We start from the raw sequence: 129,173 nt of genomic DNA, 5'->3' as shown, positions 1-129,173 counted from the left end.
TGCATATATTGGTATAGTTTTTGGAATTTCTTCCATACTCCCCATCACATTAACCTGGCCATGAGTCAATTTCCAATCATGGAGTTGGAAGTGCTTTATTTGTATCGCATTGAGTGCTGCTTTCCACTTTAAGATGTAACTTTTAGGTCCTTTTCGGTCTACAAGCTCAACATGCCTTTGTCCCGAAATAAATTGCTTCTTACTGTAATCACCAGATGTAACCCATGGTTTCCCTTCATTTCCATTGGGATAAGGTACAATGTGGTCATCAACTTCACTGGCCTCACGCCCTCACCCCATGATGTCCCCAAGCTAAAATCAAGAAAAACAAAACACGTAACAGAAAACAGAAAACAGAAAATAGAAAACAAAAAACAAAAAACAAAAAACAAAGGTAACTTGTATTTTACACAATATAATACATTAAAAATCATAACATCTTGCAAATAAAACTAAACAATCGTATATGTTGTCTATTCTTTGCTTGTGTTTACTTAATTTATAATGTGGCCTTCCACATAAATGTTTGAATACGAAGTGTTGGATAGTTCACTATATTCTCCACCAATTTTTTTCTCCTTAATTTAGTTTTCAATATGAAATCGGTATACTGGTTTCCAACCTCATCAATCCAGGAGCATCCTTGTGAACAACTAATTGGCAATTTCTATAATCTTACTCTAACTATTTCATCACACCATCCATCAATCTCAATTATTTATAACTTATTTATACAATAACACATTTCTCTACACTCCCATTCAGTGGGCAACTGCTTCTCACAGTTCACTAATATCACTGATCACTACCAATCTCACTCTAACTCAAAAGACGGACTAGCTGATTTAATACTATGTGTAATGATTCTGCGAACACCCTGTAAAAAAAGGCCACAACAACAGTTATAATAATCAAACACATAAGAAAAAATCTCACATAACGAATAAAGACAACAAAGCAGTCAGTATATATGTTTAATAGTTTAATAAATGGATTCCTTTTCAATGAAAATCCTCTACCCCCACATAGCTCACTCGACCAACCGAGCTAGTATATACCATTGCTAACGAAACAAACACGCTCAAGAGAATTGGTTGTTTCTAGTCTGAACTAAATAATTTTGTTACCAAGTTTCATCAAAAACTTGCTAATGGCATTAATAACATGAAGTGGATTATTCAGATGAACACTTCGTTGTAAATAGAATGTAAAAAAAAAGAAAAAAAAAAAGGAAACCAACCAGCAATACCCGTAGACTTTAGCAACAAAAGTAAGGCCACCAGTGGACCGAAGTAAGAAATTGCCTTCACTTGTCCTGAACGGTCTATTTAAATAAAATCACTTACTATTAAATAAAATCTCTGCACACACGATAAATTCATATTAGATATTGAAGTTATAACAAATTGGCAAGAGTTATGAGTTGTTGAGTTTTTTCTTACTGCTCTAGATTTGTAGATGTTGAATTTGTCGAGAGATAATGAGATTTCACTATTAAAAATGGGTTTTTGCCTAACCCTACTTTCACTCCTCTTTACTTCACTCAACAGTTTGGCCTTCACAACTTTAAAGTGAAAACTTTGAGGGTTAAGTTTGTGGTGTTGGCTTTACTTTCGTTTGTGTGCTTCCTGAGCTAATTTTACTAAGACTAAAAAAAAAAAAAAAAAAAACCCAAACTTATATTTCTCTAGGCTCGAACCCGCGACTTGGTGTGAGAAAAACCAGTAAAAACCAAGTGGGATCCGTTCCCTCAGTGTCCCGTTTCAAAATTTTAATTGGAACTCTTATCTCGATTGTTAGATCATGCTCAAATAGATTTGGACGTCCTTTATTATAATTTTGTCCTGTAGAAAAAAAAACCCTATCTTATTAGATAAGATAGCAATTGTTACACAATTATTCAAAATTTAGATGAGTTTATCACACCAGTCAAATCTAGGCTCTACATGCCTTTACGAACCCATATACCACTCCTATTGGACTTCTCTAAAAGGCCATATTTGAGACCTTCCTAAAAGTCTAAAACTCCAAAAGCCCAACAACAATAGCCAATCATCACTCTGTCTCTATCTGTGTACCAGAAAACAGGAACAACTGCTCTCTCTCTCCCTCTCCCTCTCTGCCCTTGTTATAGAGAGAATGGTCAGTAAGCATAACAGGCCACCACCCTTTTCTCCTCTTTGTCAACTTGTTTTTTCATTTCTTCTTGTTGAAACTCTGCTGCACACAAGCTTTGTAAATGGAGGAGGAGGAGGAGGAGGAGGGTTCTCTGGGGACTATTCTAAGCTATCTGGGATTATAATACCTGGTTATGCTTCCACCCAACTTCGAGCTTGGTCCATTCTTGACTGCCCTTACTCTCCTTTTGATTTCAATCCTCTTGATTCTGTTTGGCTTGACACCACCAAAGTAACTTTCTTTCTTTCTTTCTTAGAAGACAAAAATAATACTAAAGATCCTCTCTTTATGATGAATGTTTCGATATTTTTTTATTAAATATTTGATATTTTGATAATACTTTCAGTTGTTTCTTAGTTTTAGACCTTCTTTGAGAATGGTGCAACTATAAAAGTGTGTAGAAACAGCATTTGTTTATACATTTTTTAGATACATATGTGAACTAACAATCACTATGAAATGAGTATATGAGTTGTTGTCGTGATTTCATTTTGCTATTTATAAACTCCCCGCTTCCCCAATAAAAAGAAATATAAAAGACCTTTCCCATTCTCTTGTTTTGCACTTCGTAAAAAGTTCAAGATTGAGCTAAATGGAGTGTAGCAATTGGTATGGAATATTGTGGTACGATGATGTGCTGGGAATTAATAAGAAAAACAATGTGCATTTGTTGTGTCTTTTATTAGGTTTGGCCACGGTGTTCAGTGCTGCGGATCACTCCCTATGTTGTGCGACTGCTTTGATTAAATCTATCACTTAGCTCTTAACAAAGAAATTGACTGATCAAATATGTGCCTTACATGTTTATAAAGGGGAAAAAAGGATTTCAGTAAAATTTATATTGTAGTTGTTGATCAGATTCGCATTGTTGTTGGCTGGAATGAGAGTGAGCCGATGGTATGATGATCGTGTTCAGTCCTATTGATGATCTTAAAGTATGCTTATGTTTTTTGCAGCTTCTTTCTGCTGTAAATTGTTGGCTCAAGTGCATGGTGCTGGATCCTTACAATCAGACAGACCACCCAGAATGCAAATCACGACCTGACAGTGGTCTTTCAGCCATTACTGAAATTGATCCAGGTTACATAACAGGTAGCTTTGTTCTCCAGAAGTTGGTCTATTTTCACAAGTGGTCGTAATGAGCTGTGAGGGAACTATCAACAGTAAAGCACGATCTTTGGAAGAAACCTGACATAGAGTTTGTAAAATGGGATTTTTGTCATCATGAGCATAAAAATAAGTTAAAAAGGAACTTATACCATATAATTATGCTAGGTGGAACTGCACACTTTAATAGAAATATGTTTCCTTTGATGGAGTATTCTCATGTGAAAATGATACGTGATTCAGGTCCTCTTTCTTCGGTGTGGAAAGAATGGGTTAAATGGTGCATTGAATTTGGTATCGAGGCAAATGCAATCCTTGCTGCTCCCTATGATTGGAGGTTGTCAGCGTCAATGCTTGAGGAGAGAGATCTTTACTTTCACAAGCTAAAGTTCGTATATCTTACACTTATCACTTGCTGCATACAACTTCCCTAGCTACAATTTGTTTGTGTAGTTGTGTTATTTTTTGTTACAAAAATAACTGTATTTCCTGGTACATGATGTTGGAAATGTTGAATATTCTCACTACAGTAAATGCTACTTTTTGTAGCATGAAGCTATGCAGTAATAGTTACTATAAATATGAATTTAGTCTTGAAATTCTCAATTTTTGCAGACTGACCTTTGAAACTTCCCTTAGACTTCGTGGGGGGCCTTCATTGGTCTTCGCTCATTCGTTGGGAAACAATGTCTTCCGATACTTTTTGGAATGGCTGAAGCTAGAAATTGCTCCAAAAAAGTATGTCCAGTGGCTCGATGACCACATACACGCCTATTTTGCAGTTGGTATGTCTTTCTCAAAACCAGATTAGATCAATTCCAAGTTCCTGGTATTTTCCATAACTAATAAGGTCGTGATTCTTTGCTTTAAGGGGCGCCTCTTCTTGGTTCCTCTGGAACAGTCAAAGCAGCACTTTCTGGAGAGACATTTGGCTTGCCCGTTGCTGAGGTCTCTCTCTCTCTCTCTCGTATCAAATGCATTCTACTTTGTTTGCTAATTGTGTCAAGGTTTCCCAATTTATTCTATACCACGTTTAGGCCCGTTCAGGTTATCCAAAATCAGTTTTGTTGATAAGTTGAATTATGTGAATAAAGTTGTGGGGATGCTTAAGATCAAGCTAACGTGGATTGAATAAGTTTTAAGCCACTTTTACTAACGAAAATGTGACCTTGAAGTAGAGTAGGACTTGTATTAGTTGACCGAAACACTGATTTTAGGTTTTAGCTGATTGTTTGACTGGATACTGCTTGTATGAACTAAGTTGGCTCTGTAATTGCTTGAGTGGTTACCGAAGAATAAGTCTTGGATGGTTGAAATTTTCAGAGACCTTTATACTCACATAGGATGGGGTCATCTTATGTAGGAAATATGGCACAGTGACAACTCTTTGGCTTTCATAATGGCTGTTATAAACAGAAAGAAAACTTGCACAACAAAGATATGATGTTTATGAAGTTATGGATCGTCCCACAGTCTGCAAAGTAAAAGTGTAAGTGAGTAAAAAACTATTAAATTGGGTTTAGCACAGTACATAACATTTATATGTTGTATATCCGTTATATAAGTCAATGGTATCATTCGAGTTTCACCCTGGACTTGAACTCATAAGGCTGTATTGTACTGCATTTCATACAATATGCTTATGAGACTTGTAGACTTGTACTCCATATGCCTGCTCAAGTACACATTCTGTAATGTGGAGTTTGTTCACTCACTTATCTAGTTATCTCTGTGTGTGTGTCCTTGTGGGTTTGTTTATATTATTTTGTGCTATGTATCTTTTATCCCCCTTTCGAATCCAATTCACACTCCCCCCCCCCTCCCTGTACTGGCGGAGAGTGGACCCAGTTCTTGGTAGCAACTCCCAGAGTTCAACTGCTTAAGCAGCTGTTACTGTGAACCTGGGATATTGTGCTATGGTTTGAGTTTATCCCTCTTTCATCGAATAATATTTCTCCTGCCCAGGGACTTGCGTTTATTATGTATTTTCGATCATCTATATATACAAGAGGCCTACCTTTTGAGATTAAAGATGTTTTTCCCCTAGTGTTTTTTTTATTTTTTTATTTTTTTTATTGGTAGGCCTGTTTTAAATGAGATCAGTAACTCTTTGATGCTGGTGGGGTTCGAGCCCCAGACCTTTGGTATCATCACCCAAAGGTTTTACCGACTTTGCTAGTTGGCACCTGCTTTTTTCCCCTAGTTTCTGATTCAAAACAGCTTGAACCTTTACCAATAAAAACACAGATAGAAAACAAGAAATTGCCCTACTTTTTCATAAAAGTTCACACTTATTGCTTACTAATAGTGGTCCAGTTGCTTTCAATTTCTTCTTGGTACTTTTGGAATCAGATTGTGGATATGATTGAAAAATATATGTATTAACACATTGTTTTTGCAATACGTCAGGGAACAGTTCGACTATTGTTTAATACGTATGGTTCTGCAGTATGGATGATGCCATTCTCGAAGTACTGTAGGACCGATAATGTGTACTGGAAGCATTTCTTTGAGGGAAAGGGCACGGGAAATCACAAATACCACTGTGATGACATGGAATTTCGGCTTAATTACTCTGGATGGCCGACAAATATTGTAAATATTGAAGTCCCTTCCATGCGAGGTGCATCTTAAGATCTTATGCATCTAATTAATGGTAAGCAGTTTATTTTTGGTACCTCTGAATGTTTATAAGTACCATTCTATTTGCAGGCATTGATGCTTATCCATCAATTTCAGAAGTAGCACAGAGCAATCTTTCTGGCATGGAATGTGGGCTCCCTACTCAGCTATCCTTTTCTGCTAGGGAAGTGGCTGATGGAACTCTTTTCAGAGCAATAAAAGATTATGATCCTGTTACTGAAAAACTCTTGTATCAACTACAGAAGTGAGTACCTTCCATTCAGTCTCTTTAATTCCTATTGCATTAGCTTCCCGACGTTGGGCGTAGAATTGTTTCTCCAGGAGGTGAATTATGACACTAAAATTATGTCTTTGACAGCTTTGTGATAATACGACATGATTTGTGATAATACGATTATGTTTGTGAATAACACAACATTGGGAGGAAAATCCAGAGTCCAATTGTTCTTTTTCAGAGAAATATCTTGTTTTTTTCATCGATTAAGTTAAATATTTCTTTTTCAGAAAACACATAAAAGTAATGTTTCTTTCTAGGAAAGATCTCACTATCTCAGGGAAATATTAATGGTATCAATGGGTTGAGGCGTTGATCTGTGACGTGTTAGACTAAGAATGATTGGGGATCTTATGTCTGTATTTCTGTAATAAGTTGAGAATATTTTTCTTGGGTAGAAAGTATAATTTATTTATTCATTTTTTTTCACTTTTACCTCCTCCACTTTCCTTGTAACTTGATCTTCATTACTTAATAAAGTGGTAGGGGTTTTCTCGCCCCCCAAGTCATGTTCTTGAGAAAAAAAAAAAAACTTTTTAGGAAGGATGGCTAGTTAATTTCTGTATAAATTATTTTTTCCGGGTTGTTGGTGTTGTGTGTGTGAAGTTGGAGAGAAGGGGGGGAGGCGTTGCTGTCGTGTTTTTGACTAGAACAGGGGGTGATTTCTGAAAGAGTGTAGATAGGAGTTCAAAGCACGTGAGTGGATCTGGAGGTGGGTGACCATTATTATTTAATAAGGGAGTAAGTTTTGCCCCAATCTAAGGGAGTATTGGTTAAGCGATTAAGGTTTAGAATGTGGAACATCTTTTTGTTGATTTTCCAGTGACGTGATTAAAGCTGACACATCGGTGTGTCTTGGTCGCGATCAATTATAGGGATGACTTTAGTGTTTTCTTATATTGATTTCTTGTTTTTGAAGTAGACTAATGACCGGGCTCTCTATTCTGGATTGCAGTGGGGAGTCATTCTGTATGTTGTCTTTTTTGTTTTTTATATGTTTTGTCACCATAACTTGTTTGGCACTTATGCCCATAGTACAAAATATCGTGATATGTTTAGAGATATATAAGACTGCAAATATTGGCGATATTTACGATATTGGCGATATTCTGAGATATATTGTGATATTTGGGGATATTTGGCAATATTTTGGTTACGTAACAATTTTATTTAATATTTACCATTATATTTCAAATAAATATAAATTATATATCGTGATATATCAAGAAATATCTATAATATCCACGATATTTCTTGATATTTTAGATATATCCACGATATTTGCATATGAAACAATGTAAAATATCCCCAAAGAAGGGATATATCCACAATACATATCAAGAAATTGAGTATCGATAAATACCCATATCCCGATATTTTATACTATGCTTATGACTGTGTAAACTAGTAGATCTTCTATATTAAAAATAAAAATTCTTCAAGAATAGTTCTTCTCCTTTTTTTTCCCCCTTTTTGCACCAATTGCAAAATGCAAAGGCCTCTGCATCTCCTTTCACAAAATCGTAGTTTCACCTCTTCATTCTACGTTATATGATCTGTCCAAGATATGCGAATCAAGTTCCTCTTGGATGTTTGGATCAAGGGCTAGCGTTTGGATATGGTTGATACCTTCGGATCTTTGGTCTTTATGGAATAAGAAAAACAATACTTTCTGATTGGATCTCCAAACTTATCCTTGCATTATTGTTTATTTCAGGTTATATCATGATCCAGTGCTGAATCCTCTTACACCATGGGATAGACCACCTTTGAAGAACATATTCTGTATATATGGAATAGATTCAAAGACTGAGGTATGATCTTTTACTCTAACTGTTGATACGCTCAGACCTTGTGATTGATCAAGTATTCTTCTCAAGTTATCTTGTAACTTTTTCACTCTTTAAACTAGTTATTATCACGTGACTTGTGCAGATTTAGAAAACAAAATTAAATAATTCAGGAGAGTGTCATTCTTTGTGCTTATATGATCTGTCATCCCTGTAATTAAATAACATAAAATATGTTGGAATACTCAGAGTATCATTAGTACGGCCCATTTTTACGTTAAATATATATTACAAAGGTGAGAAGCTGTAAAAAGCAGATGTAAAGATGGGGTGTTCAACAAGCTTCCTCCTATCTATATTGTTTATAGTTCATACTATCTATCCTGCCTCGCTTGGCTAACATGTTCATCAAAAAAGATTGGTCATAACCTTAATTAAAACCCGGATAATCCCTGTTTAACTGTGTTTAGGTGGCCAAGTGAACTAAACCTTTAACTACTTCTTGGTAAAGTGTTTGTCAACCTAATTTACTTTCTAGGACTTGAGCAGTTGAGCCTGGATCTCAGATGTTTGACAGACATCTGAGATTTTTCAGTAGTTATATGTGTGTGTTTGATTTTTTTCGAAGTATATTACATTTGCTCATATAAGTCCCAGATTCTCCTTTCCCAGTCTTAGATTTTTTTTCACCCTCTTCACACTACCAAAGGGTGCTGCAAATTTTCAGTAGTTATATGTGTGTGTTTGATTTTTTTCCTTTGCAATTAGTTTGTATTTTTTTCATTCATAAAAGAGGTGAGGGAGGGTATCGCCTTACAATACAGACAAGAGTAAAACAGACAAAGGCAACAAGAGGCCAGAAGCTATCCCAGTCAACAAAAACACAAGCTAGAAAAGAATTCTTAACAACTATATTCCGATAAAAGGAACAAGCCTCCCAAAGTTCAGATCCCTTAACAACTATTATGAGATGTCTCTTCATTGAAAGGAAGCAGAGAAATCAAAATGGCGAGAGATCTTCTTGGCAAAGTGAAATTTGGTCCCCTACATTACTTGGCTTTATCTTTGACTATTACCGGTCAAAAAGAAAATAAATAATAAAAAAAAATAGAATTAGAAATGAAAAGGAAAAAAAATAAGGAAAAACGATTTTCAAAGCCTTGTCTCTGATTGTGGATGTCCAATTGTAAAGTGTAGCTTTTATTTCGAGCATGTGGCATCTAGTGAAGCTAACGTATTGCTAGTGTGAAACTAATCAAACTATTGGTTAGCTTTATAAATTCAATCTAGAAAGAGTGCTACGCGCTGAGCCACTAATCAACATAACATGGGTGCTAATGATAAAGATTAATTATAATATCTTTTGGAATCAACAGTTGAAAGATGCATTGTATACATGGGCTGTAGTTTTAATTGAGAAAGATTTTTGTTATTGTGGCTCCATAATTTTGACCATACCTTAGCCGGAATAGTCGCTCTTTTCAATTCTCTTTTGGGTGTTTGGATTTTTTTTTTTATCAAGTAGGATTGGTTGTGGATTTTCTGTTTTTTGATAGACAGTATTCAGATGATTAATACTTTAGGTATCTTTACACTGATGAACAGGTCGGGTACTATTTCGCTCCAAGTGGCAAACCATATCCCGATAACTGGATCATAACTGATGTCATTTATGAAAATGAAGGAGCTTTATTTTCTAGGCAAGTGTAAATCTTAGATAACAATCATATCAAGATCACATCTGTAGACATGCTTGAGAGATACTTAAAGAGTTTTATTTAATATGTATACAGGTTCAGTTTTCATACTAATGATTTATTTTGTAAGAGGATTAGTTTTTCCTTAAAGTTAGGGGCATGAAGGAACCTGGTGTTTATATCTTCAACATTTTTTTTCTAGTAATTTTTCTTTGAAAGCAAAGTATCACGTTCTCTATTCAACATATAAAGCATCTACTTTCTTGTACTACTGTATAAAGTGATATAAAGAAGCATGTGTGGCAACATATTTGAGTATATCTGTTGACAAAACAAGAAATAGCTGGTAAGTAAAACATGATACATGAGGTAGGAAGATGAAAGTGTCCACCAACTACTCACGAAGTATCTGGTACCAGTTTTGGTACCACCTGGTTCATATTTGAAAGATTGGGTTACTTTAGTATAAATGTGACATGTTAAACGCCGAGGTGGGGGTGGGAAATACACTAGTCCAATTGGTTTTAAAAATGTGTGCTTCCCTTTTTGAACAAAGCATTTGCCTTAGAGAAAGGCCCTTCCCTAAAATGCTGAAGGCTATATTACAACTTCTTCTTGCTGTGAGCCATGCCAATGCATAAAACGCTGTTCTCAAGGTTAAAGGCTTAAAAGGATTATATTCTTAGTTCTCTCCTAGCAACTAGGGACTTCTCATTTTGGAATTATTTTCTTCCTCTATCCAGCACTGTGAAATTTTCTGCTGCCAACCTGAACCAAACACCATTAACAAAAACCTGAGATAAACATATGAATGAGGAGTGTAACACACATTATGAAAATATGTTTAGTAATATCGAATTATTCATAGAGTAGTTTTAGTTTGTTTCCGTCTTTTATTTACTTCATGTAACATGGATATGGTATTTAGAGTTTTTACATTTTAAAAAATGTACCAAACACATCTTCCACCTTGACAGTTATTGTAGCACGTAGAGTTCTGTCTCCATTAATTTTTAAAGCTTTCTGTAATTGTTTTTTCTGAAAGTTTATGCGTGCATGATATGTCCCTGGGTCAGCTACTCTGAAGTGTCTTTTGACCCCTATTACTTAACTGAGCTCCGGTATAGATTTTCATGTCAATCGTAGATAGCTAGTACAAGGTATTCCTGGAAATGTTGACTGCTTAGTGATCTCATACCCCTGTTATAATTGTGATCAGGTCAGGAAATTTAGTTAGTGGGAATCCAGGAGTTGCAAGTGGGGATGAGACGGTAGGCTTGGAAGCAATTTTGTTCTTTTGTGCTCAATTTTTGAAACTCAAATATTTTTGTTACTCTTTTTTATTATTAATTTTTTCCCCTTGGAGCTCACAAAATAATCTTGGCAGGTCCCATATCATTCCCTATCATGGTGCAAGACTTGGCTTGGGCCAAATGTTAACATAACAAGGGCTCCTCAGGTATCACATATATTTATTTCTTTTTTTGATCGACCGCAGGTATCGTGTATCGTGTATCACTGTTAGATCTCTCCCAACTTATTCAGTTGAAGGTATCTGATGTTGTGAGATAGTTGGTCTTATTTTCAGTTTTGCCACTTGGTTTCTAGGATTTGGTTCTCCTTGAAAAGTTTGTTTTTTCTTTAAAGCCTTGATTTATTATTATTATTATTATTATTATTATTATTATTATTTTGTTTGAAATGAGAAGACTTTGCATGACAGTATAATCTGACGTAGTATGCACGGGTCTGAAAGTTCCTTTTTTCTTAAGCGGTTAGGAAGTTCCTATGTTTGTGTTTAGGAAGTTCCTATGAGCTTATTGTTCTTAAATAGGAATCTAATTTAACTGTTTACTTTTAAGAAGAGAGGAAGTCATCAGTCCAACTGGCAGCAAGCATACAAGTATACTCAATACTCCAACAGGTTCACATATAGTTTACATATAATTAATTTTATAAGCTCTTATGTGTTGCACCAGTTGGATTAGTGACTTAGAATCTTTTCACAACTTCCAAGACTAAGGCCTATTATTTTGATATTAATATGAGTTTAAGATTGATACAATTTTCTCTTTTTAATTTTTGACAAGCTCATCTAAAGTATGAATGAAGCCAATTGCCAGCTTAGAAATAAAAATATTTTGGGGCTGGTAAACAAATTATATAACTTACCATACTATCAGAGTTTCAGGTTATTCTATATCCTGTTCTGTTCTGTTCTTCTGATGTAATTTATAACAATTATAAGATACCTACTAGGCTCAAGATAAGCATGTGGCCCCATTTCTTCTGTTCCCAATTACCGAATCTTGATATGAACACTTAAAAATATTAGTTTTGCCTGCAACTTTATTACTCAATGACTGACCTTGAATTCAAGCACTTGTGGTTTGAAGAACCAAATGACTGTACATTTGGTAATCTTGGTTTCGAGTGACTTTTATTTCTGTGATTCTTCTTCTTTGTTGTCCTAAGCCATGGACTTCTTAGATATTAGTTTCATATATAAAGAAGTTTGCTAAAAACTGCAGTCAGAGCATGATGGATCTGATGTACAAGTGAACCTGAATGTGGAGCATCGTCACGATGCTGATATTGTTCCAAATATGGCGAGGAGGGACCCTCGTGTAAAGTACATAACCTATTATGAAGATTCTGAAAGTCTTCCAGAAAGAAGAACAGCCATTTGGGAGATTGACAGAGGTAGGATGATGATTGCATGTTTACATAGTGCACGGAAGACTATCCTCCAGATAAATCTTTCCTTTATAGCTTTTTCTTGATCTAGGATTTAAAGATGGATACTGATGCCACATTAAAATCAATCAAACTATTTTATATATAAGGTCTTCGGCTTTAAACATCTCGTATGGTGACTAACGGAGACAAAAGAAAATGAAAACTTCCAGCAAAGGTTTGACTAAAGTTTGTTGTTTAGTAGTCTCACAGTATTAGATATGCAATCAGATGAACTACTAAAATTTTGAAGATGGTAACAAGTAAGAGTAGTCTCTACTACCAGAAAAAGGAATATCAGCAATATACATCTTATGAAGTCCATCCATGATGGGCTGGAGAAGACGAATTGTTTTTCGTCTAGAAAAACGTAATATTCAAACGAAAGAACAGTTAATTTTTACGTTTTATTGGTGTGTAAAGAGACCAAGTTATTCTTGAGTCTGTTGAACTATATAGTAATTGTGGCAATGTCTATTGGTGATTCTGATGTAATTTTTAATTTGTTTTCTATTATCGGTATATAATAGACCATATGATGGTCTTTTCATATCCAATCAAAAGGTACAGTATGTAGAATGAGATGGCCTACAATACAAGGGAAGGAAACAAAACAACACAAACCCTCTCAACCCAATATACAACCCTTTCTTAACCCAAGTTTCTCATGCCCTCGAGCCATGGTAGACTCTCATCTACAGACAAAGTGAGAAATTGTTATCCCTAGTCTTCCCGTTCACTCAAGTTTCTCATGCCCTCTAGCCATGATAGACCAAAACATTGACAATTCTGGGTGAGAATATGGCTATTCTGCTTCAGTAAATTTAGAGGCTTTACCTGTTTAGGTTTCCATTTGAGTAGTTTAAATTTATTCACCATAACCCATTTGTCGTTTCTCAAAAGTATATTTTCCTGTTAAAAACATAGTCTTTTAGTATCTGGATCTGGTGTGCATATTCCAATGCAGCTTACTGCTTGTTGTGACAAGTAACTCTCTTGTTCAACTTGAGAAATTCAACTGGTTTATCTAACTTGTTTCTTTATGTAGCTAGTCATAGGAATATCGTTCGTTCTCCCGTTCTGATGCGAGAGTTGTGGCTCCAAATGTGGCACGATATTCATGGTGGCACAAAATCAAAGTTTGTAACAAAAGGTGAATCCTAATTTATTTTTCTTTACTTATTTCTCACTCTTATTGAACATGCACTTTATATGAATATCGCTTGAACAGCTAAACGCGGGCCTTTGAGAAACGGGGATTGTTACTGGGATTATGGGAAAGCTAGGTGTGCCTGGCCTGAACATTGTGAATATAGGTCACCTCTCTCTCTCTCTCTCACAACACACAAACATGCACACATACGCACATGCCAACACCTGTGATTGCAAATAGTTGATCCCTGAATCCAATAAATTGATAGCGATGAGGATATGAGTATGTTCTGCTCATTTAACCTATTAACCATGAATGTGATCTCTCCTGTTTAGTATTCATGTTTAGGAAATTCTCGTATTTGTAAATTATTCAAAGTTGCACATTTTACTATGAACAAAGCAATATCTGGTGAGATTGTTCTTACAATCGTGTGGCCATTCAGATATGTTTTTGGGGACGTTCACCTTGGACAGAGCTGTAGGTTAAAGAACTCTTCAGCTGATCTCCTCTTGCACTATTTGTAGTTCTGGAGGTACTTGATGTTCTCCTGAAATTTAATCATGCTTATTTATTTATTCTTGGCTTCGGAATGATGGTATAATGCATTGAACTCAGGTTGCCTTCCTAACTGCCAGAGGACTATACTAAGATCAAATATCTTCACCAGTACACAAAACTCTACGTTTGGCCCGGTCTGTGTGACGAAAAACTATGGCCATTTGTTGATTTGCATAGCGCATGGATCTGAGATTGCATAATTTTTTACCGCCAAGGCATGGATATGAGATTGCTTAATTTTTGACCGCCAAGGCTGATCTGCTGTTGTGACCGTCTAGAGTTTTGTATCATGTACCAAATGGTGCCTCAGTATCTTTACTATGATATCACTTTTGTATTATTTTTTAGTGCACTGAATGCCAAACGGTGCCTCTGTACCACTATTTGGCGCTGTGCACAAATGTCATGCAAATTACTTTGCACTGTCATTTTTAATGGTATCAAATTTTCTGTCACCCGCGGTGGATAAAATGTCAACTTGTTTTATTGACCATGCGTAATTATCCAAAACAAAAATGTTGCTTTGTTGAATTGGATTGTGCTCCTATTAACTCACAACTATATATTACTCTTACTACTAACAGCAGGCATTACACACTCTTAATTGTGGAATGCTTTAAATGCGATGCAGGATGAGAAGGTCTATTTTTAGGATATTTTTAGAATCAGTAAGTTGATTAGTAGTTTCTTTTATTGAGTTTAATTAGATTTAGAAGTCTAGCTTATTTCTTGGTTATCAAGTTTGGGCTAATTATATAAAGAGGCAATGTAGTTTGTTTAGAATGATCCAATTATCAAATCTCCAAAAATCTAAATACTTTCTCTTTCAATTTCTACAATTATTCAAACTTTAATTTTTATTCTTGATTCTATTATCTCTTTTGAGGATCTCTGTATCTTTTAATCTCTTTCAAAACATTTGTCCCTCATCAAAATGTGAGGGCACAACTTGCACATTTTGACGTCTAAATCCTGTCACCTGATTACGTATTGGCCATTTGGCCGCGTGCTTACTGCTTAAAATCCTTATTGTGCATGGAGTGCGGAAGGCATGTGACTATATTCTCTATTAACTCTTGTAAGAATTGAATATGATAATAGCATAATACCAAGTTACTTAAAAATGCAAATCTGCAAGCTTGTGTCGGACGGTTGCACACAGATGCAAATTGTGCAACACATCCTTTTTAAAATTTGTCTAGCCTTGCGTGTGCGTGTGCGTGTGTCGGGGGTAGTTGTTTCTCTCTACTCTCTAGTGTTCGAAGGTCTTTTTATTGGATGTGAAAGATAACTCTGTACCAATGAAATGGCAAAACTTTCGATGCTCAAAGATTTTTAAAACTGGAGAATCACCTTAATCTGAACTAAAGCTCGGTACGCAAACCAATTTTAATCTAACCAAGACCCTGAGTTATAATCAAGGATCTTTTAGTATTACCCCCCTACTAGATGAGCTAATTAGGATTTACCCCAACTAGATGGGGAAATTAGAGTCTTTCCCCCTGAATACACAAAAAAAAAAAAGTTAACTTAGGTTGACCGTGTTTTTTTTTGTGTGTACTCAGGGAGAAGACCCTAATTTCTCCATCTAGTTGGGGGAAATCCTAATTGGCTCATCTAGTAGGGGGGTAATACTAGTTAACCCTATAATCAAAGAGCTCAAGTAGTGGGACAGAACCAAAAGAAAAAGCAAAAATATACAAAAATGCTTTCATCAATTTATTGCCTATTCCATTTGATTTCATTAACATGTTTAAGTATACTATTGAAAATATGATCAAGAAGGTATACAGACGTGTAGATTTTTATGTACTCATGGAAGACATCTAAAGGGTTCAACTGGTGCAGATTCTTCAAGAACAACAGCAGCCTCAAAACATTCGGCAGCTTCTACCAGTGATGCACCACCCTCATCTTTGTAAAGCAGGCCAATATTATACCAAGCAGAAGGGCATGTTCTGTCTAGACGTAGTGCAGCTGTTAAAAAACTTCTCACAATTGGCATTGATTGACTGCCATTTCGTCTGAGAAGGGCGGCTGAAGAGACCAAGCTGGGAACATAGTCGGGGTCAACATCTAATGCACTTAGAAATGCTTTAAGAGCTTCTTTGTAGAGTCCCTTTGCTTCGTATAGCAAACCTGGGAGAACAAGTATCAAATTCCTTTAAATGTTAGTCTATGAGTTCTGAACTACAGTTAATTAGAAACAGTGACAGAGTACTCTATGTGCTGCATTTAATTGTTTGGAAAGCTCTGACACCATGTCTTTCTCATCTCACGTTTAAGAAATATTTCTGCCTCTTCTCATTTTATTGTAAAGAACTAATAAATTCTGATACAAGTCCATAAATCCTAGTGAGGTTCAAACAAAGAATAATAGGAGGCCGTTCATATGAAGCATGTTTAGATGCAAACGTGAAGGTCTTTTATAAACAATCTTGGAAACAATTTGGAAAAAAAATTCCCAAAAACTGTAGGGAAAAAAATGCTTATTTAGCTTAGAGTTGATTGCACCGGATTGAAAGAAAATTCCGATAGTTCTAATCACAGCACTATTGCCACCTATCCCATCCCAGCAGAGCTAATGCCTAGACCACTCACTATCTGGTGCACATTTAGAATCCCTAAGAAAATTTTGTATTAGATCTTTCAGCATAAGGAACACCATTAAGCATTGCATTTACCATCAGAAGAAACCAAAGTAGGAAACCCAACTCGTGCATTTTATCCATGAATCCCCTATCTTCGTCTAATATAGAAGAAAGAGAACTAAATAGGCTCCGGGAGTTCGGGTACCAGTGAAAATTGATTGGCTTTTTCCTCGTGTCCAATATAGGAAGCCTGCCTTTGTAGTTGTTGCCTAGTCGGTAACAACGATTGCAGAAATAGAATACTAGAACGAAAAACATGACTGACAAGAACATGGGAGTTTAGGATAGAGACTCACCCCTATCGCCTAGCGCCAGAGGCCTCCTAAGCCCATTGCCTAGGCTCACCTCCAGCGCTTAGTTAGCGTCTATCCTTTACTGCATAGATTTGGTATGTGTAATGACATAATCTAAGCCACATTATTTACAAGTTGATCATAAGAAAAGAATAACAGAGTGAAAGTTCCATATACCTGTCATGTGCCACCTAGAAGCAGAATAAGGAGATATGGCCTGTGATTTTGAGAGACAGACTTCAGCATCCCGCCACTGTGACATTCTCGTATAAACGTTAGCCAGATCATGCCATGTCTCTAGTTCCAAACTTCTATCATGATTACCGCTGTCCTGAGAAAATAAATAGGACCAGGAAGTAAGAACTAGTTATATTTGGAAAGCACCATCAGGGAACTGGATATAAAAGAAACGGACAGAACCAAAAAAAAAACAAATAAATACAAAAAATAGATAAAGAAAGAAAGAAAGAACTCATTGAAACAAGTAGGTGTGTCCGTATCTGACATGGATACGAAGTGGCTGACACGGCAAAATATGAAAAAATTGAGGTTTATTACTTACAATATGTGTCCAACACGGACACATGGATATATATCCGACATGGATTCTTTTTAAAATATGGTGTGTCCATGTTACATGACTACTCTCTCTTGGATGTTCCAATTACAAGAATCAATTTCTCGGTCCAAATTTGCACTATGCGCTGCTTTAGTCTGTCGCCAACTGTCAACCGAGGAAGCATTGAAAAAAAAGTTTCTTATGGAAATATATGGACCTCTAATATGACAATGACAAAACTTATCCAATAACAAATTGGTGATGACACCTGAAAAGTCACATAGTATAAATTTGGGGTTGGGGGGTGGGGGGGGCGCAACTTTTAAAGTGAGACAAAAATATGTTTGCATCATGAGCATTAAAAGGTTTGTGTTCAAGTTCAATAAATTGGAATGACAACCATAGCGCGGAATTACGCAATAGGCAAAAAAACCATATATAGAAACAGTGTTATGAGTTGTGACGGATATGGACCGTAGGTTAATAAGGGTATAGTTGCTATAAGAAAAACAACTGGATTTGTCTGGTTGAATGTGGAATCAGAAGCATTAACCTAGAGATCTTTCATTATTCAGCACTTATAGCAACATGCCTTAATAGAAAACAAAAAGGCAGACCGATCAGCAAGCTAACCTTCATAAGCCTTTTCCCAGTGCCAAAGCTTTTACTCTTAACTTGAAGAACAGCAAGAAGATGAGTATACGTCTCAATCGCATTCTTTAATTGACCTTGTGCAATCTGAAGCTTAGCTTTAGTTCGTAACAGTTCCCCTTGTTCCCATTTCCCAGTCTGGTCGAGAGCACCATTGATAACGGTTTCAGCATCTGCAAACCGTTTCTGAGCAGACAATATTCGAGCCAAGAGTATCCACACTTTAACATTGGATCCAGCTTCTAGCTTCACCAACTTCTTTGCATAATAAAGTGCTACATCTAACTTCCTCAACTCAGCATTTTCCAAGGTAAGATGGTATAGAACTTTTGGATCTATATCTCTCATTGTTTCCTCAGCCGCTTCGAGTGCCTTGAGTGCCTCGGACTGTCTTGTACTCCGCTCAGAATCAGAAATTACTGATCTAGCCAGCGATGAAAGTGTGACACCTAGTAAACAATTGGCAACACTAACTAACTGATCACAATCTCCTTGCAAACTGTCAAGAGCTCTGTGAGCATAACGCACGCCTTCTTCTGCACGATCGGAGTTCTCCGCACACATCTTTGAAGCCATTAATAGAGCCTTTATGTTCTTTGGACTACTACTCAACAATCTCCTCAGTAACTCCAAAGCTACCAAATCCTCGCCTTCCCCATGATAGCAGAGCGCAAGAGTGTAGAATCCATCATTCTTATTCAAAATTCCGGGGAGCAAGCCTTCAACTTGATCGGCTAAACCACTTAGTTCGCCCGACACAGATAGAGCAAAGGATAGATGATCAATAATAGATGGGTCCCATTTGATCTTATTAAAAGAAAATTTCTTTAAGAGGATCATTAGAAGAAGGACAGCCTCTTCAATATTGTTTCTAGGTACAAAAGATCCTTCGATTTGGGAACGAAGGTTAGGTGGACTAGCCTCGGTACCGCCATAGAGAAGAAAAATGGAAAATTCTTTTTGAATCTTTGCAATAGTCTCTTCCTCAAGATTCCAAGTATGGAGAAGAGCCCGCCGGTATGACAAGATTGCTTCTTGGGGAAAACCAGCAAGTTTCCACAACTCTGGGAGCAACTCAACGGCCTTGCTTAACGTTTCTTGCAATTTACAATCAGCGCCAAAATTTTCAGGCAACCCATCGGGTAATTCAGATTCAACAGTGTCCAGTAAAACTTTGCATGATTGAGCAGCTTCTGCAAAACCAATTAGAATGAGAGAATAGCAATGCCCTTAGCTTAAAAAATATTGCACTGTTTTATTTAAAACATTATTTGTTAGAAATGTGTTGTCATTCAAAGGATGCACCTCACCCTTCCATTATCCACAACGGACAAGTACTCTAATCAATTCTTCCTAATGTTTAAGCCTCTGCATTGTTTCGAGGACATCTAATACCCACAAGATGTTGGTCAACATATTTTAGAAAATTGGTGCCCAGGAACTCGGAACTGGACATATAAAGAGGAAAGGGAGGAAAGGGCAAAGAGATGATAAACTGCAGCTCTATAAGTAACAAAATTAATAAAGAGAATCTGTAGCTCTGTAAGTAATGAACTTGAATGTGCACAATCTGTGAAAGAATCGTGTCAAAGATACCTTCATGCCTCCCAAGGGCCAGCAATGATTTTGCTTTAAGAAAGATTGCTTCAAAGAGTAAACTAACGGCATGTATAGACATCAACGGGGTAGCATCCCTTTGGGATCTGCGCTTACGGCGTTCAACTTTTCTCGCAATGCAAAGTTTCATTTTGGGAGTCACAGAAGCAATGTCTATTCCTTCAAATACATGAAGTGCAGCTTCTACATTTCCTCTCTGATACTCCAGCCTTCCTAGCAATGCTCTTGCTTCCTATACATTCCAAAGAATGTGATAAGTACTCCATAAGTTGGAACCATTGTTTAGAAAAATATAGAAAATTTAAACTATGTATCCATTTGTAGGTCCAATAAACTATACATAAGAGAAATTGTAATTTCGTTGGCCCAACCAGCAGGTGGGAGATAAAAGTTAAATACTAGTAATAACGTTTATGTAATGTTTTCATGAAAACATCCAAACCTCATAGTTCAAACAACCACTCTCACGAAGAGAAGATTCGGCTTCTTCAATGTTCCCATTATCAGGCCTATGCTCACTCTCACCAGCTCGAGAAGACGAATAGTCCCTCGTCGCTAAGGACTCAGACGAAGGAGGATCCATATCATCTACTTGTAACTCTTCTGCTGAACAAAGACACTTCATTACTTTCATTAACCTATTTCTTCCCCTTCTCATCCGTTTCTCACTTTCCATTCTTCTTCCTACTCATCAACAAAACAAAATAAAAACAACAATCAAACAAAATTAACCAAGATTAAAGAAAAATGGAAACTTAATTCAACACCTTTATCTATAATAAAATAAACAAGTTACCTTTGGCATGAAATGATAAAAACCACTCCAACCCATTTTTTTTTAATTTTTTTCAACTTTCTTTTTCATCATCCTTTAAATACCACTTTTATTAAAATAAAGAATCCAAAGCTTCACACAATAACTTTTTAATAAGCATTTAATGTGATATGATTGGTTGAGGAGGGGGTTTTTGAAGGTTTTTCATTTTGGTTTAATTAAAAGGAAATTTTGGGGCCCAGTTTGAAATTAAGTAGATTTGTGACACGTGGATCGGTTTTGTTTTTTAACCTGCTTCTAGAATATTTTTGGTTAGTCCACAAATCCACAATAATCTTTTTTTAACGTTAGTTGGCCGCCTTGGGAGTTGTGACTTGTGAGTGTTTTTGGTATGATCATTTCTATATCGAGAATTTTAGATCAACCTCGTTAAAAATCCCAATTGAGATTAATGGCCAAATATTGTCTAGTACAAAAGTATAGCCGAGCGATATCACGAGAAATATGATGAATCGGCCAAACGGCTGCTATATTCTACAATGTTGTGATCATATCTTACTACTTTAAATAAAATGATTTGGTGAACAGTAGGGTGGTGTTTTCCAATTATATTTCTATATGGTTTTAATTATTACGATTACGATTAAAAGAGTATTATGTAATAACATAGTTGATGGAGGGATAAAACTTTTAATTTGTACAATAAAATTCAGACATTTCTCTCCTGATTTATCACAATGCCCCATATTTTACAAACTATTGTGAAATTGTCACTGATTGAAAGTTGGATTTCTATACTGCCCAGCCCAAACCAACTTACCACACACGTGGCGTAGATACGTACCAGTTAACTAGTATCATACTAGCATTTCACCCGGCCTATGGCCGGGATTGTTTCATTGTTATGTTTAAAACGTTTGGGCTTTACAAAATTCTTAGAGTCAACTACTAAACTGGCCTGGTCCATTTTAAAGTGGGCTGTTTTTAGTTTGATACGTGTCCTTCATTTTGTAACGTGTTCTCACGTATCAACATGTTGAGGGATCGGATAAGTCGTCATATATAAAAATGCAGATCTGCAAGAATGAGTGAGTTTGAGAATTCTCAGATACTTGATATGCGTACAACTGTAGAGAGATGTTGCGAGATCACAAAGCCTTTCAACAACATGCACTCGCAGATGAGAATAGAAACACGTGTATTCACATGCGAAAATGGAAGCGACCCCTTCAAAGGATTTAAGGATGGAATTTGCCGCTAGTTGTGTGGCATACTGTGGTGCAGATTTAAAAGCCCTATGCATTGAAGCTCATTCAAAATCAAGGCAATAAGTAGTCATATAGTTACTAATCGAAGTTTCTAAAACTTATAAACAAATTAAAATGCATGAACATTCCTAATAAAACTTGGCATAATGATAACTCTTTAAATAACTAATAATTCTATGTAACTCTATTCTATTCATCATCTCTAATGTTGATTATGTCAGAATCTTCCCCAGTTGTCGCGTCTATTTGTTTGTCTTCATCATCACTTATGTTGATTGTTTCAACATTAGTAATTGATGTTCGCAATTCTCTGTTTTCTGTTTCAACATTAGCAAGTGTTGTTCGCAATTCTCTATTTTCTTGTCCAATGTGCATGATATCAACATGTAGGCCTTGATTTATTTCATGAAATTGTTCATTGGCTTGTTGAAGATGTTTGATTTTAGCTTCTTCATGAATCTGACGTAGATGATTGATTTCGCTCCTTGATTCTTTAAGTTCTGTGAAGTTGAAATCTTTGACTTGGAATTTGTACCATTGACATAGTGATGTGATGTGCTTGCAGCTTCATTCTCGGCTTTATTCTGTGTTTCTTCAAGAGTTCCATAGGATGTTTGCAGGGTTGAATCTTCCTCTTCATCATATTCGTCACAGTCTTCTTTAAATATTCCTTTCAGAATAGGAACATCTATTGTTACGGTTGATCCAAATTTGTCACCCTTCACTTTTGTTGTGTAAACCGGTGGTTTATAAATATTGATTTCCATCAGGATTTGAATCAATATTGCTTTCCTTGAAATAGAAAAGATTGTATTATGATCCATATTGCTGCATATAAATTTTAAAAAAATTAGTATGTTATCTTATGAATAAGTTACAAATTTGAATGTAGCTAATGTGTTAAGATGATAAATCATGTTCACATATGATGATTGATACCAATCTATGTGATAGTGGTGTAGTTCAATTCAGTTAAGTGATATATGTACTAAATATAACAATAAATTTATAACAGAACAATAATCAAGAATTCATAGAACAATAAATTTATATGTAACTTTGAAAGTTTAGTAGTTTACCTAGGTGTTGAAGATGGGAGATGGAAGTTTAGAGATTGTTTGAATGTGTTATTGATTGATTCTCTAGTATTTATAAGTTAAACTGTTTTGTTTATTTAGAATACTACTACTTTGAGTGTTTTATACGGTGTAAAGTTATTGTTTTAGTGTGCTTCTTTATTGGTTATGGTTTATCCAAATAATAAATTTAGGCATGGCCCAAAATATCGCCGAGATATCCGATATCTCGCCGATATATTTCGGTAAATTGGTACACCGATATCGATATTTCCGACATATATCCACCGAATATTAAACCCCTTTTTTTCCGAGATATATCGGAATTTCCGATATGAAAGTTTATATCGCCGAGATAATCGATATTTCGAGATAATCGATATATATCGGTTGACTTTTGACCAATTGTTAATAATTTAATATTAAAATTTCGAAATATCCGATATATCCGAGATATATCGGCGAGATATCCGAGATATATCGGTGAGATATCCGATATTTTAGAAATTTTGGACTGGTCACCAAAAAAACCGAGATATCCGATATATCCGATATATCTCGGTTTTTGGGTACACCGATATATTAACCGATATCGAAATTTTGGGCCTTGAATTTAGGTGGCTTGAACTTTTGGGCGTGGGTTATTGATGGTGATGGTTTATCCAAATAATAAATTTAGGTGGCTTGAACTTTTGGGCGTGGGTTATTGATGGTGATTTTTTTTTTTTGGTTTATCCATGTGGAGTCGCAATATCCCAAGTTCGAAGTGTAAGTCACATGTGTTACGATTTGGTCCAGTACTTGGTGCGCACGCTGGAATAGTAGCTCGATAGTCAATGTGTGCATCTACTGAGTGAAGACCTTAGCCCAACTCTGAAGCTTTGTTGATGCACCTTAGTTTAACGCAAGTGATGCCCAACTCTGAAGCTTTGTTGATGCTTATCAAGCTCTTGTACTGTAAGACATTGAGGTTGTTTGATTTAGCTCCTTTATTGCTTGGACCTTTGCTTGCTTTGTGCACGACTTGAAAATTCTGTTAAGATGCAAAAATTCTTCCGATGTTGTGTCAGGTTGATGTATTGAGGGTACTCGAGATAGAAAGAATGCCAGCTCCGAAGGTTCTCCTTTATAAGAAAACTGTATGTCTGTGGGAAACTGTTAGCACTTGACTCCTCCTTAGCCCCCAGTGCAGTTCTTAATGTGATCTGATTTCACTCTTCAAATTGTAAAAAATGTTCTGAAAAATTGTTCAGCTACTTATTTCTTTGACTGACTATATTGGCCATGGTCCACGTTCAAATCGATTGGACGTACAATAATCCAAATCGAGAGTGGAGACGCTAACCTCAGATGAACCAGTAGTTTGGAAATCAGGTCGCCATTATTAAGTCGACCCATCTAGTAGACAACTGATGTATAACCCCCAGCTTGGAATGCAATCGACCTGTAACAGTTTAGCGTCAAGTCGAGTGATCATAGGTCTTTATTGATGCTTGAAACGGTCTGATTTCAGGTTGACACCATAGGCATTAAAGATGATGATGAATAATCCTAAAAAGAGAAAAAAAAAATTATTATCTCCGTTGTCAACTAATCATTAATCGAGTTTGAAATTTGTTTTCAGTAGAGAAAATGGTCATGGAAGTTTGTGAAATTTGGTATGCCTATGGTTTCTATATTTAAGCTCATTCAGTACTTTATAGGTGGATCCAAAATGTTCCTTATCTGGTCGAAAAACTGGATCAGGAAATCACTTACCGATTGCATGCTTTGATTAATTACTTGAGCTATGTGGTAGAATTTTGTCAATATGACTGTTTAGGGAAGGTTTTTTTTGGCATTTTTAGGGAGTTTTTGTATGATTCACAGATGCTAAACTATCCCACACAATTTGGGAATTTTTATTTGTGCATTTTCCAGCGCTATCAAACAGAGCCTATAGTTAATTACATTATGGGTTTACTTGTCTTAAATCTACTTGTTCAGAGAAAATTATATGCTCAGTAGTCAGTACATTAGGATTTCACACCCAAAGAATCAGTTAGAGTGGTGATACTTCACATTACGTGGGCTGACTGGAGCCTTCAATTCATTGTATGTTCTCAACACTGCGAATCCCTTGGAATGTCATAATTGAAAGATCCTTTATTTTTTCAATTGCAGCAATAACGTTATAAGAATGTCCACATAATCTTTTCAAAACATGTAAATCATCCATTTTCTCAGTGCTATCCTCTAATCCATTCATAGAGATATTCAAATTCACCTTGTAAATTCTGCAACCTTACACTGCTCAAGAAAGTGTTGGATATGCTATGCTCTCTGCTAAATTATATATTTATATTATATAAAATCATCATCATTCTAAAAGTCACGGGCTAAATTCTCTTTGAGCATTTATATCAAAGTATATTCAAAGGGAAATGCAGATGCTCCTCTCTCAGCTCCAGCAGGGTTTATAAAGTACCACACTTTAGTGTGGTGTTCTGACACATCACCATGTATATAAAGACGCCGATTCACGGTTGAAAGCGCTGCCTCGATATCAATAAACCCAGCATCAATCCTCCTCCTCAATGCTCTTGCTTGCGAAGTCTTCCCTCTTAGAGAAATAGGAAAGTTATATTTTGCTTGTGAGGAAACCTATGAAAAGCTCTTGAGTATACTATTGTCGAATGTAAAGCATAAGCAGGCCGCATATCCAACTGTAAAGCAAACAGAACATAGATCCATGAAAATACATCTTCAGTATATTAGAAAGATCGGACTCACAGAGGAGTTATGCTCAATGCAAACAGACCTGCTTATTGGTTCATTGAATGGTGATTGTAATTCGGGTGCAGGTATAATGCCAGCAAGCATCGCAGATTCTCCTAAAGTAAGAACTGTGGGGTGCTTCCCAAAGTAAAAATTGGATGCTGACTCAATCCCATAAACACCATGTCCCCAGTAAATCTATATCATGACTATCATCACATTTCCTCGTTAAACTTTCCAATGAAAGATTCATAATAGAGATGTGAAAAAAAAAAATACGTCGCTTGCCTTGCTCAAATAGGAAGTGTTTCTTGAGATATGGTATTAGTGTATTACTCATTCAGTAACTGCAACTGGTAATGAGTAAAACTCAATTTGTTAGACTTCGGAATGTAGTCATACCCAGACACTAAGCAGCTTACAGTCCTCTGCTTCAAGCAAAGCTGCTTCTTTCAGTTTGGTAAGGCGATCTAATGCTTTATTGTCATCCTGCAGTTTTGCAATCTGCAAGACAGTAGTAATTAATGACGAAGCTTCTTTTTATTAGTCAGTATCACAAGAGACATTTTTGTTGGATTACGGTATTAATCGAAGACATGAGAGGCATACCTCCCGCCTAGCAAGCTTGAGCTCTGCCTCCAGTGGTGCAAGAATGGCTTCAATTGGTGGCATTTCATCATCCTTTTGAGCAGCATTCAAAGAGTGGCTTCTGCTGCAAATTGAGCAGCCATGGACGCTTTCTTCTCATCATTAATTTTCTTGATTTCAAGGTTCAGATTCATTGTTATCTTGATGAAAAACCACGCACTCATCGCCCTGCAGATCTCCCCTTTCGCAAAATCATTGCACAGGGGAGCTGAAATCCCCGATCCACCTCTGATTCTATTATCCCATTCCCTTCCCAGTTATATCGGCAACTCGGCTAGCTGGACATAATTTATTGCTATTTGTATCAATAACATCACAATAATCTTTCTTTTTAACCTTACAGATCCTAAACATGAAGATCCTCAAACCTCTGCAATACGAACCACCTGTTTACCGACATTGCGTCCTGAAAAGAGTTCAATCAGAGCAGACGGAGCCTCCTCTAGACCTTCCGCAGTATCTTCAATGTACACTATCTTCCCTTCTCGATATCTTTGTACAACCAACTCGAGGGAACTCGGATACATATGCTTGTATTCAGGTTCAATAAACCCTTGCATTCTGATTTGCTTTGTGACAATGCAGAATAAGTTGCGTACACCTTCATGCTCGGTGAGGTTATATTGAGATATCAAACCACAGACTGCAATCCTACCATGGACATTCATGTTTAGAAGAACTGCATCAAGCATGCGACCCCCCACGTTCTCAAAGTAGATGTTTATGCCTTCAGGGAAACATCTGGTAAGAGTAACGACCAACATACGTATAAGCAGGCTTCAAGGGGAAAATTTCAAAACTCGAGAAATGATGTATCCATGACATACAGATTCAGTTAAGGTAGTCTTCCCCCTAAGGAGTCCTAACACATTCTAGCGATGGCAATCATGTATATGCTACTGAGAAGTAAAGTTATGTGAAAAGGTTTGAGAAGTACCTTGAAGTTTCTCTTTGATCATTTGATACTGTCGTCTCGTTGATTGTATGCTCTACAATTTGCCTCTCGTCTTTCAAATGCAGTTGTTCAGAGCTCCTGGCAAGACGGTATAGAGCATCCCGGAAACAAATACGTGTTTCTTGCGCCAACTACTCAAAGGCCAAAAGGACATAACGTTAGATAGAATAATTAAATTATGCCGTCTTTGAACTTTTCAACAATCAAATTCCTCTCCTTATACGTGTCATAGCCACTTCAAGCTCTGCAGCCGCATTTTCTTCCATTGATGTCTCCTCATCCAACCGTCCATCCGCCATGGGGATGTGTTTGTTTCAACTGCCCAATGCGACATTTACCAAAGCATTACCATGATCGGTTTATTTCATCAAACCTAATTATTAGTCGAAATATCAATGAACATAGAATAAAAGCAAGTCTATTGTATGGAAGTAACAATAAGAACATAAAATGAGGTGCGTTAAATAAATGGTTTGTGTTTATGCCTTTACCTTGTCATAAAAAATGAAAATGAAAATAAATCATAAACTGGTTCAATAAACATTGATGATTCAAGGCATAAATAAGAAATATTCAGTCCGAAGTTCATCTACTCAACCGCCTCTGCACCCTTTATTTTTGTATACCTTTTTTTTTAGCAAGATAAGATTGAGAATATTCAAGTATTTATCTTATTGAGCCTTTACCAAAAAAAAAAAAAAAAAGGTGTAGTCTTATTGATCTTAAGTATATGTTAAGTAGGAGCGACCCAGTTTTCCTCTTAATAAAGGATGAAACTCATCATGTTATAGCGTTAAGTTAGATAATATAGCGGATGGGTGTTATCAAAGCAAATATTCATTACAAACCTTTTCAAAGTAGCTGTTAAATCCTGCTCCTCTTTGTAATTAAAAGCATCATCAATTAAGATGAATGAAATGGATGGCAGCAGTTCTTGGATAAAACCAACAACGCCCGAGAATCGGGTTAAGTGGAAACTCAAGTATCAAATCCCCTTCGCATCCGGTTCTCATCCTCTCAAATCTGTTGTTACTAAAAAATCGAGCTACTTGTTGGCACTAAACGATCGACCCCATCTTTGGCGAGAAAAAGTTTTATTTTCAGTTGAAGGTTTTTGTTTTTTTAAGGATTCGTAGTTTGAGGCGATGGGAAGGTTTTTTTCAGCTAAAGGTTTTTCGTTTTTTGAGGATTCATAGTTTGAGGCGATGGGATTTTTCTTTTGAATCATTTTTTGTGTTTTAATGTTCCGTAGGTATACCACGAATCATAATTTTGGTTGGCGTGTAATTGTTTTCTTATAATTTTATAAATCTCGAAAACATATAACCAATCTCAAGCAAATTCAACATCTGGTATAATTTTTAGTAAGGACTGGATTGTGAATAATTAAAATACTGTCCTGATTTTTAATTAACTTTGGGTACCTACTTAAAAATTGTGCTGACGTGGTCTCCTGAAATCACATATGAGCATTTTCGCCCACTGTGCAATAATGGTTTTAGATATATTATGCTGAATATTCAGGACAGTTGTATTGCCGAAATTTGTTTTATGATGTACAATGTACACTTGACCACTTGTACAGTACATTTTTGTTTTTGCGGTAGTGTCTTGTACAGTACATACGCATCCGTCAATGATGGGTAGCTAGCCAGCTAGGGTAGCGGAAAATATTGATTGTTAGCTGGTATTACCGGGGAAAAAAAATGTATCGTGTAAATGATCTAGAAGGTCACTAGAAACTCTACAGCTAACCCCGTGCAAGAAGTAGCCAAGAACCCTCACCATTTCTGACTGTAGTGGGTTTATGGGGCCTGTGGCCCGTAGAGAGGGAAGCCCATGTGAATGTGACCCACACAACAACTTATTTTTTATTTTTTTTCTACAGAATCGGTTTACTTTAGTGATTATCTGAGGTTGCCTCAAAAGTGAAGTAGCCGAACCAGAACTTCAGTTTTTTCTTGGTAACTAACAGAACTATAGTTTTCAATTAGATAAAAAAAGGATCTCACTAGTTCTTTTTTCGATAATTAATCTTTATTGATGAACGTGTGCTGAGCACAGAGTACAGACAACTAGACAACTGAGTGAGATCCTCACAAGGCCTATTGAGAGGCTTACATTATCAAATGTTTGTAACACCCAGAGTGGATCCCATAATAACCAAGTGCCAGTTTAACATGAAGTCTCTGAAATGATAATTGCTCCTGTGTGCCACCTAAAAGCATCTTTAGTAGTAATATCAACCTAGCATCAAACACCAAATTCTCAAAAATTTGGTGTTTTTTCAACTTTAGGAGAATTACATGTTGATGAAAATACTAAAAAAACACCAAACCAAACACCAAATCGATTAATATTTGGTTTCAGGTTTGGTGCTGTATCAAATCATTCACGCGGTTTTATCAAAACCGCGCGGTTTTGCCAACACCGCGTGGGTTTGGGTTTCTAATTGGGCTTATATGGCACAAAACCGCGCCAGAGATTGGGAAAGAAAAAAAAGAAAAAAGTTTATGTGCGATACATGGTGCGGTTTTCTCAAAACCGCGTAGTCTTGGGCCTGTTAGTTGGGCTTTAGTGGCGCGGTTTTGGCAAAACCGCAAGTTATTATATATGGCGGTTTTGGCAAAACCGCGTAGTTGCTTGGTGTTTTTTTTGATGTTGCTCTTAAAGTTGCTTGGTGTTTTTGTGGTTTGGTGTTTTTTTGGTTCAAAATTTTGGTGTTTTTTTTGTTGCTCTCCTAAAGATGCTCTAAGACATCCAATACCATAAGAACGCTTTCACCTCGATAATAGATTTGCGTACTGCTGGTCATAGTACAAAATATCCCGATATATCGCGATATTTGGGGATATCTATCCATATTTCAGAAAAAGATATATAAATATCACGATATGTTTAGAGATATATACGACTAAAAATATCAGTGATATTTCGATAATATTTACAATATTTGTGATCTTTGGCGATATTTGGATATATTTGGCGATATTTTGTATATGTAATAATTTTATTTAATATTTACCATTATATTTCAAATAAATATAAATAATGTATCATGATATATCAAGAAATATCCACAATATCTACGATATTTGTCGATATTTTGGATATATCTACGATATTTGCATGTGAAACAATGTCAAATATCCCCCAAAGAGAAGGATATATCCACGATACATATCCAGAAATTGAATATCGATAAATACCTATATCTTGATATTTTGTACTATGTTGCTGGTACCTTGGCTCTAAAGATACGATAATTTCTTGTTTTCCATAACATCCAAATGATTGCGTAAGGAAGTAAACTCTAAAATTTCGACCCAAAACAGTTTGCACCTCTTCTCGCCCAATTTGCAAGCAAGTATTGTATTGAATCAGTTCGTGCAAGTGTCAGAAACGCCTTCACAATTGGTTGCAGTAGTGAAGTCTACAACTCTAGCGCATAGGAGCAGTAAAAACAAATGAGTTATACTCTCATTGATTGTATTGCACATGGGGCAAATGGAAGAGACCATAGCACCTCTACAGATAAGATTATCAACCATTAAAATGGATCCAAACATGGCTTTCCAAAAGAAGAATCACACTTTTAATGGAATATGCATTTTCCAAACCAAATTGATAGAGAAAAGTGCCGATGAGAGAGAGTTAGTATTGCGATTTTCGGTGGCTAATACTTCCCTCTCATGGAATTAGATGATTCTGAAAAATATATATTGTACGAACCCAAAAACTAGATAGAGAATTTCCCCCAGTGGAGAACAAGAATAGTAAAAGCTTATTGGAAACCGAGTAAGCTAATTTCTCCATTCTCTACAGAGTTCTCTTAGGAACTTGTAACGTGTCCCTATTAAAACATGTTTTTCATGCTTCTAATTGTGAATTTTTTATTGGCATATGACGTGCTAACGATAACTTTAGGAATTAAATTGAAGTCACTGTCCGTGTTTTATGATTTTTATCATCAATTTAAGCACAATGCCTGGGTCTCAAAAGCTGTAGAACTGAAGGTTTTATTTAATATCAAAATCAATGCCCATGGCAATAGTAAAACCCAGAATGCTTGATGACCATGGTTCAAAAGTACATAAAGTCATAAACCATCAAGGTTAATATCATATATGGTTTCTTCCAGATGTGTTTGTAAGATTTGTAGTGCGTGTTTGCATCAACGAGGTTCTTGTAAGGAAGCATATAAGGGGCATACAAAGAGATTAGAGATGGTTGCATAAGCCAATGACAAAAACTGCCGAGAGCAATGAGAGCATTCATTTATTTAATTTATCGATATATTAGATGCATATTCTTAAAGAGTGATCTTTCTGTTTCGGCCATTGCACCACTATGCAATGTACTACACTAACTTGTAAAACTCAATGTCCTCCTATTCCTCCTCCACCACCAGCGCCACCTCCAAAACCACCACCCCCTCCTATACCGCCTCCAACTCCACCACCTTTGCCGAATCCGCCACCAATACTGCCTCCAGAACCACCACCCCCTCCTATCCCGCCGCCAACTCCGCCACCAGAACCTCCACCAATTCCACCTCCAAAACCACCACCTCCTCCTATCCCACCGCCGACTCCACCACCTTTGCCGCCACCAACCCCACCAGCAGAACCTCCTCCAATTCCACCTCCTTTGCCGAACCCACCTACACCACCGCCCTTGCCTATTCCACCACCATTACCTCCACCACCACCGATTCCTCCACCTACTCCACCACCTTTGCCGATTCCACCTCCCACACCACCACCCTTACCAATTCCACCTCCTATTCCGCCACCCTTGCCGCCTCCACCTCCTACACCACCACCCTTACCAATGCCGCCTCCAACTCCACCACCCTTACCGAAGCCACCACCAGCTCCTCCACCACCACCGCCACCAGCTCCTCCACCACCTCCAGCACCACCACCAAATCCGCCACCGCCTCCAGAGCCACCACCTCCAGAACCTCCACCAAATCCGCCACCGCCTCCAGAGCCACCACCTCCAGAACCTCCACCAAATCCACCACCACCACCAAATCCTCCACCTGCACCAAATCCATCCCCCTTGCCAATCAAAAGCTTCTCATCCTCATCATTTTTCACACTAACATCTCTAGCAAATACACTCACTATAACAATGTTAAAACAAAGCAAAGACAATATAGCAATTCTACTACTCACACCAGTCATCCTAACTTTGAGAACCTAGCTAGTTAACAGAAACTTTCTTAAGATTATGAAACGAGTTAGCAGCTTTATATAGAAGTAATAGAACACATGCATTACAAGGTTGCAAATTAAATGAACTCAACTACTACTGCCCATAACAGAGACACACAAGAAATAAACAAAAAAAAAAGTCGGTACATTTAGCACCATGCATACTGTAGTTGGAGGATATATCTGATATTTATGTGTTTAGCCATTGACTGCAAAGGTATCTGACTCCCATGTTAGTTAGTGTCCATCAAACTTAGAAGGAACTTCGGCAAACGTTTACATATATAATGTCGTATACTGCATTACCACTGTTTCATCATTCAGGATGATTCCCACAAGAGTACAAGCTCACACACCATGTACACATCGAATTATATTCCATCCACTCGTTTCACCTTTTCGTTGGATGTTGCCATCGATCTATAAGAAATATAGAGTCGGATTCTTTAAATTCTAAAATAATTTATTTTGCAAAAAGATATATTAAACAAGTTGATCACGATAAGTATGTAAATTATCAAATCAAATTTACCAAGTCAAAGATTTTTTAGTTTTATTGTTAAGATAAAAGTGAGTCGAAAGGATCATAATTAAGGAGACCACCCTGAGTCCTTGACCCCTCCCCGAAAAAAAGATGCACAAAACCTCATTTTAAGGCATTGAAGATTGTAGTATGTTGTACATACTTGCTCATCGTATTCTTTATGAGCAAGAATGATATGGGGCCAAAATGAGATCCTATACGTACTGCTGAAACTTTTTGTCCACAACCTTTTCACCTAGTATGGGACCATTACAAGATTTCCAAGACTCGTATTTGTACCGATTATTAAAGACGAGCAAGCATTTATTTTCCTGTAGGGTCATTACACCGACTAATTAATGGAATATAAATGGTACGCTGAAGGAGCAAGATTGAAGTCCGAGGTGTGAACGTACTTGTGGAAATTTTTAGAGTTGACAGTTGAGACAGCTACAGATACTGATACCTTCACATTTAGGGTAACTTCAATTATTATTCCCTCTTAGGCATATAGGTATATTTCATGTAGCTTAGAGGTTCTATAGAAGAAATCATTCCACTCGTAGGCATAAAGTCTTTAATCTCTAAATGCAAAATTTTATTTATTAACCACAAAAAGCAGACAGCGAAACCCCAGCAAACTCGATATCTAGAATCAATTTTGTTACAGATTTGGAATAGGTTGGCAATAATTAAAATAACCACAAGTTCTTGTGAGGAAATGGCAAAAAGAAGATGCCATGCATGCATGCAACAAGTAGTCTGTACAAAATTTAATTAAGATGCCCAAGTGAAAGTTGTTGGTCGTAAACCCCACATATCAATACACTGATTAATTACTAAGACAGATTATTAAATTGAGTAGTGCTGTACATTTAAATGCATCTAAAAGAGGATTCGACTTGCAGATTCAGTATGTGTAAGCTCATTTCATTTTTAATGGTGCCCTAAAATATGTTTCAGCTCCGCGCTCATAACGCAATCTCAGTTAGCGAGAGCTTCTCGGTCGATTTACAAATGCCAGTTGAGCCAAAGCTTATTAGTCGAGGTTCAGTACGTATTTCCTGGCTCAGTTTATTCTTTGAACTAGCCTTAAATATCCTTCTTCTTCTTTTTTGAATATATAAGGTCTACCTGAGCATTAAACTTCAAAGAGCTACATATATACCTCCTTCAGAGTATGATCATTAAGGGGGTTCCTTACTACAATGATACTAGGCCATGAGCCTTACAAATACGAAGGGGTGGTTTGGGGTGGTTCCTTACTACAATGATACTAGCTAGGCCATGAGCCTTACAAATACGAAATGGAAGTGGGGTTCCTTACTACAATGATACTAGGCTATGAGCCTTACAAGTATCCCATATTGACCTAGCAAGAGAAGAGTATTTCCGGACCACAACTTAATGAGGATGCAACGCAAGGGCTGGTAGTTACTGTTAGGATCGAATAATAGTCCCACATATTTAGGATACTTGGGAATGACCTAGTAGATAAGCTCTTGACTTACTTGGTAATCAGGTTTTCCAAGTGAGTTCTACCCATGGGTTATATTGACATGGTATCAGAGCGGGTCAATGAAATTAAGCAACAGGTCGCGGTAAAAAAGAAATGGTGATTGACATTGGTAGCTCTAGCTCGGCGTGATGGCTTCTGGGTCTTGCTGAGAACTTCAAATTCTTGATTTGATGATGTATAGCAACATATAAGTTTCTGGTGATCTTTAATTTGCTCTCATCAAACATTGATTTCACGTAACATGCTACATACAATGGTCAAATGGAGCATAACAAGACGAACGCGTGCAGGCGTGCTGTCTAGAGTTGGCAAAAGAGTCATCCAAGCCTGGCCTATAAGTGGCACCCCTCTACATCTCAGGTCGGTAGAATTGGGTTGCGCTAAGCTAGCTCTCTAGGATCCTAAGCTTAGCCCATCAGCCGAATAAGTACTTAGGTTTTCGTGTTGGGTTCAGGCAAAAATGGGAAACGTGGAGAATTGAAGCTTCCATTTGTGTAGTTCGTTTTTTTGAAAGCCAAATTTACCCCCTCTTCAGGTCATCCATCCATTGGTCTATGTAAATCATATATGTTCTCATCACTCGCTTTGTATTATCTATTAATTCCAAATTATAATGCCAAGTTTTTTAATGGCCAAGAGAAACGATAATATCATCCAATATGTTCGTCAGTCTAAACTTGAATTCATATATAAAACATAACAACTCACCGCCAGAGCTTTTAGGCACACTAGCTATAGAGAATGTAAGTGCGACCAAGAGAATTACAACCTAACCAGATAACCAGAAATTGAAATTTGCAAGTTGTAAGAGAACATCCAGTTGAACACTCATGGTTGAGCGGGCTTTCAGTCAACTATGCAAGCCCATTCCCAATGTTGTTTTCCAAACTAGGGTAAGTCCAGCTCCCAATCCGAATTTTAGATCAGGCTTGGTTTTAAGGGCATGATGAGGCACTATTTGAGAGCAAAGGTTCGAATCAAGTATCGCATTCGAGCAGTACTACACTACTACTAGTTTACTACGAACTAGGCTACTAGCTCCAGCCACTACAGCTCTGTCACTTGAATGAGTTGAACTCCTCGTCCTAGCCTGACCGTGAAAAGTTATTCTTAGTCTTAGAGAGTGGACCATAGAAAATGTCGCACAATATTGTGTGACATATAATAAACTGAGATTTTAGGAGTCAACTTGTAAGTTTTCAACGTCGAAATAACAGCACCGTCTGATTGATTATGATATAAAAACGAATCTACCAAACAAGTGGGAATCGACCATTCGACCGTCTTATATGAGATTTTGGATGTTGAAATTTCATCTGTATCAACGTGGATGGTCTAAGAGGACTAACCAGAATTAATAATTTTTATTTATTTTTGGCTAGGAGCCTAGGAATGATTCTTAGGGACAAATGGGGGAAAAAATAACTCTCATAACCATCTGGTTTTTTAATCACTCACAAGTAGTGAGTAGATAAAAGTCAAGTATGCTCTTGACGTCAAATTAAAAACGGCTCAAGTAGATGAAATGTCAAGTATACCCCTAACGCGAAATAATAAACGGCATGGCCCAATCGAAACGGCTCGGTGTATATAGTAAGAACAATGATCCCACCACTACACCAGAAAAGACATTTACTAACGGTTATATCCGTTACTTATATTTTTACTAACAGTTATATCCGTTAGCTCTGGGGCGTCACTCTCACTTAGGCCAAAATTAACCGTTACTAATAATAATTTAAGTAACAGTTATATCCGTTACTAAAATTTTTTGTAACAGATAGTTAACTGGTGATGGGCCGATTAAATTTGTCATTTCTAACGGATATAGATGTGCTATTTACTAACTATTATTTGTAACGGAAATATCCGTTAGTAAACTGTAGCCACTAAAATTTTTAAAAAAAAATCCTAGGTCAAATAATGTCCACTATGCACATCTAATTCTAGCAAATATGATATAAATATCACATTCCACAAACTTAATCAACAAATGAATAACAAAAAACAAAGCCACCAATCAATTAAGCATTATTATAAAAATATAGTCATCAATCTAAGACATAAAAATTTGATAGTGTACGTCATACATAAAAAAAGACAGTTACCAACAGACCTCATACTTACTCAAAAGAGGAGCAACTAACAATCTAGTTTGTTCTTGGTGCAACCCACTCTACTCTAAGGATGAGATTGTCATAAACTCATAACCATAACCATTGAGCTTTGCAATAGCCTTCTCGGCGTCATCTTTTTACAAAGTTGACAAAACCTAGTAAACAATGTAAACATGTAAACACGGCTCCACGGACCAAAAGTGTTGAAGAGATTTTGCAAGTCGGGGCTCATCGTGTCCCTCGAGAGATTGGTAACACGAACCGAAGTTCTCATCATTCCTATGCCTCATATCCCGTCAACTCGTCAACTCCCCTCGACTAGGAGGAACATAAGCTCCCTTTGATGTGCCAGAACTAGGTGCTGCGGTTTTAGAAGCGGGAGGTTTGTCGACAAAGCTTTCTGGTGGTTGAGCAAGATCCTTGAAAGGTAGTCCAGCGATCACCTCTCTTACCACATGTCATGCAAACCATGAGAACAGCACCCCCGCCTTTCCCAAGATTTGACAGGGGATCTCTTGCAATTTTGCCTTCATCTGGTTTGCTACCTACAGGCAGGAAATCTTTTAAAATTTAAAACCAAATCTAGAATGATCTAAGACGAAAGTTGAATAGTGGTAATGAGGAAAACATGCATACACAGCAAATATTTCTCACCTTTAATGGTTTTGACTTGTCATATTGGCCACCAGTAGGGTTGGCAACAACTAAAATTGATGTTCGAGCATTTAATGTCGCCTGTATTCCTGCTTTTGTAACACTTATGGTCTGCTGTTCCATGGCTTCATGAATGGCAACCTTAAAAGAGATCAGATAGTTAGAGAAAACTTTCATCAGGTCCTTCGAAAGCTGAAGTCTAAATAATAGATGGTTACTTGATCTCTAACATCCACTTATCAAACTCATCTATGCAACATATTCCATTATTAGCAAGCATTAGAGCACCAGCATGAGGAAAACAAAAAGTTCACTCATATCAGGACCAAACAAACGAGTAACAGAAGGGAAATAAGCCAACCTAAGCATCCCCACAGAATATAAACCGACCAATATGATCCTTGTCCATGGATGTTATACCATTATCAAATGTTGCTTTGTTAATGATCCTTCCAGTGCTGAAATTCATCACTTGGAATCAATCTTATTGAACAATCAAGACGAAAAGTATGCAATTAAAACCTCTATAATGTTAAACAGGATAGAGAGAACAATTTAATTAATCTTCCCTGTAGCATAAAAAGTTTTGATTTGGTCGGTTCTGAAGTATGCTTTGCAGCCATTTTGAAAACCTTGACTTTCTACCAAACCACCACTAACAAAGATGGAGAACAAAGTACCACCACTAACCTCTCTCTCTCTCTCTCTCTCTCTTATGATATGAGATACGTACATGCATATGAAACTATGAATTAAGGAATACATTCCAACTAGTCAACTACTAAAGGATGTGAAGTGATCGGGTTTACGGATTAACCTTATATACGGAAAACAAAAAGCAAGAAATAAGAAATCATGAGCAGACAAGAGATATCCATTATATGCAAAAGTTAGGCAGTACTCGTACTTACAGTGATTTCTCTGTTTGCATTGCCAACTGAAAGGAAGTTGTTATTCACCTGCAGATTAAGATAGATGTCAAACAGTTGGACATCACTTCTAAAAAGCTGGAAAACCCTTTCAAAGTGGAAGCTTGGAAAATAACTTGAATATACTTAAGTAAAAAACATCAACATTAGTGTGTACTCACAAGGTGAAAGCGAATGCATAATTGAGAAGAAACCCCATATATTACTCACATGCAATGAGCTTTCGATATCTCCCAAACTCTTACGGTTTTATCCATTGATGATGAAGCAATGTACTGATTATTGGATGAAAAGTCAAAATTTGTACATAACTTAGCAACTTAGAATCATAAGGTGCAAAGAGAAAGAAATAATACGCAAACACCAAACTTAGATCTCTAGTGCATTTTCTACTAAAGGAGTCATAATAACTACTAAAATATTAGTATGTCTATTGTCTACAACAGTTAAAACAACAAATATTACAACATTCAGTCTCATTACTAATATATATTCCGAGAAGGAAGTTAAGACTGTGATTGCCTCTCTTCATTAAATTTTTAAAGCATACACAATGATACCAGAATACTTAACATGGTTTGTCTACCCTAATGAATCAATGATGCCTTACAAGGGGTAAAAGGGTATATTTTTGCTAACTGTTAGGTAGACAATGATCTGCCTGGCTCTCATCAAAATTCTTTCCCAAGTATTATATAAGCCATTTTTCCCGGCCAAATTGCCATCTCCAGGCTTGACTCCAACACAATGAACTTCTTGTGGGATGATTCAGAGGACAATGTAGGGAGTGTGGGACTTTGTTCGTCTCTAGATATAAACTTAGTTAACATACTGTTAATAGTAGAAAATGGCTTAGGGACGGTCTATATTAGATTGTAATTTCCTCTGATTAGTTTCTAATCCCATATCACTTTTTGAAAACAAAACATAACATACAAATCAAATAAAATTAAAGTGTTACTTAGTGCACGACCGTGACATCTTTAGAATCTTGGTCGAAAAGTTAAGGTTTCCGTCGATGGACAAGTAAATCTAAAATCCAAACTTCAAGACCATCACTAAAAATAACACCATATTAGTTTGCATTGTTTGAAACAATAACTTGCCCATTGGGTAAGAAAAATGAATTGCCCAGTTTCCAACTAACCCACCATAGTGTGTGTTAAAGCCATCTTTGTGTTTCAAAAGAGAAGCTTGGTTGAAGCCACGTAGAGTTGAGGGGTACAAAAATTATTAAAAGAAATGGACATTTTAGGCCTTAAAACAACATGTTAGTCAAAGTTCAATGGAAGGAGATGAAAAACACACATACGTAATGCAACCGCTAGAGCTCCAACTTTTATGCCTTTAGCAGCATTATAACAGCGCCCATTGGGTGATTTCTAAAAATAGCTTTGTGTTTCGAGTAGTCAAAAGAAAAACAATGTGTCAAATGCAACCGCTATTATTGAAAGTTATAACGGTTTCAAAAATCTCTAAAACAACTCAACAACTCAACTAAGCAAATAATGGATATAGATAGGGATGTCTCACAATACATCACATCCCATTTCAGGAAGACTAACAATTAACAGGACGACAATGTATAATAATCAAAATAACAAGCATAATATCTAATAATTACATGTGAGAAGCATTGTTTACACTTTACCTGTGTGCATGTGTCAAAGAAACAAAGGAGATTGTTGTACTAGCATTTCTCACTCTAATGGGGCTTCAATAACTTCAAACTCAGCACCCTTATAGCTTAGTGTACGCCATACATACATACCCCTGAAAAGTGAAAAGGAAAAAAAAATCAACACCTTCAACACAATATTCATTTTGTCTACAAATTGTTATCCTTATAATCACCCAGATCAATCCCATGGTGCCTCTCACAGTCTGCTGTAAAAATTTAAAAAAAAAAGTTAAATGACCAACACTACCACATCCTTTGTTCACAAAATCTACGGTAACTTTGATGAGCAAAAGGAAAACTCAAAGTCATGTTATATATATTCAAGCAAACAAAGTAATCACATCCCTAACTATTCATCATTTTCAGAAATAGGATAAAAATTTAAAAGACTTGATTACTTTATAAAACTAAAGCAACAAATTACAGTACTATAAAACAAACCCTCATCTACATCTTCATTACCCTAATTTGTTTTCAAAGCCTGGTAATCAAAAAGAAACTAAAGGCAAATTATACACAATTATTAGAGTCGATATCCTACCAATTGAAAGAGCAAGACCGAAGTCCTCCCCATTATGCCCTTAAAGTAGTGTCAATGAACACAACGCCGTAATACTTAATTCTTTGTCGTAATACTCTTGGAGATTAAAAAGGAATTCAAATTGAGGGTTTTTTAGGAAACCCCATTGAATAACCCTATTGTTTAGGGCAAGTTAGTTTGTTGTTACCACATTAGTAGAAGTGTAAAACGTGGGCAGCAAGTAGTTTCTTTTGTAAGGCTATATATATATATAGCCAAGTGAGTTGCTTCAATAAGATAAGCAGTAGAGAACATTCTTCAATCAGTAAAACAATACCGAGAATTCTCAACATGGCAGTAGGTTGAATAGCTGAAACTTAATAGAAGTGAAATTAAAAAAAAAAATAGATATAGACAAATGAGAGAAAATAGATCGAGCGAGAGCTTACCTTGTCTCCACCATTAAAGCTATATAAAAGAAACACCTTTTACCTGAAAAATCCCTAAAATCTATGAACACGTACTTTTTTAAGAAAACTGCATGGGATTAAATCTAAGAACAATAAGGAAACCAGAGAGTAGAGTACCTCTGTTCTTCTGAACAGATGACGAGCCTTTCCTCTTCGAGTGATAGATCAGGAAGGAAAACATTGTCTTCCTTGTTAAACTTTACTTTCTTTCTTTTTTGTTTGTGGGCAGAAACTTTACCATTTTTTGTTTTTTTGTTTTATTTTCTTTTTCTCGCTAAAACATATATTAAAAAATAATTAAAATATCTTATTTATTTGGGATATATACTAACAAAAACTTGATAAGTAACATAAATATTAGTAAGAAAGTTGGTTACAGATATATCCGTTAGAAATGAAAAAAGTGGTCTGTTAGGAATTGACCATTCTAGATTTCTGGTGTAGTGGACACCATAGTACAAAATATCCCGATATATCCCGATATTTGGGGATATTTATCCAGATTTCAGAGAAAAATATATAAATATCATGATATGTTCATAGATATATACAACTGCAAATATCGGCGATATATATATTTTGTGTATATAACAATTTTATTTAATATTTACCATTATATTTCAAATAAATATAAATAATGTATCATAATATATCAAGAAATATCCACAATATCCACGATATTTTGAATATATCCACAATATTAATATTTGCATGTGAAACAATGTCAAATATCTCCAAAAAGGGGATATATCCACGTAGGGGTGCGAACGGGTCGGTTTTGGGTCGGGTCTTAGCGGTTTCAATTTAGGTTTTACTATTTGCGGTTTTATCAGTTTCGGTTCTCAACGGTTTTAGTATGAGAATTATAGAACCCAACCCAAAACCATAAAAACCCATGAGTTTTTATTGGTTTCGGTTCTAATTCGGGTCTTTATTATTTATTATGATTATTCAACAATTTCAATCATTTAAATACTAAAACTTGCATTGTTTTTTTTTTTTCCCTACACGATAATATTTTATATATAATTAGTGATGTATTAACAATCATATTTATATCAATTTATGAATATGTATCAATCATACACGTTAAAACATTTACTATTCATGTGATAATTTAAACCTTTGATATAGAAATTAAAATAATCAAATATCTAACCTTATAATTTTGATTTTTTTTACGTACATACACATATATTTGTTTCCTTATATTAACTCGATTGTGTACACGTGCAATCACATATATTTGTTACATTGATATATTTTACGTGCATACACATATATTTGTACACGTGTATTAACTTGCATTTTAAATCGAACATGTGAGTACATGCATCTTACAATTACATCTCATCACTAATTTTTAACATGAACACTATATATTGGTTTATAATAAGTGTGTGTACCACAATATATCAAGCATGTGTATCATATTTAAATATACACATGCATAAGTTAATAAATATAAAATGTATTAGTTAATTCATAATATACACGTTGACATTATTATTAACAATCTATAATACACTTGTTTAATGTATAATTATAAAATATACATTTAACAACACACATTCACTATTATATATGCTATATATATTTAATAGACTTTTATATGTAAAAAATATATTTTATATTATGATGTATGAGTTTGATTATCTTAAATGTAATATAATATTAAATTTTATATATCGAAAGCATAATAATCGGTTTCAGTTTCGGTTCGGGTACCCACGAGTTTTTTACTATTCGGTTCAATGGTTTCGGTTCTTTATCGGTTCGGTTTTTAATGACCCATTTTAAATGGGTCTAACTTTTAAGACCCAGAACCGAAACATTTGGTTTTGGTTTCGGTTCGGTTTCGGATAATCGGGTACCCATTGTCACTCATATATCCACGATATATATCCAGAAATTGAATATCGATAAATACCCATATCCTGATATTTTGTACTATGGTGGACACACCTATTGGAATATAAATAATCACTATTTATACATAAACAATGTTCATACTTCAACATGAACTATGAACAATCACTGTTCATATGAACAATAATCATTATTCATACTTATTTGGGATATAAATTTTCAACAAAATGTATAATCAATAAGAACACTTATTAGAGTATGAACAATCATTGTTCATAATTATCAACATAAGCCATGAACACTCATTGTTCATATATCAATTGATATATGAACAATGAGTGTTTTATACCCTTAACATAATGTATGATCAGTAAGAACACGTAATAGAGTATGAACAATTATTGTTTATATTTTAACATAAGCTATGAACAATCATTGTTTATACATCAATATATTGTATGAAGTATGTTAACCTATTTGGGTATGAACAATCAATGTTCATATATCAACATAAGATATGAATAATCATTGTTCATACCAAAATGACATAAAGAGTGAAATAAAAAACATTTATTTTAAATATGGATTATTTGTCTTTATGGATTATTTTCACCTAAAAATTGGTTTTCCGAATTATTTTTACCCAAAAATTGAGAGAGATTTTAAAAAAAAAACGGTGGTTCTAAGAGTATGGTTCTAAGAGTAATTTGCACCCAAAAATGAGCTTTCCAACCAATTTTTTGATTAATTAATTTCATATGCAGAGGATTTTTTTCTCCAATAAAACATATCTCGTGGGGATCGTGGGTTTGGGGGTATTTATATGCATTTAATAGATTTTAAAATTTTGAAACGTGAGAATAGTATTTAGTGAATGTAAAAAGAAAGTTCTAAATTTCTGATTTTAGTTCCCCCATTCGATGATTCTCCACTCCAAACGACAATGATCTCCTTCAATTCACTTCTCCATAATTCTTATCTTACTCCATCTCCATTCTTTTTAGAATAAGTCCCCCAGCCACTTTGTCGGTTTGTCCTTTGGTGTTTAAAGTGCTAACTTAAAATGGTACTCTTTAATTTTGCTTTCCGAAAAGTTAGTTACCATATACAATTTCATTACGCGTAACCTGGAGAAAAGCACCAAATGTCACTTCACAAAAAATTGAAAACCCAAATTTGACAGTGAGCTGAATTGCTGAGGCCACGTACCATGAACAACTGTCCTAGCATTGATCAAAATATCGTCAACATATATTGGTATTTTGGTAATCCGATTTTGATATTTTCGATATATATTCACCGAATATAGAATCCTTTTTTCCCGATATATATCGAATTTTTATATAAAACTTTATATCGCCGAAATAATCGATATATATGATATTTATGATATATATCGTTTTACTTTTTGACCATTTTTAAATATAAATCCGATATTTATAATATATTTTTGATATTATATTTCCGATATTTTAAATAGTTTGGACTGGTCACAAAAAAAATAGATATATATGATATATATAAGTTTTTAGGTACACCGATATATTAACCGGGATATCGATATTTTGGTTCTTGCTCAGGGGAATACGCCTCCCTGAGTCCCTGACTATGTCTTTGGGTTCGCAAGCCAAGCGCCCAGCATATAACAACTTACGCTCTAGTGAGGCACTGAGGCTACACACAATTAGGCTGTCAATGAGTTTTGATAACCGACCCGAATCATATAGATAAAAAATGGGTTGGGTTTTAGTAATTTGGTTGGTCTTCTACCGAATTGAAACCGAACCGAATCGATAAAATATTGGTTTGGTTTCAGATTTGTCTTTCACCGAACCGATATGAACCCAAACCGATAAAATGGCATTTTGGTAATATTTATGCTTAGTTTTGTATAGGTTTTATCAATTGTGTGGCTAAAATTAATCAATTTGATTTAAGATTTAATTTATTTTATAATTTTCGGTTTGGATCGGTTCAGAATCGATTTGCAATATATCTTTTCGATTCGATTTCGGATGAAATATAATATTATCGGTTTGGTTTGGTTTCGAATTTTTCGAAACCCAACCCAAACCAATCCATTGAGAGCATACACACGAGTTTGAACTTTGAACGAATATAAGAAATGGATTGGCTTCAACTTAAAATAGTATAGACACAAATCTAAAGTCTACTGCAAGCCCGCAACAATGAGAAAGAAGACACTTTATATAAAATAATTAAGTGAACTCCCTATTAAATAATGAAACAACATAAATTCTATAGAAGCGGTTACAAAATATGCAATCAAGTTTCACGTACACAAGTAGGACGGTCAATTGGTTCCGATAATCGATCCAAACCATACCGATAGAAAACGGTTTCGGTTTTGATATATATATTGCAAGGCGTCCGGACCAGCTTACGCACACTTCGACTAATCTCGGAGCTCTGGTTAGAAATTTGACCGGATATTGTCTCACCAGTGGCCTTGAGGGGAATCGAACTAGTGAATTTTGGGGAGCAACCCCAAGGCAGAACTAGTTGTGCTACCCCTCAAGGTTTTTGTAATTCGGTTTCGGTATTGGGTTCAATTTTGAGTTCCGATAAAATATTAGTTTGGTTTCGGATTTGTCCTCCACCGGACTGATATAAACCCGAACCAATATGATGACATTTTAGTAATATTTATGATTAATTTTGTATATGTTTTATCAATTGTGTGGCTAAAATTAATTGATTTAATTTAAGATTTGATTGATTTTATAGTTTGTAGTATGGGTCGGTTCTGTTTTGGTTTGCAATATATCTTATCAGTTCGGTTTGGTTTATATTGAAATATAATATTATCGGTTCGGTTTAGTTTCGGATACCCAATTATGTTATTAGTTCAGGTTAGAAATCTGATCCATTGACAACCTGGTTACAAGATTAAAAACCCACATAAGGTGTTTAATTTAGACATAATTCAAATAATTTCGTCCAAAAATCAATATTTTGGATACGATATTATTAAAGAGATCAAGTATTATTAAACCTTTACAACTGGTGGTAGATGGTATGGTTAGTTTTAGCCTCATTTCACCAGATCAACTACAACTAGCGGCTTTACATAATAGATGCAACCAATTCTGTATATTATATATGTGTCCAGCATAACTCATCATAGAACTATATCTAGACCTCAGCCAGGTCGCTCATATCAAGACTTCAACCAGGTCACCTAAATATTTAGTCAAGTCACTTATATCAAGACCCCAGTTAGGTCTTGTAACGCTTAAAGATGGAAAGACAACCATTACAACAATTTTGTAATAGCAGTCATGCATGCATTCATTTATCCTCCATTTAAACTCATTCAAGTCTCACATTAAAAGTCATTGATCAAAGGTCATGTGCTATAAATCATAAGGGAGTTACCAAGAGGAAAGGGGGAGGATTCGAGGCATCTTCTCCATTCTCCATTCTCTATCTAACATTCTATTACACAATTCAGTGAGAAACTACATCTGACTTGATTTAAGTTCACTAGAGAACTTAATACGTAAGCAGCTTGCGTTATCCCGAACTCAGTCATAACACTATTTTCCACCACTTTTTCCCATTTTTCCTACATTTGTAAGCTGATTTTGCACAAAACTAGCATTTACAATCTTCACTATTTATTATTAAATTCATAATAATAATAATAATAATAATAATAATAATAATATATGTATTTTTTTTTAAAAAAAAAGAAAGAAATCAAACTTGATGTCATCATCTATCTCTACATACTATGGAAAGTCTGGCTTCAACCCCCCGCTCTCTGATCCATATGCAAGCATCATTTAAGGCTAAGGTAGAGCAAGGCCATACTTGTATAGTTTTTGAAGCCTTCTCTCGATATCAGATTGACTCATGGTACAGCTTGGTGAAATCATCTCTTAGAACGCTAAGATATTCGTTTAGTCTTTGGGTAGCTACGTAGGGGTTGTATTGGTTGTGTGTATAACAACTCCAATTTTTAAACAACATAAATTACATTATTTGAATTGAAAATAACTATTATATTATGAAATCTAGGTTGTTCTAGAATTTGTTTAACTGTTGTTGATTTTTCAAAATTGTTTTTACTTGAATTGTTTGTTAGAACTTGTGTGGGTATTTTAGAATCATTTTTGGACTTGAAAACATTGTTAAAATGTATCTATTCATATAGATATGGACCTTGGGTGTTTTTAAACCCATTTGAGGCTCATAGGTTAACTTAAACAGACTTAAAACATTGAATAAACAATACCAACGAATTTCCTTTGTAAAGATCTTATCATTGAAAAACAAAACCCTAGCCTCCATTAAAAAGAATATTTTTTATTGAAAGAAATAAAAAGAAGATGAAGAAGAAGAAAATTGATTGGAGAAAAGGAAGCATTGGTATTCATTTGCAAATTTAATTTCAGGTGAGTAGACATATTTTTATCAATATATATATAACCCGGCTCCTAAAAGGACTTTAAATAAGGACCTTAAATAAGTACCAAATCTAAAACACCCACAACTTCACCTACAAAATGATTTAAACCCTAATCTTTTGTGCGTATGATTTGCTAACTATAAAGAACATCTCTACAAAAATTCAACTCGTTTGACAATTTTTAACACTGACAAAAGATGAATACAAAAACTAGACATTTCTGGACCTTTATATATATATATTCAAAAGTGAAAAACAATTTTATCTAAGTTAGAGGATATCAAACGAGTTGAATTTTTGTAGAGATGTTCTTTATGGTTAGTAGATCATATGCACAAAAGATTAGGGTTTAAATCATTTTGTAGGTGAAGTTGTGGGTGTTTTAGATAAGGTCCTTATTTAAGGTCCTTTTTAGAGAGTCGTATATATATATATATATATATATATATATATATATATATATATATATATATATATATATATTTATATATATATATTTTATCATTTTTTTGTGATTTTTATCTTGTTTGTTTCATAAATGCTTCATTATCATTTTATAAAAGTTCCATATTTAATTATGAACGTTTGTTATTTGTTTTGAAATTTTAATTGTCGTTTGGAATGATGATATGTTTGCAAAATTCTGCAAAAGTACTGACTTGTGACTTGAATTTGACTAATTAAATGTTGTAACTAGTTTTTCGACAGAACTAAACCATTTTAGTTCTCTGAGTCATCTTTCATTTCCAATTGGCCTTGACTGATTCCAGTTTATATTCTATTTGATGTGAATTTTACAAGAAAGTGTGTCAGAAAATTGATTAGCAGAATTTAAGTTGTTGGGTCTATTCCATCACATAGTTTAGGATACATACTAAACGAATTAGTGTTTAGAAATTTTTGTATTGAAATGGATTTTCTGTCTAATTTTCAAAATGGTATAATTGATTCAAAACTTTGATTATATGAATTCTCTAGAATTTTTAGAATGGACAAAAGTCAAACTGTCCTAACCAATTTCTCATGCATAGAACAATATACGTAACTTATTAGTGTAGGGTTTAGTTGTACAAGAAAAAAAATGTAATGATCATGCAATTTGTATCGTATTAATATTTCAAATAAATGTGTATTGATTGGAGGAGTAATTATTTTATTTTTCTAAAGAGTTCTATTACATGTATTGGAATAAGAGTTGTATACATAATTGTTTGATGAATATTGTATATATAGAGCATATATTGGTAACTAAAGATTTGGCGTGGTATTATGCAATTATATATATTGGTACTGATGGACTTTGACTTTGACTATGTGGCTAATAAGAACTACGAATGCTTGATTTCAATCTTGAAAGATTTGGACACGTAGGTGGCTTTGAGTAAAAGTGCAACCACTATATTATATATTATATATTAGTTTTTGTGATAATTATATGTGTATAATGTTAGTATTTAATTGTATACGTGATTATGGCTGTTTGAATTGTATTTGATTGATGATCATTTGTGTTGCATTCAATGATATTTAAATACGTTATTGATTTGCATTGATGAATGGAAATAATTTTCTGCATGTGTGATCAATAGTTGTGCGTGATTAATGCTAGTACAATGATAAGTGAGCTAAGAATAATATTTTCAATGAGTCGATCACACCTTTAGAACTCTCCACGCCTCAGGATTTTGTAATGATATATTATGACTTGAGATGTCATGTGATAGGAAGGTATTCATTGAATATGTCATGAATGACTTGTTAGTGTTATGATGGATATTCCTTGAATGTGGCGGGAATGACCCAATGTATTTATTGAATGTACCATGAATGACCTGTTAGTGTATGATGGGTATTCCTTGAATGTGGCGGGAATGACCCAAGATATTCATTGAATGTGACATGAATGACCTTAGATATTGAATGCCCATAAGAGGCTGTGATTATGCGAATGGAAAGCCCAGAGATGACTATGACTCACAAGTTACGAGTTTGCAAGATGTAAATATGTTCCTGGAGGAGATATCACCACTTGGGACATATGTCATATAGTAGTACTCGGTGTGAGAGAGGCACACGGGTATGTGTGATTTGGCAAATATGTGAAGTGCAAATCGTGGAGTAAGAACTAAATGTGAGATCAGTAAATAAGTGATTAATACACAAGATACATTGTGGAATTGAATGAACTAAAAGTATGTGAATTTGTGTGATGTTATGGATGTGAAGTGTGACTGTGAATAATATTAGTGAATGCTTGTGATCTTTTATGTGATTGCGAAATGACTATAACTTGATATGTTATTACGAAAATATTAATAACTTGTGATAGTCTGAGATCTATGGTTATACACACAAAAACGTTATGACGTAATGATGTCATGTGAATGACTACCCTTGATATATGTATTATGATAAGTGGTACTCCCCGAATATGCGGGACGAACCAAGTTGTATAAATTAGACTTAAATGTCTTAAATGAGGTTTGATTAAGAATAGAAATTTGACTGGTTGAGATAAATCATTTTATTGTGATGTCTAACTCTGTTTTGCAGGAGGGTAGGATCTATTAATCTTTTATGCAGGGACGTAAATATCCTACCCTAAGACAACGTGTTGGCTTAAAGGTAAGGTGTATCAAACTCATATTTAATTAGGTTATCATATGTGCATTTACTAAGTGGAATGTAAGTGGTATTTATGTTGTGAGTTATTTTGAAAAGTGGAAATGATGAGTACTGTTATATGAGATTCTTGAAATTGTATATTGGGGGTGAAATCTTACTTGAGAAGAAACTACACGCCGTTTTGGAAAATGGAACTATCTTGTCTTCCAAGTTGAAATGGTTGGTAATGTTATATTTATTTATTTGGAAGATAGAATGTAGCAGTGTATATTTTATTTTAGTCTTATTCATACTAGCAAATTCAATTTGCTAACCCATGTTTGTTTTGTTTTGCAACGTGGGTGTGTTCTTGGAAACATAGATGGTAGGCAGTCCGTTTGATTTGGATTCGCTTTTGGAGCCTTACTGGTTTAAGTTTTCTGAAGTGGAAAATTTTGATTTGAAACAGATGTAATAGAGTTGGTTATTATTTTTTTTATTTGTGAATTAAGAGTTGTTCTTTTGGTTTTAATTTGACCTCATTTTTTTCTATGTCGTGTTTAGTAATGGGTTATTAGGGCTTCGTTTCATCATGGGTTTTCAGAAGATGGAATAGGATGTGGATAATTCCCTATTTTTAATTTCTAGAAATTTGGAGTGTGACAGTGTGAGAATATGTAATTGTAAGTTGTATCTATTATATATATTTTCTTAACAATAAAGTTTTGTTCATTAGAAAAATAAAATTAAAACTTATAATAATAATTGAAACTCCATACCTATTACAGTTTTATCATAGTATTGTCTTTGCAACTACCTCCTCATCTACTTCACAATATATGAATATATGTAGAATAAACTCCTTCACTTTGCAATATCTTTAGAGCTACTCTTTCACTTCTCAGAGATAATCGTGTATTATGGTATTTTGCATCCTCTAATTGGCTCAATATTTTTCAATTTCTAAATATATGTTATTACATTATTATGAGATCTACATGTAGTTTTTGTTTTCTAAAAAAAAAATACAAGTGCATATAACATCGGATTGAGCTTGTTCGCAAAAATAAAGCAACGCTACAAACCCTAAATGTCAAAACTCATGTGTTCTCCAAAAACTTGAATTCTCTGATAACGAAATGAACCAAAATGAGAATGTTAAACAAATTTCTGACCTAATTGTTAAACCCCTTGGTACTTTTCCAAATAAAATGAAAGCGCTGATGTTCCTATTGCAACACAACTCCCGTAATACAATGAATGTTAGTTCATGCAAGATTGCTGTGAGGTTTTCAAATCATCAAGTGGTGAGGTGGGAGAGCAATGTGACCATCAACATAACAAAAGCCTTCGACAATTCCAAGAGATCGATGTAGCAGCAGTACCACGTACCCATATATATGCCATATGAAGGTTGCTTATTTCATCGCATAGCATGGTTTTCTTTGATTTTGGTGTTAATTAGAGATGTTTATATTTGATCATTGATTCATATATGTTGGGTTTGATTTTGATCTTTGAATTATATATGTTGATCTAATATTCAGTTTACTTGTATAATGTCAATGCATGATGCGACGACGTGCATTCCAAAAAACAATATGCCAAATTGATATATATATATATATATATATATATATATATATATATATATATATATATATATATATATATATATCAATCTAAAACACCCACAACTTCACCTACAAAATGATTTAAACCCTAATATTTTGTGCATATGATTTGCTAACTATAAAGAACGTCTCATTTGACAATTTTTAAACGGCAAAAATGAATGCAAAAACTAGACATTTCTGGACCTTTATATATATATATTCAAAAGTGGAAAACAATTTTATCTAAGTTAGAGGATATCAAACGAGTTGAATTTTTGTAGAGATGTTCTTTATGGTTAGTAGATCATATGCACAAAAAATTAGGGTTTAAATCATTTTGTAGGTGATATATATATATATATATATATATGGGGAAGGATACAACCACATGCACTATAACCACATTATAACCACAGTCTATCAAGCCATTATATTTACTTAAATCTAACGGACGTGACTTAAAATCCATTCTTCAGTTTTCATTGAGAAAAAAAGGAGGGTAATTTTGGAAAGAAAGTTTGACCCAATCCAAAAACACATTCTTCCCAAAATTAGATCGACCCATTTCTCTGAATTCTGAAACACCTTCTTCTTCTCAGAACCACTCCTCTCCCTCTCCCTTTCTCCAAAATTAGGTACTCCCATGCATAATTTAATCTCTCAAATGAACTTAGTTTAGTTCGTGCGCCTCCCATAGTTTTATGATCACTGAACCAACTTTTGCTCGATGTTTACATTATTAGAACCTTAAATTTTGCAGTTAGATTACAAAGAATTATTTGGCCAAAATGAGAGAGTTGCTTCAAAAATAAAATAATTTTTCATTGGATTTCAACTAAAATATAATACATAGCACTTGTACATACTACTACTGATGAGAGTTGGCTCAAAAACAAAAAAAAAACAATTTTTAACAGACTACTTAGAAGTAGCAACCAGGGTGTGCGAAACTAACATGGGTACATTTGGATGAGTAAACAATTGCATTGTTTCATTCAATATACTCCAAGTCATAAGCATCTACCCATTCGCCACCAATGTGCGTTGAAAAGTATATACTCCATAGCTCACCACTAAAGTTGCTCGGGTGAAATGCTCCCAGTCACTAACATGTTGCCCAACCTTGCTAAGTGGAATATTTACCATGCCAAACTTGATGGTTGCCAGTCATTGAAGGGGCAGAAAACCAACATCACTATATCAGTGAAAGTTTCTCCTAAGTCTAGTTTCACGTGAACATAAAGTTCAACACTCTCGATGTCGCCATTCTTTACTAAACTGTTCCTATCATCATCTGGTAGGTCGATCTATCCAATATTCCCCATCATTTTCACCTCCATTCGGTAGGTTAGAGCCAATGCAATCAATGGCCTCACCCACCACATCACCTCTTTTGTACAACATATTAAAAACCAACCAACCAAATGTAGGAAACAAACAATTACAAAAAATACAAAAAACCAACCAAACTCATCTCTAGTTGCAAATAGTTACAACAAATCCTATCGATTTAATCAACCTAACAAAATTGAAATCAACTAATTTATTGTGTGGAGAGAGAGAGAGAGAGAGAGAGAGAGAGAGAGAGAGAGAGAGTTACCTATGTGAAGGCGTTTTTCAGTGAAGAAGAAGGTGTTTAGAAATGGGTTGATCTAATTTTGGGGAGAATGTGTTTTAGGTTGCGGTCAAACTTGTTTTTCGAAATTACCCTCCCTTATTTCTCAATGAAAACTGGAGATTGGACTTCAAGTCATGTCCATTAGATTTAAGTGAATAGAGGGTTGGGATAGACTGTGGTTATAATGTGGCTACAGTGCATGTGCCTCTATCCCTCCCTATATATATATATATGGTAATTTTGGAAAACAAATAAAAATAAAATGTATTTATTTTTATTTTTTTGCTAAAAGTAACTGTATTAATTAATAAAATGTAACATAGTACATACAAAGAATGGGTAGGATTGATTGCTGTCACTACCTCATAAGTTATTGCAGGTCAACTTACAAATCTATAGGTGGTGTTCATGTCTTCTAATCGGTGCAAGAAGGTTGGTCTGCCATCCCACCACTTCTTCTCTTCTCACCTTTCGTCAGGCTAGCTGCTTCTTTTGAACAGATGTCCTCTCCAAAATTGGCCTCCCGCCAAGTACTAGTCACTACGATCCAGTCAGGTAGGCTCTCGGCCATGCTGCTCAAACTTTCTAATGAACTTGATTATTTTGAACATACGTCCTCTCCAAAATTGGCCTCACGCCAAGTACTAGTCACTATGATCCAGTCAGGTAGGCTCTTGATTCTATCCCATGCTACTCAAACTTGCCAATGAACTTGATCATTTTGAAATGATGTAACTGCCGCAGTGGAGTCTGATTCCACTTATATTTTCTTCCATCCCAGTTCCACTGCCTTAGATATTCCCCCAACTATCGCAAAACTCTTAGCAATAAAGTTCGTTGCAAGACCCAAACCCTTAATGTATGCCCCAATCACATTACCATTATTGTCTCTGAGTAGAGTGCCCCATCCTGAGTTCCCAGGATTCCCTTTTGAATAGCCATCTGCATTTACTTGCTTTAATCATGTCGATTGGTGGAGCTACCCAATAACATTCAAAGATTTGAGGTGTTTTCCTCAGTTTGGGTGGTAGTTTCCATGAGTGCAACACTTTTAAGTCATGACTGGTATTGTTCATATGCTTCTTTGATATGTCAAATGCTCTTCAAACTGTCGATGTCACCTAAAACACATATAACAATGTTGATGCTCAACCTCTTGTTATTGTATAGGATGCCATTTATGTTTTTCCAAATTGCCACGCACCAAGCATGCAATGGAAGTTGCTTTCCATAACTCCTATAAAAGAGGGATCTCATTTTTGCATTTTGTGAACATTTCATCTCTACTTGTGATCCTGGTATGGTTGGCAATGAGCTGCCAACAACTCTAAGCGAAGTTACAATCGAAGAGGATGTTTTTTTGGGTCTCTTCAACAAAGATACAAATGTAACATCTTGAAACCAGCTTAACATTCTTCAGCTTGTCGTCTGTATGCATAGCACCATGAAGAATTTTCCATACCGTCCCCAATGTCCTTGGCAACACCATTGCTGACCACATGAATTTTGTCCAAGGCAGCACATTTCCTCTCTCCCTTATGGTTTCATATGTCGATGCTACGGAGAATGTATATGCCATTTGTTGATTGACGCCATACTCTACTGCCATCTATGCATGTTTTGTTCCGGCTATTGCAATTGAGAGATGTCCCCCTCCCCCATTGTTAAGAATTTGTTTCAAGGAGTCTAAGAAGTTCCATTGGTTCCCTTGAATGTATGCACTAAGAGGGGTTTTGAGTTTTTCTAATAATTTTCTTGTCTTAGATAAAATTTTCAATAATTTTATCTCCAATCTGGCCAGTTATCCCTCCATAAGCCCATAAGCTAATATTGTTACCGGCCTTTCCCAATAAATCTCTTAGATTATTGGACAAGAGAAAATTTTGAAAAAGAAAAAAAATAATAAAAGAAGAAAAAGAAGAAGAAGAAAGGAAATGTAAATTTCTTATTGTAATTTGATAAGGTTTCAAAGTTCATCGGGACTCTACAATTACATGTGGTTGTTAGTAGTTGGTCACTTCTCAAAGTTTAAAAGATAAATTTTATAGATCTAATTATAAATATTGTTAAAGGATTTCTGTCAGCTAGCAGTTTTTTTGGTAAATGTTGTGTGTGTTTTCTGCTTTGGTCTTAAGAATTTACAAATATTCAAATTAATAACTTTACAAGTGCGAGCAGTGGAAGAGCCAGAAAATTGAGTGAGAGTGAGCCACCCAGACAACCAATTAGCATACAAAATAAAAATAATCAAAAATTAAAAAATCATATAAAATGAATTAAACGATAGCAATAAATGTATTAGAAAAAAGAAAATAAAAGAAAAATCTAAGGGTGTACCCTGGAAATATAAGCAATACATTTTTTGCTTAGAGGCTTAGATACGATGGACATGTGACACACAAAAATCTGACCGGGTCATTGAATTTTGGCTATTCGTCCCTCCAAAAAATTAGACACGGACAACATAATGATAACACAAGCTTATGAATTAACTCTTAGGTTTAAGATTTATTACGACAAAAATCACCAATTTAGAAAAAAAATAAATAAAACTCATCAAATTGTGGTGATTTTGTTAGGTGTTGTGTATAGTACATCGGAAACTATTAATGGACAATTTGAATTTGAGGAAATATTTAGTCTATGGTATGGAAAATGGAAAGTGTTCAATTGTTCCCATATGCAAACGTTCTTGGCTATGGTAAGTTTGAGAAAGGTGGGATTGAAAGTGTCATATTGTATTGCTAAATTAATTTTGTCTAGTAAACTAATTAATTAATTAAGTTTGTGGATTTGTATCTAGCTAAATATGTTCATTAGTTGACATATTAAACACTACAAGAGAGGGCGTACACAAAATTCTTCATTTGGTTAGAAATCAGATTTCTATCGTCCAATTTTGCAAATATATTTGAAGGTCCAACCAAGCAACATGCCAACAGAACTCCTAATGTTTATTGGTGTCCAACGTGACCCTGAATAGATTTGTACATAACTCATTCAAACATGTGAATAACATGAGGAGGGATCAATATATCATGGTTTTCATACCATGGTTTATACCATGCCCCACATTTTCACCTGCAAGAGGAACTAGAACCTAATGTCTTGTACGTGGATATGTCCAACAAACCATGAAGATCAACTCCACAAAATTTTAGTTCATTTGATGGTGTTTAATAATGTCAAAAGATGATTGCAAAATTGAAGAATCTAAGACGTTAAAAAAAAATTAAAGTTAACAACAATTTTTAACTAGGTTAGAGGGCATTGTATATTTACAGCCCGACCCCTAAAATGACCTTAAATAAGGATTTTAAATAAGTACCAAATCTAAAACAACCCACAACTTTACCTACAAAATGATTTAAAACCTCATTTTTTGTGGATATGATTTACTAACCATAAATAACATCTCTACAAAAATTCAACTCGTTTGATATCCTCTAACTTAGATAAAAATTGTTATCCACTTTTGAAAAAATATCTAACGATCCAAAAATGTCTAGTTTTTACAATAATCTTTTACCAATATTACAAATTATCAAACAAGTTGAATTTTTGTAGAGATATTATTTGTAGTTAGTAGATTATATCCACAAAAAATGAGATTTTAAATTATTTTTATTTGTAGGTGAAGTTGTGGGTTGTTTAAGATTTGGTACTTATTTAATGTCCTTCTAGGAGTATATATATATCAGCCCGGCTCCTAAAAGTACATACTTATTTTAACTATACGTAAGTAAAACTTCACCTAGAAAATAAATTCAAATCTAATTTTTTGTGGATATCATCTACTCACCATAAAAACCATCTTTACAAAATTTCAGCTCATTTGGAAACCTCTAACCTAGATAAATATTGTTGTCATCTTTGAAAAGAAATTTAACTCTCCATAAAATAGTGGTTTTGCAATCATCTTTTGCCTAGATTAGAGGTTTCCAAATAAGTTGAAATTTTGTAGAGATGAGGTTTATGGTATACAGATGATATCCACAAAAAATCAGGTTTGAATTTATTATCTAGGTGAAGTTTTACTTACGTACTTATTTTAACTTAGAGCAGGTTTCGTTTACCATACTTTTTATACCATAATTTATACCACACACACCTATAAGATGAATTAAGTGTTAATAGTTTATGGATATGATCTACTAACCATAAATAACATCTCTACAAAAATTCATCTTATTTGGAAATCTTTAACCTAGTTAAAAATCGTTGTCAACTTTGAATTTTTTTTAATGACTCAGATTTTTCTATTTTGCAACCATCTTTTGATATAGTTAAACCTTATCAAATGAGTTGAAATTTTATAGAGGTGATCTTCATAGTTAGTTGAACACATCCACAAAAAACTAGGCTATAATTCACGTTGTAGGTAAAGTTATGGGGCATGGTATAAACTATGGTATATCGAGCAGATTCCATTTACCATAGTTTATACCATACCCCTCTACAAGATGAGTTAAGTGCTAATAATTTGTGGATATGATATACTAACCATTGATAATATCTCCACAAAAAATTTGTCTCATTTAGAAATCTCTAACCTAGTTAAAAATCATTCTCAATTTTGATTTTTTTTAAAACAGCTCAAATTTTTCGATTTTGCAATCATCTTTTAACATAGTTAAACATTATCAAATGAGTTGAAATTTTGTAGAGGTGATCTTCATGGTTAGTTGAGCACATCCACAAAAAATTAGGTTATAATTCACGTCGTACGTAAAGTTGTGGGGCATGGTATTAACTATGGTATAAAAAGTGTGGTAAACGGAACCTGCTCATGTGTGTGTGTGTAAATATATATATATATTATTTTATTTACCTTCCTATCCCAGTCGGCAAGTTTTTCTTGAACCTTTTCTAACCACAAGTCAGCAATGCCCGAGTAGGCTAGACTGTGGTAACCTGATATAATGTACTACTGGTGGCAATTAAGGGAGCATCATCATTAAGTCTAAGCAACACATAATCTATGCCGCACTATTATTTATATGAGCAATTGAAATAATATGAGCATGCTCCAAGTCTGGTGGAGTTCTCAAAGGAAGGTAAGTTAACGTTTGTTTTGGCGTTAGGGTGACAAACACACAATTATAAGCACAAGTTGTTAGCCAACCCATGTCAGAAAGCTAAGTTCAAACCACTCAGTCGGATTCAGAACTTTGTACACTGTAAATTTCAAATTAATTGTTTGAAAATGGAGAAGCCTGATTTATATTCAATAAATATCTTGGGTACGCCTAATAAAAAGAATAATAATTTAGATAGCTAAATGTGTCTAAAATTATTTTATTTAATTATTTTAAAATTGGAGTATTTTTATGGGTGTGTCCAAAATCACCCTATATATATATTCTTGGAAAGTTGGGGTGTGCAATGCCACTGAGTGCGAGAACTTTAAAGTTTCGAATCATAAGATATGATATGATTTATGATTATGTTTATGTGTTTATTTTTACTTCAATTTTTTTTTTCGACTTGAAAACGTATGAAACGAATTTGAAAGAGAGAATTTCATCACTTACACGAGGCACCTTCATTTGAGATATTAAAAACAAGTGTATTTAGGTACTACTCATACACACTTCAAAATATCACTAAAGTTTTCATATATGAAATAAATGGAGTATGTAGATGAAACTTCAAAAGTGGGTTTTAATATTTATATGTAAATCCGTTTCCTTAGCCTAGAGAATCCTTTAGTCTATTGAATATAGATTGACGACTAGTAATTAGTAACCACATAAATCATATTCACGATTTATTAGAGTTTTAGGGTTGGGTTTTGCAATTGATATTGGAAAAGTTGATATAAGCCATCCTACTCTATAGAAAACAAAAAGAATAGATATCACGAACTTTACTAGTTTGGTAAGTTGTGACGCACTACGTGTACTGGGTTATGTGTGATGTGTCAAGACTTTTTTTTTGACAGTTTTCCTCGTGATTCAAGCAACAAATGTATAACATGCTAGTTTCCAATCGAATTAGACCTTAATGCTCAATTGTTTGTTTTGTTTTGTAGACAGTTGTTTGTTCTAAATCATATAATTACTCATTAATGGTGGCGGAGATTGCTAATATCTTTAGGTTTACCAACTTTGTTAGTTGACAGCCGCGTTCCAATATTGATTTTACTAAAATTGATAACATTTAGTTCTTGTGATAAGATACTATAACAATAATTGGAGAAGTAATTCTTCAAATTAAGAGAGAACCCTCTATAGAAAACCATGTAAGGGTGCATCTTGATCATTAGTTTTGCAATGAAATACATGTTAGTTGTGCTGTAAAAAACGATGTGCGCATCAATTTGATCTTATTTGTAGTGAAAAAGCTCGTTGAGTTTTTGTAGCTTCTGGAAAGATATTTGTCCTAATCAACCAATAACTATATATTTTTACTGAGTGAAATCCTGATCGACCTAGCTTTGGTCATCCATGACCTTGCTTAAAAAATTAAGTATCTTAGATAATAAATAGAAAGATCTTAATTATTAATTAGGACTTTTAATTTGTAATTACGAATTAGCATTTGTGGAAATGAAGAGGACAATTTAATTCTCTGCCAGTGTACATTTTCTAAAAGTGCACATTTTCTATTAATATTAATTTGATCGTCAAATGAAGAAAGGGGACTCTAGAGCCAACCACCTGTCCATCATAACTAGAAAGTAAAGAATTTTATTTCCACCATGACCTTATATCAAAATTAGAATTTCTCTTCATCCTTATCCCTTCAATTGATATCATATATATTTTTACTAAATTAAAATTTGGCCAATCCAGTCCAATTACCTCCTCAATATGGCAGCAAAAAACCTTGTTATAGAGTGGTTTTGATGGCTTTCTTATTTTTTCAATTTGATCGTCAAATGAAGAAAGCTAGTAAAGCTACACCATGACCCCTTATTCCCTTATCCCTTCAATAGGGCCAATCCAGTCCAATTACCTCCTCAATGGCAAAACCTTGTTATTTCTGGAATATCCAAGGGTTATAACTTATTTCCAATCCTATAAATTAAGACCACTCACATCTTTCTTCCCACACCTCTACAAAAATCCCCAAATCTTCCATTTCTTCTCTCCCTCTCTCTCTCTTTTCTCTCTCCCCTTTTCTAACGGCAGCCCATCTCACCTCCGGCGTACTTTAGCAAAACCCACTTACTGCCAACTAATTTCCGGCCAATTTGTATCAGATTCCGGCCGAATTTTTTTTCCCAGATCCGATTTTTTCATCGTCCAAAACCTACACCCTCGGACCTTTAACGTCCCATCCTCATTTTACCATTTTACCCTTTAATTTATTCACTAGTTACTTTTTCACGTTTACCAAAAACTGTTCAGTCTTCCATAATTCAAGGGGTGAAAACTGACAAAAAAAAAATAATGGTCCCCAGCTGACGTGGCGAAAGAAAAAAAAAATGTCGAATTCTAACCACACCACTCGTAATGGCATTTTCCCTCTTGGTATGTCACGAAAGCGAAAAGAGAGAGAAATAATGGGTCCCAAAATGGATTCGAAAGCGGGTTTGAAAACGGGTTTTGATGGTTTCAAGAGACCATCTTCCAAATACCCAAAACCGAAACCAGTTTCTACTTCGACTTCATCTTCGTCGGCTAAACAGTTAGAGGAATTGAAGTCCGGTGTGAATAATAAGCTTTTGGCGGGATATATGGCTACTGAGTTTCTGGGTAATGGAACGTTTTTGGGTGGGAAGTATGACCCGGCTCGAGCCGAAGCTGCACCAGTATCGGCTAAAGGAAGAGGTGTTGAGAAGAAAGGAGCTGAAGCTAATAAGCCGAGTTTGAAGAAGCATCAGAGTTATGCTGAGGTGGCTAATTTATTAAAGAGTGATGGGACCCACATACCTGGAATTTTCAATCCTACTCATCTTGCTAGATGGCTTCAAAATTGACAGGTAAAATATAATAGGCCATAAAAGATCTGTGGACACGTGGTGGGATGTGATTGGGTCATGAAGTTTTCTTTCTTCATGAATAATGAAGATCGCATTATTCATGCATGTTGAGTGAAGCAAAGAAGAACTTAAAAGAAAGTACAAGACGCTCTTTCTTCTTTTAATCTTTTACTCTGCCTTCGAAGAAAAACCGTCTAACCATTTGATAATGGAGAAAAAATTAATTGGACATAGATGTTTACTTTGATTTTTCTCTTCTTAATTCTTGTTATTCATTTTTGGTTATGGTTGTTGTAGGGAATGTTGTAACAACAAGTGCTGGCCTGGAGCTAAAGAGTTAGGAAGAAAATAGAGTAAGAGACGATACTGTACTGTAGTGGTTTATGTTTATGTTTGTTGTGTTTTAGTTGATGAATGGGTGGTTTGTTATTTCAAAGCAGACCAACTTAATTAGAAGAATTAGAAAATTCCTGTTTGATTGGTTGTATCTTTTGTCTTGCATTTGCATTCGATGGTTTCAACTTTGAACAAGCTGAATATGTCAGGCGCCCTTGCCTTTCGATCGAGTTCATGCTCTCATGGATATTAGAAATTAACCTTTGCTCGTTGTATATATACCATGAAGAAGTTCGTACTCATGGTGTTTCTAAGTAATAGCGTTACCATTCATGGGAGTCTGTACACTTCTTCTGTTACGTTCTTCATTTCGTTCTTTAGTTGTTTTGTTTGTTTCTTTTTAGTCTAGCTTGCTCATTGCAGCTAGGTAATAAAGGGCTTTTCTGGGAAAAAATCTTTGTTCTCTAATCAGGGGCGGCTCAAGGCAATCGGGCCCTAAACAAAGTCTGAATATAGAGTCTTATAGTATTAATGTATACTAATAAAATTGTTAGGTCTTATCGAATTGTTCAAGTTATTTTATATGAATGCAAACCTCAATTTATTTAACAGAGAATTTAGAATATAATAATTATTATAAAAATTGATCCCAATTTTTTTTTTCACAAAAAAAATGTACAAGAGAGAGAAGAAGAATTCTATACCAAATAAAACAATATATATATATAATGATGGATTATAGGGAAAAAAAAAAAAAAACAAAACAAAAGAAGAATAAATGTAAGATTGAAGTGTTGGTTTTAATGCCCCATATTTGATTATTTGTTATAGAGTGATGAAGAATTTTAATAAATTATATAGACATATATGTATATTTTTGGACAAGGCAAAAATGCGTGGAAAAGGAAAATGTTTAACGTGATTTTCTAGTTTCAAATTTTCCAATATAAAAATGTTTATCTAACGGATTAAAATAAATGAAAAACAATAATAATAGTTTTTTTTTTTTTTTTTTTTTTTTTTTGGGCTAATAAAACAATAGTGGGTTGTGAGCTAAAATATATTAGGCTGCAGGGCCCTAAGTGGTTGCTTATTATGCTATGGGTAGAGCCGGCCCTGTCTCTAATATTCAAAGAAACTTACACATATCAATATGTTACTATACATTTTTTTTGTTTATCAGCCATAAGAAATTTAGGTGATGCATATATGCAAAATGAATTGAAGTTAGGTACTTGGGCAATCATAATCTTGAACAAAAACCTGAAAATATGAATGAAGAAAAAATTATAATATACAGCGTTTTGAAAATGGTGATGGCTTTCAACATAGAATATACGATTGTTAATTTTAGCATTTTGCTGAGAATATTACACCAGTTAAGCGAAGAAAAAAAGTTGAGATTATTATACTCCAATTTTTGGCTATGTTGCACTTTTGTATCTCGCGGTCTCCATTTGGTGCATGTACATTAGAATATGCCCAAGTTCGAGATATATTACAATAATTTATATATAGGTGAATCGAATATGAACAGACTTGGAGTTTCTTTCAGGTGATGCGTCCATTCACGCACTCAACGTTGTATTAACATAATTTGGGTTTAGTTTTACTAGGTATATAGGGATGAAGGATCTAACATATGTAGTTTTTCATCATCCCTTGCCCAGGAACAAAATCTTCAGTTAGAAAACCAGAGTAGAAATACTTTTATTTCACTTACATTGAAGTCGGCCAGACGCTTTAATAGTGACATTAACTTTCTTGAGCCCCTATAGCGATGAGTTTGGCGACCGATTGCAAAAGTATATATTTGATTGCAGTACAAATCTTCTTTCCAAAACTTCGTTAGGCATACACATTATTCTTTCAGGGAGTGACTCTCCATAACAGATTGGGAGAAAAAGTACTCTCATAACCATTTTTTTTTTTTAAACACTCACAAAGACGGGATAGATGAAAGGTTAAGTATACTCTTGACGCGAAATTAAAAGCGGCTTGGGTAGCAAAATTAAAAATGGCTTTTCATCTAGCTATCCAAGCCGTTTTTAATTATATATATATATGTTGCACAATGTTGCTAGCTAGTGATGAAAAGTCAAGTATACTCTTGACACGAAATAATAAACGGCTTGGCCCAACCGAAACGACTATGCATATATAGTATGAACAATTATTATTCATATCTCAACATAATGTGTGGTCATTAAGAAATATGAACAATCATTGTTCACACCTCAACATGAGTATGAACAAGAACGTATGAACAATGATTATTCATACCTCAACATAATGTATGGTTAGTAGGAATACCTATTGGAGTATGAACAAATTATTTATACCTATTTTAGGTGTGAACAATCAATGTTCATACTTCAACATGAGTTATGAACAATCATTGTTCGAATGTTCAATTCATATCTATTTGGGGTATATATGAATAATCACTATTCATAAGTTCATACCTCAACATAATGTATGATTAATGAAAACATATATTGGAGTATGAACAATTACATATTTAGGGTATGAACAATCATTGTTTATACCTCAACATCATGAGCTATGAACAATTATTGTTTATATATCAACATAATGTATGAAGTATGTTAACCTATTTGGGTATGAACAATCACTGTTTATACATTAACACAATGTCTTTGTTCATACCAAAATGATAGAAAGGGTAAAATCGAAAGATATTAATTTCAAATCTTGACTATTTGTCCTTGAGGATTTTTTTAACCCAAAAATTGGGTTTTCGGGTTATTTTCATTAGAAAATTGTCCTTGATAGTGATTTTAAAAAAAAAAGTTTTGAAAGTGATTTTCACTCGAGAATGGGCCTTGGGATCAATTTCTTGTTATTCTTTATCAATCTTGTAAATCTAGATTATGAAAATAGTATTTAATAGAGTTGGATCCTTAGGAATTATCTCTCCAAAAAAAACTGTTGATATGTCCATGCTACTGATTCTCCAGGGACTGTGCCCTGTCATGGCAACTGAATTTAATTAAGTTCATTCTTATCTTTTGTCATAGTTAAAATTCAAAAGAATCTAGTTATCAAAAGAATTATCATGATCAACTGATCTAAAAAGTTGCATTAGTGCAATTTCTGATATATATCTGGTCCAACTGTCCAAGGTAGTTCAAAACAAAACTATGGTGCCATGCATACGAAATGATTTCAAGTGTATGCATGGTGGGCTGGTGTCCTAGTTTTTCGAATTATTCTCAAGCCAAACTAAAAATAGGTTTGGTGTTCCAAAAGTAAATCTACAAAAATTCTATTTAGACTTGCTTAATAACTCCCTAGGTGACTCCATATTTTAGGTGCATCCAAATTATATTTTTCTTTCTAAAAATCAAAAAACAAAAATAGAAACAAATAAATAACAAAAAACTTACTTATATTTCCACCAAAATAAAAATAAATAAAGAAATAAAAAACCAACGCCCAAAAAATTCACCTAATTAAATAGCTAATCCCTTTTAATTGTTTTTTTTTTTTTTTTTTTTTATTACAAAGTTCCACTTTTTATCACTTTAGTTTATATTAATTTTGAATAGAGAAAAAAAAATTCATATACTCTCTATCTATTGACTTGAACAAATGTTTAGAGAAAAATGAACTAAACATGGAAGATGAATGGTTTGAATATGAAAATGGTGTGACAGAAGATGAAGATGCAATAGAAAAGAAAATTAATTAACTTGATTCAACTTTTTTTGGCATTAAGATTTTTTATTATTATTATATTTTTATTTTTTGTTTGTGGAAATATTGGTAAGTTTGTTGATTTATTATTTATTACTATTTATGGTTTTAGTTATTTAATTAGGTAGGTTATTTGTTATTATTATGTTTCTATGTTTGTTTTTTTATTTTTGGAAAGAGAAAGTGGTATTTGAACGCCATGTGGAAAAATGGAGTCCGAAGAGAGAGTCTGAGTAGAAAGCGGCTTATAAACCTATAGTGGCCTTTGGCATGTGGTTCCCAAGTCACCTCTCTCTCTCTCTCTCTCCTTTTCCGCTCTCTCTCTATTATCTTTTTTTTGGTTCTCTCCCTTCCCCCTCTCTCTTCTTTTACGCTATCCCTTTTCATACCTTTGTTTTTGGTGGGTCAACATAAGACCAAAAATAAAAAATAAACATAAAACAAAACTGGCTCAAATAAACAGGTGTCATGAAATAATGCAAGGGCAGAACCGAGAGACAGTTCAATCGGCTAATTCAACCACGCCCTTTATTAGGGCATCTCCAATGGGGGGTGTAAACCGTATAGAGTGGAAATTTTACACCCTAAATATAAAAAAACTCTCTCCAATGGGGTGCTATACCATAGGTAATAGTGTATTAGCTAATAGAGAGGGTGGGGAATTCCCCCTCTCGCTATTAGTTAATAAAAAGCCCGGACGTCACTTAAAATAACGTCTGTTTAATTTAAAAACTCGGACGTCACTTCAACACACGTTTGAAGCTTTATTTTTCTGTTTGCGACGGTCTAAGTCTGTCGCTCAGTGATTTAAAACTGTTAAAAACACTGATGTTGCTTTGAATGACGTTTGAAAGTGGACCACTATTTGTTTTAAGCTTTTGCGACGGACCAAATCTGTTATTTTACATTATTTTGAATGGGCTGTGACAGTTTAAGTCCGTTGCTATCTATTTTTACACATTTGCCTCCACCTACCATTGGAATAGCCACAAATAGTAAATATACACTTTATGTATTTGGGATTTCTCTAGTGTATAATCCTAATGGCGCCTATGTGGAGGTGGATTTTTCTACTCTCCATTGGAGATGCCCTAAGTAGTATAAGTAGTAGAGATTGGGGGTGTAAAACGGGTTGGGGCGGGTCAGCTCAGCCTTCAAACCATGAAGCCTGTATGACTTGAGGATCGGACCCTGGCCCGACCCTCTCATGTAGTGAGGGGCAGGCCTATGAGGGCCAATGCTAAAATTGTGAAGCCCTAACCTCAGCCCTCTCTTTAGAGAATTGAGAGTCCGGCTAGAGGGCCGGGTTCGAGGGTTAGGCTAGAGGGCCGGTTTTGATTACTCTCTTAAACTCTTTATTTACATTATAATTTTGCTAAATTGATACGCGATAAATTAATTATCACATTTAAATAATAGATTTTCTCAATCTTGACTTTGGTTAATATACTTAATTAATAATTTAGCTAAAATTTGTAAGATAAATTCAAAAGTTTCGTATTTAAATTTGATGTGCCGATGTATTACATGAATCAATAAGAAATGTATATGAAACCAAAAATATGATGTGGTGTTGTAGATTGTAGAATAACTTGTGTTTGATTAGTTAAAATTGATTAAAAGCTCCATTATCATATACCAAGGATCATATTCATATCACTCTGATTTATATTTTATTTTTGTTTATATATGGTGAAATGACCCGGGTTCATATCTCGACAAGGGAACAATTTGTTATTTTGAACTAGATTTTTCATATAACGTTAGAAGAGTCTACACAAAACACTAATTTTTCATGCTTCCACATCTAGGCCTTTACCCTCCCCTCAAAACGTGAAGACCGGGCCGACCCGGTCTTCAAATTGCATGAGGACTTAAATTTGAAGGCTTTTCCAGCCTATGGGCAGGGTCGGGCCAAGCGGGCTGAGTGCTTGAGGGTCTTTTTTACACCCCTAAGAGCATTTGCAATGCAGGTGATAGAGGGGGGTTTGTGAAAACTATCACCTAGTTGGGTCCAAAAGCGTTGTGCAATGCAGGGTGATAAACTTGGTGATAGTTTTTCCCGGATTCAAAACAAGGTGAAACCTTCCACCGAAGTTTTTCATCGACTTGTTAACTTCGGACGGGATGTTGGATTCCGTCTCGTGTGTTTTTTTTTTAAAAAAAATGGGTTTTTTTTTCGGACGGGATGTTAGATTCCGTCTCGCATGATTTTTCAACTTTTTTTCGGTTTTTTTAAAATTTCAGACGGGATGTTTCATTCCGTCCGGAGTGTTTTTTCAATTTTTACGTCAAGACGGAATCCAACATCCCGTCCGAGATATTTTTTATCACCTTTGCATTGCACAGCTTCACCTTGTTTTTCACCGGATTAGTGAAAAGAGGGTGAATAAGTAATGAGGTGGCGGTGATAGAGGGGGGGGAAACTATCACCTGCATTGCAAATGCTCTAATAGAGATAAATCAAAAAGAGAAGAACCAAGAGAAAATCAGGAGGAAATTTCTTCACTTAATAATGATACTATGAATCTATGATAGAGTTGCCGTGTTGGCGAAATTGGCAAGGAAACGCTTTATTTATGGTAACAAACTTTTGCATAAACACAACAAATTCGAGGGCCCCTCTTCCTATTCTAATTGAAGTATGGAATTAATTTCTTTCTCATTTGAGAAAAACAGATCCCACACTCAGCACCGAGCTATCAATGAGTTAATTTCTCTTCAATGAACGATGGTTGTACCATTTCCGAACACTTACTTCGAAATTTTTTATTCCGTGGCAGTATGATTGGAATGTCATTCCAAAATTACTTGGGGAACTCATGTGGTCATGCCTAAGTAATTTTGATTTGGCCATCTGGGTTTATTGATCAATAAGAAGCCCCGTTAAGCCCAAAGTAAGGCAATTAGGCAACTAGCAAGTTTTGGCCGTGTTTTGAGGTTGTTGGAACTTGGAAGTATGCAATTTGAAGAATGTAGACAGACCCACGTACCCACTCTTTTGCTCAAGTGGAATTTCTCCAGTTCTTTCCTAACTCCAGAAGATCACATTCGTGTAGATTGACTACATTCTCTATATGGATGCGCGTACGCAAAACTTAAAATCCACTTCACCAGTAATCACAATATTGGTTAATTAGCATTGCTAATTTTTAACGTTTTTCTAAAGAGATGGGATTTTGAGGACATTACAAACACATCAGAACGTTAGAATTATGAGTAACCAATTTCTTCGTTTAACAATTTGTAGATTCAGCAAGGTTAGTTTTATTTACTTTATGGCGCAAGTAATATTTTACGCTATGAGTGGCACTTTGCTTCAACTCTGAAAGAGTTATCTTTCCGGCCTCAGAAGTCAATTCCAAAGGAACAGAGTTTAAAACTTTAAAAGCAATGAGAGTTGCAGATTCCACTCGATGAAATCTATAGGAAAATCAAAAGTTAAGATAATTGTTCTATGGTCTTGTCTTTAGATATCAGATGGAACTTTTCTCAGAGTACGTACGATTTCAGCAACACAAGTTCCAGTCTCCTTTTCTGTAGGGTCAAATCATAAAAGCAATAGCTACTACTGAACTGCGTGAATGAGTACAACATACATCTAACTTGATAGTCCTGTTTCAGTTTGATCATTTACGAACTCAAACCTCCAATCAGGCAAAAACAAAATGTTCAGATGGCCCCTTGGTGATGACTGCTTCACCCGCTTGTAGGGCTGATATTGTCATCTGAATGGCCGTTGTGTTAATTATGTATAGTCATACTTCTACGGTTCTAAACTCTCTGGAGACTAATCAAATGGTGCTTTCAAGTGTTCATCATCAATTGTACCTCTTATTCAACATGTAATTATAATCCTAGGGTGTGGGGTCAACCTCAAGGATGCAGACGACGTTACATATCACTTTCGGTCATAAGAATGCAAAATGATGCATCTAGGGAGCTGAATCAATACGCTCATTTGGCATCCACGGATTTTTTGCTTATGATCTGCTGTTCATAAACGAAAATGGCCTTAAGTTCATAAGCAGAATACCACATCCCAAAATGTAGGCCTTAATATGAATCAAATTTTTGATATGACAGATGTTTTTGCTAATCTTACTTGGTTAACATATTCAGAGAGAATAATCTTACTGTTTTGATAAACAGTACAAGAAATGTCATGCTTGCACACAACAAACCATATACTAAATACTAAACACGGCTTCCATCTATTGATTCAAAGGTGCAGAGTTTAAAGTTTAAACAAATTCATCATCTCCTTCTCCTATCTGGTACAGGGCGTGAGGGTATTACAAGGTGTTGGCTCCATATCCAACAAGGTGTTTCAACTATCAACTAAAAATGAAACTCTAAAATAGATGAAAAGCGCAAAAGCAGAGTAAATCTTTTCTCGTTATTTGAATTGAAAAGGTGAGAAACAAGCTACAAGCCACCGAAACAATAAGACATAAGTGCCAGCTGAATGGTGTTCCAATTTCGTTCCCTAAGCACTTTTGACAGCAATTGTCCGTGCTTTTAAGTTCAGAAATATCCCCCTGAAATGGTAAAAGAACGAGATCAACATTGGTATACATCCAGGCAATTGTCCGGGAATACATATCAAATATGAAACATGCAATGGTCTCTTTAACTAGTTCTTCTTGTCTCTCAGTAAATGAAAATCTCCCTTCGCACTAATCCATTTATTTATCTTCCCGTATACAATTAAGAGACACTCCTTTTTCTTATTTATTGTAATACTTACAAAAAAGTGTGATATTTAAATAGCAAATAGTATCACATTTAGTCATTTAGTGGACCTAAGCCTCCTCCAATAGTTACAAAGCACAAAGGGGCATATCTTGATTGAGTTCGCCATAAACAAAAACGGCCGTTATTAAGACTTTAGATGATAGGAGTGTGGTCATTACTTGGTTATCAACCTCACTCCAAAATCATCGCATGGACGCCAATCCCAATAAAATTTTGTGGAAAATTTGATGAGAATCAAAACCCTAAAACAATTTTACCTTCACTTGAAACTTGACCAGCTAACTTTTGGTAAGTTGTCTGCTATAGGCGCAAGGACAACCTATATTCTTATTCACATTGTCAAGCAAACATCAGCGAAAAACGTTGAGATGCTCTGTCTAGTATTACTTTTCCAGTTGTTTAGGACCCTTGATGTTTTTCTGGGGAAGCCACCAATTGGGTTTTTCTGCTCTTGCCAAATACTTTTTGAACTTCATTTCCCTTTTTCTGCCAATTACAATTACAGGAATCCTTGTTTGGGCCACAGCACTGTGTCTAATTCACGTGGGGTCTGTATCTTACTATCTTCTAAGAGCTAATTCGTTCCTCAAGGAAGACATCCTTTGAGGTGGGATGACCTATGGACAAATTTTTTTTCCGGATCTGGAGAAGCTAGCTGATTCATACAGGCTTTTCAATATCCCTTGGATTAGATCAAGTCCTTGGTTTCTTCTTTCAAGTTCTTGACAACAAAACTTGGGATTAGGGTGCTTAGCTTAGATACAGAATGGGAAAATAGACTTTTAAGACAAGGCGTGTGAAATAATTAGATCAGTGACCACAGATGTGCTTTATACTTGTCTATGTTTCACAGATTAGTATCTATTTATTCTTGTCATTGGCCCTTTCCTGCCAACTGTTATAGTGTTTTCCTTAGTTATTTCAATAAGAAGCCAAATTCACAATCTACTAGTACATAATATACTTTGGTACATACATATACTCTTTGATATTGTGCATGCCCAGATAGAGCAAGGTTCAAAAATAGGATGGACAGATGCAGGACAAGTAGTGAAGCAACTGAATTATTACCAGCAAGAGGCGACAAAGCTGTGGAACACCACACGAAGTTGTAAAGGCATATACTGGTAGTTCACCCAACCAACTATTGGCCAAAACTGCAGTGACAATTAAAAAGTTTTATGAAAGGCCATTCATTAATTTCTCTTGTAAGACGTAAAACAGAAGATAATCACAATTTCAAACCTTCCATGCCGTCAGTTGTATTAAAGGGTAGTCTTTTCGAACTTTAGTCTTAACTAAACTCCAAGGTCTCCCTGCATGACATATGTAAATCATGTTAACCAACTTCTAAACAATAGAAACCACTACTAGGCAGTTATTACATACAGACAGACTGAACTCCAGTCAAAAGCAAACAATATTGATGGTTGAAATATAATGACTACTAAGGGAAAGGTAGAATATAAAGAATGGTCCTGGTCCAACTTCTATTACAGAGAAGTGTTCTCCTTTCAAAATAAGTTACAGTAATGAAAAACCAATCACTTAATGTCATATGGTTCTGACATGCATATCATATCAACTCAACATATTATACAATCTTTAATACATCAGGTTTTCCTTCCAGATTCTATTCCTGGGATTGACTCTCTTCTGAAGTATCATAAAATCAGTTAAATCATGAAGTAATTGCAGTACCAGAAAACCAAGAGCCAAAAAAGAATACAATTAAAGAAAAAGAACTCAATATATGGAATGAACAAGTTCAGCTAGAGATGATTCACTGTCTTAATATAAACATTTTGCAGTCCCAACACCTCCAATATATTTTGTTCATCTATTATCTATGTTTATTTCCCCTCTTCTTCCAAAAGGTATTTTTCAGTTACTTTCCTGGATTCAAAGGTAAGCTCAAGAAGAAAGCATGTTTCACGAGGTACAGAACAGAATCTAGTTGAATGCGTAAGAGAATCCACTAGTATACTTAAACCTTACTGATTTACATGTAAGAGCTCAAAATGCCTGGAAGCAGAAACAATTAATAAATGTTTCAAATAAACCACGACATGAACTGGAAATTGGATTATAATGTTCTCTTCTGATACAGATAACGATAATTTGTAAGGAAAAAGTAAAATTTGTACAATGAATGAGCTACATTTGCTCAATAGATAAAAATGATAGGACGTCCATCCAACATGCTACTTGCAATAGATGGTCAGCGGACAAATAAATACAGAAAATAATTGGAAAATGCATGTAATATAATGGTACTGCATAAAATTGAACAGCGCGATTACTTCATACATTTTTGACAATATGGAAATTTGTAACAAGGAAGCAGAGTCGATACGTTTGGTGGTGAGCAGTACATACCTTCAATTACAAGACCATAGTACATCATGAAAACCAGGTTGTTCCAAGGGGATGAAGTTAGTTGCTCCAACAACACCTAAAATGACATAATTTCAGATTTGTAATTCATTGTCAATCCCCACAACATAGTGAAGAACTAGCTTAACGACTGAAGCCAAATATATGCACCTTTCATGCCTACTCATTTCTTCCTAATGTTAACGACTTACGTAGATATACCGGAAGCTACCCAACCACAACTAAACAAGCATTACACTGAGTATATATACCTTCTTAGCAATAGTTGTATTGTCTTTCTTCCCCTTAAAAATGTAATCCATCACCTTATGAAGGAAGTGACCGAACGGGCCTCCATAGGCAAAGCCATAGAGCTACAAAACAATCAAAAGTTTTCCTTCTTTAAACAACAACATATACATCACAAAGTAACCAAAGAACATTTTAACCACATCCAACAAATTCAACACCCCCACAATCAGAACATACCATAACAAGAAGCAACCTTCTAAGTTGAATTTTTTTTATCCCAGAAATCTTCTGAGCAGTTGCATCACTAAAACCAGCTAAAACTCCTGCTGTAATTGCCTAAAAACCAATACACAAAACAGAAAGCATTTAACTTCTCTTCATAAAGTTTAAAAAAGTAAACTTTAAATAAACTAACTTTTGTTCTAAGAGGGTGTTCTTGCAATTGTTGTAGATAACTTTTCAAGACACCTTTCATTCTCTCAGACATGCTCTTTGCAGGTAAAGGAAGAAGAGCTTCAATAATGATCAAAAAAGAAGACACTTTTTTTTTTTTTTTTTTTTTAAAAGAAAGGAAGGTATCTATCAAACTCGTGGTTGTTAAGGTCAACTGTCAAGAAAACTATTTATACATGGTTTTCTTTTTGGATCCTTTTAAATAGGGTGCCACTTTTTTCCGATTTTTCCGATTTCTAGATCCCAATTTTTGCCGAATTTGGTAATGATTTAAGAGTTCCGATATTCGAAATTCCGATGTCCAAATTTTCTGATTATAATTAATTAGTTATGTTACAAAATTACAAACCAAATGTTGAGTACTTGAGTTATATTTGGTATTGTTGGTTTGGTAATGGCTACTAGACAACAAGTTTACACTTTAGTTTTAGAATTTTCAAGTTATGCGCTTTAGTAATTTAACAGGAAGCAATGTAGCTTAGGACTATAGGTGTTATACATTGTGTTGGTCTAAATGTATATGTATGCAGTATGCATTGTTGAATGAATGTATCAAAAGGTTCAAATTGATTGCTGATTCAATACATTACCAATTTTGAAATGGTTGTCGAATAATGACATTAATATTTAACAGGTTAAAATTGGTTGCTCAAAAAAACAATTTCAATTTTCTGATTATGATTATGATTTTTCTGATTTTTTCCAATTTTTCGAATTTGGAAAAATAATTACCCATCTAAAAAAAATTAGATAAGAATTGGAAAGGATATTACTATCTGGAGAAGAAGAAAAAAAAAAATCGAAAACCCTTGATCCAATCCGAAGTCACCCCTACTTTTAAGACTCATCCCATAAATAGGGTAATTAGATGTAAATCCAAGTTAGTTTTGAAATATTATACATCTCCTATATTGAAGGAATGTTGGACTAGTCAACCTGATTTGACCGCAATTCTATTGGGTAAGTCAAATTTGCAATACAACAACTAATATGATTATATATGAATGGTAATTTGTTTTGTAGTAAAAAAACCTTGCTGGATTAGTTCAAAATGATGTGTATGAGCCAAATATATAAGTAAATTTTGGATAATTTTGTCAAAGGATTGAAAAAGCAGTTTGTGTCTTTGTGATTGAGTTGGAATTAGAAAGGAGTTTAGGTAAGCATTAGACAGGTACGCAACTTGGTTCCCAAAGGGGCAAAATGCTATTTGCGAGATGCAATGAGGGGATGCTAAAATAGTTATGAACTAGATTTTGGACCCGGGCATACGTCCGGGATCTATTAAATATTTTGTGTGTTGAAAAGGCTTTACAAAATGTCTCACACAAATTTTCGAATCAAAATATATTTTTATTGAAAATAAACCGAAATACGTTAATAAGCAGTGATTATGTTGCATAAATACTTGAAAACTAAGGGATCAAATTGAGATAGCCTATTCACTTTGTGGTTTAGGATATTAATCCATAATTTTCAAATAGAATTATCTTAAACTTGATCTAGCTTGTATAATAGTTTTCTTAGATTTATGGTGATTTAGCGGCAAATTTTCGAATCAGAATATATTTTTATTGAAAATAAACCTAAAATACGCGTTAATGAGCAACGATTATGGTGTATAAGTACTTGGAAACTAAGGGATCAAATTGAGATAGCCTATTCACTTTGTGGTTTAGGATATTAATCTGTAATTTTCAAATAAAATTATCTTAAACTCGATCTAGCTTGTATAATAGTTTTCTTAGATTTATGGTGATTTAGTGGCAAATTTTTGAATTAGAATATATTTTTATTGAAAATAAACCGAAATACGTTAATGAGCAGCGATTATGGTGCATAAGTACTTGAAAACTAAGGGATTAAATTGAAATAGTCTCTTAACTTTGTGGTTTAGGATACTAATCCATAATTTTCAAATGGAATTATCTTAAATTTGATCTAGCTTGTATAATAGTTTTATTAGATTTATGGTGATTTAGTGGTAAATCTTACCGCTCAGCTTACGTACTAATGTGTACAAATCACTAAAACAGATTGATTGCTTTCATATCCTCAAAGAATACACTACTCCTGCTGGAAAAGATTTATCACATGAACGCGTCCTATGAACGGGTGCCATTATACTAAATTATTCTAAAAAAATATTAGCAACTATGCATAGCTATGAGATATGAAAATTATATTAATTACTCATTTAAATTTCTTGCACCACTCTCTATAAAAATGAAGCATCAAACCTTGATAAAACTCATCAACTTCTTTTTATTGTTAGGTTTAATAATATAAGTTTTATTGAAGTTTTGTGAGAATGCCCAATGTGGCGAAGATAATATTGAAGCTACTTGAATAGCAAGACATTCCCAATCACAATAAAAAAATTATGATAAACACTACTTAAAATGCAAAACTATATTTGTTGAGACATTTATTCCCCCTACATATAATACAAATATGTTTTAGGATTATTAGTTCAATGCATTTGCATCAAGTTTATGATTTTCCATTAATTACTCTTTGAGGTTAGTTTAATGTAGTACGTTGCATCCAATTTCCAAATTCTCATTAATTATTCTTTGAGGTTAGTTCAATGAAGTTGCATTAAGTTTCTGATTTTCCGTTAATTATTATTTGAGGTTAGTTCAGTGCAATTGCATCCATTTTATGATTTCTTGTTAGTTATTCATTAATGTTAATTCAGTACAGTTGCATCCAGTTTTCGATGTTTCATTAATTAGTATTTGAGATTAGTTCATTACATTTGCATCCAGGTTCCAATCTCCCGTTAATTACACTTTGAGGTTAGTTTAATACATCTGCATCCAGTTTCTGATTTCCCGTTAATTGTTTTTGTAGGTTAGTTCGATAGTTTACAATTTCTATACAGTTTGCATACATGTAAGAGTCTATTTTTATAAACTCACTTTCATTTTGGGTTTATAATTACTCGCAATTACTCATGTGAGAAGGCTAAAAAAGCGGACATTTATGCTTTAAGGTTAGTGCAATGCATTCTGATTTCCAGTTAACTATTTTTTTAGGTTATTTCAATGCATTTGCATTCAATTTCTGATTTTCCGTTAGTTAATCTATGATTTTAGTTTAATGCAGTTGCATCCAGTTTTTGGTTTTCCGTTAATTATTCTTTGAGGTTAGTTTCCGATTTTATGTTAATTGTTCTTTGAGGTTAGTTCAATGCATTTGCATCAAGTTTCTGATTTCCCGATATTATTTTTTGAGGTTAGTTCAATGCAGTTACATCAAATTTATAATTTCCTGTTAATTATTCATTTAGGTTAGTTCATTGTAGTTTTATCCATTTTTCAATGTTTCGTTAATTAGTCTTTGAGATTAGTTCATTGCATTTGGATCCAGTTTCCGATTTCCCGTTAATAACTCTTTAAGGTTAGTTCAATACATCTGCATCTAGTTTCTAATTATTTATATTTTAAGGTTAATTCAATGCAATTATATCCGGTTTCTGATTTCTTGTTAATTATTCTTTAAGATTATTTCAATGCATTTGCATTTAGTTTCCAATTTCCCACCAATTATTCTATGAGGTTAGTTCAATGCAGTTGCATTCGGTTTTTGATTTTCTGTTAATTATTTTTTGAGTTGAGTTCAATGCATTTGCATCTAGTTTTCGGTTTTCCATTAATTATTATCTGAGGTTTGTTTGATGTATTTGCATACCGTTTCCGATTTCCCATTAAATATTTTTCAAAGATTTGCATCTAATTTCTAATTTTCCGTTAGTTATTATCTGACGTTAGTTTAATGCAATTACATTCAGTTTCTGATTTATAGTTAATTACTTTTTGAGTTTAGTTTATTGCAATTGCATAAAGTTTCCGATTTTTCGTTAATTACTCTTTGAGCTCAGTTATGTATTTGAATTCAGTTTCCGATTTTCTTTTAATTATCCAATGTGGTGTGTAATACCAACTTCTAGTGATCCATCTGTAGTGTCCTTACAAATATGACATAAAAAGTAAATTATGTTTGGTTTACTATGTGGGATCATCGAAGATTATCCAGTTCCCAATTTCCCATTAATTATTCTTTAAATTATGCATGACTCACTATGTAAAATCTTCAAAGATTATCTACGAACGGGTATTGTTATATTAATTATTCTGAAAAATATTTACAAATATGCAGAACTATTATATATTAATATTATATTGATCATTCAACCAAATTTCTTATAACATGAAAACCCCACTCTCCATTAAAAAAAAATAACTCACCTTTGATAAAGCCCTTCAACTTTATTTTATTGTTTAATAATAGAAGTTTGATTGAAGTTTTGTGAGATTGCTTAATAAGGTGAAGTTCATATATATTGAAGCTACTTGAATATCTAGGAGTTCTTAATCATACGGAAAGAGATAAGATAAACACCATTTTAAATGTAAAACTATACTTATCGAGACATTCCCACAACATATAACCCAACTATATTTTGATGTTAGTTCAATGCATTTGCATCCAGTTTCTAATTTTCCGTTATTTATATTTTGAGGTTAGTTCAATGCAATTGCATCCAATTTCCAATTCCTGTTATTTATTTTTTGAGATCAGTTCAATGCAGTTGTATCCAGTTTCTGATTTCTCGTTAATTATTATTTTTGATTAGTTCAATACATTTGCATCCAGTTTCCAATTTCCTGTTAATTGTTCTTTGAGGTCAGTTTGATCCATTTGCATCCAGTTTCTGATTTCCCGTTAATTATTCTGTGAGATTAGTTTAATGCATTTGCATCCAATTTCCAATTTCCAGTTTATGATTTCTCATTTATTATTTGATAAAGTTGCATTTGCATCTAGTTTTCGATTTCCTGTTAATTATTGTTTGAGGTTAGTTCAATGAATTTGCATCCAGTTTCCGATTTTCCGTTAATTATTTCTTGAGGTTAGTTGAATGCATTTACATCTAGTTTTTTTTTTTTAGATTAGTTTAGTGCAGTTGCATCCGTTTTCCGATTTTCCGTTAATTATTTTTTAAGATTAGTTCCACGCATTTGCATAATGTTTCCAATTTATAATTAATTTTTCTTCGAGGTTAGTTCAATGCAGTTGCATCCAGTTTCCGATTTTCCGTTAATTTAATCTTTAAGGGTTAGCTCAATGCATTTGCATCCAGTTTCCAATTTTTCGATAATTATTTTTTATGTTAGTTTGAAAGATTTGCATCCAAGTTTTGATTTTCCGTTAATTATTCTTTGAGGTTAGTTTAATGCAGTTGTACCCATATTCCCATTTTCTATTAATTACTTTTTAATATTAGTTTAATGCTTCCATTTGCATCCAGTTTTCAGTTCCCCATTAATTGTTTTTTTAAACTTTAGTTTCATTCAGTATTATATATTTTTTAAAATATTTGTCATTATTGCTTTGCCGTTATTTTTTTTTTCATTTTCTATTATATATTTTGTGATGTTATTTTTTGTATAATTGTTTTTAACTATGTTTTGAGGTCATGTTAAAGATATATTCGAAATAAGTCGGTGTTTTATCATAGACACTAAAATTGTATGATTTGTAATAGGGAATTAGTTTATACAAATCACATATTTTTTAGCAATTTTTTTTATTTGATAAAATATATAAGAATTGGAACACTAAAAGTGTTTGATTTGTAATAGGAAATTACCTTTTACAAATCACCTATTTTTTAACAATTTTTTTTTTTATTTGATCAAATATATAAGAATTAGAAATACACTCAAACTCTCCAAATATAAGAATTATAAATATACTCAACTCTCCAAAGAGGTTCCATGTAAGTGGGACTATAGGTTATTAGAAAATACTATTTTTAATATTATAGTGTCACATAGGAGAGAAAAAAAACTAACTCTCATATTAGAGTGCCACATAGGAGAGAGAAAATCCTCCATTAGAGGTCTCTACTTTAGTATATAGATAGTAGATGGATTTATTTAGAGTTTTAGACTCATAGACCATCATAGATAATGGTTTTGGCTTATCGCTAGAGATCTCTAAAGCACGGACGCACCTCCTAATAGGCTGTGTCCGCGATGGACACGCGTGGGACGTGGACACGAACGCGGCATGGACGCACGTCGGATGCGGTCAACATGGTCAAGACATAGTCAACTAAATCAGACGCAGTCAGGACGCGGTAAACATGGTCATGACGCGGATTTTGACCTAAAAAAATAAAAAATAAATCAAAATAATATTAAAAACTCATTTTTTTCATTAATTAAGACTTATGACATGTTTTTAAAGTTTGATTAGGAAATATTAAACTTAATTTTGTCACTATTTATCTTTAATAGTTTTGAATTTATGAATGGTGATACATTTAATTTAGTTTTCAATGTTTAATTTATACAAAATAAAATTATAAATATTAATTAATTTCTGCGTCCTTTGTCGTGTCCACGTCCTACTTTTTTGAGATATAATGAAGTCAGCTGTCGCGTCGGTGTCATCCGTGTCGATTCAACATAGCCGATTGTAAGAAAATGCTTCCAACGAAACATATTTTTAGAGATTGTAAGAAAATATTTTTTTCTTCCATCTCTCTAAAAAATATTTTCTCTCGATTGCATTGTCGTAATTTTAGGTTGTCTCTCTCTCTCTGGTCTTCTCTCGATTTTGTATGCTCTCTCTCTCTCTCTCTCTTCGATAACCCGACCATCTTATATATTAAGCTTCAAAATATAAAAGATTACAGTTTAGAAAATTTGGTGGAGGCTCTACACCTGAAAATTGTGAGCCTCCCCATTCAAAGTTCTACTAATCAATCCAATTATAGATAAGAGGAAAATGCAAAGAGTTAACAAAATCTCTAATGTTCAAAACAATTGGCATACAGTTCCAGTCTGTAGCTTCTCTAACCTGGGCAATAGTTTCCATCAATGTTGCATGGACACGGACGCGGACACGGACGGACGCGGACGCGGACACGGTGACTCGGCTGTAACTCAAAAAAATAGGACGCGGACGCAAACTGGACGCGGGAATTAAATAATATATGTAATTTTTATTTTTATTTTAATAATTGAACATTACAATTTATAAACTAATTTATATGTATTATAAAATTCATGATTACTCAAAAGTCAAAATAAACATCCACAAAGTTAAACAAACATATTAATGTGTTAATTAGGAGGCAGTCATGAAGGGACAGTTGATGCTCTTGCTAATGAGCAAAAAAGAAGCACTAATTTAATAGAGATCTTGCAAATTGTCGGCTATTAAGTTCAACTTGCTCCATGCAAATCCCTCTCGCCCAATGGAAGGGGCACCGCAAAGTTGTGTGGTCCTCTTGTTCTCAGTGGATGTTATAAAGAAGGGGAAGAAGTATTGGTCCCGAACCTACAAGGTACTACTATCAAACCGTGTACCTCTCACTATTCCTAGTAGATACAAGATACAAATCGGTCCGGTAAAGTTGTTACTAACAACTTTTCCTTTGTGGGCTCTTGGGCTTTTTTCTTTTTTTTTTTTCTTATTTGTTTTCAAAATGTTTTGAATTTTGAGTTTGACCCGCGTCTTGACCTTGGTTTGATCAAGGCCCCAAACGCGTCTTGACTTGCGCCCAATGTCATTGATCGTGTCTTGACCAGATTGACGCGTCGGACACGCGTCCGTCCGAAAGCCGCGTCCGTCAGCGTCGCGTCCGACCGGTCCGGACCTGACCACTCTTTATATATGTCCGGGTGCTTTAGTGGTTTCCATCATTGCATTGTTGTCTCCCAGAAATCTTGCAGCTTGTGGAGAGAGATGATGCAGCAGTTTGCATGCTAATTCTGTTGTAATTAATTTAGCCTCCTGGGCATTGTTGGCTTTGAACTTTGTTAAAGCTGTAGTGAGATTGTTTCCATCAGCATCCTTACTAATCACTCCAGCTGCTCTTCTGAAATTGTTCCTGTCATATGCAGCATTAAAGTGAAAAGAAGGCCATATATCATCATGATTATGTTCTACAGGTGGAGCCATGTATACTTCATTTGCTTGGTCATCTATCTTGAAAGCCTCTAGATGATTACTCCAAGTAATATGAGTATTCTTCCAAATAACATTATGCACTGCAGTATCATTTTCAAACTTAACAAAATTCCTATGTTTCCATAGCTCATATAAGAGAGTAAGGCAGAACAACCCTCTCTTGCTAAGATCTTCATCTGCATTGTCAGCCCAAAGGATAAAAAGCTCAATCCATTGTCTACAAGATAAGAACTCAAAGGAATCAACTCTGATGGAAGCATCAGAGGCATACCAGAAGCATTTAGTCCATTCACAGTTGAAAAAGAGGTGAAGATCATATTCTAGCTCCTTGAAGCAGAAACAACAAGATAGATCTCCTTTAAACCTCCTTGGGGCAAGAAGCTCCCCAGTAGGCAAATAATGCATGTACAATTTTTAGAGAAAATTTTGGAAATTTGCCTCAATCTTCAGATTCCAAATCTTTTTAAGAGTGTAAGGGTTGAAACTAGAGATGTGAGCAATACCAGTTTCATGACATAAGAGGTTATAGACAAATTTAACAGTATATTTGCCTTTCTTGTGTCCTAGCTAGATAAGATGGTCCTGGCTATGATTAGGTATGATGTGTATAAGGCTGATGATATGTTTTATGTAGGTTGGAAACAATTCTCCAATCCTATTTAAATCCTAAGTCAAAGACTCAGGGCAGATGATGTGGTTGACTTTAAGAGAGTGTAAGGTAGTGTCTTGTGGTTTGAAGTCTTGTAGGTTGACAGGTTTGCTGTTAAAAGAAATCCATGGGTCATTAAAAAGATAAATGGAATTACCAGCCCCCACTGAGAAGCAAGAGTTTTCCTGAATAACAGCAAAGTTCTTGCATATTCCCCTCCAATAGTAGGAGCAGTCATATGGCATGTGTTCTGTATCCTTTGTTCTCCACCAATTACAATAGGTGGACTTGAAGAAATTGGACAAGAGAGATTCTTGATTCTGCAGCAGATTCCAACACTGCTTTCCCAGCAAGGCAGAGTTCATAGTTTTAGATTTCCTAAAACCCATATCTCCATGGAATTTAGGAGAGCATAACTTGTCCCAGTTGGCAGTGTGTATGGTTTTGGAAGAATCAGTACCATTCCACCATAAATCTCTTGCAAGTTGGTCCAACTTATTGCATATTTTGATGGGGACATGGTAAGTACTCATAGTATAGGTGGGGATAGCTTGGGCCACTGTTTTAACTAAAACTCCCCTTCCAGCTTGTGATAACCCTAGCTTTCCAACCAGTACGTCATATTTCTCTGAACTTTATCTATCAGAAAAGCAAAATTTTCACTCCTTTTCGCAGAAAGAGCAATAGGGACACCTAGGTACTTCTCATTCTCATTGAAACTCTTTATTCTCCAAAGCTTTTTGATAAAACTTTGTTGCTTGGTATTGACATTTGTGCTGAAGAAAACACTGGATTTGTCCCAGTTTACTGCTTGGCATGATGCCTTGTAGTATCTTTTGATGATGGCCTTCATGGAGCTGGCTTCGTGGAAGGTGGCTTTGCAGAAAACTATGAGATCATCTACATAAAGAAAGTGGGTGAGGGGGATAGACCTAGGTTTAAGCTTGATGCCACTGATATTACCTAAGGTTTCCTATCTAAGAAGCATTCTTAAAAGAGCTTCAGAAGCAAGAATGAAAAGATAGGGGGAGATGGGATCCCCTTGTCTCAACCCTCTGAAGGGATAAATTTTGCTGAGTGGTAAGCCATTGAGGAGCACATTATAAGTGACAGTGGAAAGACATTTCTGGATAAGACTCCTACACTTACACTTTGCAGAAAAACAAAGTTTATCAAGAATAAGATCAATGAAGCTCCATTCCATTCTATCAAAAGCCTTGGCCATGTCTACTTTAATAGCCATCCAACCTTGCTTTTTCTTTTTCATCTTTTTCATGCCATGAAAGATCTCACTGGCCATGCTTGTATTGTCACATATTGATCTGCCTTTAACAAAAGCTGCTTGATGGGGGTGGGAATCAGCTTGTGAAGTAAAGGTTTAAGCCTACATAAAAGGATTTTAGAGATAATCTTGTATATAAAATTACTCAGGCATATAGGTATGAATTTTGAGATGTGCTCAGGATTTGGGATTTTGGGAATGAGGGTTATGAAAGTTTCATTGAGGGTTAAAGGTAAACAACGAAAGTTGAAGAAATCATGAATAGCCTCAGACACCACAGGGGAGATAGTTGGCTAGATGGTTTTGAATAAGACCCTTGGAACCTATCTGGTCCAAGTGCCTTAAGACTTCCAAGGCAATTCACCACTTTCCAAATTTCCTAGGAACTTGGTATGGCAGTAAGGATTGCATTTTCTCTATCAGTTATAGTACTACTGAAAAGATTAAGAATGTCTTGGTCAGGAATGGGATTGTCTGAGGTGAAAATGGAGGTGAAATAATTATTGATAGTCTCCCCTACTTCACCTCTGCCAGATTTCCAAGAATTACTATCATCCCTGATCCTAGTAATATAATATCGTTCTTCCTCTTCTTGAAAACTATTAAGAGTTAGAAGAACATGGTGTTTCTTCCTCCCTCTCTAATCCAATTAAAACTCGACTTATGTTTCCAGAAACTCTTTTCCTTCTCATATAAGTCTTCTAGCACAGCCTTTAAATCCTTGCATTTCAGATAACTGCTTTCAGTGACTTCTAGGGACATACACTTTTCCAAATCCTTCTTAGTTTAACTAATCTTTTGAAAAATGTTTCCAAAAACATCTTTGTTCCATTTGATAAGCATTTCTTATTATTAGTAATGCACCTATTGAAAGAGCATCCAGGTGCATACTCATTGGAAATCCAGGCTTGATCAACAGTGGTTTTGCAAGAGGGATCTTTAAGCCACATCTCATAAAAATGAAAATGTTTCTTGAGTTTTGGTTCAATATGGGCTAGATTAATGATGAGTAAAAGGTGGTCTGAAGATGAATTAACTGTTGTGAGAACAGAATCTTCAAGAAACAAATCAATCTAGTTGGTAGTGGCTAAGGCTCTATCAAGCCTTTCTATGATATGATTTTTAAAGGAGCGATTATTACTCCAAGTGAATTTGGGACCTTTAAAACCTAAGTCAAAGAGCCCTAAGTCATTTATGAATTCATTAAAATCAAGCATGCTTCTATTCATATGACAATGTCCTCCGGATTTCTCCTCAAGTGAGACTATAGCATTGAAATCACCTAATAGAATCCAGGGATCACAAATGTATGGAGCTAGGAGTCTGATTTCATCCCAAACTCTCTTTCTCCTATGTTTCACAGGTTCACCATAAACAAAAGTAAAATACCATGCATCTGGAACATAGAAGTTAGTGACTTTACCTGTAATGTGATTTGTTGTGACTTCAAGAATTTCCACATCTACATTTTCCTTCCATAGAACAACTAAACTGCCTTTGAGACCTTCAGCTGGAACTATACAACTATCCTTAAACTTTAGCTTCTTCATTACTCTCTGCATTTTCTCCTCAGTATATTTTGTTTCAGATAAACATATAATATCTATTTGTTGTTCCTTCACCAGATCCGTTAGATTCCGAATTGAAGCAGTGGAACCCATATCGTGACAATTCCAGCTCATCATTATATTGTTGGTGATGGCTGAGAAGGGTCAGCCATCACAAGAACCCCCAGAGAAGTAGAATCCAAAACCTCCTTGTTCTGTTCAATAACTTGTACTTCGTTATCTGTCTGCTCTATCCCATTAACTGAAGTAGAAGCTTCCAGAATGCACTCTATGTTGCTTTCTACTTCCATGCTTCCAGTTACAAGTGTTGTCAGTATACTTTCTTCAGATAATTCCTTAGTTCCCCACTCACTGTTATACTCCCGTGCTAAGTCATTCACTACAGTGCTTCCATTGTTCTCAGTGGTGTCATCATTAGTCACAATAATTTCATCAGTCATATTATCATCTCCATGTGCCAACTGAAGTGTTCATGTTTCTTCAAAGATCATTCCTTCATACCAGATGATCATATTGTTTTGACCAACTCCTGGAATCATTTGAATTGGAGCAATCAAATGATCAACTACTATAAGATCTGCTATGCCTTGCCCTTGGCTACCTTGAGCCGCATCAGCTTCATCTTCAGCCTGGTGCGCTAGATTATTTCCAGCATAAAGAATAATTTCCTCGCTTACTAGATTGAGGATCTGGGTATATGTTAGAATTGGGATCACTCCATTTCTAGCCCTTGATGCTTGTATTTCTTGTGCCCTACTGATGGATTGGAGCCTTCCAAATTCCTGATATCTATTTTGCCTGAAACGTATGAGCCTCGAGGCTCGATCATATGCTTCATAGCGACCGTTTGGGTGATTTCCTCTGACCATGTCTGGTTTTGCTCGCTTCTTTGGGTTTGAGAGATTAGTAGGGGTGGATGGTAATTTTGAAATGATATGAGAAGAGAATAAAAAAATTTGGGAAGTTGGTTGAGTTTCATTGAGAGAAGGGATTCTAGATAAATCTTCATTTGATTTCCCAGTGCAAAGATCATATCACCGTTTGGATTCCCAATGGAAAAAGATGGTGGTGATTCACGAGCAGTTGCATTTGCATCATGGGCTAAAACATTGCCTTTTTCTGTTAGGCTTAGATAGGAGGGCCCAAAAATAAGGCAAGAAGTAGTTTGGGTTTCTGAGTCCTTTTGTGGATTAGGGTTTAATGGGCTAGGGCCATTACTATTTCCCGTTTGTGATTCTCATATTCTGTATTCCTAGATTCATGTATATAAGCCTCCAATGCATGCACCTATGCACAGGCACTTCAAGATTACTTATTATTCCACATATTTTCCATGTTACCATAAAAAAAACACATATTTTCAATGAAATATCGCTAGTCCCTACTAATTATGGTTGTTCCAGGGAATCTCAAATTTGGAATTCATATTACCAAATGGTTCAAGTAAATGACAGCCTTATCTTTATAAAAAAAAAAATGACAGCCTTATATGTCAGGACGACGCTTAGAGTACTCTCGAACATATTTTAGAAAACAGGGAATTGTATTGATGCTAGCTTGAATTACAAATGAGCCATACATAGGCTTAAATAGACACTACATAGAGATACTTTGAGGAAAGATATACAACGGCACGTACTTGCATCCAAACATCCCCTTATTAAGAAAAGGATTACAAAGGGTGAAGGATTTTTGTTGATCTACAACATCATTTGTCTTTTAAACAAACCTACTCTTGAGTCTCTGATGCAAGAGTATTGTAAGGTACAAACTCAATGGTCCCTCCATCAATAAATTTGAAAATGAAAGACACTTCGAAAATGACAATGACTAGCATAAGAGCATATCTGACATATATGCTTATATGTACATTGATGGGGCATTGGTGCAGGAAAATTTTGTACCCTATTCCAATAACCTGAAACAATTGTAAAGTTCTATTAGTCATTTGTGCAGCAACAAAGCTAGTCATGTTTTGTCTTGCAAGAAGGTTGCATTACTAATCATATAAGCACCAACGTAAACTTAGTGAAACTCACCTCCATTTATACGCGATTTTTGTACGAATATATGCCTTCTTATATACGCAAACTTTATATATATGACTTTTTTAAGGCTTGTGTGTAACAGAGTTCACCTAAAATTTGTTCTAGAATATCTATCTGTACCAAGCCTACAGGCCCCAAACATCATAAATGAAGGGGAGACTAGGGAAATTGCAATCAAAAGACAAATTAGGGACACATAAAACGGTTGAAAGAATGGAGATGAGGGACAAACCTTTTGATGGTCGAATCCCTTGGCTTTCAATTCGTCGTGTTCTTGACACAGAGCACAGAGCGCAAGGTTCACAACATAAATACATGCAAAAATCGTTACATGGTTCGGCTGGTAGATCAAATTTAGCTCGTAAGTGTTTGCAATAAGAGTATGAAAGTATACATTGACACAACATTAAGATCCCATAGGCGAGACTTTGAGTAATCCATGTTGTCCACAAGACAAAAGAATACAAGAAAGCATCAAATGATGACAATCTTTAGTTTTAGTTCATTTATTGTTTAAGCTTGGGTGAAATTAGACCCTAGAAACTCTAAAAATTCATATTATTAGTACTTCTTTATGACATCTCATGGCACAATTCACAGCATAAACTGATATCATTAGTAATTCACAATCACCAAAAAAAAAAAAAACTGATACTATTCAACTTTCAATTACTTACATTTCTTTCCTTCATCCACCATTTCTGCAATTTGGCTGAAGGTAACATATGGCAGACAGCATGTTATGCAGCCTGCAGCATATACGTAAAATACTTGTTCGTTTGAGTTGAAAATAAATAAATAAATATCAATATCAAATGTGAGAAGTGAAAATCAAGTAGCTTACAAGTTCTTATGTCTTGTCTAGGGGTGAACAAGTCGAAAGACCACTTCACTTGGTGAGGAGTGAGGATGAAAATCAAGATTCATGGTTTGCAGGTAACCAGATAAGTTGGTGCCCTCTTATTAACCTGAAAAACATCTCTGCATGTAGGGTGGCTCTGAGGGTAGCCGAGAGAGACGGGTAGCTGGGGTCCCAAATGTTTTGCTCATAACCAGGGCCCTAAATTTAGTGACGACTATTACTACACGTTTTATGTTTTCTCACTGTCGACTAAGAAAACCACTAGTTTGCTCACAAGACAGAAAGTGTACTACACAATGACACTTTCTTATCCTCCAACCTATCAATTCACCTCATTTTAATCAACTCTCTATATGGGTTTTTTGTGAACTCAAAGGTAGGGGGCCTCACATTAAGTGCTCGGCTAAGGCCCTTAAGAACTCAGGGTCGCCCATGTCTGCATGGTACCCTCAGTACATAATTTAAGTACAACCCATTTATTTTTTTGGGTTATTGACATACCAGTTTCTGTTGTAAACAAGAAATTGATAGAAGTGCATTATATATGTGTGCTTAACTAGGGTACCATGTAAAATATGTATACAAGAATACCTTGAATGTTTTTTATTTGAGTGCTTGCTTCCCAAAAGTTACAGTTGCTAGCTTTGTAGGTTGTGCAATATATCCCCTGTTCGTTGCAATATATCCCCTGTTCGTTGATATTAAAAAAAGGGTAAAAAGAATTCTAAAAAGAATCAAAAAAGAAATTGGCATTGAAAGTAGAACCAACCTTTTCGGGTTACGGGAAGTCTTATTGAGTTATTTGGCTTCTACAGACTTAGTTTGAGTAACCGAAGCTGAAGCTTCAATTGTTGCAACAACTTTGCCTCTAGTCATGGGATTTTTACCAGTTGATGTCGAAGCCAGCACTTTAGTTGCTTGTGAGGGTGTTGCCACCTGTGTTGCTGATGCTTGTGAGGGTGTTGCCACCTGAGTTGATGATGCTTGTGAGGATGCTGCCACCTGAGTTGCTGATGCTTGTGAGGGTGCTGCTTGGTTGTCCTTTTTCTTACCTGCAATATATATACAAGTATCAATTTTCAACTAGTTAAACACTTACTCTTTTTAGGTCTTAACTAAGCAAAACTATTTGTTTCTACCTTTTGCCCTGCCATTTTTCTCTGCAGCTAGACCTTTGCAAGTTTTTGCATTATGTCCCTCAACTTTGCATTTACTACATTTTCTCTTCTTCTTGTTCGGTTTCAAACCCTCGTCTTCATCTCTTCTTCAATTCTTTTTAGGTATGTCAATCCCCCTCACATATAGAGGTGGAAACACATATTTCTTTGGATCCTACAAAACAACAAAACCCAATTAGAAAAAAAAATATATACATAAGAAATTTACACAAATGCATAGTAAGTCGATAACAAATTAAACTTACTGGTTTAGGCTAGTCCTTCGGGGCCAGGCATTGGTTTGATGTGACTCATGTATGCTTGTTTGTATGTGAAAACCCAATAATAGGAACTGTAGTACTTTGTCCAATCCAGTCTCATAGGATATATCACTCTTACAGCATGCACACAAACTACTCCAAAGAGTTGCCACCTAACACAACTACATTCATGATCTACTAGGTTCACAGTCAATCTATTTCCATAGAGATCTTTCACACATTGTAAGTCATTGGTAGATTCAACCAAATCATAATGTGGTATGTATTCAATCAATTCTGCAATTCTCTTAACCACCCAAAGTACTAAGCCATTGATATTCCATTCCTTGGCTTTCTCTCTCCTCTTATACAGAATTGACATCAACAAAATGTGGTAACTATCAACCAAAGACACTACTGGCTTATCCCTTATTTCTAGTATCCATGAATTAAACGACTCAGAGAAATTGTTCGAGATATGTTCACACTTTGTAACATGACTAAAGTGTGACCTTGCCCAGGTCTCAACATTCTCTTTCAAAAACCAATCTTTAGCTTGACTACATTCAATTCCCAATTTCTCCATAGCCTTCTCAAATCCAGTCTTCATGTAACACTTTGTTGCACCCCACACAAGCAATTCCAAATGTTGGGCCTTAAATTCCTTTTTGAAATTTTTGTACATATGTCGAGAGCAAAATCTATGCTCATTTCCAGGAAAAACAATTGGCATAGCCTCAACTAGTCATTTTTGTTTATCAGACATGAAAGCTACAACTTGTGGATGATCATTTATCCCATAGTGTTTCATTTTGTCCAAAAACCTTATCTAACTATCCTTAGTCTCAGATCTAGTGATGAATATAGCTATTGGAAACAAGCCATTATTTCCATCCAAGCCAATCATGCTTAAACACTGTCCTCCATACTTCCCTTTTAAGAAACAACCATCTAATCCAATAATTGGTTTACAGGCATTCAGAAAACCATATAATGAAGTAGTGAAGCAAATACATAAGTCCTCAAATTCCAAACTATCTTCATTTCTAGTGTAAGTGGCAAGAGAGCCTGGGTTACTTTGCATTACCTGATCACATATCATTATATCATATGAATTAATATGATCACATAAACTAAGTTGAAGCATATACCTGATCACATAACACAGAAACCAGGTTGTAACTTTCACCATAATCACCATAAATTTGTGTTAAACATTTGATCCTTGCATGCCAAGTAGTCCAGTAGCTGATGGCAACATGGTATTTGTGTCTTACTTCATCTATTATATTATGTGGTGTTGTTGACTTGTAGTGCACCTTCATATGGTCTTCCATTACTCTTGACACCCAATTGGCATCTGTCATACTGTTTTTATGATCTGTATCAGCTGAACATGTGTGAACATTGAATAATGTATTCAACTTCATTGTGAACCCATCATCCTTGTGCCTCCAATAAGCTAACCATGGACATCCTATGCATTTACATAAAGCTCTAATCTTGTAAGACTCATCTTTAATTAAAAATGCTTCAAATCTGTTCCATATACAAATTGTCCTAATGTCATGTCATAGAACAGTAATGGTTGGCCACTCCATACCACGCTTCAACTCAACTACTTCAGTCCTTAGCATCTCCATCTCTGGTTCAAAGTACACATTAGAAGTTTCAACTTCAAAGTGGTAATATTCGTCACCTGGTGGTATCTCAAACTCCCTCTCATCTTCAGATGAGTGTGAGCTGTGGTAACCCTCTTTAGGGTGAAGAATATCAATAGTTGCCTATTTGGTGTTGCCTTTTGCCTTTCCCACTTGAACTGTAGGGTTTGCTGGTACAACCAATGGAACTCTCTCTCTCTCTCTCAAGATCATCATCCAGCTCATCTTCAAAACCAGTCGCCTTAAGTCTAGCCAATTCTGCCCAGAAGTTTTCCTCCTCTTCATCAATGATAACACTTTTTCCCTTGTCTTTCGAAGTCAATTTCTTACCTTTCTAATGCTTTCTCTTAACTTGTTTTGGTTTGGACGCCACCTTCGTAGGGTTTTTTTTTACCTTTCTTCGCATTTCTTTTTATCTCCAAAAGTGTGATATCATCTCCCTCGTCAGCTTGGGATAGTTGAGAAAGTGCATTTGGTACCGGTGTAGAAATTCTAGGAGTCATAACTAAAAAGTCATCAACACCACCGAGATCTAAGTCAGCATATATATACGGCAAAAGCCATCTTTGCTAGGAGCCAACAAACCCCACATTTATAACAGTTCACTATCAGTATTCACATACGCCAATTTACCATTTGTAATGTAAGACAATTGCAAGCCAACACCACTTCTACTAATTTAAGTATGTCTTTTGTGAAATCCATCATGTTCAACTCATCACCATCAACCTCACGCATCATCAGTGAATCCCATATAGATTCGTAATGAGAATGACACACTTCTTTTGCATCAGGCAGTGGTTTAAAGCTTCCCCCAATATAAATAATCAAATCATTTTTGTCAAATAACACCATCCTGCACAAACATGGACAAATACTGTATAAAAGCTTAAAAAATATTTTTTTTTTAAAAGAATGAGACAAATACTGTATAAATCCCTCTCATCATTTTATAACAAAGTAAAAAAGTAGTGAGGTTGACAAAGATTGAAAGAGATTACCTTTAAATCGAATATTAGATATAGTGATGATGTCCACGATGCAGGTGCCGACTAGCAAAGTTTGTAAAACCTTTGGGTGATGATACCAGAGGTCTGGGGCTCGAACCCCGCCAGCATCCAAGAGTTACTGATCTCATTTAAAATAGGCTTACCAATAAATAAAAAAAAATGTCTACGATATAAAGGATCCACATAACAACTTCCAACACCACCAAATCTACACTTTAGACACTCAAAACCACAACCAAAAGTGAATATTACTTACAAAGCTCTCATTTTTATCTCAGTGCATAACAATGGCAACATAACACCATTCTTCCTGCTTAAAACCACCAAATACTCATATAGGAGCAAACTTTGATTGGATGTAAATTGCATGTCTAATTTCGAATTGTGGGTTTTGAACAGTGTCCAATACATGGCACTCATGGTCCATGGAAAATTACGTAATTTCCATAGAAAAAAGGTATTTAGGACAATTCACGATTCTTGACTAGTCCATTGACGGCCACTATTGGTTGACTACAATTTTTCTAATTTCAGTTATAATGGGGTGTATGTCAATATAACCCTATTTGTTTTAGTGATCATTCTCGTACGTTTTATTTGTCTGATCTAAGTAGTACTAGGAAAGATCGATCTTTTTGAGTTTAAATTGAGATAAACTTGGTTCCAAAATCAACAATAGGTTGGCATCCCTTGATATAATATTTCTGGTTCATGGATAGAAAATTCCATAATCCTCCAGATCCAGTTCTTTGCAGGCCAGGACTAGATATTGAAAGAATATAATGTGAAAATTCATGAACGAAAGCAGGCTCTAGATAGTGTACTAGATGTCATTTAGCTGGCTATAACTGACTGAATTTCTTGTGGAACAACTAATGGGATTACGTGTGTATCCTGTTTTCTTTAACACCTTAAAAACAAAGACAAAACCAAAAGGAGAGCTGGGAAATCAAATTTCTATGGAGTGAAAAACACGACGTTTAATTTTGGAGAGTGAGCGATGGTCTAGGAGAGTGAGCGATTGTGAGCGATTTTAGTGAGCCTGAGGGTATTTCTATCATGAAACTTCTTTTTACCTCTTTTAGCTAATTATATTCCTCTTTTAGAAATTTTAGAGGATAAGATTGGCAACAAGGAGGGAAAACTTCCCTTTCTAATGGGTTGACCAACCTTGACCGGCGGGAAACCCACTCCACTTGATCGGAAAAAAGATAACTGACATGGCAAACGAGGGGGGAGATTTTGTGACCCCTTCACAACCTAAAGGTCAAATCTTTTGTCCCTGGGATTTTCTGGACGCAACCATTTCACCATCAGAGGATAGAGAAAACAAAGAAGTGAACTCCATTGAAGTGATTGATGTAGATTCTACATAGAACAATCGAAACATGGGTAAGAAGTCGTATGCAAACGCCACCAAAACGACGTATGGAAGAGATGTCGATACTGCAACTCTTCCAACTCCTAGACGTCAAGGTGAGTATCCCACCATTTCCATTCAAGCTTATGAAGTGGATAAAAGGTTGGAATTCTGCAAACTGAGTTTGGTAGGGAGATTAGATATGTCTAAATTCACTATGAATGATATTAATGCTAAGATAAAGGAATTGTGGAAGCATGCATGTGAATGGCAGGCAACTCCATTAAGCAGAGGATATATCATGTTTTGTTTCACTGATGAAACTGACTATCAAAGGGTTTGGACACAAAGAACTTGGGTTTTTGATGACCAAGTGTTGAGATTGAGCAAATGGACCCCGAACTTCTCCACAAGCAAAGAGAATCACTCAAATGCTCTTGTGTGGATTAGATTTCCAAGTCTGAGCTTAAAGTATTGGGAACTTTAAACTTTATTTTCCCTTGGGAGAGCTGTTGGACGCCCTATACACACTGACGAGAACACTGCTAAGAGGAAGCTTGGATATTATGCAAGTGTGTTAGTGGATGTTGACCTAACACATAAAATACCAGAAAATATTTGGGTTGAAGTGGAAGGAAGAAATATTAAGTTATGGAAAAAAGTTGACACATGCCATCTGCCAAAATTTTGCAACCATTGTAAAAGGGTAGGTCACTTGGTTACTGACTGCAAAATTTTAAAAGAAGAACTTGGGAAAAACAATGAGAAAGAAACCAATGGGAGAAAGGAAGGGGACACTGAAGTTCTATCTAGGAACCATAAAAGGAGAAACAGGAGGAAAAATAAACAAGTAGTGGGAACTACAGTGGCAGAACCGAATTCAGAACCAGTTCAAGCGCAAAACACTGCAGGAGAATTGGGAAAAGAGACTGGGAATGAAAATGAGACAGTTGAGGTTTCGACTGAAGGTTGTGAAGAGGGACAATCATTTGAGAGACAAGAATAAGGTGCTAATGATGAAATGCAAGATGAAATACAAGTTGAGATGCAAGAGGAATCACACGAGGTTGTGACACAAGAAATTGTACAAGATGATAGGGTGATGCCTAAGAAAACTCAAGAAGATGCGCAACATGAAGAACAAACTGTGAATCAAGAAACTGTTACTGATGTTACCTCTATTAGGGAAGTTGTAGAAGCAATTGAAGGAGAGATTAACCTTCGCCAAGAAGAACAATTAGTCTCCAAAGAACAGGAACAAGCTTTAGTTTATCTTTTGGTGGCTGAAGTGGTATCTAAGGATTTGAATATGGGTGCTCCTTCTGTGACTGAAGTGCCACCTGAGGTTTTGTATCTAGTTCAAGATGAAGAGAGATTGGGATATTTGGAAGAATTCAATGAGGAAGCTCAAGGCACACTTCCACCTATATCTCAAATGTTACACACTGATGAGGTTGAACAAGTTGTTAACGATACCATTGTCATGAGCATAATTGATAACAGTCCTGCAAGACACCATGAGAACCCGTTACTAGTTAGCAACAACTTCAATCCTCTTGACAAAGAAAGTGAAGTGGTCGAGGAAGCTCAATCAGAACCCTTACCTGAGGGTGCCACAAGCAGGGTGGAGGAAATGGTGTGGACTCAAACGCTTTAGCAGGCTCTTCACTCCAAGAAAAGTAAGAATAACAATAAGAAAAAGAACAATCGGTCTAGCTCAGTCACTGACAGTGCTCAGACTAGGGTGCACTCTAACTCTCCCTTAAATTCTAAATGAAGACACTCTTTTGGAATATTAGAGGAGTTAAGAAAAATATGGCTTCTGATAGACTAATAGAGATGATCAAGTCTCACGGCCCAGATGTCGTTTGCCTTGCTGAACCAATGATCAAGCCAGAAAATAGCATTTTGAATACTTTTTGCATGAATTACTTTGAGCAGGTCCTTGTGAACAATGAATCTCAAAATAAACTGGGTAACATGTGGGTGTTTAGCAGAAAAACCATCTCAATGACGATGATTAGTGCATCTGCTCAACATGTTACGGTCATGGTTGATGGATGTATTCTTTCTTTTGTACATGCAAGTTGTCGGTATGTATATAGAAGAGACCTTTGGAGTGAATTGAATCTTCTTAAAACCTCTTTACCATGGTTGGTAATCGGAGACTTCAATGTTGTATTGAGGAATGAGGAGAAGAAAGGAAGAAGGCCACCTAACAAACAAGCAATGCAAGAGTTCCTTAACTTTGTTAACACTGCTGAGCTGATGGAAAGTAACTGGGAAGGAGTTAAACTTACTTGGTGTAACAACCAATGGGTCCTAATAGAGTGGCAAGCAAGCTAGATAGGGCATTTTACAATGGGGCTTGGAATTTGAAATATGTAGAGTGGAAGTATAACGCGGCGGCAAGGCATGCTTTAGACCACTCACCTCTTCTTGGAATGCACCCAAACATTCCTAAGCCCATAAATATTCCCTTTAGATTCAATAAGATGTGGGTTTCTCATCCCACCTTTTTGGATTTAGTTAGAAATAGTTGGAACATACCCTTTGAAGGAGGTCCACCACCGCCCATTCTTAAAGTCATGTATAAATTAAAAAGATTGAAGTGTGAGCTGAAGAAGTGGAATTTTGAAGTTTTTGGACACATAGACATGAATATAAGTAGAGTACAGGAGGAATTACAAGAGATGCAAATGATAGCAGATCAAAATATGGAGGATGAGCTTGTTACAACAGTTTTGGTTCAAAAGGAATTGGAACTAGATGCTGCAAGAGACAATAGAGCCTCACTTCTCAAGCAGAAAAGCAGAACGCATTTTGAGGTGAATGGAGATAAGAACTCTAAGTACTTTCACAATATGTGTAAGATTAGACAGGGTGCAGCATTGATCACTGAAATTATGGAGGAAGAAGGGAATCTGTTAACAAAACCGAAAGAGATTCAGAAGCATGTAGTTGGGTTTTATGAGACCAAATTTGCAGCAAATCAAGTTCTACCTGACCCTGGCCTGCTTAGTATTGTTCCTAAGCTTCTAGATGTTGAAGACAACTACAAGCTTACTAAAATTCCGGAATTTGAAGAAATTCAAATGGTTGTCTTTAGTATGAAGGCTAATAGTTCTCCGGGACCTGATGGCTTTCAAGGGCACTTTTATCACAAGTGTTGGGGCATTATTAAACAAGATGTTTGTGCTGTTGTCCAATCCTTTTTCATTCAAGGAAGCTTGCCTATAGGTCTCAATATCAACTTCATTGCATTGGTTCCTAAGGATAAGGATGCTACAAAGCTCAGCCAGTATAGGCCTATCTGCATGGGAAACTTTCTTATGAAGATCATTACAAAGTTGATGCAGCTGAGGTTGAATGTTCTAGCAGAAAAAATCATTACTAAAGAACAAACTGGTTTTGTAACAGATAGATGCCCCCAATCTAGTATATGCTTGGCTTCGGAACTCATGAATGAAATGAATGGTAAAAGGTTCGGGGGCTCTGTTGCTTTGAAGTTGGACATAACTCAGGCCTATGACACCATGAATTGGGACTTCCTCTTCCAAGTAATGACTTGGCTAGGTTTTTTTTTTTTATTTCCGAAATATGGATAAAATGGGTTAGTACTATAATAATCAAATTTGCTTATATTTATATTCCTTTGAATGGTGGTCTAGTGAGTTTCTTTAACATGAAAAGGGGGCTTAAGCAGGGGGACCCCTTATCACCTCTGCTCTTTGTCATTGCTGAGGATACACTTAGCAGAGCTTTACATTACTTGAGGCTTTAGAACCACCTGAAGCCTTTAGTTACTTTGAAAAAGTTTTCTGCTCCTAGTCACTTACTTTTTGCAAATGATATCATTATATTTGCAAAATGACATTAGAGGTATCAGAAAACTTAATTATATCTTGGAAAGATATCAAAAAGCTTTCGGGTAGTTTGTCAATAAAGCAAAAGGCAAGGTTTTCTTTGGAAACTTCACTCGCGCAAGGAAAGAAGTAGTGCTGAAGGAATTGGGGATGGTGGAGGGTTCTCTACCTAAAAAGTATTTAGGCATTCCTTTACATAAAGGAAGGGTTACTAGAGCTTCTGTACTTCAAGTACTTGATAGAATCAAGAAGATACATACCAGTTGGAAAGGGATGATGCTTTCCTTTCAAGGGAGAAGTATATTGATCAAGTCGGTGTTATGCATCTTACCGGTTTATAATATGGTCATATACAAATGGCCATCAAATGTGATCAAGGAAGCTGAAACTCTTATGAGAAACTTATTGTGGTCAGGTGATCCTACTTTGAGAAAGGGTATAACTGTTTCTTGGGCAAGGGTGTGCAAACCATTAGAAGAAGGAGGAATTGGAATCAGAAGATTAAAAGATATGAACTTGGCAATGCTAATGAAGCTAGGTTGGGGCATACTGACTTGGAACAATGACTTTGAAAGATTCATGAGAGCAAAATACTTCAATATGGATGGGGAGATCATAAGGTATCATAAACCGAGCTTCATTTGGAATGGCATCAGCAAAGCTATTGAGGAGGTGGATTCAAGAACTCAGTGGATTGTTGGTTATGGAGAGAAAGTAGACATTTGGAGGAGCAATTGGTTGGGAAGCAAATCATTGAAACAATTGCTCAACATAAGTACACAAGATTTGAAGGGATGTCGGGATAAAGTGTGTGACCTTCTGGTGAATGATACTTGGCATATCCCGGACCTTATTCAACAACTTATTGATAGTCTGAACTTAACATTGGAATTAACTCGATACAAAAATGCAGCTATCAGTTTGAGGATTATCTTATATGGTCTCCATATCTTAAGGGGGAGTTTTCTACTAAGTCGGCACATGAGGAGATCAGATTGAAGAAGCATGTTGTTGGGTGGAGTAAATTCATTTGGAATAGCCACATACACCCACGGCGAGCAGCTCTAGCTTGGAAAATTATACAAAAAGGGATTGCCACTTATGACAGAGCTGAGTATAGAAGGCTGGGATTCACCTGGTGTCTTGTTGTAGGATGTGTAACAAAAATGCAGAGACCCAGCAACATCTCATATGGGAATGCTCTTTCGCGCAAAAAGTCTGGCAATAGATTCGCAGACTTTTAGTATCGATCGACCTATCTTAACTCTCACCGATGCTTTGAAGGTTAATAACGTAATAGTTGGAGTGCACGAGTGCAACATCTATGGAACTCATGCATTGTAGCTGGAATGGTTGCTATTTGGAAACAGAGGAACCGAGTACATTTCGACGACAAGAAGGCGAACGTTTGGGAATGTAAACTCTATGTCAGAACTCAAGTGATGAGGATCACTGGTAATCTTTCGAAGGGGCATAGTTACAACTCACCTCAAGAAAGCAGTATTATGAAGTTTTGGAATGTGAATCCTAGACCCAAAAATGCACCTAAGATCAAAGAATGTTTTTGGATTCCTCCAAAACCTAATATTATCAAACTTAATACTGATGGTGCTTCCCTGGGCAATCCAGATCCATCTGGTATTGGTGTGAGTTATAGGGGACCTATGGGAAAGTTTAAGATGACCTTGGCTAAGAATATCGGCACTGGAACCAATTATCGAGATGGATGTATGGCGATCCTTGAAGGCATTGAGCGAGTAGTGGCGAAGGGATGGGTAAACTAGCTTGTGGGTTGAAACTGACTCAGAAGTGGCAATCTCCCTTGGCAGCTACAAGCAAGATGGCAGAACTGTTTGAATAAGATTCATGATTGGAAGATAACCTCTATCTGGAGAAAGTGCAATATCACTGCAGATGTGCTGTCCAAAAAAGGAGCTGCTCTGCCAATCAATGAAGCAATCATTACTGATGGAAAACCTACTTGGCTACACAGATATGAAGTACCTTTTTAGAGGTTCTTTAGGTTCGTGTGATTGTCGCTACACCATGTTTATGAATGGTAGTAGTTAGGATTATCTAGCTTGAATCTTAGTGGGGTGCAGGCTGTTGCTCCTACTAATCTTTTTGTACTGTTCTTTTTTCTCTTTTTTAATCAAATTTTAATCTTACCGAGCAAAAAAAAACATGCTTATATTTTATCCTGTTCTTCGCACATCAACGCTTGAGAATTCCAAAATAAACAACAGAAGAATTATATGCCTTCGAGAAAAAATGCACTTTCATAGTCCCATGAACCTTGAGCAATCTAAGCATTGCGTGTCAATCTGTGTTTCCAATGTCCAACGGAGAATAGTCCACTACAGGAGTGAGCCAATCCCTACAAGCTATCCGTAAGTCCACAAGTCCTGGCAAAACAACACGCTCATTCTTTAGAAGATCAGATACCGTATCCACTAAATCGTCCCTGTAACTTATTTGTTTCCTGTTCACTTGTTCTATTTCCCTCCAATAGTTACACCCATTCATCTGCTCTTTCTCATAGCAATTGAGTTCAAACGAAGAAGAAGATGATGACCACCTATAAAGTTCTGTTGCTGATCATGATGGCCGTAAGAGGTCATACTGTAGTGGGTAAAGTAGTTTTCACTCATGGGCTTTTCACTGACACACGGTCCAAAGTCTAAGTAAGAAATAATGAATAGTCCCATATCGACAAAAGAGCAATAGTGGGAAAGCTTTATATAGGGTGAACATTCCTACTAGTTTGTCCCTACGGGGACATCCGTTAAAATTGGAACGATACAGAGAAGATTAGCATGGCCCCTGCGCAAGGATGACACGCACAAATCGAGAAATGGTCCAAATTTTTTTTTTCATCTTTTTCTTCCAGTTTAACTAAACCACTCTAAAACCATAAAAATCAAGATCAATGATATGACATTACTCATTAGCATTTAGCAATGCCAGAAACTAGCATGCATGTTGCCTTGTAAGTTTGTCACCTTATTCTTAACACTTCTCTCCGTCTGTTTGTATGTGTTTAAGAATTGGATTTCTCAGAATGCAGTTCTTCCAAGTTCACTGATTTAAAGGTACATTGTTTGTCGTAAGGCCATAGGGCCAAGAAGTCGTAAAGCAGAGGATGATGCTCAAAACTAATACAAGTTTTCTGGAATTCCGAAAGAGCTTTGGACTAATGATGGCCTATTATTGTATATATATGGTGAGCTTGGTAGGTCGCCCCCTATGCCTTGACGATAGTACAGTTGAAAAGGAACAATTATGTTTTGCAAAAATCTTCACTGAATGTAAAATCAAATTCCTTACAATCTTTGGCAATATATTTGGCATCTCCACACAGAATTGTACTAAGCTAGCTAGAGACTGAATACTAGAAACTTAAGAGTGGTACATCGAATGTGAAGGATGAGGTTGATTCTGCAACAGTTGTTGCAATCGACACTGCACAGGCCATCAATTGTCAAAAACTTGTTCCCTCGACTATGGATTCTAGCACAGTAGCAGTATCTGAACTATCAAAGCTATTTGGTTTCTTGCATCGAAAAAAAAAGAAGCTATTTGGTTTCTGCCAATTGCATGACGCATACTTCAATTGGCCTAACTCGGAAGATTCATACATTGACGACTGTATGGAATTAAGGACGCTTCCTTTCGGTCCTGACAGCGTGACAAAGCTGAAACAGATCAATGGAGTTGATAAATTTGATGGCTAGGTTGGAATGCGAAGACCAAGCTCTTAAGTCGCACCTACAAAACATCTTTAGGTACTACATACCTCCTAACTTAATTTCTTTGTTCTTTTTTCTCCTTCAATAATACCTTTCTCCTTCTTCTATACTTGTAAGCGGATAATTTTCAGTATGATAAATAACTGAATGAACTACATACTTAGCTTAGGCATTAATATACTGAGACAGAGTCAATATTGTACCTAATAATGATACTAAGTTAGAGCTCATAATGAGCTGAGCGGATAAAAAACACTCTACTATACTTTGATTGGTGTCCTTGTGCTTGTTTCATTACATATTCCCTGAAATTCTGCTAACACTTTGTGACATTCATTCATACTTAGAAAGTTTCCAAGTACACTGCGAAGGCCAACAATTTTTCTTATTTTACTCATAATGTAAGTTATACAAGTGTAAGGAAAAAAAGGTACAAAGTCATATATCCATCAAAGATCTTCTTGATCCATCTATCACTTTGAAAATGACAAGTAGCAACAACGGTGGATGACATGCTTATCTGTTCATGGATGGTGGCATTGGTGCAGATGGTGGAAATGGTGCAGGAACACTTGGTGGGCCAATCCAACCTGATGTACATGTAAAGTGTTAGACAGTTATACTTTGTTTAATTCTCAATCCACATATAATTTTGTGTAGTAATGAAGATGATATACTACTCTGCTCGAGTCCTATTTGTAAATCTTTTTCACAACCAAGATATTTTGAATTATATATACATAATAGTTTTAGAAGGATTATAGATCATTCTTTTGAGCAAATAATAACATCTATAATAGAAGGCAGAGTTTTGAAGCTCACAAGCAAACTTGCTAGAAGGGGGCAAAGAGATGAAACCAAACCTTTTGAAGGATCTAAGCCCCGGAATGTCAGCTCTGCGTGTTCCTGACAAAGAGCACAATTACCACAACACCAATGCACGCAACAATCACCACAAGGTTCAGCTGGTAGACTGAATTTCATTCGCAGTTTTTCGCGATAAACGGCTCCATAAAGGCAATGACATTGACACAGCATCAGGAGTCCATACATGACAGCGTGACTTGCACATGCTGTTCACAAGACACGGAGAAAAGGGGGTGGGGCATGAGATTGTAGTATACACCATTTATTGTTCACAATGTACTCTTTGCATTTTATAGATTTGCTTACAACTCTGTCCTTCATCTAGCATTTCTGCAATTTGGCCGAAGGTGACGCATGGCAGACAACATGTAATGAAGCCTGCAATATGAAATGAGCTAATTAGTGAACTTCCCCAAAACATCCAGTATGCAAAAACAATATACTTAAAAGTGGGGAGGGGGGTGTTTTTGTTCCTTAATTATTGCGCTATATGTACTACTCCAACCTCATCAACTTACATTAAAACCTTGAACTTTTCATTCTGTCTGCCTTCATCGTTAAATTCCAGCTATATAATTTTGTTCTTCATTATAACATTTTTCCCGAGTATGTTGCGCATGTTTTTTTTTTCCGAATACTATTCACTAGTACATCTAGAGCTTCCTATTGATTGGAGACAGATTTTTGGTAGATCAACTAGATTCCAAGGGAATTAGTTCCAGATTTTTAAGCAATACAATTTACGACAGTAATTAGCTAAGCATTAGGAAACGGAGGTAGGAAAATGAGAGGGCATACATGTTCCCACATCTTGATCCTCAGGACCGCACAAGCCAGAAGACCACTTTGATTGCTGAGAATGACTCTGAACATTCATGTTTTCTGGTAGTAAGACAGACTGGTGCTGCGGTGCACTATTAAGGTGCAAAAGTGTAATCTATATATAGCCTCACCCAACACGAAGGATCAAATTTGCTTTTGTATTTTTCATTTGTTTGATCTAAGATTCAAGATAAAACAAAGTTATGACTTATGAGTAGATATAGCGATTGTATATTTCTTCTGGTTTCGAACTATTAATTGCACCCACATCTTGCCGGCCGTGATTGAAAATTGAGAGAATATACTGATTACTGAAAGATACATTCATATATATCCATAGTCCTTAACAAGACTAGGTTCAAAAACTTCAACGCGGAGTTAAAGCTTGGAGACATATCTCTAGTCGTGATTTCGAGGACTATCCGAACACCATGAAGCAACCAACATACCAAAAAAACACGTCAAATATTGTCGCATGTCCCCAGAATTTCCAGTGAACTTACTGAAGCTGTCCGTTTTGAGGCATTTTCACATAAAAAATTGTCGCATATATGCCCCCAGAATTTCCAGTGAATTTACGCACTTTAAGCTGTCAATTTATCAAGCTTTCTCTTGGACTGTCCGTTATTATGTAGTGTCTTGAGCAGTTTATATAGTGTCTTGCGCAGCTTATAGAATGTCTATGTAAACTGCGCAGCTTATAGAATGTCTACAAACAAGTTAATAAGCGTAAATTAAAAAGCTGTTCAAGACACTATATAAGCTGCTCCACAAACATATCCGTATATAAGCTGCTCCACAAACATATCCGTTAAGAGAAAGCCTGGTCAATTTATGTACAGATTCTAAATCCTTGTTTTTATAGTTAGAAATTGAAGTTGTATGATACTTGGGGCATATCCTCATTCCTGTGCTCATGCAAACTCTAGTCATTTATTATCAATGTAAGTAACATTGAGCAATTCAAGTATTTTGCAGAGAACAATTTGTGTCGAAATCCAGTAAAACTTGATCTGGATCTAGTACTAAACTGAGCTTCTGTTGAGTGAGTTGAACCTCGGTGAAAACCAAGAATTGAATTTTCAGTGTCAACCTACATACTGCAATTCAAAACGTAAGCAGGGAACCTTGAGTAACTTCACAGCAATTTTTTACATCAGATACATCTGTTTGTCATTGTTATTGTGTTTTTCTTTCTGAATAGTTTCCTTGTACCTTTCAGATGCTTAGTGTCAACCAAAATTCCAGAGTTCCTCAACAATAGTTCCGTTCGGCATTTGCTAAAAGTTCTTAGTTAGTGTTGAACTTAAACAGGGTGAAACAAGGGCGTGATAGGTCGTTCAACCAACAATAGCTATTTCAAAGCAGATGCCAAATCCAGTCAAAATTTTAATGTAAATTCGAAACTGCGAAGATTTTAATGTAATTGCATTTTCTTTGGTAAGCAATTTACTGGTAGAGCCACCTAATTTTTTTGGATCACGCATTTTTCCAGTTCAATGGCAGAGATTCCAAGCACAACGTATGGTCTTTACTATCTATTTCTTCTATGGTTCTAGTGACGTCTCCAACGGACGTTTCTAGCGGACAAAGACATAAATTTAATTTTCGTTCTTTTGCTAGGAAGATTTCGACATCTGAAGTACATCAAATCTTAATATAAGTTTGACTAGGAAATTTCTAACTAGGCCAAATATTGCCCGCAACTTTCACTAAGGTTCAAACTTTGTCGATCTTGCACAAAATCTTCATCCATGTTTGGCGAGGTTAGAAATCCGAAATTGAATTGACCATCTTGGTATGATTATCTCACTAGGGAATTCTTAGTCTTAAGGATATGAATAAAAAAGAGGTATTATTAATATCAACTGATCGTCATTTGTCAGACAACATTTAACCAACTTATTTCAAAATTTAAACTGTTACAAGAGTAGTAAAAAGGTACAAAATAATTGGTACAACCTTTATTCCCCCACCCAATACCCAATACCCAACACACAATCCACACGAATGATCTTGTAGATCCATCGGGTCGAGGATTTCCCCCCCACTAGATGAGCCAATTATCTAAACATCGATAGTGGGAATGGGGCAGCTTTTGCAGCAGTCCAACCTGAAATACAAGTCTAAGTGTTAAATAGAGATGAAATATGTTTAAGTTATCTTGTTTTTATGTTTAAGTTAGCGTCTAAATAACACAAAATCTTGAGACAAATGTGCAATGATGCAAGGAGCATTGAACACAGGCATGGCTAGTTGTATAACAACAGAGATCGCAGTCACAAAACCATGTAACATTAGAGATAAAAGCAAAAACCTTTTGCAGGATCCATTCCCCTGGATTTCAACTCCGCATGTTCTTGACATAGAGCACAAGAATCACAACACCAATGCACACAACAATCGTGACAGGGTTCAGCTGGTAGATCATATTTTGATCGCAGTTTATTACGATATGTGCATGAGTATAGACAGTGACATTGCACCAACATCAGGAGTCCATAAACGATACCTTGCGTCACACACGCTGTCCACGAGCCAAGAAACTCATGAGAGGGAAATCTTCACGATTATAGGATAGGAATTTAGAGGATAGGAGTCTCTTGACAGTATACGTAAACTAAATAGTACATCACATAATCTCAAGATATTCTAATGACATACACATAAACTAGTACTTTTATCACATGATCCATCAATCTTGTCATGTAAATTATCATTTATTTAATCACTTACAGCTTTTCTCATCTACCATTTCTGCAATTCGGCCGAAGGTGATGCACGGCACAAAACATGTTATGCAGCCTGGAATTAAACACCAACTTGACAGTTACCTTTTGAAACTACAGTTTCCAGTTTGCAAACATTAATTACCAACTCTTCAAAGTAATGGGCCATCGAGAAATTATCAAGAGTTACATTGGCCCCTTCTTAAGTAAAGAGTAATGATTTGTCATGAACACTTACATGGTCCCAAATCACCACAGGAGGAGCACAAGCCAGTAGACCACTTCGAGCGTCCAAACACTGTCATGTTGAATAGCTTGTAACAGACTGGCAGACTGCTACAATCTCAACGACAATGTACTTAAGAGTTAAGACACAAGTCTGTCCATCTATTTATACGCACACATTGACACATAACCTACTCAGTTTTAATGTTCTATAATATTCTCTTTTACTTGTTTATTTTTTCTTCTTGTACATATGATTTGTCTGATCCAGAGGAGAGACCGGCTGTACGGTTAACTTGAGTTGGGAATCTTGGGATTCCCCTAGTCCCCTAGAACCCCATTTTTGCTACAATTTAAATTTGGGACCTGCAAAACTATAAATATTTTACCCCTCCTTTCCATGGAAAACACCATTTTACTGATCCCTCTAACAGCGATTTTTTTATATTTCTGATTTCTTTCTTCCCTTCAGTTTTAAGAACAATCAAGCTGATAATCTAGGAGAAATAAAAATTGGACCAAATATTGCATTAAATGTGAATCCCCAAAAAATTAGCTGGGAGGCAATTCTATCAGTGCTTATGACAAGTGTTCATATTATTGCCGGCTCAGTAACTAAATTAAAATGAAAATAACAGATAGAGTTTAGTTTTGCCTAAAGGGCTAAAACGCACATTATCTTGTTAGCATCGATGAAACAGTTATATCTTGCCTAGAACTTTGCCGGCCATAAAAGAAAATTGATGACATACGCACATACGGTAGAAAGATACCTTCATCCCGACTACTCTTTGAACAAAACCTGGCCAGATCAGAAAAATAATAATAAAAATGAAATAGAGGTCAAGTCCCACCTATTTCGTCTGCTTAAACTAACTTTTGAATGTCCACTTCATCTCTAAAGTTTGCACCAATATATGCGTACATTCGCAAAAATATATTTATTTTGAAGAAATGAAGCTGATGTTTGTTTTCAAAATTTGGATACTCCATGGGTTTGATTTCCTAAAGATAGTTACATGTTCAAGTGAGCGGAGTGAATGGTTCTAGGCCGAGGGGGGATGTGGTCCAAATTGTGAATTGGTTGGTTTATGTCTGTCTGTCCTCATTCCTCATTTCTTCTCTTCTTCTTTTCGTCCATCTCCCTCTCCCTCTCCACGTCCTCTCAATCTCTCCCTTTCCCCTCTTCACGCCCTCTCAATCTTTCCCTCTCCCTCTCCGCTCACGCCTCCACTGCATAGTAGTATGCTAGTACATAATATCTCATTATATTTCCGGAAACCATGGACGATTTCAATACAGATTGTCAACACATTTTTGAATCCTTACTACTGCTCTGTCAATAAGCTTTCTAAAGCTATCTTTGATGAAAATCAACTAGAAACAATCATCCTAGAGATCGGCTTAACCTTTTTCTTAAAAGTTCTCAAGATTTCGGTTCCTTTTTGAAAAATTCCTCGTAACCTTTTTTTAAACCACTAGAAGTGCAGAATGTTACATAAAGTTTCTTTCATTCTTCCTACAGCTATGTACCCAATTGCTGAGTATGTAAAGATTGTGCGAGGCACTGGGTAAAAGGTGCCAAGTTCTCATTTCATCATCTATATTGAACAATACAAGATTACAAGGAACCACATATATCCACTGATGATAGTGAGGAACAAAATACACTACTGATCATTCACTTGTAAGTTGTTATCGTATTCTGTCAAAATTGCAAAATATCGAAATTGCTTTAGGCTCAACCTGATTGGCCTGTCTTGTGGATGGCCATCTTGGTACACGCACTAAGGTAAAATAATCGTTATTGCACGTTATCAACCAGACTCCTCCTTTTTAATGTACTAGAATTCATGCAAAATTTCTAGATAAGAGCTGTGAGTTGAAATCCCTGCAATATAGCACCATAGAAAGACTGATAGATACTAGATTCACTTGGATTTGGTTCTTATAAAACAAACACAATCAATTGAAAAAACAAAAGTATTGCTACTCTCCAAATAATCTATAAATGCCACTATGGTTCCAACCTTTTTTTTTTTTTTCTCAGTAAGCAAAAATTTGTATTGATAAAGGTGGTTGTGGGGGGGGGGGGTAGAAGGAGAATACATGAGGAGTTACTTACAGTCTACTCACACAGTAGCACTATAAGAACTTAACAAAACCTATAATAAACATGTTCTGGAACCTCCCATTTGGTTATCCATGGGGGTTTTACAATAAAACAACTTGATCATTGTCTTGCAACTGACCGAAAGTACTTTGCCAATTGATCTGCTGTGAAATTGGCTTCTCTCCAAACCTGGAGTCAATTTGCAATAGTCTAAAAGATTTATGCATCTCGCCATCTCGCTTCATACACCAAGGTACACTTGAAGTTCCAAAAGCATTAACCGCAGATGTCGAGTCTGACTCCACCCATACCTTCCTCCAATTTCTCTTAATAGCATACTCCACCGCCTCTAGAATTGCTAAACATTCAGCTATGAAATTCGTCTGATGACCAATATTCCTGCAAAGACACGCTAGGAACACACATTCATAATTTCTAAAGCACACACCATAGCCTGAAGGACCAGGATTACCACAAGAAGCCCCATCGACATTAACTTCACTATGGTTCCAACCTAACTTCACTAACAATAGAAAAACTAGAAACAGAAACATATATCATGAGAAGAAGCAAATGCATGAAAGTTTTGTTCCTTGCCCTTCTAATAACAGCTTACTTGAAAAACAGCGATGCTGCCACCCATCAGGTGGGGGAAACTAATGGATGGGGCTTTTCAGTTTCGTACACTGATTGGGCCAATGAGAAATCCTTCGCTGCAGGAGATACTCTAGGTTGATAGTTTAGGCCTCATCAAATTTGATATGAATACAAAAGCTTTTCTTTTCATTTTTTTTTAATTGAATAATCTTCTAAAGCAGAAATTTCAAATCATTTAAGAAATTTCTTTTTTTTCCCCTTGCAGTTTTTAACTATCCTGCGAGTGCACACAATGTGGTGCCAGTGAAAATTGCAGGATACAGAAGCTGCAAGGCTCTACCTTCTGACATGACGAAAGCACAAGCCACTGGAAATGACAAATTCACTCTAAAGAAGGGAGCAAACTACTTCATCTGTAGCTACGCAGGACATTGCTCCTCTGGAATGAAAATCCAAGTGAATGCAACCTAAGGCTACAAAGTGATGTGGTTCTTGTTTGTGTGCTACTACTTAAAACTCCTGTAGTTTTCCTTGTTTGTTTTTTAAAACCAATTAAGCTACTGTGTCATTGTGCAAAAATCTGTTGTCACCACTAAGGACAGTTTACGACTAAGAGTGAAGACTCTTATATAAGTGCCTGTAATAATTGTCTCCAACATGAGGGATGATGTTTGAAATAAATATTGCTACTAATATTGTGAATTTAAGGGTGACTTTGATATCTGCTTTACTAATTTTGGGATTCTTTTTAATAATAATAGAAAAAATAACTGAAAACTGAAGAAGAGGGGGAACAGCAGAAACCAGAAAGATCATTCATCATAAGTACCATAAAAGGCTAAAACAAACATCTAAAATTGAGGTAAACATGGCTTTCAGCTATGAAACTCAATAAAGTATTGCAAAGCAGAGGATGCTGAACAATTTGCATTTGTTATCGTTAAAAATAAGGTATTGCTTCAAAATCCAAGGTGTTCAGACAATCGACAATTATACAAAAAAAAGGTCATGCTTATAAAACATTTCAATGCAGAAGCTTTATCGTAGTGTGACCTTTGAGGAATCTGTGTTTTAAAATATTCCCTAAAACCATCACAAAACACAAAACAAGAGATATTGATTCGCATTTTCACTCGAGCAGTCCTGAAACAACCCTTAAATTATATTAATTCCTGCAAATCTAACCCATCAATGAGATTACTTTTCAAAGCTCGTAATAAGCTTTCTGACACAAAAATATAAGAGAAATATATCAACTGTTCACAAAACTGCAATCACATGAGAAAGATGGCATTTTAAATATAAATTTCATAATTTAGTAATAATAACATTACCATGTCAAATACAACTATCGTTTAAAAATATACATATGACATAACTATGATAAATACCTCCACAATGCAGGTCGATCTTTTGATATAACAAGAACCCGCGATGCCAAATAATCAAAAGAAGGAGAATACAAATCAGCAGGACCAATTACATCTCTAACTTGATTAAGTTTTTCATTATTGGCAGCAATAGAAGGTGTCCCTTCATTCTTTGAGGCATCGAAAACAGAAAGTCCAAGTCCACATATACCCATCACAAAATCTGAATTACCCCATACTTGAGATATTGCTGAGTAGTGAGAGTGTGAATTGGACTCTGGCAGTGCATATGTGCTGACAAGTCTTCCTTTACGCAATGAGAACTGTTGCACACATGATCGACCCAATTCATTCACTGCCAATCTTCCATTTGTGCATCCAAGAAAGATGGAATCCCCACGAGAGAAGACAGACTGCACACTCACTCCAATTTTTGATATCTTAAGGCCTACACCAGAGGGGAGACGAAAGTCCAAGACATTTATGGTGTCCTGAGTGCAGAACACACCGTCATGTCCTTCGACTTCTGATGAACTTACCCTGCATTTCAGACAGAAGTTAAACTACAGTAACTCATCAATCACTATGCCTACACCAAAAGAGAAAAATATAGAGAGATTAGTTATTCTAGTTTAGTCTGAAATAAGAAATAGTTCTTCCCATGAATTATCATGTGGTATCATCTTGTATATTCCAATTATCCCGCCTTAGGTTCTTTTCACTCCAAAGGAAGTGATTGATGTGAATATAACACATCTAACAAGTTCACATATTCTTTTTTGGTATTTCATTTCATAAATGAATTCTGTCTCTGTTTTCCAGTTGTTATGATCTACTCTTTCTTAACACAGATAAAGAAATATATCCAGTTAATATGACTCAGAAATGAATATCCTCTCCCAGTCAATCCGTTGAAGTTTGGGCCAATGTTTTGTTTCATTACTTGAGATCCATATCTCTAGAAAACACCGCTAAAGTAATAGTTCTACATTGAATTTTTCGTTAGTAGTATACTTACTTATAACAACCCATGCACTCTGTTTGGGTAAGAACTCACCCAAACACACTAACGATCTTGTTAGGGAGATTGCTATATGTAGAATTGTTGAGACTGTACCATCAATGGCTACCTACGTATCCAAATCACTTTCTGGAATCAAGTCTCTTCATGAACGTAGTTCTTTGTTGAGATGATTGTTGGGTATTTATAGGAAAATGAATATGTTAAGCTTCTTATTGCCTAAGATATCATTTCCTTATTTGATGAGAAATTTCTCTCCTTGTACAAAATCTTTCCAAAAGCTTTATATGGAAAAAATCCCTTAACATATCTTCGGACCTGCTATATATAACTTGGGTGCTACATTAGTGGGTAGTGTCAATACTCCACTAGTGGGCAAGCCATAATACAACACTAGTAGGCAAGCAAGTACGCCACATTAGTGAGTAGCTCTTATAGTAGTACCCAATGATGGTCGTTCGTAGGGGTACGAGTACACTAGTACATACACACTCCTATGCTATGGACAGAAAATGTGTAACACATGAATTGCATGTGCCAATCCACTAAAAGTGTAATAGATCGTAAAACAGTCAAGTCAACAGAATTATATAAGCTAAAAAAAATAATGTAATCTCTAAAAACAATTCATGAACGGGAAATATAAAGTAACAAAATGAACGGAAATGGTGGGCATTACATGATGAGTTAAGCAATGAATATGTTGATAAAACATAAATAAATAAAATGATAAAATAATTATCTCAGCAATAATAAATTTTACCTTCTGCGAACACCTCCACCTAACTCAGCATCAGTGTTATTCACATGAAGTGCGGATACCTTTCTGCCAGACGAAGCAATGGACAGCAGTGCCTGGGGTGTGAGTGAGTTCACATCCCAAAGACTAATGGCCTCTGCTTCAGCTATAACAACCTTCCCTCTATTTCTCCAGTGCAAAGGACTTGAATGGTCCATTGTTATTACTGGCCTCTGTATTTCCCAATTCAGTACCTGCTCCCCATCACGTATATCATACACACTAACCACCCTTTGAGAGCTGGAAATTGATGCAAGAAGATGTCCACAAGGTTTATACCACCACTGTTGATTCTCAGGGGACATATTTGTGGACAGAGCACTTCTTTTGTACACACCAGTGTTTGGTAGGGGACCAAGTACTGTTCTTACAGATGACATGAGCCTTTCATCCTCTACATGAAAAGCACGAACATCTTTGGTATAAAAATCCCATGCGCAAAAACCCGATTCCAGGGTGCTACCTGATGAAGCTGCAACAACATATCTCCCTGAGCAACCATCAGAATCAGTAGCACGAATTAACCAACAATCCCCCCATAAATTTGGTGAAACAACAGAAGGAGGATTGTATTCAGCTTTCACCTGAAAGAAAATAAAACATCATGCATTTAAGTATTTACATGCATCATGGAAAAGTTTGCTAATACATTTGCACATGTCTGGTCTTGAAAGACACCAAGAGCTACACTTGACTAAAACAGATAAAGGACACCAGATTTTAGACAATAAGCTGTAGTCTATTACATATTATGAGTAAACAAGAAAGAGGTCAATAGATTTAACAAACTCATAATAGAGCAAATTAAAGATTATCGCTGAAGATAGGAAAGCATGAAAAGATAAACATCAACACTATAAACTTACTTAAATAGTATATAAAGTAACAAAAAGCTTAGGTGGACATATACAAAAATTAAACAAAACATTAGATGCTAAAATTGAAATCAAAATGGGATGCTAAAGATACAGACCTCAGAGTTTGTAATATCGTAAAAGGTGCAGGAACCATCATCATGTGCCAGGAGAACTGATTCACCTTCGGATACAAACCAACCACCAGTTGAGGTCTTTTGCCCTATTTCATTCAGCTGATCCATGCTAGAATCTTCCATCTCTTCAATTTCAGTTTCTGGTCTGTTCTCTTGATCATCATCAAACTCCTCAATGGTTTCATCAGTTGTAAGTTTAATCTCCGCATAAATATTTCGAACAGTTACCTTGTTATAATTTTCTTTTGCAGCTGAAGCTGCAGGACCATCTGTTTCCTGAACTTCATGAAACTGCATATCAGCATGCTCATTTCGTTTGCTGACCTTAGAAGCCTTTTTATTCAGGGACTCCAAAAACTCTTGTGCAATAGAATTCTCATCAATGGGACTCAACACCATGTCTTCCACCATCGAGTCACCACTAGACTGTGGTGGATCACTTTGACTGCTAGTTAATGATGTGCTCAAAGTTGTCCGACCTCTAAGTAACTTATGGTGAGGAAAGAGTCGTGCTTCCAATTCCTCACTGTTTAGATCTCTAACCGATGGTTTCACTCCACCCACTTGCTTACTTTTACTTGTTTCCAAACAACTGAACCGTTGATCAACAACTTCAGGTAGGTCCAAGTTTTTCTGTTTATCCTCCACCACATTAACCATGGCCTTCTCAATTCCAGAAATCTTGACCTGAATATCTGATATTATAGTCTTCGAAGTATCTGGATTGTTCATATCCAGCATTTCCTTAGTCTTCATAATGTCAGATGCGATTCTCTTAACTTTCCCTTCTAGAAAAGCAAGCTTCTCATGGAGCTTGCTCGAGTACTTGTTCCCAACTCGAACTTCATCACGCTTCTCACTGTCAACACTCTCTTTCTGACTCTCCAAAACCTTTCCCTTCACCACTTTTACACTAGTACCAAGTCCACCTTCTCTAACTGCAACCTTAGATTCCAAATCTGAGCCACTCTTCTGCTTACAACTTTCAGATCCAACAGCCGCATTTCTAGCCTTCTGATCAACATAACATTTATCCTTCAAGCCCAATATAGCACCATTTCCATTATTCAAATTTGAATTACCCAAAACCTTAACACCATTCAAATGTTTCCCAATACTTTTTCCACTTCCCACTTTCTCATCATTCTTATCCGTAAAAACCTCAATACTCTTCGACATTCTATACCCATTAACTCCTTTCTCATCATTCTTATTATCCCTAAACTTACTAGTACTACTTCTTCTAGAACCAATAACCCCATTCTCAACATTTTTCTCAATAAAGATCTCAACTTTACTCTTCCCATCACTAACTCCAATACCCCCACACTCAAATTTTGATCTCCCAACTAAATTCCCCTTCTGCGACTGCAATTTCTCCAATTTCCCACAATTTTGAACAACCCCTTTACTCAATTTACTAGACATTCTATCAGATAATATTCTAGTGAAATCAGATGGACTAGAACTCCTACCTCGGGGAACCGATGACGTGGACCAACGAACATTTTCTTTGATTTGAGTCACTGAGGATTTGTCAATTTTTGGGATTGGTTTGATAAATGGTTTTTGAGTTTGACCCGATAATGTTGAACTTCTTGTTGCTGATATTGACCTTGTAGTAGTAGTAGTGTTGGGTTTTTTGTTTTCTCTCTGGGGATTTGGGGTTTGGGGTTTTGAGCTTGATCCACCTTGGGGTTTGAGACGGCGGACTGTTGATGTTGTTGTTGTTGAAGAACAAGAAGAAGAAGACATTGTTGTTGTTGGTGAAGAAGAGAGAGAGAATGAGAGAAGTGAGGAAGAAATGGGGAGTTTTGAGGATGGGGAATTATTTTTTGGGAGGGAAATGAGTAAAAATTTGATTTTGAATTTTTTTTGGTTTTTTTTATCACGTGCTTGTTAAAATGGAGCAAATATACTATCATATATTTTCGAACTCGTGGACTGTTATGGCCTTATCTAGGCCCATTAGGCCCAATGGTCTGAGTTGAATGGGCCAAGGGAGTCCAGAATAAAGAAAGAGAATAAGAGCAAGTCCAATGGGGCTATATGGGGCAGTTAAAGGCAAATATAACACTCAAACCACAAAAATGTCATTCCAATGGGGCTACTAAAAGGGTCTTAAATTTGAAATGAGTAAAAAACCTAGCCAAAGTTAAAACCTTCGCTAGCAGCTGCTATAATAAGTTCGGAAGACGGATGACATAGTTTCTACCGTCCGTTTTACACACAGACAGCAGAAACTGTGCCGTCCATCTAAACAAAAATTAACTTAAGTTACAAAATAATAGACGGACGGCAGAAACTATGTCATTTAGCGCTTCAAAACAAAAAACGCAATTGGATTAGTTTTTTTATTTTGGGGTGCCAAATTTGGCTGGGCAATTTAAAAGGCCTATGTGACACCTTTTAGCTGCCCAATTTAGCAGCTCTCCATTGGACTTGCTCTAAGTTAACTAAAAGGAGGAGGAACCCTAGTGAGGAGGAGATAGACACTAAGAAATTTGAGGTCGTAACAATGGCACCGTCTGTCCGCGGATATAAACCCACGACCACGTGGTTAAAAGGGTGTATATGTGAGGATGCCATGGTGCTCGAGTTGGTTTCTAAATTATTGGGCATCTAGGCATTCTTACAAAAATTGTGCTTCACTCAAGCATTTTCTACACCTAGATATGCACAAAGCAATGGCCAAGGCCACAAACAAATCTATCAAAAAAATATCCAAAAGAAATTGGAGAGCAAGAAAAGTCAATGGCCAAAACAACTCGATAACATCTTATGAGCATACAGAACAATAGCCCGAGCCAATACCAACGAGTCTCCTCTCACACTTTGCTTCATAATAGAAGTAGTTATACCATCATAACTTACAATCACAACCACACGTTCTGACATCGTCGAATCAGGAGAAAATTACAACATCTTAGCCAAAGAAGTCGACCTCCTAGAGGAGCAAAGGAAAACAACTGCAATATCCCTTGCTCGGTACCACCAAACAATCCAACGATCTTATAACAAGAAAGTCGCCCCAAGATCTTTTTAAGCTGGCGACCTAGTCCTCAAAAAGACCTTAGCACCAGCCAAGCTTGACCCAACTTGGGAAGGCCATACATAGTTCACAAAGTCATTGGAAATGGAGCGTACTTGATCAAAACTCATCTCGGTGATGTGCTTCCCCGACTTTGGAATACAGCTCTACTCAAGCATTTTTACCAATAATCTGTCTCCAGATGTATCAATCAATTGAATAAAATTTCATCAACATTTCGCGTATATGTGTTATCCTTGCATTACACGAGTACCACGCATCTTGCACTCACTGCCCGATCTGGGGTATCAAAATAGCCGGCCTAGCACCAACGCCAGGGTTGAGCACGACTCAACTATAATTACCACTCAGTGGTTAATTATCAGTCAAATTCAATCCACGGTCCCCCAAAAGGACCACAAATCAACTTAACACCAACACCAGGGTTAAGAACGATTCAACTGTAATTGCCATGCAAAGGCTAATTATCAGTCAAATACAATCCAAGGTACCCCCAAAAGGACCACAAGTCAACTTAGGGCCTTTGAAAGGATTAAGTTTGACTCAACTATAATTACCACTCAAAGGCTAATTATCAGTCAAGAATCAATAAGAAGTTCTCCCAAAATGAACCACTCAATCAATACACACACCTAAGGACACAAGGAAACCTAGGTGCCAACTACGCTCATCTATCAGGTCGTACACAGACACTTACGACCTACAAGCATCAGACGATCTAACAAAGTTTAACAGGTCGTCGAGTCTACTACTATGCAGCACAGGTCGTCAAATAACAAATAAAAAAGCAATTATATTCATGCAAAATTCAAAGACAATCTCATTCAAAAGCAAATAAGTAATTTAAATATTTTCACTTAATACAATTTCGGTTAGACACTAGAGGCCCCCAGGTTATCTTGGGAAAACGACCTCAGCATCTCCATAAAAAATAGAAGTATCAGTATCAACAACAAAAAAGAATATTGTTCAAACACTTCATCTATCGTCAAAACAACTTACAAGAAGAATAAGATCAATTGACACAAGGAAGATTCTCCACATTCAAGGGGTCCAGTTGGCAACCCTCTTCACCAACAGAGCTGCTAGCCGGATCACCACTTGCATTCAGCACTTCTGAGGCAACATCTTCAGCTAATCGAAAGCAGCAGAGAGATAAAGACCCGATCGATTGGTAGATCGGATCGCCTACTAGCATCTGCAGAATAAAGATTACTTTTACGATTCATTGCTGTTCCCCACTTTCAACAGACCTTTTGAGGGTTTTGTACTTACGTTCTAGTGCTATATAATAATCCACCAAAACGTAGACATCCCCATTCTCTACCAAATCGACCAGTCATTGTATTCATTCTGAGCTCGTTCAGCAACGGCCTGCGATTGTTTGCTCTCACCAACCCAATGCGCTACCTCCACCCTTGAAGCATCAAGAAACGGCTGCAACAAAGCCACTTTCCCAACCAGATCCCCAACCTGAGCCTTCAGCCCCACCACTTCAGCCCGTTCAACCTCTTCACTACACCATAACAGCTTATTTGTAACGGATATACATCCGTTACAAAAATATATTAGTAACGGTTATTTTCCGTCGACACAAAAATGTGACAAATATTAGTAACGGATATTAGTAACGGTTATAAAGTGTTAGCAAATTTACCAACGGTTATAAAGTGTTACTGAAATTAATTTCAACAACACTTATCAACCGTTATTAAATTATTAGTAACGGTTATTAATTTTGTTCTTAATTTATTTCCAACAAATGAGTGTTAGCAATTTTCATTTCTAACGGATACGTAACCGTTACTTATACTTCCATTAGTAACGGATACATAACCGTTGCTAAATTTAGAAACATCTGAAAAAAAAATATTTAAATATTATGGTCCCAATCATTCCTGCCACTTGCTTCTAGCATACATATATCCCACATATTATACACAACATATCCGTCCCACTAAAACTTAAACTTACACCTGGGTACAATAACGAGAAAAAAAACACTTAAACCAAACATACTTCATAATTCATTCATAAGTCACAAGTCTTAACTTTGATTACATTTTATTCAACAATGAGATAATAACCAAAAATATAATAACAATCAGTAAACTCACAAGTCTTTTGTAAACAAAATACATAGATAGGATAAATCCTAATAGCTCTAAAACGAAACCTTTTGATCTCTCACATTATCCTTCCTCTAGCAATCATGAAAATCATCGACACCTGCAACCCAGACCAATGACACCAAAAGGAAATTAAGAAAATAGAGAGGATCGATACATAATAGTAAGTAAAATTTGTGTAAGTTAGATTCATAAAAACAAGATGTTAAGAAACTATAAAATATGCGTAATAGGTAAAACGGGTTTAAACTAGAAACAGCTCGATGAAATCTAAATTATGTTCGTATTGAAGTAAACAAGTATTGAAGTAAACAGACTAATAAAATAGTTTGTCATTCAAAATTTAATAACTTCCAAGGAACTAGCCTTTCCTGACATACAAGAACTTGACATATAAACTATAGAGGTTCCTTAAATGCAATTGCAACATAGTACCTAACCTTTCCACTAATAGGTAGCAAGACATGTAACTATGCACGTACTTCTCTAGACACGCATCCTAGAATGCTGCTTTAGTAACCAAACATGACTTTATTTTTCCTTTTTGTATCGCTACATGTTTTGCAATAAATGGCTAGTATTTATTGAAAAATGATTCTAGATTATTGAAGAATATGAAATGTTGCTTTAATAACCATACAGACCAATATGTATAAATATTGAGGAGAAGATCATCAAGGTAATTCTATAAAAACTAAGGACCTATCATCTTCCTAGATATAATGTAAACTGAACTATAATCGAATGCCAAATTAAATGAATAACCTTTTGTTTGTCTTCCATATTGATTGTTTACTTAGAACCTAGATAATGCTATTTAAACATTAAGATAGTAACGTTCAAACAAGTCTCATTTCAAAGAATATGTTAAAGTTAGTTATGAACTCATACCTCATGTAGAGCTACTTGTGCATCATCCAAACTCTCCGCGCTCCATTCTTCACCATTTACTAGTAGAACTACTATCTTCAACCACTAAATTTGCACGAGGCAACCTATACGGCACCACAAATACGATGTGAACAAGGCCAATTAATACCGTACCAAAAAGATCAACAAACAAAATAAAAGAAGAAACCAAATGAAACTGCTTGAAAAAATAACAATTAACATAATCACTATTCACTAACCTTACTTGTATCAAACGAAAGAAGGTACTTCCAAAGGATGAGTAGTGTCGACTTTGCCATCAAAGATGAGGCCTCAAATGCACTGTTGGGTTGCGCCGATGCATGTCGGAGAGCTATTTAATACAATTGCTAAGAGTTTTTCAAGCCTGGCGAAAGGGAACATAAAAAAATGCGTTGACAAGCTCAGTTTAACCGTTTGTTCAATACCACTTGTTGGCAACCCAAGCGAAGCACTGATATTGTCATAATAGTTCATTAGTGTCAAATTTTATACTAAAAGGCCTAATCCTCGTCATCATATATACATAAGTGCCATAATCCAGTCATATTTTGGGAGGAGGTGGTATAGGCATCCATGGTAATTGCAGCTCGATCTAAAAATCTGTGGGAAGGAAAATTATGCTAATGAAGTGAACATAAACTTTAATTTGTTCTGTTAGTAAGGAAACTGTGGGAGTGTGCTTTGCAATCGTTAGAATGCATGCACCCTACAAAATTTTGCACGCACCAGAATAGACATTTACATCGGATTAAACTTATTTTCTTTGTATCATCAAAAATCAAAGTATATATATATGGATTTAAAAGAGACACACACAACTACTAAATGGGAGTACGGGACAAGTCTGACAAACACTGATTTTGGCAGTTTGGAACGGTCTTGGCTTGGCGTGTCTCTGTTCACTGCGTACTGCCTAAAATGAAAGCACACTAAATTTACTGTTCTCTCATTTTAACCAGTAGCTAGTAGCCAGTAGCCACACACCTAACAAGTCCACAGCAAGTTCGTTCCACACTGGCAAAATTCGTATAGTGACAGGAGCAATGCTTCAAGATAAAGCCGGGTGAAGATGGATGGGTTGCATAATGACAGCAAATGCAGCCAGTCGTGTAAGCTCATCCAGTTATCCACGTTTTGTTTTCTTTTTCTTTCTTTTTTCCTCGTTTTTATTTTTTGTTACGAGGAAAAAACCTTTTTCACTTGATTAACACCAGAAAATGTACATGCAAATTAACAATCATAGAGGTGAATTACCTCTCTGCGAATTCTATTGCTGTTTCTCCGGGTTTCGGTTTTGTGGTTCCAAGTACCACACATCACAAACAACAACCTAACGAGGTCATGAGGCGCAACAAATGCATTGTGAATGATTGTCTGCAAAACAAGAAGTTTGATGGAACACAATTTGGAAGCAATACATCATTTGGAGATAGATACCTAAGAGAAATAGAGCATATATGAAATTCCTGTGTAACTACAGAATCCCCATCCATAGTCCACACATCTCACTTGCACAAAGGTGGAAACAATTCTACACCAAAGAATTTAAACCTATAGTGGGGCAATTTCAGTATTAATAATCCGCCAATCTAGATATGATCTGACTGTGAAATAAATTTGTGTATGTTTTTTTCTTTGAAAATGACCAAGTGAACCTCACCTCATATAGGCTTTCACATTATTATTATTTTTTTATCAGTAAAATTCAATTCATTAATAGCATAAAGATACAGTGTTACAAATGATAGGCTAAGTAGCAAGGAGCTACTCATATAGGCTTACACATAATGGATACATTGAGTGATTCATCATTTACAACAAATCCAAAAAAGCTACCTGGTATACAACAAGTACTAGGTATCACACCTTGCAAGTGTTTAAAGTGCATAACTATCCTATTGACGCTCCTACCAGTTTCATAGGCGGGTACAATAAATAGGAGTGCAACCATACAAACAACATATTATTTTGAGATGAATTGGTGCCCTTAAAGTAGGTGCTTTCGTCATTTTTTCGAAAGCATCCACAAAAAATTTGTTGTACTTGATTGCAATTGGGCAAACTGTGCAGCCAAGCTCAAACGCTCCCTGGAGAGAGAAAAGGTAAAACAATAGTTTAAGGATAATGGGAGACATTTGAGATAAACACATAACGAGAAGACACCATTGTAAATTCAAGAATTGTTCATGAACTAACAATTCTGCTATTGAAAACTTTGGACGGACCTGAGTCGTTAAATGAAACTAAATAAGACTCAAGATAAATCTAAATAAACATGCTTCAACTGTTTCAACATGCTAGATGGTGTGCGCTTCTATAGCAAAATAAAAAAATTAAGCGTTCTCCAAATTGATACATAATCTAATACACAACTCAATAGAAAAGTTTTGTTAGCAAGTGAAACTTCAAACCGCATTAGATGTGGAGTCCAATCTTTTAATAATTAGATGTCACATGCCCACGTCAGAGTTCATTTGCTAATGGCATGAACATGTTCAGTTAAGGTGTAGGATGTAAGTTTTTCACTAGGACAGAAAACTAGTTGTCTCTTCTCTCCATTAAGCACTTTCTCACCCGGTATGGGTTGTTAAGGAACTATAAATTCCATCATAATTTCAATGTCACCAAAGAACAAGATTTCCCCCTTTTTCCTGGGTAAGAACAGGATAATTTTCAAAGCTCATATCAGGGCATGTGATATTCAACAAAGAAATCCTTAAAAACAGAAAGCATAACAGATAGAAACCTTCTTGAACGTGACTATGTAGTGGTTATTAACACAGGTTCCTTCTGGAAATATAAGAAGGGGATTGTTGTCAGCTCCTTGAACATGTTCTCTTAACCTGCATGATAAAATAACTCAATTCAGTTTCCATATGCAACTTATAATTCATCAGATACTCAAATAGCACAATGCTTACTTTCTTGCCACAATTTCACGATCTTTTGCCTCTTGAGCGATTGAACCAGATGCAACCAACACTCCAGAATTGTACTCTGCAGTAGTCCTGTAGATAATATTGATGAATGGAAAGAAATGAATAGTTTCTTGTATTTCATATGCAAACATCCTATTAGGGCCTCAACCTAGGAAAGGTAACAAAGCCAAATGCATTTTCAGTATGGTGCTTTAAGGCATTATATAAAAGTCGATGAACCACTGGCCATAAATTGTTATTTTTAATTTCTATTCAGTCACAATCATGTGAACTTCAGAAAAAGAAAGACCGTGATAGCGATAGGATCCAGTGCTTCTATTCTCACTTTTATAACCCTCAGAAACTAGTGATTTTGGATATTCACTGGTGCTAGTCCAAAGGAAAAATGAAGCACAAGAGTTGGACTCTTGAGGAGTCCTCTTAAATATTCGTTGGTCAACAATATTCGATGGTCTTCAACTTCGATCTAATAAGGAAGAAGCTTGATGACCCAGTTCATGAATACTAACTTCTAAGCTTGGGTTTCAGGTTCCTTTGACTGGGTAGCCTTAACGTGAGATTTTTTCACGTGATTAGAGCTTTACACTTTACTTTTCTTTCTTTTATCTCTGGGGATAGCTAAAACTAAGATATGTACATGAGATAAGAAAAGGCACACAGACAATAACATTATATATCTTACCAACCCATCCAGGATGCTTCAGCAAATGACAGCAAATGCAGTCATTTAGTGTGATGGCTAAAGATGGGTATTTTTTTTTGTAGCGACGGTATCTAACAAAATTTAAGACTAAATTGTTCGTCCCATATTAAAGACAAGAAAAAAAGTCCTCAATATTTCAAGATAAATCATACGACGGGTTCTTTTCTCAGTTGGGACTACGAAGCCCATCCTAAATTAAAGACAACCCAAGCTCGTCCTAAGACCCCCATCCTTTTTTAACAATTCTGGTGTAGTGTAATATGTTATCACGTACGTATTGATCCCGATAGAATCCATGGAACCTACAGTTATTAATTGCAAACAACATCATGAGATGTTTAACTCTACCTTAAAAAGGGAAGAAATAGTAAAATCTGACTTAGCAAGATTAATAAACCTGCGGTGCTTATGCTACTGAACCTTGAGAATATATCGATCTTTCAATTAGCCGCATCTCACCTAGTATTGAGTTAACAAGGATGACTTACCTGCACCAACCTCGCCATCAACATGAAAGTTAAGTGCAAATTAGTAGTGTTTAAGTAAAAGTGGAAAGAAAGAAAGAAAGAAAAAAGGATCTCAAACCACATTGTACACGACCTGAAACCTTAAGTAACATCAACAATAAAAGGAATATAAGAATGCAAATGGCCATAGTATAGCTTGTGGAGAGAAGTTCCTAATTTTGTCGTTCAATAAATTGTACAACCATAGCCTTGTAAAAAGTAGCTATGGGAAAGAGAAATAGATAACAAAACACAACAAGAGAGTGCATAATCAGTTTTATCTCTTAAAATATTGGCCATCACACTTTAGGAACGCAATCCTTGCTCCTCTTTACAAAGCGTTAAGGTAACAAAATAAAATCTATGTATATTCACGCCTTCAGACTCCTAAATACTTACCATTGGGTTCTATATCAAAGCCAAAAAATACAAAAATATATATCTTACCCAAACTTTGATTTGGATCGAGTGCTCCATTGACTATGTTGACGAAGATTTGCACTCATTTTTCATATTAAGTTCCTCCATAATCTGAGGATATATAGTTTCAAGATGCTACGTGGAGGAGGGGACTGTAAAGGCAGACCACAGAGCATAACAAAAGATGTGTCTCGTACGGACAAATGATCAAATCAAGAAGCCCGAGAGTTTCTATACGCACGCCTATTTCATTTGTGGTTTGGGGCATAAGTGAACCACGTTCCCCGAATAAGTTGTCATTGCTTTTTACACTTGTAACCGTGCTCTCAATAAGCTCAATAAACCCTCAAGTGTGTTAGAATTCAAGAACTCATACTATCGATTAAATGGCTTGCCACATTCCCAAACACCTAAAACTATCGATTATCAAATAAAGTATACCATTTGAGACACTTCCATGAACTTATACAAGATGCTTAGTGGCGGATACTTGCAAAGGTGGAAAAACAAACAAGGCTTAAATCATCAACTGCAGATCAATAATTCATATCCGAGTATCAAATGACAAAAATAATGCATGAACCTCAAGACAACCTATGAATAACTCGAACTAAATTCATTTTGTAAGTTAATTAAATGCTCAAAACTTAACTAAATATATGAAATAAAACTACTCATATCATAAAACAAATGCTAGACTCAATATAGAGGATAATTTACCCGCCCTTTAGAGAAAAGAGAGCCCCAAGTTGACACTTTGTACTCACTACTTAAAACATAAAAAAGAATGGATTCAGAAAATTTGTAGTTAATAAGATGAGGAAAACAATATTATGTTGAAATATTAACAAAGTTGTCATTTTTCAGGGAACATGGACCAGATCGAAAGCTTTAAGAGCAAATAAATCTTGAACTTTAAAAACAAAATTATTCAAACTTCCTTTCGCCCAATTAAGTTGTTTCAAAATTAATTTCAAGACAGTCATCAAACTTTGTACTCTACTTAAACTGAAATACTATTTGAGAATTACAGATCTATTTAAATGAAATCAGTGAGAGAGACGGTGTTACATACCTTGCAGAGAGATGAAGGTTTTGGCACTTTAAGAGAAAGCAAGGAGCATCTTCAAGGCGATATCTCATAACTGGGCGATTATGAAGGAGAAAGAACAAAAGGTGGGAGAGAGGACGACTTACCAAGAGGAAATCAAAACCTTAGCGGCGGCAACACCACTCCTTTTCCCTCTTCACTAGTTTCTCATTTTTCTTTTTGTGTTTTTAGTTTTTATTTTCTTTTTTCTATTATATTAGGTTTTTCGTATGTAACTTGTCACACATGCATAAGCGTTAGAAAATATCCCGGAAACGTTACATAATAATTCTAGTATTTGCACAAATGGTTACTAACGGTTATAAAAATTGCCAACGGATAATGAATGTGAAAAATTACCTAACGGATCAATATGTGTTACTAATAAGAAATCTCAATGGTTGCAAAATCACCCAAATGGTGTAGTGCTTGCACAGCCAGCATCTTGTCATAAGCCTCCTTCGTAACCTCCAGCTCTTTCTTATACACGTCGGAGATAGTTGATATCTCTCTCAGCTTCCTATACATGGTCAGGACTCGACAAACCAACAAAATAAGTCAAAAGAGCAACAACTCAAAACACAAAATAAAAGTCAGATTGAAAGGACACTTACAAAGCACAGCAAGCGATCCATATCTTTCAGGTTCGCCTCGAGGTCCTTCCCAGTCTCCAGCTGGTGCCTATCTCCATCTAGGACAATACTTTTCAGTAGCTCATTCGCAACTAGTGAAGACTTGAAGCTACAGTCTCTATTCTTTACTAGCCGCGTCAACCCACTCGTGGGGTCATAGTAGGTGACCATTCTATCCAGAACTTCATAATCACCCCACTCTTGTCACTTGGGGCCACACTACCCGACCCCGTATACTTTTGAGCTGCTGGCTCAGTCTCACTAACTTTCTTCTTTCCCCGGGCATTAGCCACGCCCACATTAACAACCAACTCCTTCAAGTTAATCTTCTTCAAAGGTTTATATTGCTTATTTACTACATTTATAGATTTATATGTAAAATTTTGGTTAGAACTTTGTTTCTATTGCTTATTCTAGAATTTGTTGTAGGTGAAAGATGCTAGATGGGACCTCAAGATTCTAGAACTTGAGTAAATGATTTGGGATAAAGCCTGAAGCATGGTACGAAAGCTTCTTTTATGGTGATAGTCAAACAATAAGTTTTTGAGGTTTAGAAAATTGCTCAAAGTTGTAAATATATATGGTTGGATTAGTTTTGTACTTTAACAATTTTTTTTCCTATGTATATTATTGTTTCTTTGTAAAATGGTATCAAAATGCATTGAGGATAAATTTAGCTTAAATAAGAATTCATGATTTTTGTATATGGTGTAAGAGGCGTATCTAATTGCAGGTTTAGCTGGTTGTTACAAAATATGAGAATTTTTTTTTTATTTGCAACCCATCAGCAATGGTTCATAACTGTTACAAATTAAAAAATGTTGCTAAAGTTTTGTACGAAACAGGTCTAAATAAGCGTTAGAAATAATATTTGCAACGGTTAAAACTGTTGGAAAATTTTGCTTGCAACAGTTAAAAAACGTTGCAAATATTTCTAACATTTTACCACTCCATATTTGCAATGCATTTTAAGCGTTGCGAATATTATTAGTAACGGTAAAGTTAGTAATAGCCTGTTATGGACTGTTTGTCTCTACTAGTGTTGTGACTTTTTCCCATTTTAAAAAATATTAGTGAGACCCCCTCTCCAGTTGCAAGATCCATCGAAGATTTTTATTCTATTTTATTATTTTATTTTTTTTCACATAAAGAAACATTACTGTTGGATCTTACAGATTTGGGGTTGCAACTAATAACCAAACTGGTTGACCCAAGAACGGGAGTTTGCATTTGAATGGATGAGCCTAAGAAAACAGGGAGTCAATATTCTTATGACTTGAATACAATGACCAGGAGCCCTTGACTCTTTATTAGAACTCCTTATTTGTACTAGTTCATAACCGTCACTTGCAAACTCCTTATTAGAAAACTTAACTATGAGGTCTTATACTATCACAGCTAGCATAACAATATGATGATAGGAAGCTTGCAGCGGCCAGTTTACGGAACTAATGCATCTGCATGTCCTTGCACCGCCTTCCATGCCATGTTGACATGCCTCTCTTCAGTTAAAGTTGCAGCAACAACAAATCTTATTATGTACACGCCCCCAAGGACTCCATGAGTCAGAGATGCTTCGCCGGAATCATTTATAGACTCTAATAACTTCATATTCAACTCATTTACACGTGCTTCATGTATGGTGACTATCTGATCTCGACTGTCACCAACATCACTTGTCATCTCAACCAACGGTATTGGTGGTAGCAACCGAAAACAGACCATGGAGAAAGTCCTTGGGACCACAATCTCGAATCTCTTGTCCTTAGCTACTAGTCCTTCAAAGTGTTTTGCCAACCTAACATGACTCCTTAGGAAATTTCTGATGTTAGCCACACCATAGCTACGTAGTACTAGCCATAATTTCAGTGCACGAAACCGACGGGAGAGTCCTATTTGCCAGTCTTTGTAGTCAACAACTTGCTTTGATTCAGTTTCTTTGTTCTTCAAATATTCCGGACTAATTGAAAGTGCCTTTATAAGTGCACTTGGATCTCTGACCCAAAGGCAACAACAATCAAAATTAGTGAACAACCATTTGTGTGCATTGAAACTAAACGAATCGACATTTTCTACTCCATCAATGAAGTGTCGAAATTCTGGGCATATACACGCACTCCCAGCATATGCAGCATCAACATGCACCCATATGTTGTAATCCTTTGCTACGTGACAAAGTAGCCCAACCGGGTCCACTGCAGTGGATGTTGTTGTCCCTACTGTGGCACATAAGAAAAATGGCACCAGCCCAGCTTCAATATCAGCAAGAATTGTTGATCGGAGGGATTCGACTGGGAGAGAAAATGCGTTAGACTTGGAAGTTGCGATAGCACGGAAATTCTTGGGATGTATCCCAGCAATATGTGCACCTTTCTGGACACAAGAATGAGTTTGGTCAGACCCATAAACAACAAGTTTGCAAATATTTGCTCTACCAATTTTGTTCAACATTCGATCTCTTGCAGCGATGATTGTACACAAGATGGCCTCAGAAGCAGTCCCTTGTAACACTCCACCACCATTTCCTGAAAACAGGAATGATTCAGGTAGCGAAAGCATTTTCCCAAGCCAATTCATTACTATACTTTCTAACTCTGTCGCAGCTGGGGACGTTATCCAGCTGAACGCATTAACACAAAGGCCAGCGCTAAGCATTTCACCAAGGAAACCAGCAATACTAGTACTGAAAGGGAAGTATGCAAAATATCTGGGACTTTGCCAATGTGTTAATCCAGGGATGATATCATTTTGGATATCTTTAAGAATTGATTCAATGGGTTCAGCATCATTTGGAGCGGATTCAGGTAAGCGATTTTTGAGGTAACCTGGTTTGACTTGGCTGCGGACAGGGTACTTATGGATATTTTTGTAGTAGTCAGCTAAGAAGTCAATTATCATATGTCCTTGCCTCTTGAATTCTTCTGGATCTAAAAGGTTGGACGGACTAGCAAATTTTTCTTGGATATCGTTTTGAATGCTATTCATTGTGGAAATGGAAAGATGCGAAGTGTAAGTGTTGGGTTTTTTTTTTTTAATCTGATATGTCGATTTATGAGATTGAATGGAGTGTAAGTGTAGGAATGAAGGACTTATATAAGGTGGCCAACAGCAATTTTGGAATTTTGCCAGTTGGTTCGAGATTGAGATTCAAGGTGTAGCGTCCAGTAGCAATCATGGCCCAACTCTCAAGTCTGAGAAAGTTATAATGTACCTTTTTATACTGCGTACATTTTTATGTTCCATTGATAAATTGGACAAAGTTCCAAACTCTTTAGATATCTTTTCAAATAAAAGTCCTAAGTCGCTTTTCAAATAAAACCCTAAGCAGCTATAAGTGTATAAGCAATTGAACATTGTTATTTATGCTAGGAGATACATATGGTGGTTAGCTTGTTAGGTTAAAGGGATTGAGTGTGTAGAAGAAGAAGAAGAAGAAAGGATGGAGGCACAAGAAGAAGGTAGGGTTTAGAGTATATTTACCCTAACCTATAATGCATATATTTATACTAGAGATGGAATAACATAAATAGCAACAAGCTAAATAAGGTACGGTCTCACACTTATAGAATGTGTGAGACCGACACTACATACTTCAACACCCCCCTTCAAGCTGGAGCATAGATATCGCTCATGCCCAACTTGTTACCAATATAACTCAGAACTGGACGAATCACTGGTTTGGTGAAGATATCAGCTAACTGATCTCGAGAAGCCACATAAGAAGTACTTATCTCCTTTGTTTCAACCTTATGTCCGATATAATGACAATCTACCTCTATGTGCTTAGTTCTCTCATGAAATCTTTGGATTAGAAGCGATATGAATGGTCACTCGATTGTCACAATGAAGAGGGATCGGTAGTCGTACTCGAAACCTAACTCATGTAGCAGACATTCTGAATCCACATTAACTCACTCATCCGCTTGAGCCATAGCTCTATACAAACCCTCGACTAGACTTTGACACAATTGTTTTGCTTTTACTCTTCCATGTCACCAAATTTCCACAAAGGAAAGTACAATACCCGGTGGTGGAATGTCTATCCAAAACCGATCCCCGCATAATCGAGATCGAATATCCAACAACATCAAAATTTCCATTAGAACGATAGACCAATCCACGACCAGAGAACCTTTCAAATACCCTCGAATCATTTAATAAGCGCACGGTAGTGAGGAATCCGTGGTGCATGCATATACTGAGATACTACACTGACTGCAAAGGAGATATCGGGGCGAGTAATAGTAGCATAGATTAGCTTTCCCACCAATCTACGGTATCCCTCAATATCGGCATACATCTCTCCAACATCCGAACCGAGTTTGTCGTTCGAATCCATAGGAGTCTCTCTATCGGGCGAAAGCTCTAAATTACTTGTTTCATCGAAAGGTGTCTAATACATACTTTCTCTGTGAGAGATGAATTTCACCAGGGAACCTGGTAACTTCAATGCCTAAGAAATACTTCAGTTCTCCTAGATCTTTGGTCTCGAACTGTCTTGAGAGATTGACTTTAAGTCGATCAATACCCTGTTTGTCAGACCCGTGACAATGATATCATCAACATACACAACTAAGACAATAATCCCTTTGCCGGGTCCTTTCGGTAAAACACGGAATGATCATATTCACACCTAGTCATTCCATTAGCCATCAAAACCCGACTAAACCGCAAAACCAAGCTCTAGGAGACTCGCTGAGCCCATAAGGAGACTTCTTTTTAATCCGGACTTTCCCCTTGAGCAACAAAAACCGGAGGTTGAACCATATAGATTTCCTCCGGAAGATCGCCATGTAAAAGG

General features: G+C 35.7%; 13 protein-coding genes, 4 long non-coding RNA genes, 1 other non-coding gene and 1 pseudogene across 24 annotated transcripts; 5 read left to right on the top strand and 14 right to left on the bottom strand.

Annotated features, from left to right (window-relative positions):
• The first annotated feature begins 2,058 nt into the window (after positions 1–2,058).
• Positions 2,059–14,594, top strand: PSAT1 (phospholipid sterol acyl transferase 1). Of its 6 annotated transcripts, none has more exons than XR_015193570.1 (16): positions 2,059–2,409; positions 3,135–3,270; positions 3,529–3,673; positions 3,901–4,070; positions 4,157–4,233; positions 5,695–5,908; positions 5,998–6,172; positions 7,920–8,016; positions 9,598–9,692; positions 10,909–10,960; positions 11,077–11,148; positions 12,221–12,392; positions 13,478–13,578; positions 13,657–13,741; positions 14,024–14,113; positions 14,197–14,594. XR_015193570.1 is itself a non-coding variant. In XM_086558370.1 (16 exons), exons 1-15 carry the CDS (start codon positions 2,140–2,142, stop codon positions 14,103–14,105), a joined length of 1,947 nt encoding a protein of 648 aa, XP_086414496.1. In that variant the 5' UTR covers positions 2,060–2,139; the 3' UTR covers positions 14,106–14,113; positions 14,197–14,594. The 6 variants fall into 6 exon arrangements, 2 of the variants coding, with proteins under 2 accessions (XP_086414496.1, XP_086414497.1); XM_086558370.1 differs by having other exon boundaries at positions 2,060–2,409; positions 13,474–13,578; XR_015193572.1 differs by lacking the exon at positions 12,221–12,392 and having other exon boundaries at positions 13,474–13,578.
• Positions 14,595–15,837: 1,243 nt separating this feature from the next.
• Positions 15,838–20,901, bottom strand: NPGR2 (no pollen germination related 2). Its single transcript, XM_086558369.1, has 6 exons — positions 20,707–20,901; positions 20,353–20,594; positions 19,890–20,142; positions 18,276–19,486; positions 17,261–17,414; positions 15,838–16,278 (listed from the first exon to the last, which is right to left on the bottom strand). Exons 2-6 carry the CDS (start codon positions 20,584–20,586, stop codon positions 15,953–15,955), a joined length of 2,178 nt encoding a protein of 725 aa, XP_086414495.1. The 5' UTR covers positions 20,587–20,594; positions 20,707–20,901; the 3' UTR covers positions 15,838–15,952.
• Positions 20,902–25,350: 4,449 nt separating this feature from the next.
• Positions 25,351–26,596, bottom strand: LOC147506056 (uncharacterized). The gene is made up of 3 exons (XR_015220728.1): positions 26,396–26,596; positions 26,075–26,290; positions 25,351–25,984 (listed from the first exon to the last, which is right to left on the bottom strand). It is a non-coding gene; the product is annotated as an uncharacterized LOC147506056 (long non-coding RNA).
• A 200-nt stretch (positions 26,597–26,796) lies between these two features.
• LOC147506055 (2-alkenal reductase (NADP(+)-dependent)-like) lies at positions 26,797–27,688 on the bottom strand. Its single transcript, XM_086605686.1, has 3 exons — positions 27,626–27,688; positions 27,372–27,520; positions 26,797–27,175 (listed from the first exon to the last, which is right to left on the bottom strand). Exons 1-3 carry the CDS (start codon positions 27,686–27,688, stop codon positions 26,797–26,799), a joined length of 591 nt encoding a protein of 196 aa, XP_086461812.1.
• Positions 27,689–31,632: 3,944 nt separating this feature from the next.
• On the bottom strand, positions 31,633–32,919 carry LOC147506054 (uncharacterized). Of its 2 annotated transcripts, XM_086558367.1 has the most exons (2): positions 32,392–32,919; positions 31,633–32,331 (listed from the first exon to the last, which is right to left on the bottom strand). In XM_086558367.1, the coding sequence occupies exons 1-2, from the start codon at positions 32,579–32,581 to the stop codon at positions 31,769–31,771; spliced, it is 753 nt and encodes a 250-aa protein (XP_086414493.1). In that variant the 5' UTR covers positions 32,582–32,919; the 3' UTR covers positions 31,633–31,768. The 2 variants fall into 2 exon arrangements, with proteins under 2 accessions (XP_086414493.1, XP_086414492.1); XM_086558366.1 differs by having other exon boundaries at positions 31,633–32,918.
• A 3,884-nt stretch (positions 32,920–36,803) lies between these two features.
• Positions 36,804–37,793, bottom strand: LOC147506053 (uncharacterized; annotated as a pseudogene).
• Positions 37,794–60,463: 22,670 nt separating this feature from the next.
• On the top strand, positions 60,464–61,583 carry LOC147506052 (uncharacterized). The gene is made up of 2 exons (XM_086558365.1): positions 60,464–61,096; positions 61,394–61,583. The coding sequence occupies exon 1, from the start codon at positions 60,599–60,601 to the stop codon at positions 61,091–61,093; it is 495 nt and encodes a 164-aa protein (XP_086414491.1). The 5' UTR covers positions 60,464–60,598; the 3' UTR covers positions 61,094–61,096; positions 61,394–61,583.
• A 7,760-nt stretch (positions 61,584–69,343) lies between these two features.
• Positions 69,344–73,231, bottom strand: LOC147506051 (Peroxisomal membrane 22 kDa (Mpv17/PMP22) family protein). The gene is made up of 7 exons (XM_086558364.1): positions 72,954–73,231; positions 72,776–72,874; positions 72,559–72,660; positions 72,290–72,365; positions 71,156–71,226; positions 70,982–71,067; positions 69,344–69,693 (listed from the first exon to the last, which is right to left on the bottom strand). Exons 1-7 carry the CDS (start codon positions 73,023–73,025, stop codon positions 69,642–69,644), a joined length of 558 nt encoding a protein of 185 aa, XP_086414490.1. The 5' UTR covers positions 73,026–73,231; the 3' UTR covers positions 69,344–69,641.
• An 8,999-nt stretch (positions 73,232–82,230) lies between these two features.
• LOC147506050 (uncharacterized) lies at positions 82,231–82,932 on the bottom strand. Its single transcript, XM_086605685.1, has 2 exons — positions 82,782–82,932; positions 82,231–82,532 (listed from the first exon to the last, which is right to left on the bottom strand). The coding sequence occupies exons 1-2, from the start codon at positions 82,930–82,932 to the stop codon at positions 82,231–82,233; spliced, it is 453 nt and encodes a 150-aa protein (XP_086461811.1).
• Positions 82,933–83,987: 1,055 nt separating this feature from the next.
• LOC147506049 (uncharacterized) lies at positions 83,988–84,575 on the bottom strand. Its single transcript, XM_086605684.1, has one exon. It carries the CDS (start codon positions 84,573–84,575, stop codon positions 83,988–83,990), a length of 588 nt encoding a protein of 195 aa, XP_086461810.1.
• A 10,080-nt stretch (positions 84,576–94,655) lies between these two features.
• Positions 94,656–96,624, top strand: LOC147506048 (uncharacterized). The gene is made up of 3 exons (XM_086605683.1): positions 94,656–95,115; positions 95,229–96,400; positions 96,547–96,624. The coding sequence occupies exons 1-3, from the start codon at positions 94,656–94,658 to the stop codon at positions 96,622–96,624; spliced, it is 1,710 nt and encodes a 569-aa protein (XP_086461809.1).
• A 2,848-nt stretch (positions 96,625–99,472) lies between these two features.
• Positions 99,473–99,575, top strand: LOC147506047 (U6 spliceosomal RNA). The gene has a single exon (XR_015194106.1). It is a non-coding gene; the product is annotated as a U6 spliceosomal RNA (small nuclear RNA).
• A 1,248-nt stretch (positions 99,576–100,823) lies between these two features.
• Positions 100,824–102,336, bottom strand: LOC147506046 (cell number regulator 7-like). The gene is made up of 4 exons (XM_086558363.1): positions 102,121–102,336; positions 101,629–101,700; positions 101,319–101,528; positions 100,824–101,045 (listed from the first exon to the last, which is right to left on the bottom strand). The coding sequence occupies exons 1-4, from the start codon at positions 102,197–102,199 to the stop codon at positions 100,972–100,974; spliced, it is 435 nt and encodes a 144-aa protein (XP_086414489.1). The 5' UTR covers positions 102,200–102,336; the 3' UTR covers positions 100,824–100,971.
• A 484-nt stretch (positions 102,337–102,820) lies between these two features.
• LOC147506045 (uncharacterized) lies at positions 102,821–105,234 on the top strand. The gene is made up of 2 exons (XR_015193569.1): positions 102,821–103,258; positions 103,367–105,234. It is a non-coding gene; the product is annotated as an uncharacterized LOC147506045 (long non-coding RNA).
• LOC147506044 (cell number regulator 7-like) lies at positions 103,983–105,269 on the bottom strand. The gene is made up of 4 exons (XM_086558362.1): positions 105,112–105,269; positions 104,881–104,949; positions 104,462–104,671; positions 103,983–104,257 (listed from the first exon to the last, which is right to left on the bottom strand). The coding sequence occupies exons 1-4, from the start codon at positions 105,176–105,178 to the stop codon at positions 104,208–104,210; spliced, it is 396 nt and encodes a 131-aa protein (XP_086414488.1). The 5' UTR covers positions 105,179–105,269; the 3' UTR covers positions 103,983–104,207.
• A 1,822-nt stretch (positions 105,270–107,091) lies between these two features.
• LOC147506043 (uncharacterized) lies at positions 107,092–107,938 on the bottom strand. Its single transcript, XR_015193568.1, has 2 exons — positions 107,726–107,938; positions 107,092–107,128 (listed from the first exon to the last, which is right to left on the bottom strand). It is a non-coding gene; the product is annotated as an uncharacterized LOC147506043 (long non-coding RNA).
• Positions 107,939–109,087: 1,149 nt separating this feature from the next.
• On the bottom strand, positions 109,088–113,858 carry LOC147506042 (Transducin/WD40 repeat-like superfamily protein). The gene is made up of 3 exons (XM_086558361.1): positions 111,972–113,858; positions 110,963–111,582; positions 109,088–109,718 (listed from the first exon to the last, which is right to left on the bottom strand). Exons 1-3 carry the CDS (start codon positions 113,742–113,744, stop codon positions 109,187–109,189), a joined length of 2,925 nt encoding a protein of 974 aa, XP_086414487.1. The 5' UTR covers positions 113,745–113,858; the 3' UTR covers positions 109,088–109,186.
• Positions 113,859–117,045: 3,187 nt separating this feature from the next.
• On the bottom strand, positions 117,046–118,316 carry LOC147506041 (uncharacterized). The gene is made up of 3 exons (XR_015193567.1): positions 118,301–118,316; positions 118,062–118,165; positions 117,046–117,270 (listed from the first exon to the last, which is right to left on the bottom strand). It is a non-coding gene; the product is annotated as an uncharacterized LOC147506041 (long non-coding RNA).
• A 7,301-nt stretch (positions 118,317–125,617) lies between these two features.
• On the bottom strand, positions 125,618–127,549 carry LOC147506040 (tyrosine decarboxylase-like). The gene has a single exon (XM_086604206.1). The coding sequence runs from the start codon at positions 127,355–127,357 to the stop codon at positions 125,813–125,815; it is 1,545 nt and encodes a 514-aa protein (XP_086460332.1). The 5' UTR covers positions 127,358–127,549; the 3' UTR covers positions 125,618–125,812.
• Positions 127,550–129,173: the final 1,624 nt, after the last annotated feature.

Source organism: Coptis chinensis, chromosome 4 (assembly GCF_015680905.1).
Source record: "Coptis chinensis isolate HL-2020 chromosome 4, ASM1568090v1, whole genome shotgun sequence".
Taxonomy (NCBI): domain Eukaryota; kingdom Viridiplantae; phylum Streptophyta; class Magnoliopsida; order Ranunculales; family Ranunculaceae; genus Coptis; species Coptis chinensis.
The sequence above is the reverse complement of the archived record's forward strand: the minus strand, read 5'-3'. Positions and strand labels throughout refer to the sequence as shown.

Bases quoted from the DNA above. Each gene is read 5' to 3' on its own strand.
- PSAT1 (XM_086558370.1), top strand. From the start codon at position 2,140: ATGGTCAGTAAGCATAACAGGCCACCACCCTTTTCTCCTCTTTGTCAA. The intron at 12,393-13,473 runs GTAGGATGATGA...TTCTTTATGTAG, and splicing joins CATTTGGGAGATTGACAGAG to CTAGTCATAGGAATATCGTT. The intron at 13,579-13,656 runs GTGAATCCTAAT...TCGCTTGAACAG, and splicing joins ATCAAAGTTTGTAACAAAAG to CTAAACGCGGGCCTTTGAGA.
- NPGR2 (XM_086558369.1), bottom strand. From the start codon at position 20,586: ATGGAAAGTGAGAAACGGATGAGAAGGGGAAGAAATAGGTTAATGAAA. The intron at 17,415-18,275 runs GTTAGCTTGCTG...TTATTTTCTCAG, and splicing joins CTGGGAAAAGGCTTATGAAG to GACAGCGGTAATCATGATAG. The intron at 16,279-17,260 runs GTATATGGAACT...TTGTTCTCCCAG, and splicing joins TTCTAGGTGGCACATGACAG to GTTTGCTATACGAAGCAAAG.
- LOC147506055 (XM_086605686.1), bottom strand. From the start codon at position 27,688: ATGGCGGATGGACGGTTGGATGAGGAGACATCAATGGAAGAAAATGCG. The intron at 27,521-27,625 runs GTGGCTATGACA...GCCTTTGAGTAG, and splicing joins ATGCGGCTGCAGAGCTTGAA to TTGGCGCAAGAAACACGTAT. The intron at 27,176-27,371 runs GTACTTCTCAAA...TACTCTTACCAG, and splicing joins GATCAAAGAGAAACTTCAAG to ATGTTTCCCTGAAGGCATAA.
- LOC147506054 (XM_086558366.1), bottom strand. From the start codon at position 32,581: ATGACTGGTGTGAGTAGTAGAATTGCTATATTGTCTTTGCTTTGTTTT.
- LOC147506052 (XM_086558365.1), top strand. From the start codon at position 60,599: ATGTCGAATTCTAACCACACCACTCGTAATGGCATTTTCCCTCTTGGT.
- LOC147506051 (XM_086558364.1), bottom strand. From the start codon at position 73,025: ATGTCTGAGAGAATGAAAGGTGTCTTGAAAAGTTATCTACAACAATTG. The intron at 72,366-72,558 runs GTATATATACTC...ATGTCATTTTAG, and splicing joins ATACAACTATTGCTAAGAAG to GTGTTGTTGGAGCAACTAAC. The intron at 69,694-70,981 runs GTAATAATTCAG...TTACCATTTCAG, and splicing joins AGCTTTGTCGCCTCTTGCTG to GGGGATATTTCTGAACTTAA.
- LOC147506050 (XM_086605685.1), bottom strand. From the start codon at position 82,932: ATGGCCAGTGAGATCTTTCATGGCATGAAAAAGATGAAAAAGAAAAAG. The intron at 82,533-82,781 runs GTAAGTGTAGGA...TTCTTTATGTAG, and splicing joins ACTTTGTTTTTCTGCAAAGT to ATGATCTCATAGTTTTCTGC.
- LOC147506049 (XM_086605684.1), bottom strand. From the start codon at position 84,575: ATGGGTTCCACTGCTTCAATTCGGAATCTAACGGATCTGGTGAAGGAA.
- LOC147506048 (XM_086605683.1), top strand. From the start codon at position 94,656: ATGGCTTCTGATAGACTAATAGAGATGATCAAGTCTCACGGCCCAGAT. The intron at 95,116-95,228 runs GTAACTGGGAAG...TGAAATATGTAG, and splicing joins CACTGCTGAGCTGATGGAAA to AGTGGAAGTATAACGCGGCG. The intron at 96,401-96,546 runs GTAATGACTTGG...GGGCTTAAGCAG, and splicing joins ATTGGGACTTCCTCTTCCAA to GGGGACCCCTTATCACCTCT.
- LOC147506046 (XM_086558363.1), bottom strand. From the start codon at position 102,199: ATGAATGTTCAGAGTCATTCTCAGCAATCAAAGTGGTCTTCTGGCTTG. The intron at 101,701-102,120 runs GTATGCCCTCTC...TTCATATTGCAG, and splicing joins GGATCAAGATGTGGGAACAT to GCTTCATTACATGTTGTCTG. The intron at 101,046-101,318 runs GTTTGGTTTCAT...CATGTACATCAG, and splicing joins GGGCTTAGATCCTTCAAAAG to GTTGGATTGGCCCACCAAGT.
- LOC147506044 (XM_086558362.1), bottom strand. From the start codon at position 105,178: ATGACAGTGTTTGGACGCTCGAAGTGGTCTACTGGCTTGTGCTCCTCC. The intron at 104,950-105,111 runs GTAAGTGTTCAT...GTTTAATTCCAG, and splicing joins CTGTGGTGATTTGGGACCAT to GCTGCATAACATGTTTTGTG. The intron at 104,258-104,461 runs GTTTTTGCTTTT...CTTGTATTTCAG, and splicing joins GGGAATGGATCCTGCAAAAG to GTTGGACTGCTGCAAAAGCT.
- LOC147506042 (XM_086558361.1), bottom strand. From the start codon at position 113,744: ATGTCTTCTTCTTCTTGTTCTTCAACAACAACAACATCAACAGTCCGC. The intron at 111,583-111,971 runs GTCTGTATCTTT...ATTTTCTTTCAG, and splicing joins ACGATATTACAAACTCTGAG to GTGAAAGCTGAATACAATCC. The intron at 109,719-110,962 runs GTAAAATTTATT...TCTGAAATGCAG, and splicing joins GGTGGAGGTGTTCGCAGAAG to GGTAAGTTCATCAGAAGTCG.
- LOC147506040 (XM_086604206.1), bottom strand. From the start codon at position 127,357: ATGAATAGCATTCAAAACGATATCCAAGAAAAATTTGCTAGTCCGTCC.